The sequence below is a fragment of the Amphiura filiformis genome, chromosome 20 (genome assembly GCF_039555335.1).
Source record: "Amphiura filiformis chromosome 20, Afil_fr2py, whole genome shotgun sequence".
Taxonomy (NCBI): Eukaryota; Metazoa; Echinodermata; class Ophiuroidea; order Amphilepidida; family Amphiuridae; genus Amphiura; species Amphiura filiformis.
The window spans coordinates 21,986,910-22,131,088 of record NC_092647.1 but is presented as its reverse complement, the minus strand read 5'-3'; the positions used below and the strand labels follow the sequence as shown (position 1 = coordinate 22,131,088).

The 144,179-nt window shown below is 37.1% G+C and overlaps 1 protein-coding gene and 1 non-coding gene across 3 annotated transcripts; one reads left to right on the top strand and one right to left on the bottom strand.

Moving 5' to 3' along the window:
• Positions 1-7,106: 7,106 nt before the first annotated feature.
• Trnam-cau (transfer RNA methionine (anticodon CAU)) lies at positions 7,107-7,180 on the bottom strand. The gene has a single exon. It is a non-coding gene; the product is annotated as a tRNA-Met (tRNA).
• Positions 7,181-51,586: 44,406 nt separating this feature from the next.
• LOC140142488 (guanine nucleotide-binding protein G(q) subunit alpha-like) lies at positions 51,587-125,970 on the top strand. 2 transcript variants are annotated; one of them, XM_072164472.1, is made up of 7 exons: positions 51,587-51,982; positions 84,930-85,114; positions 90,763-90,917; positions 114,119-114,247; positions 115,532-115,661; positions 118,882-119,035; positions 121,987-125,970. In XM_072164472.1, the coding sequence occupies exons 1-7, from the start codon at positions 51,865-51,867 to the stop codon at positions 122,175-122,177; spliced, it is 1,062 nt and encodes a 353-aa protein (XP_072020573.1). In that variant the 5' UTR covers positions 51,587-51,864; the 3' UTR covers positions 122,178-125,970. The 2 variants fall into 2 exon arrangements, with proteins under 2 accessions (XP_072020573.1, XP_072020572.1); XM_072164471.1 differs by lacking the exon at positions 90,763-90,917 and adding an exon at positions 90,523-90,677 and having other exon boundaries at positions 51,588-51,982.
• Positions 125,971-144,179: the final 18,209 nt, after the last annotated feature.

Below are 144,179 nucleotides of genomic sequence, written 5' to 3'. Positions count from 1 at the left end.
TTGCTTGAATGCAGATGGCATCTGCTCCTTTGGGATTTCCTCCCATTGCTCTTCATTCTCTATAGGAATCTTGCCTTCAAAGGGGACCTCATGGACTGGTTCCAGGTTGGAGGTAGCACGAGTTGTCCTCTTTGGTGTGCCTACCTTATCCATATCATCTAATGGAGGGCAGATTGGAAACGCACAAATGTGACATTAAGCAAAATTAATTGTTTGTCGCATTAAAAACAAATTAAAATAATATTGAAAATAAAGAAGAAAAAAATAAATTAAAAAAACAAACATTAAAATACAAAGAAAAAAAAGAAGAAAAAAAAAGAAATAAAGAGGGGCCCATTCCCCAAATGCTTTTACAAATTGAGACAGCCAGTTCAAGCCCCTGGTTTAAGAACCATTCTTGTTTCATGGAAACTCTACTGTATATAATAAGAAATAACCGTGATTATATGCAGGTATTAGTTAATAGATCTTGGCAGAGTTCATTGTTGCATTTTTAAATATTTTTATATACTTTCAAATGGGCCAGTAAGCATTTCTAGTTTCTGTAATAGCGGTATTTCTACAGGAATGGGGTATTATATGAAGCCCACTGTCTAAAAGCAAAAGGTTGAAAAGCGTAATATATCACGGAGACTGGCAGTGCGGTCCTAATATATGGTAACGGTGTATCGTCTAATTACATCACTGACAATTTACTTCCTATTGACATGGTCAAGGTTAACTATTCTGTTTGACTCACATGGAAAAAGGTTGTAACATAATGACAAGATTTTAACAAGTTCACTGTCTTTTGCCATAGGTTGCTTAAACTATATGATATATAGTCTACTTTGGCAAAAGAAAGCATCTTCTTCCTATTGTCTTTTTAAGTTTCATCTTTTCACCATGGGAGGGTCAATGAAAACAGTTGACCTAAGATATGACAAAAGGAAGCAACATTTTAATGATGTAAATACAAGAAACACCATTTTACCATAGTAGGACCAAGTGGATTAAGAAAGGAAGCAGAGTGGACAGCAGACAAAGCAATAGAACTGTGCATAAGACAGGCAAAAATGGAATTAGTGCAACAAAGCAGATTACCGCTCTTGGTTAGTCATCATTATGGTTGACAACTGGGAAAATTATTTTTTTAGAATCTGGGGACCTGATTCTGTGCAGTTATATCAAAAGTGACCTTTCAACCTGTGTCTGAAATTTGAAATGGGCTATTCCAGTTCAAATCCATACACCCCCTGTGGAAACATGACCTTAATCACCCACATAGGGAGTATGAATTTCAACTGGAATAGCATGATGTACATTAGAACATCAATCAAGCATGTGATCCTGACACAACAGTGGGTAAACAGGTGTATTTGAAGTTACGCTAAAAAAAATAGTTGACTTGCCATTTACGTGCCAACATCTGCGTCGGTCGGTCTATTTTTTTATTTTGCAATTTCTGAATGCTGACATGTTTCAACTTCATCATCCATTGTGTTTTTACTTCATTTTAACCATGATTTTATAATGTACATTAGGACTTGCCGATACTTGAACTTTCTGAAGGTCAACATCTTCAAGTGCATATTTATCAAAAATACTACAGGTGCGATTCAAATCAATGCAGGAAACGCGACTGAACGCATTTTTCATCCTGCATTTCCCTGTTAAAGTTACAGCGTAATTTTTGTGGCTGTCACAGGATGCCATGTTTAAATCACTGCGCTGTGAATAACCCTTGGACACCGACTGTCGCCAACACTCGCTGGTTTCCAATGGCGCCAGGGTCTATATGTTTACGCTAGCAAACATTAACACAGAAATCGAGTCAGAATTTGTGAGTAATTGACGATTTTATATGTTTATACCACAGTTAAACATAGATAAAACATATCAGTTCCAACAGGGTTGTTTGAATATTATAATCCAAAATATGACATTAAAAAATAGCGACCATGTTTTTTCAGATTTTTGAGTCGGTCGCAAAGGACAAGTCAACTTATTTTTTTTTCCAGCCCTATGTGTATAATTTTCTTGTGTCCAGCACTTTTGGAATGCTTTGTTTTTCAACAGTCACCATCAAGCAAAATGCAACAACATGCGCAGTTGGCAGACAATAAAGGGTTCAGTCTAGTGCTGCTCAATATGTTAAAAGAGTGTATCTTATATATACTTCACTGACATGTTACTTCCTTGTGCCTAATACTTGTTAATGACCCTTTGGTATAAAATGATGTAACTTGTAAAGACGATAAGAGGAAGATACTTTCTTTTATCAAAGTAGTCTGCCTCCCGGAGTCTGCGTGTGGATCGGATTCCAAATGAAACCATCTACAATCTGACCAACACCACTCCACTGGTTGCCAGAATCAAGATTCATCAACTGATTCAACTCAAATTTCTCGGCCATATACTGACTGCGTCTTGGAAGACAACGAACCTGTGAAAGAATATGCCCTTTATATTCCACCACATGGGAAGAGGAAACCAGGCCGGCCGCGCATACTGTACTTACAGTATGTCCAGCACCTCCCGGGAGATACTGAAGGGATGCTGCAGCCAAACAAAATAGTTTCGCTTGCCCAACATCGCAATAGTTGGAGAAAGGTTGCAGTCGCCTGCTCCACAGCCGACTGATGATGATGATGAGTCTGCTTTAATCTCTTTGTATGTTACACCCATTTCACATGTGAGTCAAATCAACTTAACTATGCCAAAAGGAAGTAACTGTTAGTGATGCAAATAGAAGATACACCTTATTACCATATTAGGGATGAGCGGTGCAGGTAAGAGGATATACTACATGTATGATCAGCTCGTAACAGGCAAGATTTGTTTTTGTTACTGCAATAGTGAATAAAGTCCCAACTTACGCCCTCGTAAATTCACAAATGCACGCATCAATCACGCAATACACAAAGTGCATTTCGCGTTGGTACGTGCACGCGTCAATCACGCAATACACAAAGTGCAGTTCGCGTAGGTGCTGCGCTCAGCTGTGTTTACGCCACTCTATATCAATCCATGATGTTATTAGTCCCACAAATTACGAGCTGATCAGAGTATATGCAAGAGAGGTGAGGTGAAAGCAGGAAAGGGCTATTCTAGTTGAAATCCATATACCCCTGTGGAAGACATGACATTAATCTCCCACACAGGGGTGAATATTTCAAATTGAGTCACCCAATTCAGGTAACGCCATTTGAAATTCACACTCATATGGAAGATTAAGGTCATGTCTTCCATAGGGGTGTAAGGATTTCAACTGAATAGCCCCATCTATATTACCCTTTGGTCTAACTACAACTTTAGCTGGGTCTGGTATGGGTTTAGACAATGTGTCACCTGTAGTAGATTGCGGCTGGGTTTTAGCAGTTAGTGCACTGGTCTGTCTGCTACTGGCAGCCTGTGGTAGAGAAATTACACAAATTGTTAGGGTTAGCAATATTTTTGTTTGTTTACACAAACTCTATTTTAGAGTTTAACACAAGTTGTTTGAAACACCCTACAATTTCAGAAGCCCACCTGGCCAAGTTTTGAAGGTCAGCATTTCCTTTTCCATAGAAAGAAATGATTAAAATTGTGCTCCTTTTCATCCTTGGCTACCATTGTTTTGGTCATTTACTGTCCACTATATTTCGTTTCACCTTAGGTTTGGTACTGACATCTGTGGTTTTATGCAGCATATGTACATATATGTACATATTTGTTTGCACTCTGGGTGATCCAATACTGTGGCTAGTGAAATACACATATCAAAGCGAAAAAAAAGTATAAAAACAACAGCTTAAGAGAAAATTTGGGTGATTTGGGGAAATTGACCTGCAATTATTCTGGCTAAAAAGTTCACAATGTGTTTATGTGTCTCAGTCCCAAATATTATTGTCAGGAATTCCACAAGACTCAATTCTTGGACCACTTTTTATTTTTACTTTTAATGAAAGTGTGACATATATGTAGATGACATTTTGGTTTATGTATGCCATAAAGATGGTCAATTGGGCTATTCCATTTTAGATCCATACACCCCCATGACCTTATCTTCCACACAGGGAGTGTGAATTTCAAATTGTGTTACCTGAATGGTTGACTATATTTGAAATCTACACCCCCTGTGTAGGAGATTAAGGTCATGTCTTCCAAACAGGGAGTGTGGATTTCAAATAGAAAAGCCCATTGGTTTTGCACAAAATAGTGAAAAATAATTCCCAATTTTTGAGCAGATCCTTGGTGATTGAAAAACAATGGTTCTCTGTAAGTGGCTTGATGGTGAAGAATATGAGAACAACAAAAGAGTAATACTGCTTAGGCGGCATAACCAAACCAATACAATTGATATTAAAGATACAATATACAATGATATTAATAATATCGAGATGGATAATGTTAAATCTTGCAATTTAAACACCTTGCAATGGAATAAGCAGATACCTAACATAACAATTATGTTTTCTAATAATGACAAACCATAAACCATCTCATTATATAACTTTTTACAGCGCAAACTAAATTTGCTTAGGTCGTTACCCATGTTCAGCAAATCATGTAAGACACTTCAAAGATGGTTCATGGTGATTACTATTTGTAAGTATGTGGAAATCAGCTAGGCCAATATGCTGTAAACTATCACATTAGTATAAATGCAGCTTATGTTAGTTTTTGACCATCACTTATTGTCCTGGAGCATAATTTGACGACATACCTCATAGAGCAGCTATTCATTATTATAATGGAAATGTAATTTTTCTGAATTGATACTTCAAGTTGGTTTCACCTCTCTAACATAACCAAAAAATGATAATCAGAAAATTCCACCAAGACTCGAACCACTGATCTTCGGATCACGAGACCAAGTCCTATACCACTACACCATACAGTCTGAGCCACCATAAGCTCATTCTTTTATAATACTTATAATAATGTATACAGTACCAGCATATTAGACAATCAACTAGGGTCAGGGTTAATTGTTTTAATTTTTCTAGCCCTGCGGGGCTCTTCTAAATTGGATATCTACAGCTAAGTTAAATGACCAAGATCTTGTGTGTGGTGTGGTGATAGTAAATGATCAATAGTGCCGCTATATGGTGATTCAATTTCTTATGATCCTGGACAATAAGTGGTGATCAAGAACCAATAAAAGAAGTATGCTAGTCTTGCTGTCATGAGAATGGTAAAAGCCTACATAACACAACACAATGGTCCTTATCCATTTTGAATATGAATAATCATTTGGAAAACTGTGGTGATAAACAATTTCAACAGATCAAAATGCAGTGATGATCATACATGCACCGACCAATGCAAATGATCGTACATGCACTGAGCAGAACATAAAACGTGACACAATCTGGTCCATGGGGGCCAAAGGCGGCAAATTTGAAACTGAGAAAAGGTACAAATATGGAGTAAAAAAACAATAAAATACAAAAGAAAATACACATCAAAAAACTTCATAACTTTAGAACCAAGTGTGCTAGACCTTTTGTGTTTGTAAATGATAGCCTATTGTATGTATAATGTAATAATAAGTAAATAACTCAATTTTCAAAATGGCTCCTTTGGACCAGATAGTGTCACAAGTAATGAAATGTTATGCATGTTACTCTCTATGGATAATTGTATAATTTTACTCATGCTCTGGCTTCTATATGAATGTATGAAGTTATTATAAATATCACCCCTTCCTACCTTAGCAGGCAATTTCACTTCGTTCCTACTACCCACTCTCTATGTACAAGAGAAGGTAAACATCAAAATTTGTATAGTCCAAAGAACGGCAAAAATTATGGTAAAAACAATGCACTTCACAAGGGACATTGGATGTTATCTCTAAAGCCATAACTATTTTTATCTTTTAAAATGAAATTACAAATTTATCCAAACTGTAAAGAATGTACTACAGGGCCTAGATTTTGATGAGAATCACATAATCAATTTTTGTAATGATTCTCCAAAGATTTGGTTGCGAGAATCAACTTCTCTCATTGTATCATATAGTAAGTGCAGTGACTATGATGGATTTGGATTCTCACGAACCAAGACAAATTTTAGGCCTTGGTATAATATTAATATCTAGTGTCATGGTGATCAATATTATAGTTCCACTTACATGTATTTTTATCCATAGTTGTAACATTTATGTTATAATAAACTTTCATCTTATTTTTTTCAAAGGTTTCATCAAATGTTTGTTTTCTTAGCTTATTGTACTAAGCACAGTTGACCCCTTGGAAAATGTTCATAAATCAAGTGAAGAGACTAAGAAAGACAATACGGTGCATTAAGGGCACGGTGGCTCAGTAGTTATGGCCTTGGGCTCATAATCTGAGAGCTTGCTTGACGTGCGTGGGTTCGAGTCCCCGTCCCACCACCGTGTTGCGCCCTTGGGCAAGGCGCTTTACCTTGCTTGCCTCACCCCGCCCAGGTGCAATTGGGAAGCTGTTAGGGATAGTCACAGTCGTTGTACTGATGAACCCTGCGCCATTTATAGGGTGCAAATGTGGTTCCGGCATAATCTAATGACGGCGGAATAAATGTAAAGTGCTTTGAGGCTGTTTACGGCATAAAGCGCTATATAAATGTCTACATTTATTTAATACATGAGGGAGAGAGATGGGAGAGAAAGTGGGAGAAAGGGAGACAGAGATGGAGAGAAAAGGAGATCAAGAAGGAACAGCATAAGAGTGGGAATAATAGTGAAAACGAGAAAAGAGGGAAAGAGAAGTGAGCGGGAGAGAGAGAAAAAGAAAAAGAGGAGGTAATAATGACTTACCGACTTCTTGTGTACCGATGATGATTGGCGGCTAAGCTTGCCATCTTTTCTAGACTGTGTTATGGAAAAAGAGAACACAAATTAGGAAAATAGTTACCAAAATCAGTACTGTTTTATCAGTACGTCAGATCAGTACTGTTTATTTTATCAATACCGTGTTTGACCTAATTAATACCATACCCTATTAAATTAGTGACCCTGTAAAATTTTTGAACTGGCACCTACTTAAGTGACCTCTCAGTACCTTTCTAGCATTAAACAGGGACTAAACAGAGAACAATGACAGGAAAATCATCTCAGCAATGAGCTGCAATTGCTGTGGCATTTAGGAGACAAGTAGAAAAAGTGATCCCGCCTGGGAATCGAACCCAGGACCTCAGGTTTATGAGACCTGTGCCTTAACCACTCGGCCACAGGAGCTTCATGATTAGGCTGTTTGAAATTCGAACCCATAAGCGGTCACTTAAACTTAAACTCCGGAGAGGAAATAAGTCTACATGTGCAAACCTTACAAATTACACAAGGTGTAGGCCTACAATGTTAGTTGTGATAAAGCTATTAATAAACTGATATCAGTGAAATTTGAGAGGAAGGAATTTGGGTTGTGTAGTGCATTGTCTGAGCTGTGTAGTGCATTGTCTGACTTAAATGATTCGTAACCATCACACAACTTCAATAATGTACAATGGCAAAGTCCAACCTGGCAGATGCTTTTTTTATTTAGTTCTATGGACTAAGGGGAAAAAGTTCAGCCTGTTAGTTGGACTTGTCTGATACTTTATTGTAAAAGTGGGCATTTTTGCGCTACATTTATTTTCCCGCTCTTCACGTTCCAAACAAACTACCACAAAACCAACAATGCGTGAATATATTATTCCTTTTGTATAAGTCAATGTAAGGAATATTAGAATTGCAAATTAAAAAACTATTTGTGAAGCAGTTAAAACTTGTCAAAGTGCACAAAATTAATCACACAAACTATTTCACTTTTCAGTATCATTTCAATATCACATTACAGTATTTGATAAAATCTTTTTCTATAGGATTGATTGCATAAGGGATTTTTAAGCACAAGTAACTACCGTATTTGTCAAATAAACGCCTCGGGCGCTTACAATTTCCAAACAGGGCGTTTATTCAAGGTCAATTTTAGAACGATAATTCCCGTTAAAATCATTAGGTAAACTTAAAACTCACGCTAAAATGATGAACTATGAACTAGTTCACTTCTGGGTTTCCAATCCAGATTTTCGCCGAAAAGTGATGCTATTATCGACCATGTGTGCAACTTGGTAAGCTTACTACACAAGATAGCATGGAAATTTTGGCATTTTTGAAACATCTTGGTTGAAAAAAGTGGTGGGGGGCGTTTATTTGAGGGGGGGGGGGCGACTATTTGACGAAATATGGTATATACTATATGTAATAAAGGAAACACTGGGGTAACACTATTAATTATTAGGCGAGGTTTCGGGGGTGATACTGCATGATTGTAACTACTGTCTGTTCAATTAGCTTAGATTCTTGAATTTTTAAGATATTTGAAAAATATAAAATTGTGGTCAAAGTCATCAAAGAAAAGTGTTAGCACAGCCTTAGACCTAACGTGATTTATACCTTTCAAATTCTAAAGTTCAATTTAAAACCCCATTTCTTTTCAATTTTGGTCTTTTCCCGCGATATTTTTATAAAAAGCCGTAGAACGTCAGGTACCATAAACTTTATTGAATCAATCCATTTAGAGCATGGGGACGAATGTCACAATGCGCAGAGATGGTATTTATTCGACCATCCGCATCAGGAAGTATTGTCCAGCAAAATATTTGCCAGTATGCCTAATTTGTGTTGAAACCCGTCTGTTGAAACATTACGTTATTATTTATGAACTGAGGATTTTTATAGGCCCAGCTTATATAAATATATTCCATGCATATTTATTTATTTATTTATTTATTTATTTATTTATTTATTTATTTATTTATTTATTTATTTATTTATTTATTTATTTATTTATTTATTTATTTATTTATTTATTTATTTATTTATTTATTTATTTATTTATTTATTTATTTATTTATTTATTTATTTATTTATTTATTTATTTATTTATTGTGCGAATGGGTCTGAGAATGGGTCTGAGAAGGTGTAGGCTATTATAAAACTACACATTTATTTTCAATTTGTTATTTCGCTTTGCTTGTTGAATACAAACTGAAAAACTGTGAAATTAATGAACTTTTGTACAAGAAAATATTATTTAAAGGAGTGTTTCGTGATCCGAGCATCCTCTTTTTATGACATTTTTCAGTACATTTCCACGAAAAAAGCCTATTCCCAAAATTTCAGTTGATTCCGATTTTGCGTTTGCGAGTTATGCATGATTATGTGTATTACACTGCTCCATAGACAATGCGTTGTAATTTCGTTCTGGTGCACCATAACGAAATTCAAATGTCACGATATCTTTGCAAAACGAATTAATCTGCAAGAAATATTTTGTACATAAACATTATGTAGCCAGAGGTTTCCAGTGATATAAAAAGTGGGGGGATGAGGCTGTGGATCACGAAATGCCCCTTTAAAATAATCTTACATTTGTAAACCAGTTGAAATAAAAATGAAATCCATAATTTTAATGTAATTGTTTAGGAAAAAAAAATGCTCAGAATAATGTTATGCATAAAAAGCGTAATCGCGCCATTCAATTTCGTGTAACAAAACCGATGGACCATCATCACCTATAGAACCTATCCAATAACCGGAACGGTATAACAATTGAAATGGCAGGACAGATTGGTGGACAGATTGTTTTGCTAAATTGGATAGGGTCTATGCCCTAAGTTGATAATGGACCGTCCCACTCGATTTGTAAAAGGTCGCGAACCCTTTCGGTGGACCCAAGTAACTGCCTAAAATGAGGCAAAATTCAAAAGAAATGGGGTTTTAAATTGAACTTTGGCATTTGAAAAGTATAAATCATGTTAGGTCTAAGGCTGTGTTAACATTTTTCTTTGATGACTATGGCCACAATTTGTTATTTTTTCAAATATCTTAAAAATTCAAGAATCTAAGCTAATTGAACAGACAGTAGAGAAGTCCGTATCAGGCGAGGGCTATAGCAAGAGCCTGATACGGACTCCACGACTAGATGTAATCCAAGTCGCTGTGCGATATGTTATGCACACAGAACCATGAATGCACATATCCTTATTAACATGATATGCGTGTCGATATGCGCTCAGCAGGTATGATACAGTATAGGCCTACCGTATAAGTCATGTCAGTAAACTGGGGGGGGGGCTAATCTAATGAAAACACATGAAACTATTTTCATCTATTTAATCTAATGTACATTCAAGGCCACAAGGGTACAACATCAGCTGTCATCTACAAACTAAGAAGTCGGGAAGTACAAGTCTATTATTTGGTTCACGACAAATTCGCAGTGACGTATGTGCATATTTCGCTGGCTGCAGTAGTGAATCCTACTCATTAAGTTAATTGGGCGGTTTGTTGGTACACTTGCAGTGCAACCACAAAATAACATTGACGTAACTACTCAATGTATAATAATAAACAAGACATAACCAAGTTCAACCTACACTGTAGGCTTTATACAATGCCCTATTAGACTACTATGGGCACACAATCATTTCCAGTGAGCCTTAGTTCAGCTTACATTCAGTAATCAGGGTGGTTTCAAACATAAATCAGGGAGGTTTTCAGAAATACACCCAACCTAATGGGTACAAAACCCTATTCCTGAATCAGGGAGGTTGCCAAATTTGTTGGCAGGAATGTACACAAATTCATTAATTTCACGGAGCCTCCATGAGAATCAGGGAGGGTTGGCATGTCTGCTTAGTTACTGGGTGTACTTTAAAAATTAAAACTACTTAAAACGGTTTCTTTTTTAAAAACTAGAAACAACCAGTTCCTTCGTGAAATTTGAATTGAATCAAAATACTTGACTTACTATTTTTAGCAATGCTACGTTGCGTGCGATACCATCATACTTCATCAGGCAACTGACCTGCTGGACTGGTCAACGTAGCATTGCTAAAAATAGTAAGTCCAGTATTTTGATTCAATTCCAAATTTCATGTTTCTACAACTGGATGACTGAGAACATTCATAAACAGTTCCTTCTTTCAAAAAGTTCCTTTTCTGCCAGAGCAAAATTACTTCATCTCAAGGCAGCTTTTATGTTACCAGTTATTGGGGGATATCACACAATTATCTGGTGCATATCTATTAGCAATACCACAGCATACAGCTTACATAGCTGCCACATGATACTTACTTCAGAATCCACTGGTGAATTGTCTGAGTGTGCAGACTAACCAATCCAAATAGGAATGCAGGCAAATTAGTACCAATATGATATTAAAATATGAAGGCAAACAAGTATATAAGATAAAGGGGAACATCCCATTAGTCCAATGGATCATTAGTCTAAAAGGGTATAATAAAAGACACAGATAAAAAGAATTTACCGCGTCTGACGTCATCTGTCAATCAAATTCGAGCACGGTTTGTTTACAAGTGTCGTGATGATGACTTGCTGAACGCGGATTTATAACCGGGCGCCTTATTGTTAATTTTGCACCTTTCGACATGCAAACCATCTCAAAAGTTAGGTCTTTATAGTAGGAAACTTTCTTAACCGAAGTCACCATGTCCACAATGCCTAGAAAAGCTGCTTTTTGCCTTGTAAAAGTACGGAATTTTTTCGCCATTTGCTGCTATTCCTTTTCTCCGATCAGCACCAGATAGATCGGTCTTCCTTTTACGCTCTATGTGTTAACCAATCAAGGATCGTAATTGACTGTGACATCAGACGCGATAAATTCTTTTTATCTCTGTCTTTAATTATAGGGCTTCCCAAATTTATTTCATGTGACCCAAATTTCATTAGAAAAATATGGCACGAACCACAAGATATTTTAATACACCAATTTACCCTGGCCTACTGTAAGCTGTTGAAATTACTTCAATAAAAATCAAAACTTTAGCAAAAAGATTGAACTCTTTAATTTTTCTTACAATGACGAATGTTAGGCAAAGTGTGTTTTTTCCCTTAGGTCACACACATTTAGTTTTTTGGTGCAATATTGTACAGCATTGAATTTTTAATTTTTTTTGTTTACAATTGCTATTTTCATGCAAAAAAGTACAAATTAAAAAACATTTTGGAAAAAATATCTAAAAATACAACATCAATAAAAATCATCCCTCCGAGTTGTACAAACTTTTTGTATTACAATTTTATAATTGACTTTATCATCAATATGTGCAGTTTGATGCATATTCGGGGATAATTTCTGACCTAAAAAAAGAAGAAAAAGCGTTTTAAACTTTTTAGGCCACCTATATGAAACTTATATTTGAAGGGACAATATTTTGACATAGTATAGGTTTGAATACATTAGCAATTCAGAGCTCTACTTATTTAGTAAATGACCAAACACCATACATTTTGTACATCCGATTTTGAGACAGCTTTATTGTTAATCAACAAAACCATCATGGAAAAAGTTCTTGTTTTCACAAATGACTGATATAAATGTTTCTTCTGGTAAAAATACAATTACATTTCTTCGCTGTTCTGTTCATTTCTCTTACCCTGTTGGATCTTCGGCTCTCAAGATTAGATTTTCTGCCTAATGATGAGTGTATATCAGACTCGTCCTCTGAATCAGAAGCCCACTGCTTAATTTGATTCTCTTGCTGCAAGAAAAACATGTTTATATTGTTAAATTACATTTTGCCACTCCATTTGAAATCCATTCAGAAATCATGATCTTAATTCCATTTGAAATCCATTTGGAAGACATGATCTTAATCTTCCACACAGAGGGTGTATATTTCAAATGGAGCCACCCATTCAGGCGATTCCATTTGAAATCTATACCCCCTGTGTATGGAACTAAGGTCATGTATTCCATAGGGGGTATATGGATATCAACTGGAATAGCCAATTATCATTTGAAGAGTTCAGGTGATAAACATAATTGCTGCCTTGTGGTATTTTTTTTTTAATTATGCAATTACCGTCACTCATGCAACTGTTTTTCCTTGTAATTGCCGGGGGCAATACTTGTTTAGGGTAGACCCAGAGAAGATTTATAGGCAAGCATATGATACTAGTGAAACATCCGGGTACTTGAGAACCAGTCAACTAGAAATTTCAATTGAATGAACACAGCTGTCAACAGTGTAATGATTCTCTGCGTACACCGTGTGATGAACGCCCGCGTGTGCGTAACACGCAAGTGAATCAAACCTTGCTCATGATTGGTTAGTATTTTCATTATTGTATCCATGGTCGTGCGTTCGTGTTGTACTTTGAAATACGCGACATACAAAATCGGTCGCATATCGCGTACAGCTGTTGGCAGCTGTGGCCATTAAATTGGAATTTTTACTTTTAGTAGGGATGACCAATGAACCATCAACTTGATTAGAACACTCCCATAGACATGCAGGGAGCTCAACTTTGCACTGCTTGCACAGACATTTCTAAATTGAGCTCATTCTTTTATTTTTCATAATTTTTCTGTAAACATTGGAGATGTTAATGCCAATTATGTTTTGTAACTATCCTGCAAATTACAGCAACATAACTTATTTGGTTTTTCTGTTAGTGTGAGTCAAAATTGGTCCATCGCCACAGTGCCCTTAATTGCCAGTGGCCAAGTGCAGCACTGCTCAGAATGGCACAAAATATTCAGATGAATAAGATCAGGTGAACACCTTGACCTACTGAGCTGTAATTTGGCAGAGTTGTCGTTATTACCACTATCATACCCTCTGTAAAAAGGTTAAAAAAATGGACAAGTAGATCTCGAGTTAAAAATTAAATCACCAGATTCCCTTTGGAATTTCCATACACCTAAATAGACATAAATGTGAAGTTTCGTGCTCATTTGTTGTATTTTTCACCTGATCTCTACCCTAAACATTTTCTTATATTTATACCATCTGCACTGACTTGCTGCTATACACGCACAGGAGCTGTACTTTTAAAATTCGCGCCTAATCAATTAGGGGTTCCTTCATAGGATTGAGGGCATGATCGCTGTTTATGCCCGAGGCGAGAGCGAGGGCATAAACAGCGATCATGCCCGAAATCCTATGAATGAACCCCTGTTCATACATACCCAACATTCTTAGCAATTCAATACAGATGAAAATAATAAGGGTTTACAAGTTAAAATAACATTTCCATACCGTTTTCCATCATAAATTGGAAGAAAATGAGTAGGCCTACTTGCAGGAAGCAGCTCGGCTCATGAGGTCAACGGCCGGGAGTCAACGCGTGATACGCGTCATCTTTTGCGCTCCGCGTGAGATGGGCGCGGTGACATGCGCGTGTACGCAACACTAGCAAATCGTGGATCGTGTTAATTGGGTTCCAAAGCTGCATGACGCAGCTTGTTTATGCCCTGCGTACTGGTCATAAACGGTATTTATGACCAGCAAAAAAGGGCGCAAATCCAATCAGAAACGTCGTTATATCGTGAGTATGTATGAATAATGAGTCTTTCACTCCATTGTTAAAGTACTGTGCTCCCTGTAGCATATGGAGTGACCAGGTCCTAGAGTCAAAGAGTGTGATGGTTTTGTAGCAGATGACAGTATTCATTCAAGCCTATCAAGGTCAGTTATTAGCCACTTGCTGAATGGCTGGGCATTATCAGCTATCAAAGAGATACCTTATGCTGCTGCCAATCACAATAGAGGTTAAACATTTTGTTAAAACCCCAGAAGTGATATCAGGACAAAGCTGTGCATGTTGGTACTTGATTGTTTGGATTCCTATGTTGAAAATCCCTTGTAGTACATTAGTATTTTTCTTATGTGTAGTGTATATTGTTGTGGAAAAAAGTTCACCTGGACTTTTGATTTTGTGCCACTTCGCCATTATGGATGATTTTTGGCAAATGTTTTCTAAAAGCATGATTTCAGTGCCTCGGTTTGAAGAAATACTTAATGCTATTGACTAATAAAGTGCCATTTCATAAGAAACCCCTTTGATACTTTCACTTCAGTGCCTCGGTTTGAAGAAATACTTAATGCTATTGACTAGTAAAGTGCCATTTCATAAGAAGTCCCTATAATACTTTAAAAATATGCTTGTTTCATGTTTGCATATATATTAAAATAAAGAAATATAAAAAGGTAAATATATGCTTATACCAATTTTGCTCACATTGCTATTTTTAGACTTTGTCAATTTATTTCGTTCCAATGACCGGTCAGAATGGGAAACTTTAAAAATTCATAATTCGAAAAGTTTTTGACCGATTTTGACCATTTAACCAGTAGCGTAGCCAGCGGGGGGCAGAGTGCCCCCCCTGACAAAAAATGAAAGAAAAAGTGCCCCTCTGGCAAAAAAAATGAAAGAGAAAATCAGGAGGGCAAAGGAAAAAAAAAAAGGCAAGGAGCCCTTTTCTAGCAAAATTCAGGGCCAAAATAGTGTAAAATACAAAAAATTTCCAGCTTTCGCTGCGCACATTGTAAACAATAAAGCCCTTTTTAGCGGATAATGGCCGAAAATATTGTAAAATACCATTTTTTTCACGCTTCGCTGCGCACATCATCCCAATAAGGCCTTTTTCGGGTTGCTTGAAGACATACAGTCTCTATGTATTGTATGATGCAACTGCAATTTTTTTTTTTTTTTTTTCCAAAAATTTTATTTTGCCCCCCCCTGACCATGAAAGCTGGGTACGCCCCTGCATTTAACCACCAAAATACTTCTGTTGATGAGTTCTTTTCAGAAAACAATCTTTTGTAGCAATAGGGGCAACATGAAATTATGATGGTCATCCCTACTTTTAGTATACCGATTTCTTGTACTTTCAGACTTTTATTCCTCATTCAAATGTGGGTCGATAGTAACAAAAAAGAGCTCATTTGAACAGGGTACTAATGTTCTTTTCAGGGATCACCTCAAAATGCTTATCGACCGAAGTTTTTGACATATTTTGAGTGTTTGAAAGTTGCGTCTTTGGAACTTTGGAATCAAAAGTGAAGAATTGTGTGAAACTGTGTGATTACTAGACTGGTTCTGAAGTACCCGGATGTTTCAGTAGCATCATGGGACTGCTTATAAATCTTCTCTGGGGTAGACCAAAACATTTTGTTTTTGCTGTGATATTATCACTATTACCTCTATTGTATCTATCTTCTCTTGGTATTCAACTTTGAGCAGTTCTATCTCCTGTAAATGGTCCTGTCTAATAGCCTCTTGCTCCTTCTTGTGCTGCTTGTAAAGGTCTGGTATAGGGGATAAAGGACACATTGATTATTAGTTTATTTGGTAGATGATATTCCTCATCACCATCCTCTTTCACCTCCTCATCACCCTCCAGTCGGGCATGTGCCTCCACAATCGATTTGAAAATTTAGAAAATCCCATAGGAAAATTGCTGAAAATAGCTTGTGCCCGCCCCACCACCATCAGGCCCAGTTCCCCTGAATCATGGTCAGTGACCCCCCCCCTAGGATGAATCATGCTACACCACTGTCATCCTCATGGTCATTGTCATCATCATCCTCTTCCTCATCATAGTCCAGTATCTACCAGAGTTTAATGTGCATCCCCTCAGGACTCTACAAAACCAACCTAAAAGGAAGCTATCCTTTTATGGTCCTATAACACATTCAAGATGTTATAATTAAAGACAGAGATAAAAAGAATTTATCGTGTCTGATGTCACTGTCAATTACGATCCTTGATTGGTTTACACAGGTTAATCAGCATGTAAAAGGAAGACCGATCTATCTGGTGCTGATCGGAGAAAAGGAATAGCAGCAAATGGCGAAAAATTACGTACTTTTACAAGCCAAAAAGCAGCTTTTCTAGGCATTATGGACATGGTGCCTTCGGTTAGAAAGTTTCCTGCTATAAAGACCTAACTTTTGAGATGGTTTGCATGTCGAAAGGTGCAAAATTAACAATAAGGTGCCCGCTTATAAATCCGCGTTCAGCAAGTCATCATCACGACACTTGTAAACAAACCGTGCTCGAGTTTGATTGACAGATGATGTCAGACGCGATAAATTCTCTTTATCTTTGTCTTTCATTATAACAAAAAATATTTCCTGGCACTCCGGCCATATTCAAGGTTAAAGGTCAACACAGTGGTCAAATTTCAAAGTTTCTCAAATCTGGTTGACAAGCACGCCAAATTCTTCCTCTCATTGCACGGATTCAGAAAAAGTATAGTTTGACTTACCTGTGCCATACCGTTCTTGAGTTGTAAGCAAAAGGTCAAATTTTGGAGGGCTTCACTTTTTTTGGACACACAGGGGCCAAAATTTTAAAAAATTTCTGGAAAATAGTCCAATTTTGCCTAACTTTAGCCAAAAATTTTAAAGTTACCTACATTTTTGGGAAAAGTTGCAAAAACTTTTGCATTAAATTTGGCCATAAATTTTAACTTTTGGTATAGCGATTGGTCTAAATTTCATGTAATATTGGTATATGGATAGGTTCACTTATAAATTCTCCTCACACATTCCGCCAGCTATCATCAGATTGATCATCATTATCATTAGGCCAAAAAAGGTTTGTCTCAAAGCTTGTGTGTGCATTTGTAAAATCGCGAGATTTGAAAAAAAAAGAAATGCAGAAAAAAATTTCTGGAAAAATTCGGCGAAAATCAGACTTTTTTTCTCAAAATAGCATAAAAATACCAAGTCGGGAATTAAAAAAATTGCATTTCGCATTTGTTTTCAAACCACTCGTGAGCTTTGAGACGAAAAGTTTTTTTGGGGGACCTTATCATCACAGATCATTACACAACTCAATAAATCCCTTCTCCATACTGACACACATTATTTCCCCACTCCTCAAATCAATAACAATATTTAACAAAGGGAAACTCTTGAAAGGAAACATAGGAAATTAAGTGTTACTATGCTTCACTTCATACACATGGCCATGTCAGTGGAGTTTAATACTTTAAATAATATTTTCTTCAGATTTATCAATAATATTTGAAGTTTTGTAATAAAAGCAAAATACAGTATAAACATAATCATTGGAAAGATACAATGTATATTGTATTCATGGTGCCACATGGACAGGAGGGGCATTTCCCCCATCCTCATGACCCCTCCCCAATTATATTTTCTTTGCCCCTCCCCCAGTCTGGACATAAAATCACAACAAATCCACAATTTTAGGATTTTTTATATATTTTGCCACCCCCACAAATGCACTTTACCCACATGTCCCCCTTCCCAGATATTCCTGGTGCTGCCACTAGGAAGATATTACAATGTACATCAAAATGATTGGTACCCATCAGGTTATTTATTAAAAAGAAAATTGCAATGTTGGAGTCACTTGAAAAGATTTTGTTTCACTATAATCAGGGCAGGAAATATTGGGAACCCATGAAGTTCTTTTCTAAGGAATGTTGGCATTTTGAAGGCAATTTTACATCCCAAATAAAGAATTCTTACAAAGAAACAGTTGGAATGTTGTTACTTTTTGAAATTTGACTTATTTTCTCAAGAAATAAATAATAGTTCCAAGCTTAGCTATGATAAGGCAGAAATAATAATTCTATTTCTTTTCTTTCATTCCATTCTTTTCAACCTAAATAAAACTTTGAATCGATCAATACAAAATTGATCAAAGGTATATTTATACCAATGCACATTGTGAATTATAAGCTTTCATAAAATGATGTTTCATATAAGGCACAAGTAATAATTATGTTTCTTTTGTTTTTTATTCCATTCTTTCAACCCAAAAATAACTTTTAACAATTGTTTGCACCCTTCACATTTCTAATGGAGAATATTTCATAAAAGGACATTTCATATGTGACCCGCTCCCACAAAAAGCTACAAAACCAGACATAAGGCACTAATTTTGACAATTGAGTTTTTGATGTCATCATTTAGTATAGGTCTTCAGCTTTCATTTGATACCAAAATTATGTTTCTGGGGCAAGTGGTCATCATTCTACTGTCTTTCAACAGGAAGGGGGGAAGCAACACATAAAGAAAAGGCAAATGCTAGAAAAATGGATCTAAAGTTGTAAAATGACATGTTAAAGGACTTGTTTTAGCTCAGGAAATGCTAGATTTGGGTGCTTTAGACGTAAAAGAATATTTTGTTTTCAATGGTAGGTTAAAGTAAACATATTAAGGAATCAAACAATATTAAAAACTGAAAAACAAAATCTGCAAGGTCTTTCACCCCTCCCTCAACTTTGACTCGCTGTATCTCCAAATAGCCGAGTGGGACTTATGACGGGTTTCGTCAGAGCGGGTCACATATAAGGCACAAATAAAAAGTATGTTTCTTTTGTTTTAACTTTTACTCCATTCTTTTTAACCCAAAAATAACTTGGAATCAATACAAAATTTATCAAATGTATATTTATACCAAATGCACATTGTCAATTATTTTCACCCTTCACATTTCTGATGGAGATTTCATAATAGGACATTTCATATATATTATAAGTCACAAATACTAATTTTGTTTATTTTCTTATATTCCATTCTTTTCAACCCAAAAATAACTTGGAATCAATACAAAATTTATCAAATGTATATTTATACCAAATGCACATTTTCAATTATTTTTACCCTTCACATATCTGATGGAGATTTCATAAAAGGACATTTGGTTGTTTGGCTCCTTGCATTTATTTTTCACCCCTACCTATTTACTCTGGTGCTACACCTGCACCCAGACATAGACACATATTATCATAGTACCAGGCTGTGAAATAAGAATATGACTGAGTTATTTCCAAATGGTGTGCCAATCCCCCTCCTCACACCCTTTTCGGCCTGCCAAAAATTGCTTCCCCTATCTCGCCCTGAAAAAATTGCCGCACCTTCACACATGCCAAATGTTTGAGTTCCAATTTGCGAAACTTATACATGGTCTAGATATGTAATGCAAGCATAGTAGTGAGCAGGAATTTTGCATACATGTATTTGAACATTCCTGTACTGTTTTCCCAAGCCTTTTTAGAGTTTATTAAAAAGAGCCCTGTATATGTGTATGCCAAAAATCGCTCCCCCCACCACTTCAACCTACCAAAAATTGCTTAGCCCCCACTTCAGGCTTGCCAAACATTTCTTACCCCTCCCCAATTACCCTTCCCATGGCTCATAAATATTGCACAGCCCCTAAGACTCACACACACACAAACATCTTGCACACATTATGCAACAAATAACATCATCAATGCTTTGAGAAAGCCAGAAGGTTTTTGGCGAAACTGTCAGCAGAAAAACATAAGTTTTTCACTTGGTCTTGACAAATAAACTATAAAATAGCTGATGCACCAAATAAGTTCAAGGGAAAACACAGACAAGACAACATATCACATACACACTTAAATTATTCTACACTAAACTTACTTGATTTGGTATCCTCGTTAAGCACCTCAAGGTTTTTGATTTTTAGTTGCAACTTCTCGATGGTACTCTACATAATACAAAACAACATATTCCATTAAAATCCAGTATATCAAAATGTATTATTCCATTAAAATTTAATATATTCCATTAAAATCCAGTACTATTCCACACAAAGTTATTAACATATTCCATTAAAATCCAGTGCTATTCCACACAAAGTTAAGAGTGCACACTTAATTTTATGTTGTCAAGCTGCAGTGCCTTAACGCAACCAGGGTTGCCAAAAACTTTCAGCTCAAAACGCCAGTCAAAGAATCCAAAAGTCACCCAATTTTTCTCTTAACCATTGGTTTCTATAGGGCAGGAAACTAATGGAAGTTACAGGAGCCAATGTTGAAAAGCCGCCCAATTTTGTTCGTAACCATTGGTTTCTATAGGACAGCAAATTATCAAAAGCCATGGGGAAAATCTTCAAAAGCCACCCAATTGGGCTACTAAATTGCAGGTTTGGCAACCCTGTGTGATGTTATTTTTCAATTTCTTAGTGCATGTGATACTGATTATTGATATTAGTGAACAAGTGACTGGACAAAACATAAGTGACAGTGGTCAATATTTTTCTTTAGTCCCTGGCAAGACAGGGTCAGTTAGACTGAGGGGAAGTCTGCTACAGGCCTAATGATCAATAATTATTACCATGGAGCTTGATTGAACACCAATATGATCAATATATTGATAGTGAATTACATATGATGCAATGGGTTGTTATATATATATCGATGATATTGTTTTAAATATTAATCTGAAGTTTGTACTATAATTAAGTTTATAGGCAAAAACACATGTTTGATTACCCTCTGTGACCGACCAAAAAAGTTAGAAATCTTGGGTGTTTTTTTTTTCAATCAAAAAATTTTGACAGTATTATTATATAAGGACATTTTATATTTGTTATTCACTCACTTTATTCATTAAATGCATATTTAATTAAAAACAAGAAGTATTTCCAAATGCACAAAGTTTTACCGTAAAATGTTCAAGCATTTGTCAATACTAGCCTTTTCAAAATGGAGGAAGAGCCTGTGAAAAAAACGATTGACCTACAAACCCTCAAAATTTTTAGCTTGAAAGGGCAAACAAACAATTTTTTGGATTAAGTCCATGTTATTTCTTTACGTACATGTATATGTGGACATGGATGAGCTAAATACAGTGAAAATCTTGACAATTATGTTTTGACATATGATTGAACCCAAATTATCAGGCATCTTAAAAAAGTGGAAGATTTTTGGGACTATCATTATTTTTCTTTCATTATTTTCCCCTTCTTTTTATTTTGCTTTCCTTCAATCTTTCCTTTCTTGATTTGGTTTATTTAACATCTTTTTTATATTTCCTAAGACCTTTGTAACTAGGACATACTCAGCACAAATTCCATACAGGGGACATGTTGCAAACATGGGTAGCATTTTCAGCCTTGTGGTATATCAATGACCCCTTTTTCTATACTAGGTCAATTTTGGTATATGGATGGGTCCTTTTATCAAAAATAGAAAAAGGCCCATATTTTAATCACTGTAACCAAAATTTGAGGGGAAAAATTAAGACAATTTGTGTTAAATTTAGCTGACAATTTTGAATTGTGGTATATCGCTGGGTCCAAATTTCTTGAAAAATTGGTACATTTATAGGTCCACTTTCAAATTCTCAGTGGCACACACATAGTACCCCCCTCTGGGCTTTTGGAACTTTAAAAAGCTGTGGAAATGTTCTGGAATTCCTAATGACTATGCTTGTCTCAAAACAAGTCTAATAGTGGATGAATAAACTGTTTCTACATGCATGTGTTTATCTGATATAACAAATGTTAAATCTCAGTTCAAGATGCCCACAGGTACTGGATACCTACCATGAATGTTTGGTATAGGAGCCCAATTCAAACAATTTAAACAAAAGATTTTTGTATAAACACATTTCACTCACAAATAACAAAGTTTGTACAACATAAGAATACCTTGAGCAACTTTTTCAAGTGCCTGTAATTGTCACAATATATAGCATTAGATGTCCTTGCAGCAGGGGTACTTACGAACACATGAGTACAACAATCCAGACAATTTTAATGTTCTATTTAAACTTCACAGATTTCTTTTTTGCTTCCCCCTCCCAAATTTTGCATCATTTTGTAAATTTTATAAGTGAAAGTGATACAAATGTATACAATATATATGTTGTAGTAGTAGTATTCACCTTCATTGTATAATCATTGTTTTTTTCATTGCTTTTTGTGCCTTAGTGCAAATTCTTTTTTGGTTTTTGGCGCTCTATAAATGTCAGTGATTGATTGATTGAAGACAAAAAGATTCAGGGTCTTTTGAGTAGTCTAATCAAAGGTATCAACTTAATCGATCATGTCCATGGAGGCCAAAGACGGCAAATTTTAAATTGAGATACAGGCAAAAAAACAATAAAATAGTGATCATAAAGCTTCATAACTTTAGAACCAAAAATACTAGTCCTTTGGTGTTTTCAGTATATGATAGCCTGATGTTTGTATAAGGTAATAATAATAGTAACTCAATTTTCAAATATACCTCCTTTGGCCCCCATGAAGCAGATCGTGTCACATATGAGGATATTTCTTGAACTTTTAGGAAATGCTCCTGAGTATGTTTTAAACAGATTAATTAATAGGGCAAAGTACACTGATCAATATGCCTTTTGTTTGAAGCAAATCGGAAACATACATATTTCATAATACACCAATTTATATTTTCTTTGTATCCTATTGTTTTTATCAATAATCAATATATTTAATGAGCTAAAATGACTGGAAATAACTGGAAAGACTTTCACTCAGTTAAATCTTTCACCTTGTATGTTAAATTCCCATTCAGTGATCCCAGCAAAAGTGTAAAAATTTAAAATTGTTTATTAATTGCTTAAAAGTGAACGATAAGTCATTCAAATTGTCATTTGGTTTTTTTTTTAAATTGAAAACAGAAATGTATGACAATGACAAAGGTACCAAAATCTGAATTTTGATGATTTTTACGATCGTCCGGATGAGCAAATCAATGAATGGGCATAGTACACAGTTGATGTTTGTGTACTAGTATAATAATGCATTATTACGGTGCAGTGATGGGTCAGTGAAATAGAGCGTCCACAAGTCCACAGTTCCCCATAAAGTGTTTTACGAAATTAAAAAGTTATTGGTAGCTTTGGTCCAATCAACTCTCACAAAGCATGCAGAATGTATTCTAAACTTAATATTACATTGGGTTATTCCATTTAAAATCCACACTACCCCTTTGGAAGACTTTGGAAATATCTTCCACAGGGGGATATTGAATTTCAAATGGAATGAACACATATGGCAGCTCCACTTGAATTTCATACACCCTCTAAGAATGATTCAACCCGAATCGTCCACAGAGGGAGGGTGAGTTTCAAATGAAGCTGCTAATATGTTCATTCCATTTGATATTCACACTCCCCCTGTTGAAGATATTCCCAAAATCTTCCACAGGGGTAGTGTGGATTGTAAATGGAATAGTCCAATATCTGCATGCTTTGTGAGAGTTGATTAGACCAAAGTGCAACTTTTAAAACTGCATCTTGTCTTACAAAATGAGCCATTGTGACTGAGCACAAAATATGCTACCAATATCTTTTTAAACATGTTTTAATTTCATCAAAAACTTTTTGGATTTATTTTAAAAAGCCTTGAATTACGAATTTGTGGACCCTTCATAAGGTGCATAACTTTGAAACACAATGTGCAACATTTATTCAATTTCAATGTCCAGATTGAATTGTTACAATGTGATGTTGCGAAGGGTTCAAGGGTCCAATAATGGTGGTGACTAATGAGTATTTTAAACTTGTTCAAAAGGGCCCGTTCACAAACACTTGTTAGGGGGCCTGATGTAAAATAGGGGCGCTTAAAATTTTGACCCTCCTAGGGGGGGCTGAAAAAAATGACCACTGATTTTCCTGGGAAAATTGAGTTTACATGCTTTTCTATGGGGTTGACCCGTAATTTTCATGTAAAAAAGGGGGACCCTGAAATTTTGGAGACCTGCAAAGGGGGGCCCAAAAAATTTTGCAATGAAATTTTTTTGCATCAGGCCCCCCTAACAAGTATTTGTGAACGGTCCCTAATGTTATATGATCATTATTTACGATGTCCTGGGGTGGACTGCCCTCTGTTAATAAAACAAAAGTGAGTCCTGGCTTGTAAAAGTAAGTCCAGGTCCGACTAAATGTTTAGAATAATGGATGGACCTTCGGAATATAGTGCTGTGACTGGTCATGATTAGTGCAGTGATGGGGAAGGTGAAAAAAACATACCGTATTATTCAAAATAAATGTGCATGACATTATTTGAAACTTAAATGTACTTTTGTTATAATCACCTGTTTTTCCTGTGTTGTATTAATTCCCATGATGCACAGCAACAAATAATAAGAAAATATATCATGCAGTGTTCTTTTGTGATATTAACAAAGATTAAAACTAGACTAGGAGGGTTTAGAGTTTGCCATGTTTGCATGTCTATCTCTATGGACTGCTATACCTAAGGTTCGTCATCTAAGGTTTGCTATCACTGATTACAAAAGAGGTCCTTTATTCCTAAGGTTTGATATTATTTATTACAAATAAGGTTCTTGAATTATAGAGTTCAATATCACTAATTTCAAATAAAGTTCGCTATCTCTTATTTCAAATAAGGTTCCCTATCTCAAATTTCATACAAGATTTATACTTTCTCTAATTTCAAATAAGGTTCTAAAATTAGAGATAGCGAGCCTTATTTAAAACTAGAGATAGCGAACCTTGATTAAAATTAAGGATAGCGAACTTGATTTAAAATTATTGATATCAAACTTTAGAACTAGTGAACTTTAATCCTAATTAGTGATATCAAACCTTAGAAGTAGCAGACCGTTTTTTAGGGATAGCGAAACCTTTTCTCTATTAGAAATAGCAAACATTTTATCCCCATTGGATTTACATGTTAGTGATAGCAAACCTTAGAGATAGCGAAACTTATGCAGCCTATACACGACCAATTTGATTGATCAATATCACAGCCCCTAGATACAAGAGAGGATACAAAATCTGCCATTGTACACAAACTTCAATAGAGAATTTATTGTCAAACCGTCAATAAAATCGAACTAGAATAGATCTCTTCAATAATATTGAAGAGAAATATTATTTTGTATCCAATCCTGCATCTAGGATCCCCAATATTGATCAATCAAATTGATCGTGTATGGGCCGCATCAGAGATAGCGGATTGTTGTCTACCAAATACACAGGTTAAGTCTTACACATGCAGACCTTTGTTAAAGATGAACACATATTTGAGTCAAATTTTGGTCAATTTTGGGCAAAAAAATATGCTGAAGCCTGAGGTACGCTATTTTGGTTGGGCCATTCCAGTTGAAATCCATACACACCCTATGGAATACATGACCTTAATATCCCACACAGGGAGTGTGAATTTCAAATGGAGTCACCCACTCAGGTAACTCTATTTGAAATTTACACCCCCTGTCTGGAAGATTAAGGCCATGTCTTCTATAGGGGGTGTATGGATTTCAACGTACTGGAATAGCACAATCTCATATGCTTGATAATTTCCATAATCATTATTGAACATAAACTGAGGCTAAATCCAGTTATCATAGCAGAAGCAGTGATTCATATCACTTTTGAGTAAACAATATCACTTTTACATCTGAGTAAAATCTAAATATAATTATTTACTTTTTTTTTTCCATGTCAGTTACGCAGATAAAATATATATAGTTAAGGTAGCGCATTTATAAAGGGCATCCATAAAATCATTTGAAAAAAAAATCACAAAACAATTTTAAAGGTCAAGTTTATAACTATACTAAGATTAATAGGTGAAATCATGTTTACAGGGTGAGCCAAAATGATCTGTACACTGTACTTTTTTCTCACAACTTGGAACACCCTGAATAAAAATTAACCTCCTTTTACTTTTCGGTATCATTTTTAAATGATCTTGTTTTGCAAAATGAAAGAGGTTCATTCATAAAACTTTCATAGATAATGAACAACATATTATATCTGTATACCTCTAAATGTAATGATCATGAGAAGTATATAAAAGTATACATTTTCAGAAAGGAAATGGTGCAAGGAATTCAACAAGCATAACAAGATTCCTGCAAAAAGTTTGAGAAAATCTCAAAATCTGATTTTAATTTACTGACTCAAGGAAGGTATACGGACTATAGTATATCATTTCCTGCAATTGCTAATGACTTGCTTACTGCTATATAAAATTTTACAGATTTTTGTTAAGATGGGTACAGACCATTTCACCCTGTATAATTATTTATCCATTTTTTAACCCCATGAGAACTACCTGCCGATTGGACAAAAAGGAGTTTTCATTATCAATTGGCCCAATCAGCAACATTGTTAGAATAAATTCACCACACAAAAAAAATTGGGGTGAATTATTTACAAAGCTCCATTCTGATTGGTGATTAAAGTGAAAATATCATGTAATTAACCAATCAGATGCAATATAAGATCGGCAGGTAATGCTCATAATCTTCTTACCTGATTTTCCTCCACAGCATTTTGTAGTTTAACGGTGCTATTGTCTCGCATGGTTTCCATCTGTTTAATGGTCAGATCCTGGTCAGATACCACCTTGTTCAGGTCATTGATGACCTCATCCTTCTCCTCTAGCTGGGACGACAGGTCATCAGCATACTGACCGGTGTTTTGCTGGAATTGATGATACAAAGGAGTTAAAAGGTGCAACAAATCCATGCAGATGATCTCACGAGAGTGGCTTGAAAAACTTTTTTTTCCTCTTTGATTTTGTTCTGGATGTTTTTGAAGGTTGTTCATAGTTTGAAAGTTATTTTAACTTGGATTTAAAAGTATTTGATTTGGTTGGAATCTTCCTTGAATGTATGACACATGACATAAAAAACTTTACCAAAGATTAAATTTCATTTCTTTTGACTTAATACTCTTTTTTCTCTTTGATTTATCTATCTTAAACCCTGTTTCTTTCTTTTCTTCACAGGTTGAAATAGTTCTTCTATTAAACCCAGTGGCGGTGCCAGGAATCTTTTTGTTGGGGGGCATGGGGGGAAATGAATTTCAGGTGGGCAAAATCAACAAGTTTTGCGCAAAATTGTAGCAAGAAGTGGAAATTTTTGTAATTTTAGGTTTTTACTGGGGGAAACAGCAGGGACAAGAGTTCTAACTGGGGGGAATTTGCCTGCCCTCCCCCTGGCAACGCCACTGATTAAACCTGTCTTAAGCTTTTGACATTCTTCTAACAGAAACCCTTGCATAAACTATATATATCCCTACAACTACTGTTGGTTTAAACTTAAATATACACAAATACATAATGACTACAAAGTGTTCACAAATATTTTAAAGTTTAGCAAAGCAACAGTGTACGATCAAAAATCAGGGACTTTCGAATTGAGGAATATCAGGGAACTATGGATCAACACATAAAAAAATTATTTACACATCCAAAAGCAAATATTAACAGATACAAACATGGACATCAATCATTGTTGGTAACAAAACTATTGACAATGACAATTGAGAGTCATAAATGAATCAATAGGCTATTCCAGTTGACAGTCATACAACCCTATGGAAGACATGACCTTAATTTCCTACTACAGGGGGTGTAGATTTCAAATGGAGTCAAACTTTCATGTAACCCCATTTGAAATTCACACTCCCTGTATGGAAGATTTAATATGGTCATGTCTTCCATAGGGGGTATATGGATTTCAACTGGAATAGCCCAATTGTAAAATTGAGCCTTTTAGGTGTAATCCCGCTTGAATTATCATACACTTATGCAGGTATCAATGGAAGTCTTGAACCTACCCCCGGCATATGAGAACAGGAAACAATTTTTGGCGGTGCTGCAGTAGCAACATTGGCTTTCATAGTCATGCCGCTCCACTTGCAGAAAAGTTCAAGCAGCATGATGATGTTGCACGCCGCTCAGCGGCAAGTGGGAGAAAGTATCAAACCAGCATACACATATTTCTCGCCAAGATTCTCCTAAACTGATCGATGACCACTACGACCCCACATCAATCCACAAACCATTTAACAACACAAGGACTTTGCAGCTTCAAGAGCGCATATCTTATAGACATTCCACAAATGGCCATCACAACCAAGATCAGCTCCCCGAGTTTCGTACGGGTTACAATGAAACAATAAGCAGTAAATTCCTTGTCCAGGGGAATTTCAAGCTAACTCAATTTTCCATGAGAGCGTACTAAACCACCACCAGGGTTCGAACCCGCAACCTCTCGCACCATAGTCGAATGCCTTATCAATTGAGTTACTTGACTGCTATTACCAGAATTCAAATGGATTCTCGCAAGGTGAGATAAAATTCTATGCCTGGGTGTAACAGGTATCTAGTTATACAGAGGTACAGAGGGGAGGGGGAGGGGTAATAAAGCAGAGATACCGAGTACCGTACACATGTAAAGTTGGCCAATACATGTAGCATGCAATTTTATTCATACTTACTTGATTCCATGATACAAGTTGTTTATTAAAAAGTAGAAAAAATATACCTCATTAACCACTCATTGTATCCAATTAGCATAAATACTGCACACAAAAGGTATCTGAACACTTAAAACAAAAGCGATTTCTTAAAGACACTAAAACCAAATAACAAGAGAATTTTGTTCTGCGTAATTTTTATACCTCATTCTGCATAATGAGATTTATTTCACTAACTTATAGCAATTTGAATAAAAAAGAGAGTTCTTCAAAAGTGCCATATGCAATACGATCAAGCAAAATGAGTGAATTGTTGAACAAATCCATAATCCAGTTTTCAAGTTCATATGTGCCATAATCAGAGCTACATTTTGATGAAAAACCATCACCAATGGATTTACAATTTTAGAGATATGGTAATTTTAGTATGACATGACCCCTTTTTTCTGAATTGAACTCACCTTAGCTTTCTCAGCTAGGTTTTTATACTTCATCACCTCTATGTTCTTTAAATCCAACTGCTTATATAGTTTTGTCATTGCGTCTTCTTTATCTTCAATATCTGTAACAACAAAAAACAACATTTATTCTATTGTAGACCCTACGCAGTACGATGTCACTCATCATCATTTAAATAAAATACTGTCTACCAGGAGGCCTCCACTGGGTAATTCTCATGATATTATAATAAAACAAGTGATATGTATGAATGGTTGTGGAATCAAACTAGAGACCTGTCCCTCTGACACTTAAGGACCATACAGACTCTGAGTATTCAACATAGAATATTCGGTGTAACATATCTTCGTTATTTAATCTATTCCTATTTTATTTCCAGTAATACTTAACTTCCAATGAATGTTTGATGACGTAAAATTGATAATATGTTACATAGAATGGCTGGTGGATATATATTATCGATTTTACATCATCAAACATTTGTTATAACTTTAAACATTACTGGAAAATAGGATGGGAATAGATTATATAACAAATACATGTTTCATCGAATATTCTAAATCTAGTAAAAAGTCTGTAGTGGCCTTCAGGACTGACCACCACCAAGGCTGCCATTTCAATTGTTACACCATTCCCATTGGTTTATTCGATATGTTCTATATTTATAGACTGGTATGGTAATCTTTTGTAGCTCTAAGGGTGATAATTACAAGTGGTTAGATTTAAGCAAAAATATAATGAAGAATTCAGATGCATAAAAACCCTCATATATCCAGTTTTCTCAATTTGAGATATTAGCAAATATAACTGATCAAAATATAAAAAGAAAATATGTGCTCCCTTGGAGCATGTTTTTACAAATTTACCTTATTTTTTAAAGTAAAGTGACAATTTACAGTGAACATTATAGGCAACATGTTGAAGGCCAATCTCAAACAAATTGAAAATGTCATTTACCACATTTTGTATCTGACCTCTTCATATGTTATTTCCCCCATTTGTCCCATAAAGTTGTCTGGTGGATGCCTCCCTAAACCTTGGTTACAGAAAATAACCCCCCACAGCCACCCCTACTGGTGTTTGCCTACAACCGCGGACAAAGTTTAGTACTATGCAAATGCAAACCAGAACTGCCAACATTGGAATATATGTAAATGCAGAAGAGAAGTACAAAAAAAGCTTAGAATGTGGCGCCTGGATGTTAGTTTTTGAGACCATTAAAAATGCCTTTCCAAGGCTACTCAACCTTTTTGTTTTCAAAAGGACAGGACAGTGGGCGTATAAACAGCTAGTTAACATCCAACGTACCTCAGTACGTATTGTAACTAGGAAGCGAAAATATGACTCAATTTCCAAAGACCTCGTTGAGTTGCACTGGTAGCCGATTAAGCAGTGCATTGACTTTAAGATACTTGTCATAGTCTACAAATGTCTTCACCAGACAGCACCAGAGTACCTTTCAGATTTGCTTCATGTTTCAACATCTCATCTTCGTCTTCGTTCAACTTCGACTGCCTCTTTCATACTCACTGAGCACAAGACCAAGAATTCAACCTTTGCAGACAGATCATTTTCATGTTATGGACCAAAACTATGGAATGCATTACCAGAACATATCAAAACCGCCTCTTCAATTGACATTTTCATGAAACTGCTTAAACAACATCTCTTCAATATTGCTTTCAATCAGTAACTGTATTCATTTTGCTTGATTTTGGACTTTATCTGATGTTATGTTTTATGTATTATATTATTCTTGTTTTCATCCATTGTTTATGTTTTCATGCGCCTTAGTGCAAATTGTTTTGGTTTTTGGCGCGGTATTAAATTTCAATTAGTAGTAGTAGTAGTAGTAGTAATTGATTTTGTTTTGATTTTTTAGCCAGATGGCTGTAAATGCAAAAGATTTAGCCAGATGGCTGCAAATGTAGAAGATTTAATATGTTTTTCAGAAGACAGAAGATTGTCAGCAAATGAAGAAGTCTTCTGCAGGATCAAGAAGGGTTGGCAGCTCTGGTGCCAGACATCTGAATCTGCATTATATCTACATACCGAGGTAATTTTTCCACCATTTTTGTATGTGTATAAAATGAAATTTTGCCTTGCAACTGCGGACGGTATATTGTACGACAGAGGACATAAATAGCAAATGTATCATACATCCAATTGTGATCATTTGCAGATCTCCTTGAATCGAGGACGGCCTCCGTTGCAGAGGTCCCTGGTTTAAATGTGGAATGTCATGCAAGTGTCCACATTTGATGGTAAACACATGTGCATCCCCTACACACACCCAGACAAAACACCTTTACACCAGGGTTTTCTGTAAGTTTTTTCCTTAGGGGTAAAAAATCAATGTATCTAAAATTTTTTACCCTTTCATGATGTTTAACATGTAAAGAGCATTTGAGTGGGTAAAGTGTGTAGCTGAAGCGGTAAAAAAAACCCACTTTAAGCGTAAAGAAAACCCTGCTTTACACTCTCTTTTGTTTTAAGCTATCTAGACAACCTACCAGTGTGAGCTGCCATGAGTTTCTCCGTCAGGTTCATGATGTCTTCTTTGGCCTGTACTAATGCTTTCTCTAGTTTCTTCTTGCTCCTGTGAGGGCAATGCAAACATAACAATTTAACTGCTTTCTATAGTTCAATATTTTTGAAACCTACTTGTCTGGTCTATTGATCACGGATGAGTGGTTCTTGATGCACTCCTGGTGTTTCCAGATGTGTTCAGGAAAATATGGTCATAGGCATGACTAAGGCTAAAGGCAACAACCCCCTTATTGTTCATTATAACTTCATGGTCTTCTTGGTCTTTTGGTCTTCATCACGCAGACCTGAAGTCCCCCAGATGGATCAGAAAAGCCATCTGGATAAGACACAGAGGTCCGTATGCACAAAAGAGTTAGACCGGGTCTCAAGTTAGACCTGGTCTAACTGGAATTTAGATCCATCAGGAATTGTCCTCTAATCTAGCTTATTTCCTTCCTAGAGTAGCTAGCAAATTCTAAAGATTGTAATGCAATGTTCAAAAATAATACAAAATAACTTTTGAAAGTTATCTTGTAAAAGCAAATGTAAAGGAAAACGTCCTTTCTCCTGGGACTAAATTCCACTTAGACCAGGTCCAACATTAGACCCGCACTAACTCTTTTGTGCATATGAACCAGAGGGGACAACTAACTGCAAGGAACAGCTCACGGAATCTACTGCACGGAAAAAGAAACGTCCAGAATGTGAGTAAATTTTTGGCCATAATTTGACATTTGATCCCATACTTACTTTGAAGCCAATTTTCCTCCCTGTAATTTGTCTACAAAAGATGACATTTCATCCTTGATTTCTGTCAATCTCTCTGTTGCCTTGGTAGCTGTTTCCATGGCTTCTTGTACTTTATTTGATGCCTCATCTAGATCAACTTCAATCCTAGGTACTAAGTCCTTCTCGTCTATGTTGTTGACATAATGCGTAAAAACTGAAATGACAAACAAACAAAAAGAAAAAGGTAAATGAGCAGAACCTGTATATAAACAGTGAACAAAGTGCCCATCTCTCTTTCATTGGTGATTGGGTCCAACTCCTCCATGTAATGTTGCTGTACAAGGAGGAGTTGGATAATATACCAAACAAATGTATATCTTCTGCAGTTAGCCACAATGTCTATCTTGCTATCTACTGAAGATATCATTTTATCCATCATTGTACATCTTGCTATCTACTGAAGATAGCATTTTATCCATCACATACATTTTGCTATCTACTGAAGATATCATTTTATCCATCACATATATCTTGCTATCTATTGAAGATAGCATTTTATCCATCACATACATTTTGCTATCTACTGAAGATATCATTTTATCCATCACATACATCTTGCTATCTACTCAAGATAGCATTCAATCCATCATGTACATCTTGCTATCTACTGACAATATTATTTTATTCATCATGTACATCTTGCTATCTACTGAAGATAGCATTTTATCCATCAATGTACATCTTGCTATCTACTTAAGATATCATTTTATCCATCATTGTATATCTTGCTATCTACTGAAGATAGCATTTTATCCATCGCATACATCTTGTTATATCCTAAAGACAGCATTTTATCCATCACATATATCTTGCTATCTATTGAAGATAGCATTTTATCCATCACATACATCTTGCTATCTACTGAAGATAGCATTTTATCCATCATGTACATTTTGCTATCTACTGAAGATGGCATTTTATCCATCATTGTACATCTTGCTATCTACTGAAGATGGCATTTTATCCATCACATACATGTTGCTATCTACTGAAGATATCATTTTATCCATCATTGTACATCTTGTTATCTACTGAAGATAGCATTTTATCCATCACATACATCTTGCTATCTACTGAAGATATCATTTTACTCATCACATACATCTTGCTATCTACTGAAGATATCATTTTATCCATCATTGTACATCTTGCTATCTACTGAAGATAGCATTTTATCCATCACATACATTTTGCTATCTACTGAAGATAGCATTTTATCCATCATTGTACATCTTGCTATCTACTGAAGATAGCATTTTATCCATCGCATACATCTTGTTATATCCTGAAGACAGCATTTTATCCATCACATATATCTTGCTATCTATTGAAGATAGCATTTTATCCATCACATACATCTTGCTATCTACTGAAGATAGCATTTTATCCATCATGTCATTTTGCTATCTACTGAAGATGGCATTTTATCCATCATTGTACATCTTGCTTTCTACTGAAGATGGCATTTTATCCATCACATACATGTTGCTATCTACTGAAGATATCATTTTATCCATCATTGTACATCTTGTTATCTACTGAAGATAGCATTTTATCCATCATGTACATCTTGCTATCTACTGAAGATATCATTTTATCCATCACATACATCTTGCTATCTACTGAAGATATCATTTTACTCATCACATACATCTTGCTATCTACTGAAGATATCATTTTATCCATCATTGTACATCTTGCTATCTACTGAAGATAGCATTTTATCCATCACATACATTTTGCTATCTACTGAAGATAGCATTTTATCCATCATTGTACATCTTGCTATCTACTGAAGATAGCATTTTATCCATCACATACATCTTGCTATCTACTGAAGATATCATTTTATCCATCACATACATCTTGCTATCTACTGAAGATATCATTTTATCCATCACATACATCTTGTTATCTACTGAAGATATCATTTTATCCATCACATACATCTTGGTTTTGTCAGAACGGGTCACATCATATTTATCACATTTACTCTATAAACTGTAATGGGAAACTCAAGTGAAATTTGACGCAACCCCCTGTGATTGATATAAGCCGAAGATGACCAAGTAATTAATTAGTGAGATTGTAAGTGTAGCTGAAAACTGATCTGGATACAATAACAAGCCAGTGCCATTTGATCCTATTGTTGTAATATCATTTTGACCACAATGCAATGGGGACTTTAGGCCATATTGAAACAAAACTGTCCTGACAGATTTTGCAGGTTTTTGCCACAGCTGGAAAAGGCCATCGTTTTAATCACAGTTTTTTCCACTTGGCAAAAACTAAAAAGTGAGATATGTTTCCTTTATTCATTTCAAAACAAATTAAACAGTAACAAAATAATTTCTTGGGTGGTAATACGGCAAGATTTGGTAATTATAAGTAACATATTATGAAATTAAAGGTATGGATTTTCATTGCTAGCTAGTACACTATTAAATATTGAAATGTGTCAAATCAAATTAAAAAATTCCAAGACTTGATGAGACAAAACAAATATGTTGAATGATTCATTAAATGTTGTGTGTTTCTATTTTAATTTATGTGCTGCTTTCTGTGATAATTTTTAATATTGACTGACTATATGAGTTTTTGCCATTTATTGCCATTTTTGTCAGTTTAAACCAGGCCCAAATTGTTTCGATCAATGTAACAAAAAATTCTTGGGCCAAAAAACATTTTTTATTAATTTTTAAATACTAGATAAAAATAGCTAGGAATCGGTTTTTTATATTTATTTTTTTGCAAAAATAAAAAAAAAAATGGTTCTATAAAAATTAATTTTAAAAAATTTGGCCCAAGACTTTTTTGGATTATCATTTTTGGGATTTTCTCCAAAAATGAGTATTTTGGTCCAAATCTGTCCTCACTGATGAAGTTATTAAGTCTTTGCCATTCTAAATACATATACTTTTATATACTTTAGACCAACAATTTAGCAGCTATGAGCCCGAAAGTTTCCATAATTCCAGGCCAGGGTTAAGACCACCCTAATGTAAGATTCAAGTTTCAATAGATTTCAAAATTTAAAACTCAAAAAGACAATTTTTGCTTGAATTTCCAATTTTCCCACAAAAGATCACAATTTAAAAACTCGCAATTCTCAAAAAGTAAATATTTGGATATATGTGACACGATCAAGGGAAATGAGTTGGATGTTGCTAATGTTGATATTGAACTACTGGAAAAGAAAGTGTTCAAATTCTTTAGTTTTATACTGTTTTCAGCGATTGACAAATTGATGTAACTTCACAAAGAAAAGTTGTATCAAAATGGGATTTTCAGTTTCTGAAAGATCTAAATGGCCTCCTTAGAAACATGTGTAAAACGCATTTTTGTCCAGGGTCGAAATGTAGCTCATTCCCCTTGATCATGTCACATATTGCAAGCTCTGGGGTCCATTTCACTAAACTTTTAATCCTTCTTAACTCAATTAACTGTTCGTAAAGTTACGAATACCCATTACTTACGACGGGTTGTAAGTAAGTTTAGTGAAATGGAAGTTACGACTCCTCGTAAGTTACGAACAATTTTGAGACTTGCGTAGCTTCGTAAAGTTTAGTCATGGACCCCAGGTCCTCCAAATATAGTATCTACTTACATCATTGATTTGCGTAAGTGTCTTTAAGCGCTGATCAGAGACATCTTCGTAACCGACAATAAAGATCATGACTTGCTGCTGATAACGCCTCTTCTGTATTGCATCGCTGATGATCTTCTCTAGCTCAATCTATGAAGAAAAAACAAATAACAATTGGTACCATTACCTATCAATAGAATGAGTAAGATAACTAGACATTGTCCTTATAAGACCGACCCTATAATTTGGTTCACCTCAAGTTCGGTAGTGATGTATGTGCGTATTTTGCTCGCCGCAGTATCAAATCGCCTGCGTAAAGTTAAACGCGCTGAGTGTACACGCACGCTTACAGAGGCGGTTTGTTGGCGAAAAAGCATTGACATCACTACCAAACTTGAGATGAACCAAATTATAATCTGGAAAATCTGTAAAAAAAGGTGTGTTTTTTTGTTGGCTGTATAAAAGAATACAGACGCTAATTTTGGAAATTCCAGAAAAAGAAGCAAATTGACTATTCCATTTGAAATTCATACACCACATATGGAAGACATTACTTTAATATCCCACACAGGGAGTGTAAATTTCAAATGGAATCATTCTTTCAGGTAACCCCATTTGAAATTCACACTCCCTGTGTGGAATCTTCCATAGGGGGATGTTCAACTGGAATTGGTTATTCAACTCAAAAGCAGCCATTCAGCATAACCTAATTTTACTTAGAAAGCTGCCTTATTATTTTCCATCATCAGCTATTCATTTAACTTAAAGGCAGCCATTCACCACAACCTTATTTATTATAGCAAGCAAACTTACCAAATCAGGAACAAAGAAAGCTGCCTTGTTATCTTCCATCAGCTGTTCATTCAACTCAAAGGTAGCCATAGTCTGCAAAAAATATTCAAGGATAAAATTATGTCATTAAAAGTTGGATTGTTGCCCATATGAGAAGTCATGGAGCTGATCCTGGCTGCAATATTTTTTTTGTAATACAGATATGTATAGGGTATGAGCTTTTTAGCTACAAGTCCCTAATTGTTGCTATGGTTTATATATGGTTTGTCTTGGTCACAGTGGTCAGAAAATTCCTGTAAAGTGTGCTTTATTTATGTGCAATGCATGGAGCACTATAATAATTCATTGCACTTTTAGTTGTTTTAAATCTATAGGTAACGCTATTGGCAAATCAGTTGGTAAGATGCCCAAGTTCAAGCCAGTTCCTGTTATAAATCCCTATTACGAGACTTGGAACAACACGACTCCACATTTTAGGACATGTGAATTGACTCAAATGACTCAGACTCAAACTTAAGGACTCAAGTCTCAATTCCCAAATGAGTCAACTTGACTTGACACATCCATGACTTGACTCAAGCCCTATATTACTTTCCTTGGCTATAAACTTAATTTGGGATCACCTACCGGTACTAACCTAGAGTCCTAAGTTTACCGCTTTTCTAAAATCTACTTTCTGTGTTGTAATCCGTTTTGTAAAATTTGTAAATCCATGTTTCTTGAATAAAGCTAATGTATAAACAATGACATTAATGTCACAATAAAGTGTTCAATGTTGTGATCAATATGCTCTGATTGGAATATTCTCACTGTCTCACACTGACAATAGGCCGACTATTACAATGTTTGGAGGGATATATGGGATTCATGCCTTTTTCTGTTTTCCGTAAAACAGAAAACTTCAGACTCTACACTAACCTTATCTATCCTCTTTGTTATCTTCGCCAACTCTTCTTTGGTCACGTCCGCCCTCCTCTGTGCCTGCGCACGAGCATTCTTCTCAATGACAATCTGTGCTGGTCCATCTCCACGATCATTAATAGGGATTCCACCCACCATGAGTGTCTCATCTATATCGTCCTCCTCCATTCTGATATTCTGCGTAGGGGCTACTGAGATGTGGTATTTGCGGTGTTACATTGATCAGTAGGTGCGCACTAGGAATCAACAAAGATGTATTTTGAAAAAGTATAAATTATACAAAGTATTAGATGAAATGCTGCACCTGGGAGAATTTTTTTTAATTTAATTGTTTTTTAATCAGTTAAAAAATCTGAGGGTTTTTATCAGAGCAGGATAAAGTTGTACATTTTAATTACTGTTGCTTGTATTGAACAGCTAGCAATACATGCTAATTCTATGTGTCCCTGGCTGTTCAATAGAAGCTATGTCCAGTAATTAAAATGTACAACTTTATCCAGCTTTGAAAAAAAATCTCAACATTTTAAACTAATTTTTTCAGCAGCAGCAGTGTTTCTATGGTTCCAGCCTTGAATAACAAGTAACTTAGGGTCTATAACTTCTTCTTTTTTTTAAAATTTTGTAAAAAAATAAAAATTTTGTTGTTGAAAAAACGCAATTGCACCCAAAAAATGCAATTGCAGCTGCAAATATCCCGATCGCATTTTCCTCCGGTGCCTAATTCAACCCTTGAGCCCAAGAAAGAGCCCACATATCTTTTTTTTTATGCGATCGGCGATTGCCTGTCATGATTGGCTGCATTTACTTCTGAACTGACTAGCAAAAAAAAACTAAGGTTTGCCTGGCATACCTACGTTTTGATGCTACTATCTACAACGACATGATAGTTGCTGTGTGGATAGAAGATAGAGTGTGGAACTATATAAACTACTTCGGTCACTGAACTGTCACCAATTTTCAAACATATTAAAACAATTCTTTGTGAAGTTGCCAACATTTATTTCGATGACTTATTGTCTTTATCTTTACTTTAGAGCTGAGTGAGCAAAGTGTACCAATTTTAAATGCTGTAAACAATTCGCCAACATGTCATTTGAGCAACTTTTACAGGCGCTATACCCATTGTGATCACATGTTCAGTGTTGTTTACTTCCGAATTTCCATTGCTCCTTTATGGCATCAATCATGCAAAGGCCGTCCCACCGATTCTGACGCTTTTTAGATAGCTCCACGTTCTATCCTCATATCCATCATCGGTTATAAGTGGCCTGGATTGATGATAGACTTTTCGATCAATTGAGCTTCTTCCAAGCCAAGCATGCAAGTGTACCTTTACTCTAGCCCAAAACATCATGGCCCTGTTCCTTCCTCACTAGGGCCATGAGTGCCATACGTACGTAAAAACGGGGCACCGTGAACTCACATTGCGGTGATGACGTCACACTGACGGCATCTATTTATAGGAAGAATTCAAAACACGGCGACGATAACAGTCACAAGTCTAGTCTTTTACATCCTCAAATGTGCTCAAAATTTACGAACATCTATGTTGGTTCTCGTCAGAGCCTGTTCAGCATCTGGACGAGGGTGCTGCCGACGAACGACGGTGTGGTGCAAGTGTAAACTATGTACATGTGCTTGTGCTGGTGACTATGTACATGGAGATGCTGGACTGCTTAGAGCGTTGCGATGGTCTCCTTGAACTGCTCCACTGAGGGCAGCTCAATGATATTTTGAGGAAGACCATCCCATTCCTTCAACGTTCTGGGGAAGAAGAGCTATGTTTGTAGGAGTCACTGCTTGTGCTTAGTCTGGTGAAACGGTACTGTTGTTGGCTTCTGTAAGTTCTGGTAGTGCGAGTCCTGGGTTGAATGTAATCTGGCAGGGGGATGGCCACATGTCCATGAATGATCGTATGCATCATGACCCATCTACTGTGTTGTCTTCTTTTTTGAAGAGGTGGTAGACCAAGCTCCTCTCTCATGGCTGTGACACTATCTTCACGATTGTAGTTGCCAGAGATGAATCTCACTGCTCTTCGTTGTACTCTTTTAAGCTGATCTACCTGATTCTGTCTGTAGGGGTCCCATATGGCTCCAGCATATATTCAAGTTGGGATCTCATGAGGGTGGTGTAAGCTAGCTGTTGCACCAAATATGTTTTGTTTAAGTCTCATCTTCACATGAGGAATGGTAGGAAGTGGTATTTATGAGAAAAAGTGGTATTTTATGTGTAGGCCTACCCTGGACCAGATATGCTCAGGAATCTTAGACCTTCGTACGGAGAAGGCCAGTGGAAATCGTAGTGACGGAGGTGTGAGTACCTCGGGCTACCTATACTCTGGCATGTCGACTCAATCACTCATGCTTGTGATCGAATGTGAACTGCAGTGACAGTCACAGTGTAGGTATGCTAGGTGAATTCAAATTTGCCATCAAACTGCATCATTTTACATATCAAATTAAAGCCCTTGAGTAAAGAAAGCCAAAACTGAAAACATTTTTGTCATAGCACTTTCCGTAACAAAGTTACATCTTGTCAAAGATTGACTTTCATCAAAAAGATTCTGCTAGCAAAATTGCCCAAAACAGCATTTAGGGGTGTTTCTAGATCTTAGGTTTATGGCGATAGCAGATTTTTTAATGGAACTGCTATCAAAATCCTCTAAAATTCCATGTGCGAAAGTGGCTCATCACCATAAAAAATCATATATTTGGGTCAAGTGAAGTATAGAAAACATATTTATGTAGGTTTCCTTCACTGACCTGTTCTCGAAAAAAATTCAAATTTCTATGTAAATATGCATTGTGTTTGGGCCCCGGTCTAGGCGAATTTTGCTGACTAGCAAAGGTTTGCCTGCATCTGCATGCCTAGGTCCCAGGCACAGTGTATTTTACCCATACGAAAAATCATTCCGTACGGACCGTACCGTGCATGCACAGATCACTGATAGTGACGCAATCAACCAATCAGCAGTTGGAAAAACGTTAACCCAATGATGTCATCGCTGCATTTTCATTGATAAAATTCAAAATCGTTCAAAAACACGATTTTTAATTGCAAATATTTAATTTTTTTGTGTATGAATGTCAATGACATGTCTATCTCAAATTATAACCTTGTGTATTTTCGTAGCGTTGAATGCGCTGAAGCTTGTGAGGCGAATCCGTTGCAAATTTGGCGGATCTTTTGTTTTTTGTGACATTCAAAATCCATCTTCCGCATGGCCGCTGTGTGTGTGGGAACGGGGTCAGCTATGCACGCATGGATTCTGTTAATAATAATAACGACCTGCATGCATAAACACTAGTACTGCTGACTGAGTGTACCAATCGTAGCAGGGTGTAAAATATAAAACAAAGTCAATGTTTAATCTAAAATACGTTATGGGGTAAGCATTTGAATAATTTAAGTTTTTTTTAAACAATAATTTGAACCTGAAAATAAATGAACATGAAAATTCATGAGTGATTTTTCAACATATATGACTGTTGGATAAATATGGGTGCTGCAGCTTTGGAGCTAAGGCAATATGGCGCATTACTTTGAAGTTGGTAATGGGTAAATTTACACTGTGCCAGGCTGGGATACCTACACACACAGTGTGAAGCTGACGAAGTTGAACACTTTCTCTTTTTGACATTAACTGCACACTTACAGTTTCAGAAATTTGATTAATAAACTTACTATAAAGTTATATACGCCTACATTGTCATTTTATTCATGTCATCAAAGTAGATATTGCTCTTCTTTATAGATTTTACAGGGAAAACTAGGAGATATCTCCGTAAGAAATCACATCCAGGCAGTCGCCATATTGTTTATACACAAATTATGTATTTCTAGAGACCAGTTTCCCAGAATGAGGGAAAAATTTGAAAATAATGCATCTAAATCCACCAATATTCCAGTATCTAGCTATTTGAAACATTTGCGAGTCAATACTTTTAATCTTATGTGAAAATATTTCCTATAGATACAAATAAACTGTTAAAATTTGTCCGCAATTTAAGGAGTGGCAAAAATTATGTGATTAAAAACACCTTTAATTGATTGATCATGTGACTTCTGTTGCTATGAAGTAGCATACACCACATTTCGCCAAAATACATTCTAGAAACGCTTGCTGTTAGAATAAGAAAAATTTTAATGCTAATTTATTGCACATTCTAGGGAAGCGTGGTTACCTTTTAAAATAACCGAGTGAGAGGGTTTTCAAGATAATATTTTTCCTGTCAAAACTGAAGCATCCTCTGTATAAAAGAAAATATGAATATTAACTGCACATCATATATAACGATTCGTGATACCCAATTGTGGCACATTTGATGTCGTTTAAGAAGCAGAGAATTTTATTTCAATTTTATATACGCCAAAAATATTTTTTTAATTGAGCAAGAATAAGGATAGAAAAAACGTTGAAAATCCTATGTGAATATTACATTAGACCCGGCAAAAGATTACTGTTTCGTTTTTATGGTAATCTAATCTTTTATTTCCTGAAAAAAAACATTTGGGGTCTAAAATGGAATTTTTATGTAATTGATAAAAACATCGAACGTGTATACAAGAAAATGGTAGGTTTTCCTCTATAGTATTTTACTGACCATGGAAATGTACTGAGACACAAGCACGTGTCAAAATCGATATAATGTATTGTCCATACAGACGCCCAGTTATCATGTTCATTATTGGATTTTTTGTATAAAACACGCAGTTAACAATAATTGAGCGCTAATAATACACATAAATGTTTTTAGGCAAATAAAATTCCAAAATATGGTACGTTTTCTGCCTTTGCTTGTCACGTGGTAGGCCTATGTTGAAGTTGCGATTATATCTTCCAATAAGTTTCAAATGAATTCCAAGAAGACAGGTAGCCGAGTGGTCTAAGGCGCTGGGTTCATAGTGTATCCACAGCTGTCCGCCGCCGTGAGTTCGAACCCCGCCTCCGCCAAACTTTAATGAAGTAAAATTAAAATTAAAATTTTACTTTTAAAAAATTTCATATTGGGGAAATGTGACTGGCAGAATTTATGTATGGCGTGGAGTGGTGTGGAAGTAGCAGGTGCATACAGGTACTTGCATAAACGCAAAGAGTGAGGTCGCTTTGATTTACCGTGAAGAGGACTGGTCGATGGTCTGCCGACTCGGTCTGTCAAAAAAGTTTTGAAAGATGTCACTCAGATATCTTTCGGATAGTTTTCATTTTCAAAATTCCGGATTTGTAACAGCTTGGCTAGTTTTCACCCCGGTTTTCACTAGTTGAATGACGATTTGCCCGGGGATTTGCCTTTTTTGCCCTGTCAACATTTCAACGTTTGGCACAGAGAAAAATTGTCAAAATTCCGAAATTCCAAATGAATGGACATTTTTCTCTTTTTCCTTTTCTTTTGTTTTTTGTTTTGTTTTGTTTTTTGTTTTATCCAACTTTTCAATGCAAACAAGAATATGGGACCAAACACAGAACAAACAAAAACATTCAAAGAAAATATACTGGATGGTCCATGTGAGTTAGGAAGGGCAGCAGAAGAAGAAGGGGAGGCAAAAACAGTTAGGGCGGAATTGTCAAAAAATGTTTAAATACCGTACTTTCTTTAGGTTGCTAGCGCTTTATATTATCCTCTTCACTTTTTCAAACCACCGGAAAAAATAATGGGTAAACTTTTTCGGGATGTTGAAGGGGCAGCAAAATTGCACCTTTACTCCAGCCCTCCGAGGTAGGAGCGGCCATGGAACGTCATTGTTTTACTTATTAGTGGGCGGTTTTTGAATCATCAGTGGGGCGACCTGTTTTTTTGTCTCACTAGTAGGCGAAGATATTCTTTTAAAAAATTCAAAAATACCCCCCTCAAGGCCTCGGAAATCAACTGAATTTCAACGGAAAAGTTATTTGGTCTATAGGCCCTATCAAATTTACAAATTTTTCCTTTTAATTGAATATAATGATTTTGCTTGATTCGCCGGTTTCGGATTTGGTTTAGTAAACTATTTGTCGACGGATGAAGGATAAGAGAACAACCTTATAACCGGTCCCAACATCATGTATTTATATATGTGTCGATATTTATGATATTAAATTGCATTAGTTGAACCTAATTTATGATAAGTTGAACTTTTCGGGCAGCTTAAGGGAAGGGGTATGAACGTTTGGACAGTATCAGCACATCAGACATATCGAATTGCATTCTGAATACGAAGAATGGCCTTCTGATATCAAATAATTTTGATTTTTTGAAATTCGCAATGTAATACACATTTTATGGCAAATCATTACAAATTGATATTTTTGATATTTAACAGTACTCGAAGTAAACTTTATAAATCTGATGATTTCTACCTAAAGTGTATGTAGGTGGGATCCCAAAACACCAAAACAAATTAGGTCTTTTTGAGAAAAAAATCCATATCTTCAATATGAAAGGTCAAAATTTTCAATTGATCGTCGGTTTTTCCTCCCAGCTACAAACACTTTAAGACTATATCATTAAATTGATAAAAGTTACTTCGAGGACTGTATGATCTCCAAAATGTGAAAAATATCACATTTTGATAATTTGTCAGTATTATATATCGTGAATTTCATAAAATGAAAATTATTTGATATCAGAAAGACATTCTTCGTATTCAGAATGCAATTCGATAGGTCTGATGTGCTCTCATGTCCCACAAAAATGCTGTCGAAACGCTCAAAACGCTCATTCCAGTTCCCTTAAAAGTTCCATAACTTCATACCTCATATCAAAGTATGCTCATATCTTTGAGTTAACAATTTTATGTAAAGGGCCTAAATTTGTATCAAATAATTAAGACCCCATTATTTGGGACCACCTTCCAACGAAAATGACAGCCCGCGACCCTAACGAGTGAATTTGAAACCTGCCCCCCCCCCCACACTTTTAACCCATAATGTGCTGTGTATATAACATGTCTGGGTGAACATAAATATTAAATAATCAAATCTCTATTCTAGACCCTTAACATGCTTAGGAAAGTGTAAAAATGATGCAAAATGCAAAGTATTCTATTTTCCAACTCCCCTGTGTTAATACACAGTGTGTAGGCCTATGGATAAACAAATTCCCCTTTTCGCGTCTGCTTTGGACACCCAACATTAAAAGCAATAATTTATACAATAATAGTGAAAACTTATGGCTTCAATTAGGGCCTTCATTTAACTCATTTTCAGATTTCTCCAATTATTGGGCCTTCAGTTTGCAAAAGTTTCTCACTTTTGAGGGGGGCCATCTCCCTCACAGACCCCCTGCGTCGCGCAAGCGTGACGCGAGCACCCCAGTTTCAAAATCGTTCCGCTGGTATCAAAATACAAATTACGTAAATCTCATAAAAGCTTTATATACAGGGTATCCCAAAAAAGCGGGTTCCAACGAATGCGGGGATACTTTGAAATGTATTATGTGTTTTCAACAATTATTCAGTATTTACATTAATGTGAAAAGCACATTTGTTGCAAAAAAAACCAGAACTCATTTGACAAAATTAGCTGAGACTGTTGAAATTGTTTGGCCTATATGCTAAAAAAACAGAAATTCTGCAAGATGGTACTAAATGAGCAAAAATACTGCGAAATAGGTGCGATTTCCAATTTCCCTATATGACATGGGGCCTCGGTGAATCATAATTTTTGCCATTAAAACATGAATTAGAATGGATTGAGGAAAGTCGCAGTGTGTGGGTTGTAATACTCCACTCTACTAAAATGTGTATAGCGCCCTCGTTTTCATAACATTATGTCAATTTCGTCTTGAGCATTAATATTAGCATAAAGAATGCAAAGCAGCTTTCATTCACGCCAGTCGGTTTAATGCTATTCTTGAAAGTCAGTAATAATGGAATTTGTCCTGAAACCCTTACTTCTGAGGTATTGTGCCTCTACTAATAATTCAAGATCATGGCAGGCTAGCTGAAAATAATAATTACTAAACCAAACGAAAGTGTCATTATTAGCTATTTTTTGCTATCTACCGAAGACAGTAAGAGAGGGAGATACACACTTAAAAATAGGCAGTCAAAATTTTGACTAATTTAGGGGGTCAATTTGAAATAACCCTGATGAAGTCAAATTTGACCACCATAGGGGTCATTTTCAGTTGTTGACATCATATTAAATTGACCCCTAAAAGGGTCATATTTCAAATGACCCCAAATATAGTCATTTTTGACCCACGTTTCGGGGTCATTTTCAAACCGGGACCCCTGAATGTAGTCATTTCAATACGTTAGGGGTAATTTGTTAATCATGACCCCCGGATATAGTCATTTTTTGACACTAGGGTTATTTTTCAACTGACTCTGTTAGGGGTCATATTTAAATGACCCCAAATATAGTCATTTTTTGACCCACGTTTCGGGGTCATTTTCAAACCGGGACCCCTGAATGTAGGGTTAGTTTTCAACTGACTCTGTTAGGGGTCAAATCGTTTTTTAACCCTAAATGTAGTCATTTTTGACTACCTATTTTAAAGTGTGTAGGTGAGTCGGGCCCCAATTCACTCGACTTTGGAAGTTGATGTGCGGCCACCAGTTCGAAAAGGTGTCTTTTGGCGAGAGATTTTACACCAAAAATAAATTGGGGTCATTAGGTGGGATCCCCCCGAAGGTCAAAAGTCCGTGACACTACACGAAGACTACAGTAAATTAACTAAAATTGATATAATTATTTAAAGCAATTTAATATTTGCGATTTTAAATAGGCCTATTAATAGTATAAAATAGTCCAGAAAAAATAATGGTTCAATTCAACGGGGTCTTCATTATGTCAATTTCGTTTTGAGCGTTTATATTTATTAGCATAAAGAATGTAAAGCAGTTTTTATTCACGCCAGTCGGATAATGCTATTCTTGAAAGTAATGTAATTTGTCCTGAAACCCTTACTTTTGAGGTATTAGTGGCCGCTACTAATAATTCAAGATCATGGCAGGCTAGCTGAAAGTAATAATTACTAAACCAAACGAAAGTGTAATTATTAGCTATTTTTGCTATCTATAACGAAGACAGTAAGAGAGGGGGATAGGCAGTAGCGTAGCCAGCGGGGGGGGGGCAGAGTGCCCCCTGACAAAAAAAAAAAATGAAAGAAAAGTGCCCTCTGACAAAAAATGAAAGAGAAAATCAGGAGGGCAAATGAAAAGAAAAAGGGCAAGGAGCCAATTTTAATTTTTCTAGCAAAATTCAGGGCCAAAATAGTGTAAAATACAAAAAACTTTCGCGGTACGCGAGCACATCATCTCAATAAGGCCCTTTTCGGGACGCTCGAAGACATACAGTCTCTATGTATTGTATGATGCAACTGCAATTTTTTTCGTCTGTGGCCCCAAAATTTCATTTTGCCCCCCCTGACCAAGAAAGCTGGCTACGCCCCTGGGGATAGGTGCGTCGGGGCCCCACTTCACTCGACTTTGGAAGTTGGTGTGCGGCCACCAGTTCGAAACAAGGTGTCTTTTGGCGAGAGATTTTACACCAAAAATAAGCTGGGGTCATTAGGTGCGATCACCCCGAAGGTCAATAAATCCGCGAGACTACACGAAGACTACAGTAAATTGACTAAAATTGGATTATTTAAATCAATTTAATATTTGCGATTTTAAATATTAATAGTATAAAATAGTCCAGAAAAATTACTGGTTTAATTCAATTGGGTTTTCATTTTCAAATATTTTCTAACTTCTTTCCAACAAAAATGGTCCACCAAATGGTTTCAATTTATTCATCAAGTTCGACTTTTTTCCCTTTTCTGAGTGTGGGGGGGCATATCCTTTCTCAGACCCCCCCTTGTGTTTAATTGAAATTTGTTGATTCCCAGGTTTTGGGAAATCATACATTAATTTGGCGAAGCCCTATGTTCATACATTTCCTTTTGTGAAGCCTTATCATACATTTTGTGAAGCCTTATGTTCTGAAGTCATACATTTGTGAAGCTACGTCACTGGTTTTCATGTATACGACTTCTAATTGGCTGCTCCTTTTGTTTGATGCTCTTGCATAATTAAATAATTTATTGTTTTTCAGAAAATGGTGATAGGTCGGATGTTAATAACTATATTTTGTATTTTGTTGGTCTTATCTGGTGTATCTTAAATACTTTTTTTTGTATCATTTGTTTTTTGTCTAAGTTTGACTGGTTCTTAATTCTTCTTAATCGGAATTCTAAAATTGGCTGCTCCTTTTGCGTGCAATGCTCTTGCATTATTAAATAATTTATTGTTTTTCAGAAAATGGTGATAAGTCTGATGTTAATAACTATATTTTGTGTTTTGTTGGTTTTATCTGGTGTATCATAAATACTTGACCATGCGGTCCATAATTTTTTGTATCATTTTTTGTGTCTAAGTTTGACTGATTCTTAATTCTTCTTAATCGGACTTCAGAAGTAAACATTCTAATAATGCTGTTGGATGTAGGCCTATGTATCAAATTATATTCGTCATTAAACATGAATGATCTGATGATGGTAAATTGGTAAAGTATATAGCTGCTCTTTTGTTCTAGATTTTCGTGGATGTCTATATCTCTCTCCACCCGGGTGTCGACTGCAGACGACAGGTTTTTAAAATTCAAAAATTCCAAAATTTCAGAATTGTAAATTTTCATGACCATATTTGGAAACAGCATGAGAAATACATTAAAATGAGTACAAACAAGTCTAGTATTGGTTCAGCGGCTCTGAAGACAGCATGTGATATTTTCAGAAAATATCTTAAAATTTGGACTTTTTATGTCATGGCAAGCATGCAGATTAATATTCAAACATGCCATAAAAGAGCACGCCTTTAAATGCCTACTCAGCAATTTGCTCATTCGGGAAATCGTAAAAATCATCATCAAAATTCAAATGTTAGTGGCATACATAAAATGTGATAATATAGCCTAAATAGGATATTATATATACATTCATAAGGTGGGCATATAGTATTTAAACATGGCTTCAACTTCTGCGTCAATACTGTAATTTTCTTTGTTTTTTTTTTTTTTTGTTGGTCAAATATTTCATTTCCAAAATACCTAATGATAATATTATGGATTTAACCTTCACTTTTAGGCAATTTATACACAGTACATTTTTCTGTACACTTTCGCTGACTGGGATCACTGAATGGGCGTTTTTAGGATCCCAAAAGGGAGGATGATGTTCCATTCATGGGAAAAGAATTTGATCTTGAAAGGACATTAATTCCTAAATTTGGTATTGCAGAAAAAAGTCGTCAATTACTCAATTATTATTTAAAGTTTGTTGGGTACCCGATAAAATTTTGCATATTGAATAAAATATAGTAATTTCAAAGCTGGTTAAATGCTTAACTATTCGAGTGTTTTTTGTTTGTTTGTTGAGCACAGCACCCATGCACCGTACCATAACTACCAAATTACAGTGCTATCTACTGTAGACAGCAGTATAAGCAGATGTGATTAAAATAACAGAGGGCGCTATGTAACATTACCTGAAAATTCAATGCATGTGAAAAATTTCAATTTGGGGATGATTATAATAGTGTAAATTTGTCCTTATTGAGAAAGTGACTTCAAACGGTTCACTAATTCAAAGAAAGGAAGAAAGAAAGAAAGAAAGAGGAAAGAAACTCAAAGAAAGAAAGAAAGAATGAAAGAAAGAAGAAAAGAAAGAAAGGAAGAAAGAAAAAAAAAAGAAAGAAAGAAAGAAAGAAAGAAAGAAAGAAAGAAAGAATGAAATAAATAAATAAATAAATAAATAAAGAATGAATGAATGAATGAATGAATGAATGAATGAATGAATGAATGAATGAATGAATGAAAGAAAGAAAGAAAGAAAGAAATTAAGAAAGAAAGAAAGAAAGAAAGAAAGAAAGAAAGAAAGGAAGATAAACGGGAAAAGAAACAACTAAAAAATTAAAGGAAGCACAGAGAAGAAAAACTAAGTGAAGAAATAAGGGAAAAGAAAGAGAAAAGAAAAAGGAAAAGGAGGCCAAGGAAGTAAGCGTCAGTTACTGGTGCATGAGGTCCTTCAATTCCACTGGAAACTTGCTGATAATTGGCCTGGAAAAAATAAAGTCTAAACTTAATTCACAGGTAACTGTGACATCGTCAGATTTTAAAGGGGCATTTCGTGATCCACAGCCGCATCTCCCCACTTTTCTCAAAAAAAGTTGAGATTTTATATCACTGGAAACCTCTGGCTACATAATGTTTATGTACAAAATATTTCTTGCAGATTAATTCGTTTAGCAAAGATATCGTGAAATTTGAATTTCGTTCTGGTGCACCAGAACGAAATTACAACGCATTATCTATGGAGCAGTGTAATACACATAATCATACATAACTCGCAAACGCAAAATCGGAATCAACTGAAATTTTGGGAATAGGTGTTTTTCGTGGATATCTAATGAAAAATGACATAAATAGAGGATGCTAGGATCACGAAATACTCCTTTAATACAGACTTCCCGTATAGGCCATCAAGAGAGCCATACATGTAATGTGTCTCGCAGACAGTTTCGAGAACAGTTTGGGAGCCTCACTGTTATGAGGCTATCCGGGTGTCCAATGGACCCCAACGGAAATGATCTTCATAAGTTACTTGCAGGGTTGTAAAACCTATTAATCAAAAAACAAAAAACAAAACAAAAAAAAACAAACAAAAAACAAACAAAAAAAACAAAAACAAAACAAAACAACAACACTGAAAAACCAACAAAAAAAAACAAAAAACAAAACAAAACAAACAAACAAACAAACAAAACAAAAGAAAAAACAAAACACTAACAAAAACAAAACAAAAACAAAACAAAACAAACAAACAAACAAACAAAAACAAAACAAAACAAAACAAAACAAAACAAAACAAAACAAACAAAAACAAAAAACAAAACACTAACAAAAACAAAACAAAACAAACAAACAAACAAACAAACAAACAAACAAAAACAAAAATCAAATGCTCGGGAATTAATGTGGTGGGACTCAATATTGATGATGATGGTGATGGTAGCTGATGGTGGTGATGATGACCGGAAATGATGATGATGAGCTAAAATATTATAAGCTGACATGATTATTCAGCCAGCTTTATGAAAACCCGGCCGTATGAAAACTTATTTTACATATTCAAAGAATTTTGAAGCTCAAAGTGAACTCTTTAGAAAAGTGACACAAGCGTGTCTGCAACGCAGTGCATTCCAATAAAATGATACAAACAACATTTACAGGGTTTCTTCTAACATGTATTATTATTTAATTTTAATATTTTCAACTTCATGTATACATAGCATTTACAAAAATTCAAGATTGGATAGTTATCAGAAAAAGGTTGTTCAAAACTGGTTTTCTGAAGATTTCAACAACTCAAAGTCATGTTTCTGTACTTTTAAAATTCAAATTTTTAAAACTAGGCCTATATAATGAAGCAACGCAAAAATGTCGGCCTATTTTTATGTGAACTGTCTTACAAATTGCTCTCTGGTAGATTTTCCAATGGCTTTTTACATACATTGACTAGCCGAGCTCTGGTACGAAATCTCCGCGAGATGCATTATCATACTGGCCATCCCATAATACTTATTTTTGGCTCTTCCATCATAGTGGAATTAGGCTCTTCCGCACGTATAATTCACTAAAAAAGCCTAATATTTTGGATTTTATCCAGATTTATCAAAATATTTGAACATATTTATATAAAACAATATTTGTTAGCTTACTTATGCAATTTTCTCCGTATTATTTGGTAAAATATCGCCATAAGAATAAAACATTTCTACTTTCCGGTGGGGTGAGCGAGTACAGTCGTTCCATCACCACACCCTGCATTTCTGACTCCCTTCACGGTTCCTGACAGTAGATTGTTGAGGAATTATAGGGTCACACTGGGTGCCGCCTCGCGTAAAGGGGGCCCAAATCGGAAACCCCAGCTTTCTGTGGACTTTAGGGGATCGATTTGGTTTACTTGTAGCCTTCTGGACCGGCTTCAAAGGGTAGAAAAGCCGGTGTTATCAGCAGTACTCACCCGCACGAAGCTAGGTTTATAGCTTTTGGACGCTGGGTACTGCTTTACACAGCCCCAACATCATGGCGTGTTGTCTCAGCGAAGAAGCGAAAGAACAGAAACGTATCAATCAAGAAATTGAGAAACAGCTCCGAAAAGACAAACGAGATGCACGTAGGGAGCTCAAACTGCTATTGCTTGGTAAGTAAAGGACACAGATTGTGAAAATTGTGGCATCACATCGCTGTATTACATGAAAATATTTGTGTATTTTGATCGGGAATGGCTGTGTAAAATGTGTGTGCCGTACATGTATGTGCGGGCGTGCAATTTTAACGGTTTCATCTTATGCTAATGTTGACACGGAACACGACAGCCATGATGATCTGCTGCATGTAAACCCTATGTCCACGTCCATCTGAAGTTTTTCCATCATTAACACCACAAATGAGTGATATAAGGACCAGAAAACCGTCGCCAGATTACCAGTTTTAGGATTATTTTGTGATGGAAGTGAGCCTTGTGCTGTTCAACCCTAAATTGAGTGCATCTTAAATGATGATGTTAGGACCGCCTTGTATTTGTAAATATGATTTTAAGAATCTGGCTCGTCGGAACCCATTGTAAAACTCAAATTAGGTGGTAAACCATAAAACTATTGATAAATTACCATATTATGGCTAAATATTACGAAGAAATACACTAGAAAAGGTACAAAACATGGGTGTATGTTTTTCCTCCATCACTCTGTTTATCACCTGGCTGCCATCTTGGATTTTCCACCCAAGATCATAAACACAGTGTGGCCTTGATAGGTTGACTTCCCTTCTTTAAGTCGCAATTTCCAACACCAAATTTAGTACTTTGTTGCAAAATTTGTGGTTTTAAGTTTTTCCGCTTATTTTTATGATGGAAAAAATGCAGATTGGTGTCCGCTAATGTGTCAGTCAGTGTATTTTAACATGTACATGTGACCTTTGACACATGTAATGTTTCCTAATATCATTGAAACTGATGCGAACATTTTCAACTATTGACCATTTGATGCACAGGCATGTCATTAGTGAGCATGTTAACTCAAGGACGGTCACAAGAACACTGTCAAATTAAACGTTGACGTCCGCTCTGTCACGTCGTGTTGTAGAGATGTGTGTAGCCTACATGATTGTGGTACACGTCATGGACCCTGCATGCGCACATGACCATGGATGTTGGCTAATAGGCTATCAAATGTTCAACAGTTGAAAACTGCACAAATCAATTAAGCTGAATTTGTACTCCATCGCTGAGCAACAAGCGATTGGTATTCGACCAATGAGGTAGTCCGCTCTAAAGCAAGCTATCTCATTGGCTAGAAACCAATCGCTATCGCTCAGCGATGTAATAAAGATCAGCTTTATGCCTTTATTGTAATGTTTATTTAAAATTGATCATTGTTTACACTACAGTTTCACTCACACAGATGCAGCGCACTGTTTATGCCGTCTTTTAAGTTGATTTTTCTAGGTACGTCCGTAGTCCGTACTGGTCAAAAACTCTCGTCTGTTGGACTTGGAGAGTAGCCACTTGCTGCAACATGTCACCCATTGGACTCATACATGGAACAAGATAGCTGTTTGCATGATAGGCCTTGCCTATAATATAGGGGTATCTGCCATACTGATGAATTATTGTTTGGATACCAGCTTTGTTTTTCTTACATAGGGTAGACAATACCAGGGACTGTCTTTTGGAATTTGCAGGAGAGCATTTAACAACTCTTCTGGAGCCTTCAAGGAGAACTGTATAGAGCATTACAACATGATGTAACTTGTAAGGATAACATGGTCAACTAAGGAGAGCTAAAAATCACTCTTCTATCAGATTTAAGGAGCGCATTAGACAGCGATTGTTCTCGCTCTCCTCAAAAGGCAGTCCCTGCAAAACACTGCAATATAAAATGCATGCATGTTATATTGCAATACGATATCGGAAAGCAGGTAGGTGAACGCTTACAGAACTATGCTATGTTCATAACCAAATTTCATGAAAAAAGGTGCCGGTAATTAAGGCTGTGGAAAAATAATGTTTGGTTAGGGGTTCCTTGACCAACCATAGCTACAACAGACTCCCCTCAGACCCTTGGAGAGAGCAAAAGTGATTAGAGATTCTAAATGCAAAAAAGTTTTAATGTCCATGTTTGTATTATAAAACTCCGGTTTCGCAGCGAAATAAATTGACGCCTTATGCATGGATCTTTGGTCGTCATTTTCCAACTTCTTCATACTGCAATTTTCGTCAATTGATGGTGCCCTAAGAGTGTCCCAGACAGTGTATGAGCGATTTATTGTTCAAAAAGCAAAGTAAATAAAGTTTACAAATTATTTTGCAACCACTTTTCGAGTTGTGGGGAACCGTAACTAAACAATTAATTTGCAATGACCGTAAGTTCTTCTTGCAAGTTGCAGTACACTCCAAAGTTGTTTTATTTTAGAGAGACGCAACCTCGCCAGGTAGTGTGTCGCTCATGGCAGATAAAACAGCGTACCTCTCACTGTTTCACCACGCACTTGGCGAACATAGATTGAAGGTGAGCGCCTGTGTGAAGTGCATTGTGGTGAGAGTGCTCGATATAATATGCACAAACCTTTGTAACATTCACGCTGAGAGGCACCAATTAAATTGTGATTTTTGCCAATATTGTTGGAGGTACATTATTTTGGTCCCCCGATGTGACAATTCAGTATTGGTGATTTACTGTGTTATTGTTATTTGGAGTCTGAAGTGTTCTCTTAGATGTAAACGTGAGATACGGTACCCTGACTAAGCCGTGGAAAGCTTTCTGGTTGAGGTTGACACTTGACAGATCTTTTCGCCATCGTAGTGGGACATCAAAACCGTTTGTTGCAAGGTCAGCTGCTGGTTCACGCTATCTGTGTTCGGAACCACAATCAAAACTATCGCCAAGCAAAGTCAGTGGGTTGCTAAGCGTGAACCAGTATAGGTATGATGTATTCGCTGTGATGGCAAATAGCGGATCCAAAACATGTGTACCGGTACATCATCTGCCCTGCTTATTTGAAAATAAAATTTAACATCGAAACAGTGTGTGCACATCTTTCGCATACATGCAAAGATATGGAACAGGGAGTAGCAGTATTGAAATTGGCAGCCCTGTCAAGAAGAATGTTTTGAAGGTTATGAACAAAGCATAGCTCAATGATAGTATATTCACACCATGGAATGTCACCATGCATGCATAAGAATTGAAATCCATACAGCCCCCTTTGGTAAACATGTAAACTCTCCCATACAGGGGGTGTAGACAGGGGGTGTAGATTTCAAATGTAGTCACCCATTCAGGTAATCTCATTTGAAATTTATACCTTCTGTCCCCCTAAACAATGTATGTGGGAGGTTAAAGTCATGTCTTCCATAGGGGTATGGATCTCAACTTGAATAGCCCAATGCACTATGAAGCTTGCTATCACTTAGGAGTCACTACCGATATGTGTACTTCATAATATTTTGTGTTTGTGAATGTGTACTTGACATAAATTTGACTCATCTGATAAATGTTGGTGTCAATTTGCCAGTGATGATAGTAGTGGACCCGGTACGTAACCAGGATGTGCTTGGGTTAATAAGATATTGGTGTGATTAGCCTGCCCTACGGTTACTACCAGCTTTTAAATTAAATGGCATTTGTATCTGTTGAATGAAAAGAAAAATATGGGGTCCGACCGTCCGTCACCATTTTATTGTTTCAAAAGGCCTCCGATAGGCCTCCAAACTGTAGCAGGGACCCTGCTTGTGACCAGGAAAGATATTTTCCTTGGAGAGAAATGAAAGCGAGGTCCCAGGTTCAATCCCAGGCAAAATTGAGAATGGGTTGGCCATAGCACAGGAGTGATTAAATTGTGTCTGTTGGGTCAAGGCTCTTGCTAAGGCTTGTCTGTGTGTCCAGGATGACTCCTCTTCCGAAACATTGTTCACATAAATCTTTAAAATCTCATCAGGAAAATGGAAGGAAATTTAGTCAAATATTAGATATCCATCAAACTGTGATGCGATGCAATACCAGCGATACAAAAATAATTTGTATTGCTTGTTGCGCAACACATAGTCATTAACATTTCCCGACCAGATTTTGTGTCGGATCGCTGCCATTGGTGAATGCTCAGAATCAGATTGTATCAACCTAGGCCGGTTGCAGCCAAATCCGGTGCAAACCTATCCGCACTTAGATTGTAACATACACCAACAAACAAATTACTATTCAAAAGTATTCACCAATTTTGAAAGTAGGAGGAAACTGGAGATCCCGGAGAAAAGCTGCGATTGCGAGCATGGATCAGAATAAACCAAGTGCACATGCTGGACGGGGCTTGAACCCGGGACTCAGTGGTGCAAAATGATGGAACAACCGCTCTACCAACTCGCTCTCCATGTTACTGGTCATGTTCATGGAGCCTCTTTGTGAGGATTCACCATGTGAAGGGTATTAGGGGATTATTTTGTGAATTCATATAATCATCGAGCTTGAGATGCAATCGAGCTTTAGATGCAAATTTTGTGAAACAAATTTTACAACATAAGTTCATGAATGGACTTGTTGTTCTTTGAGTGGCTACAGTGCAGAGTCCCATCCTGGATATATGCACCTGCAAGGAGAATGATGATCTGGCAGCAAACGATTCCTGTAATGCTGATGAGTCTGAAAATGGTCAAGCAGAGGATGTGATGCTCTGTTCAGTTGAGAATAGATTGACTGTTTAAAAAAATTACACTACCTGATAGAGATGCCACTTTTTGGGAAATTCCCAGATTTCGGATTATTTTGTGGAAAAGTACATTTTCATGATTTTGATGTCAAGATTTTTTCTTGGCACCAAGTGGCTATCTCTGCTGCAAACTCAAGAAAAGTTTTTTGATTGGGAAAATAATACCCAAGTTGAATGGGGACTTGGCCATGTAGGACCAATTGGATGACCAATCAATACTATCACAATGGAATGAGGGTTATGAAGCATTATGAGTGCACTCAAGTCAAGTGTGTGGTCTCAAATTGGGTTAAAAGTTTCAATTGCTTCAGCATTTGACATTGCACTGACTTCCAGCTTGGTCAAATCTCAAGATTGTAATGGAAAGAATCTGAACCACTTGCGAATGAAAATAATAGCAAACTGATGGAGTTTTTTCATCTCCAATATTTTTAATGACAAGTTTTTTGTTGGCAATTGGGGAAATTGCTTTGTCGACAACAGCCTTGTTGACAACAGCCCTAAAGCTGGGTCCTACATGTACCAGGGACTGTGTATGAAGGAATTGGAAATGGCTTCCCCTAATTGTACCAATGCGAGTTGCTGGTTTACAAATTATCCTCAGTTGATCAAGCAAGCATTGATAGGTTGATCGATAGACCTTGATATGAATCCCATCACAGTTACAACACGGGAGTGCGGCTTGTGGGCCTAAAACTTATAATAAAATACTCTAGAAATCATCAAAGAACATTAAGAATGATTTCAGTATCAAATCAGTAGGAACAGCAAGTGTATGGTGTGCACTTGTTTATTCTAGCATTTCCACAAAATCGGCATATTTGTCTCCAAAATCGATGTAGATGATTCTCAATGCTACACAGAAATTTTTGTTCAAAAAATCACACATATTTTACAGATAACTTGATTTGTCAGTATTTTGAAATGCAAAATAATAAGGAATCAAACATCACTGTCCTTGGTGCGAAGGTCGTAAAAGATAATCCGATCTTACAAATTTAGCCATCAATAAGCTGTTTCCAGTCCCTTTATACATACAATCCCTGGTCTTACTTCGGAGTGTCTTTTATTGTCATTCAAGGCAATTCCTAATTGAAATAATACATTTATAGAGATGGGCATGTTTTTTTCAATTTGCAAGCAGGAAGTCTTGCACATTGCAGGAAAGGGTAGAATTTAGCAGACGACGGTGACATTCCACGCCCGGGAGTCCCATAATATGGTCTGTTGACGATTTAAAAAATCCTGGAACCAAGCGACAAGTTTTGTCCCAAAGTGTCGCCCACCATTGCTGTATGAAAGTTGAGCAGAAAATAATACTACATGATATCTGCGAAAAAAAGCAAGCTCATTGTCACTTAAAATATCAGCCGCATCCAATGTATTTTCAGCAAATGCAGTGGCAAATCTTACCTGTTACCAATATTTTGCCAACTTTTCTTGTTATTTGCCTTCAGGGGTCATAATTTGGCAGTGATGTACTTTTCAAGATAGTATTTTTTTCTCAAATTTCGTAAAATCATGAAAAAAAGAGTTAGTCTTGGCAAGGCCAAATTGAGTCCTGGTTACAGCAAAATTCAGGTGAACCAGGATTCCCTCTTTTTTTGCGAAACTGAGTCCTGGTTGCAAAGCTGTAAATTTCATTTAAAGAGGGCTTGAGGAAGCCCAGTAGCCCACCAGAGCAGTTCTTCTGGAGTGAACCAAACCTGCCTGGTTATCAAATCGGTGACAATAGACAAGTGACTTACCTAATGCCTGCAATGTTTATACCACCCCAGGGTCATTTGTTAGGCAACCGTTTCTTAAAAGAGGAAGCCCCTCAAGTGATGGTTCACCCAGAAGAACTGCTCTGGTGGGGCTACCTCTTTAATTGCAGGTCTTTACATTGGCTTCAAGAGGCAAGATGAAATGTCTGGCTCTCAGCAGCATGAGAGTACATGAGAGCTGGTTTGAAACATCATAATGATGTAATCATTAAAAAAATCTCAAATTTAACCTGGGCAGATACGTGTTGAAACACTGCGCTCCCATGCTACCATCACCACGGTGGGGTGCACAAACAGCCAACCTTTACCCTGATCGGAAGCGGCTGCGATGTAAATGTAGGCATAGCCATCACCATCACCATATCGCCCATTTGTACGAGACCTGCTGCTTTGATGCAGTCATAGCCTGTCTTGCCCATGCAAACACATACAAATGGACCCAAATCAAGAACTGCTCAGCTCAGGACATACATGTACTTAGGATAGGCATGGGCATCGCTGATGTTATCCATAACATGCACGCCACACTAGTACATAAGAGCTGGCTCTCAAGGCAAATATGATAGTGCCCTGTGTTCTTACCCCCCTTTTCAGGCAGTGAGCACTCAACCACATGATCAGAAAATAACGGGAACCGCCACAAAAACCGATATCGCTGCTGGAACTTTTGCAATATGTGCGTCAAAGTTCACTTTTCAAAGGGCGAACTGTAGTTAGGATATATAAAACGACTGGTAAAAAAGTCTACTAGATGACCTCAAAAGGTCAAGTTAAAAATAGAAATAGCAAAATAGCAACAAGAATAGTCACCCTTTCAAATTATTTAGGCAATGTCAACATGGTGTCATTGGGTAAAATATTTTCCTAACATATTATACTAACACCACAGCTATACATTTTTCCACAATAACAGTAATGGAAGGAAAAGTGCAAATGTGCAAATTTTTCAGCACAAATAATTTTGACAAATAATTTTTGAATAACTAGTACATCGAGTTTGTCAGTCCGGTTAAGATCTTTATTTCAATCGAATTGGCTTGCGACCACCATTGGGACATTATTTGAACATAATTTTATTATTTGCTTTCTAATTTTTTCTACATTTTAAAAAAAAAGTGCTCTGTTTTGGTTCATTTATGTTGTGGTTGACTGGGCATACATGTACATGATGCACAATATCAGTCTTTTTGTGTGGTCAGGCCTGCAGAAACAGCTGCTTCTCTCATGTCTGGCTGGCTGGGGCATACCCACATTACCCAGTTAACATGTGTATGTACACAATGGCATGTTCTGCTTAATTGTTGTTGTTGACTGTCATGTGTGATGGTTGTCTTTGTTATTAAAAAAATGTGTTTTTTCCACAATTTGTGTGGAAATTTTGAATGTTTGTTGTATTTATACCATGGTTTCCTTTTACTGGCATGTCCCTGTTGTATTGTTGCATTGTGGTACATTACAGTGTTTACTTGAGGTTTGCATTTATAATAGCAGTTCTTGTTTCAAAAGGTTGTTCTTCGTAAAATAACATGACTGTCTATTTAGTATCCTGCTTCAGGGCATGGAGAAAACGTTTGGTACCGTATAGGGTGGGTGTGCCCCCATTCTGGGACAATATCATGTATTATGTTTAGTAATGTGGTTATGCTTCAGGGTTTTGGGTGTGAGAGAGGGTGTGGTCTACCTATTTTTAACAATAGCCTGTCCTCTTTGATACTGTAGATGTGTGTTACATTGTGCGTAGATGTTAATTTTCATTTGTATTATGACAGCGCAAGGCTCAGAATATAAGGTTGGGTTGTGATATCCCCATTTATTTTCTAAGATAGCCCTTGTAACATGAGCAATTTGCTCATTGGACAGCCTGGGCCATTTTTCTGAAGAAAATATTAGTAGTTCAATAGCCCCATAAAATATCAATTCCTTTAGGCCTGTAACAGTGTACCCTGTTGAACAGCATTTGGAATGGGCACTCCCAATATGTGAAGTCAGGGTTGTTCCGGAAGTCAGGTTGTACCAAAATTCCTTCCCACAAGGTAATAGCCGTGTGATTCTTCAGGATTTTTGTGACATTTTGTGACCAAAATTTGCGACAAAATATTGGATTTTCAGCCTGTTTCGTGGTATTTTAGCTCAATTTCACACTGTTTTTCAGGATTTTCTGCTACTTTCCGGATATTCCACATGCTTTGAATCACACCCCTGTAATACTAGGGTATCTGTGTATTGCATTTAATGATACAGCTTGGGGGTTAATGCAATGCAGTCCTAATGTAGTCCTCCAGCTTCTGTGTGAGAATCCATGTTTCACAGCCATATTTAGAGATTCAAGCTGTTCGGAAGAAACTGATCTTGAGTTCAGTGAGGATGTGAATCCCAGAACTCCTAAACTAATTTGCATGAATCTAATTTAGAGATGATCACAGATTTTGTGAATCTATACACGTAAATGAATGAGAATTTAACGATTCAGTTTGTAAAAATGCTGTTGTCAGGAGTAGCCGCAGTCTGTGACCCTCACAGACTTAGCGATCAGCGTGGCGCGAGACGCTCAATCAAGCGTGTCAACCTCTCTGGATAGTATACTAATAGCAACAGAGCCCGAAAGTAGTGCTAGTCAGGAGTAGATTCTCACAATGTGAAACAAAATTATCTACATCTGCCCCCCCCCATAGAGCAGATGAATATCTCATTGGTGCTTGACTTGGCGCCACTGCTGTTCCAGGGCGTCGCAATCAGAGAAACCGATACCGTTCAAGGTAGGCCTGGCATTTTCGGGTAATTTTGTACCCGGGTACCCGCCGCAATTTTTCGGGAGGGTAAACGGGTAAAATTGAAAAAAAAAATTGAAAAAAAAAAAAAAATTTCGGGTACCCGGGGAGGGTATTTCCTACCCGGGTAATGTAATCTCGGCGGGTACCCGTTTACCCGACCGAAAATGCCAGCCTTAGTTCAAGGTTGAGGTGCGAAGAAGGACGATACAACTTCCTGATGACTGCATTTTAAGAACAAGATGGATCAATCATTCCCCTGCAAGAAAAGACAAAATGTTTTGACATTTTAATAGGGATGCGCACTCATTGGTTCATATTGAGGTGTGATTAATGGCCCGATGCCACGACTGGGGAAACCCCTACTACTCCCAGGCTCTAGTGTATACACATCCTAAGGAAAGCTTATATAATAGTAATGAACAGAGATGTTGACTGACTGATTGGACTGACTTACTGACAAGTGCTGTGGGATTAGAGAAATTGAATTCTCTCAAGATGAATATAAAATATAAAAATTTTTTGATTGTGCAAAAGTATGTTTTGTTTTTCATGGTCCATTTAGTGACTCTAATCCGTTAATATTGATAACGATGATCAATAATTTATTCGACTTTATACTCGATCAGCTCGTAATAGGCGGGACTTGTAGTAACATTGTGGATTGACGTTCACACAGTTGGGCGCAGCACCTACGCGAGCTGCGCTTTGCGTGAATTATGCGTGCTTTTGTGATTTTATGCGTGCTTAAGTTGGAACTTTATTGACTCGCGCATTAACAAAAACCGAATAATTCTCGCCTATTAAGTGCTGATCATACACCTTGGTCTGGGACGGACATTTTAAAAATGAATTTAGAAGAGCAGCAACGACATCACTTGCATTACATTCCAGATGTTAAATCTACATCATATGCAAAATTTGAGGAAATTCGCATGAGTCCGTTTTATTTTAGGGCCATTTGTCTATAACTGGTCTTTACATGTAGCCCTATGGAGAGAGTGCCTGTTGAGGGCGCTATAACCCCCATTTTAGGAACAAAAATGTGATTTAAAAAAAACGGACTCGTGCGAATTTTCTAAAATTTTCAGAGTATGTAGTATGAACATGTAGAAATATAATCAAGTAGTTGCCCTACCTGCTCTTCTCCGAAAAAAATAAAAAGTCCTATACCTCAATGATAATGAAACCTAGGTGCATAGTATAGTGTGTATCCTGCATAGAGTGGAAAGAAAATAATGCACATGACACTTTTTTGGAAGTTTTTCTGGTTTGTTTGTTTCATAAGAAATAAAAGGAGGCAATGCAAGCAAGTACAGAGGAGAAGATTATGTTAGGCATGTATTTTGTGTTAATGATGATGGATTCATGATCCATGTCGGAAATTCACATACGGTACCATATTGTCTGTAAAACAAATGCCCCGGGGGCGTTGCATTTTTCCAAAAGGGGGGCGTTTATTGGAAGTGAATGGTCAGTGAAAAAAGCTTAAAAATCGGGTTCAATTTCCGGATGGTGCTCCTGTTGAAAGGAGGGATCTACTACTATACTAATACTACATGATGGCGGTGCCCACGAAAAATGACATTTTTGTGGGACATACATCAAAATTAAACCTGTATATAAAGTGCATGGGATTAGTGAAATTCTACCATAATTAGGCAAAGAAATGGATGGGAGTTTTGAGTCATTTTGTCCATGCAATTTAGTGATTGTGACTGACATGTCAGTGGTACTGGTGGTGGATATCGTGAGGCTTCACATGTGCTGAGATTTGAACAAGAGTGGTCTCAAATTGGTCGTCATGTAGGAATAATCCAACTTGGAGTGATATAGAGTGATCTAGAGAGGGTATGTGTACACCCGTGATAGGTGAAAATTTGACAATTGTACATTGTAGGCCTATAATTATGATCAGGGCACATTTAGCATACATGTGCATGAGTACATGTGTACGAGTATCTATACGTGTTGTGCATTTTTGAGTGTTTCAGTTCGACTTTCGATTTAAACATTTGCCTTTGTATACATATTCTTCAAAATGTGACCTTGGACATTGGAATCTGACCTTTTTGTCAACATCGGATGACTAATAATTATCCAATTTCGATCTGATTATGATATCAACAAAAGGATTTTGCACTGGGTTCATATGCATTTAAAAATCATTATTGTTAAAGGTTGGACAAAAATGTCTGGAGTGTTTTCGTTCATTCAACCAACCCTTCTCAAACTCAACCCTGTGGGCCCAAAAAGTGCTGCAGCAAAAATATTTTTATGCTTCCTGGTCCAACAAACTAGAATAAATTTGATTCCAAAAATTTCTAGCTTCAATATTAAACTTGCTGTAGGAGAATACTGATATGACATGTTTGGGTTACTCCTTCATGTAATTATACACGAAATTAGGGTTAGGGTTAGGATTAGGGTTAGGATTAGCTTACACGAAATAATTACATGAAGGATCGACCCATGTTTGATAATTACATGCTAGCATTGTTAAAAGTGTATTAAACTTGATATAAAAACTTTTAATAAAATAATTTTCCTTTTAATAAGTAAATTTTTTCCAAGTAGACTGGGTAATATTTTCATTAGCATGTGCCCAGAATTCAAAATACATTTTGTTTTAAATAAATTATATTTAGGTGTCCTAAAATGATTGGTATATATTCATCCCCCGGGATTCATCCATGATAGTTTTGAAATTTTAGTTTTTGCATTGTGAAAATTACATTTGACCATCAACCAGACTGTGGCACCACCATGTGGAGGGAGGCCATAATTTGAATTCTTAGGCTGGCCTATCGCAAGGCCTATTGCAAGATTATCCAATGCTGTTGTTGTCTTTCGCAATTTGATGAAAACAATGGGGGTCAGGCTGTTGATCGGGTGACGCCCCTTTAATTAAAGCAACTGCAAGAAAATGTCTGTTCTGAGAACATGAGATGGTTCTCTTACCTACTGATACTGATTCTGGACAGTAAACGTCCTGCGTCCAGTCAGTCCCCATTAAAAAAACAAAATCACGCTCTGCTTACACTGTTATTGTTCATTGTTTGGTAGACTGATACACAAACAAAACGCAGCCAGCCATGCATAGATTTTATGCGCTTAATTGCGAACTAACTCGATGATGAAATCTTCCATCACTAGTAGATGATTACATGATCATGTTTAAGCCAATTACTATCCGCCAAAATGGTCCGATTTCACATGGCAAAGTTCAATATCCTGCAATTAATGAACGTGATATGGAAGTTGATTTCAATGTTTGGGGGTATGAGTTTTTTGTACGCAATGTATCCAGAGGTCAATCTGTTGGTGTGCAAAGAGTATAAGGGTTATTGAACTGTGTACTGATGGATTGGGATGTTTGAGGGCCCTGGGAATGAGTCACATGCAATTGCTGTCATCACACCGCCAGCGCAGATTCACCAAAAACTTCTCAATAGCAGTACAAACATAAATAATACAACACGCGTGCATGGATTGCATGGCTCATTTATATTAATTGATAGGGGAGTCGGTTCTCGCACGATGTAAACATCAGAACATGCTGCAGATTCGGCATGCTGTGTGGATATCGGGGCTACTTTATTTCCGAAATTGCTTGGGCGTCCCCTCTGTGATTTTGCCGATAAAATGGAATTGAAAGGCCACTCACCACATGCATAAATTTATGTAAAGGGGGCCCTACTAGATTTTCTGTAATACATTCCTGAAGAAATATCCCCACAGAAAACTGTTGAGAATCAAAATTTCTAGGTTGGTGATAGTAGGCACATTGGCACATGTTTGATACTGTGGATGCACATGTAATCACAAGAGTGCATTCAGATGAGGAATTTGCACTGGTGGTGTGTACTGTCATGATGTGATTGCAACATGATCATAGTATAATTAGTAAACAGGAAATACATCTTACTACATGAAAATGAACTATGTAGACACCGGAACCCAAAATTTAAAGGTAGGAAACCCGATTGACACCCCCACTTTACCCCATCAAAATACTGATTTTGGTAGCAAGTGAAAGCTCATATTTCTCTCATATTAAGGTTTAAAGAATTTGATTTTCCAAGTATATCGGGTCACCGTCCTTTACTGTGATGTTGTAAAAGAAAGCAATGGCACCTTATTCCAATTGGGGCCACTGACAAACAGCATGGGGACAGATTGGGACCATCGGGTTGGCACCCTACCCTTTACATAACCGACTGGGAGATGCACTGTAACCACCTGGGTATAAGCCCACCCCCTATTTTTCAAAACATTCTGTGAACAAGGGTGCACTCAGGGTATAAGCCCAGTACTAAATTTTGGCCAAGTTCTTAAATCAAATCAATGCTTTGCTCTCATATTTAAGAACAAATATAAAAGATATATCAGTTAATAATTAACATTCCACACTTAAAATTTTAAGAAATTGACATAGATGATAGAAATTACTGGTACATTGGGCATATGCAAATGGGGGATGATTGTTCTTATTTTTAATTTTTAATTCAAGCACTAGCCCTTCCCCGGTTATAAGCCCACCCCAATTTTTGAAGTGAAATCTGCCATCTAGGGGGGTGGGCTTATACCCGAGTGGTTACGGTACCTTCTGCTTTAATTTGACAATGAAGTGGATGGAAGTTGATGTCGATAATATTTTTAGGTTTTGTCCATGGTATTTTGTGGTTCGGCTAATTGTCAGTTTTAAGCTTTCTTACACGATACGGCATAGAAATGTCTATTTTGGCCACTTTTTTATTTGGGGCGTTTGTTGGAGGGGCGACTGTTACAGGCAATACACCGAATACAGTATACAGTAGGAGCTTGTACAAGCATATTGCAATAGCAACATTGCTATCTAAGAAACAATAGGAGAGGAGGATTTGATTTTGATTGGGAAGAAGACACTCTATGAGCCAGAAAGGCATCATGTACAATGTCACAGTTCACTGACCTGCATCTGCCAATGGAGTAAAATTTGACCTGGAGTTGTGGAGTATGAGTTTTTATACCTGGCTCATTGAAAGGTCATTCTAGGACTGCGCAAACATGACGGGGTTAAGGAACTGTGACCTGATGGATGAGCTTGTTTGTGGTGCTAGTGAGAGTGGGGGCAAAGTCCATGTTGACCAAGGCGGTTCATCCGTGGGCTAGAGCGGCTTGATTGGGCGAGATGGCAAGCTGCGCTAGGAGATAGCGATTAAGGGGAGGAAATAGATGGAAAAGGACAGGTTTTTATTGATGACCATGAAGAGCTGTGTTTGGAAATACTGTCATCTCTGATGGATATTAATGATAAGGTTGCTACATAGGATCCGTGTGATTATGCCAAGAGATTTCCTTTGATGTATTTGAAGACTTTATAGTTCAAGGATGAAGATGCTGGTGAAATGAGGAAGAGTTTAAGTTCAAGATTTGGTGTGTACGGCAAGGGCTTAGCTAGCGACCCGTCCTCCTGTGTTTGAGATGGGTAATTGCGAATTTGGACGGCTCGAAAAATGCCCACGTGTCCATAACCTGTCTGATAAAAATTCCTGATGAGAAATTTTTTTTTTTGTATTCTTTCCTTTAAAAAGTCTTCAAATTTTATACAAAACAATCAAAAACTTAGATTTAGGAGGTCAATTTCTGATGCTTAATGGCTAAATTTTGACAAATTACTTACAGTAGTACATTAAAAAGTATGTTTTATTTTATTTTGGATTCTAACAAATTCAGTTCAAAACTTGCAATCACACATAGAAGTATGTATGTACGTTGCCATGTTGAATTCATCACATCCGAGGTCCTGTATTGCATCATAGCCTTCATAGGAGATAAATTTAGGAATACGGAAATTGCTACACAATCATTAAATGCATAATAAACAATATTCACATCCATTGTGATGGTGACATTGTAAGGCACGGTATTGCACATCCTTACATGTATGTGTAAAGCACAATTGTACCAACTTTGATATGTGTAGGACTTGCTTCCTGAGCCCTCCTCATCATGCATAGTTACATATTCGTTCCATTAACTGCCCATGCCCTTATAAGCACCCATCCAGCGACTTTACAACATGTAAACTGTGATATTATTAACTGCAAATCTGGATCATTGTCTGAAACATAGGCACATTGATGATGATGATAAATGAATATTTTGGGCCATTTTTTACGTAGTATGCAATTATGTAAACAATGTAAAAAAAAAGCGCCCACCTAAAATGACTTTGTTAACCACCCTGGGCGGTTAATGAAATGAATACGGTACATCTGCATGCATTCAGTGATTTTTTACCTCCTTCTTCCTAGATGGGTGGGGTCCAGATTTTAACCTTGGAGTTGGGAGTGACATCAACTCACTTGTATAATTTGTTCAATAGATCTGTCATTTTCATGCAATACTCTGTAGCTTTTATCCTGTCTTATTGTACGACATTGTGATGTGATTTTATGCAGCAAATTTTATGGAAAGGTCAGTATTGGAATTTCCTGTAAATTTTAGGAAATTGTGATTACAATGTTATTGTTCATGTTCAGCCAAAATTATTGTTTCATAGTTTTTTTTCTTACAGTCACTTATTTCAGACACGCCTATTTTAAATGTCATAACCTTTTGTAATGTTTGTTTTTGTCTGGTTTATGCAAAATTTATCTTAGTGTACATTGTCATTTTGTAAAATGTATCTAACTACTTGCAAATGCTTCAGTTGTTTCAAAACTTTAGGGGTAAACTTCACCTCATTTGAAATCATTTTTGACAATCAGACATGCAGCACTTATGTAATGTACCACCCTTTTATGTGTGTTTATTTGTATGGATTTTTCAGAAGTGTTTTCTGGGGGAAAGTGAATGCTGACATTGCAAATTTGTTATTTTAAAAAAAAGAAAAATTATATTATAACAAAATAAAAAAAAAAAAAAAAAAGAAATTTGTGAAAACTGTCAATTAAGAAATCAATGATTTAAGAACTTGTCAATTTCTGTTTTGTTGTTGTTGCGAACTAACATATTATTGACCAAGGACATAGACTATTATATAATTTGTAGTGTGGTATATTTTTCGGGTGTCATTTTTTCAAAATTTGGTAGGCCTATATATATATAAATTTTGAGGTCAGTTTTCATACATAAGTCCAATACATGTATTCCCATCCAATATCCAAAACCAAATCCTTCCCCAGTCACCCGGTCAAAAGATCTTGCAGGAAAAAAAAATCATAACATTGGCTCAACCTCTAATGACACTTAGCGATGTGTATGCACACATCACCACAATTCATGGCAATGGGTGGGGTTTTTTCACTTGTGTGTGTGTGTTGGAGTAATTGTCACATGCTTACTGCTACAGAAAATCATTGTATTGCCCAGCCTTGTCAGTTTTTTCCTCTTCCTTTTTTTTTATTGGCAATAATAACACTACAATGAATTGTATTGTACCCCAGACAATAGACAAAAATATGATGGCTGCTGTCAATTGCGTGTTTTTTTTTAATATTGTCAGACATTGGTGAATTTTTTAAATATGAAGACAAATTTTCCATGCATTTTATTTATTTCATCGGAATAATATTACAGGTTTAACATTGAGATATGAAAAATACCAATATTATGATATTGAGGTCTGAGAAATAAGATACAGTCCACATGGTTATTTCTCTATACTGTATTCCATTTATTTATCATAGAAGTACCATGCAATATGTGATGCGATCGAGCAAAACCAAAATTCAGCTTTCAATTCCTCTGCCATTTTTGGAGCTTTCTTTTAATGTAAAATTCCATCAAAAATCGGACCGTAGACTTACAGGGTGTATGATTGGACTGGCTGTACCAGAGAAATATGGTAATTTAAAACAAATATTGTTATTGGCTGTATCTTAAAATCAATATTGGCAACGAACGACTCATGTAGCTTGATCACATCACATATTTTATGCAAGTGGTAGGATGGCATGCCATTTAGCTAATTGGTGTTGTGGAATTTTGAAGCATAAAATACTGCTTTTGCATAAAAATAATTAATCAGTTTACTAGATCGCTAGGTCTGTTTGTTAAGATTCATGTCTTATAAATACATTTTATCATCTTGATTTGTAAATATTACCTACATGTACATGAATGTAAACATTATTCAATTTTGCTTTTCTTTTGTATTATGTAATTTATCTCTTGATAAATGTATGTAAAAATCTTATATTATTATCAGGGTCTCATGGGAGACCAGTTTTTGTAAACTGAATGAATTTATACCCTGAATAAAGATTGTTATCTATCTATCTTATCTATCTAGATTGGCAAAATGAGAGGATTTTTACCGATTCCGATTCGGAACCATCAAGCTTAAAATAGGACTGATTCGGAAAGGGGTTCGGAAACTACCGATATGATCTGTTCTTTGCTATTGCATACTTTCTATTTCTGTATGGGACAGTGTGGTTTGCACTTTGATGTCAACATAATCGTGATGAGATGATCACTTTCAATCTTTCATAATTATTGGCAATCACCAGGGAGGTTCAGATTAGAACTAGTTCTAGTTCCTCGAGGGGGGGGGGGGACACGAGAAGCGTGCATGGCCGAGGCGCTTCCGCCAAGCTTGATAGGACTGGTGGATTTTGTAATGTCAGAGAGGGGTTGTCATGATCCCATACAGGCACTGAACAAGTGCTAGTTCCAATAGACCATCATCATGATCATGGTGTAGAGCTATACCATCATGGTCTACATGTAGCTTTGTACCATACCTGGTGATTTTACTGCCTAGTACCACTCTGTCTAGAGTGGAGTCAAAACCCATGTACCACTCCCATGTCCCACTCCAGACATAACTAGTCACATGGGAGATTACTTGTCCCACCCTCTAGTATATACTTCAAAAAGTAAACAGACCCACCCAAAGAGATGACCTGCTCCAGACATAACACATGACATGGTGGACTACTTGTACCATCCTCATAAACAGGTGTGCCCAGAGAGTGGTCTTTTTTTTCAATTAAAATTTTCCAGACAACATTATGTAACCTCACAACAAGGGTGTATACTTTTAGGACACAACCATGACCTCAGCATGTTTATAAACATAGATTGTCAACATACAGCATTAGTGTAATAAATAACATGTGTTGGCCAGACAGTGGTCTCTTTTGCCATGTATCACTCTGGGCTGGTACAAGTAACTTATTCCACTCGTGGCCTAAAGGCCACTCGTGGAATAACTATTACGTAACCTCACAACAAGGGTTCCATGTGAGTGTATACTTTGAGGACACAACCATGACCTCAGCATGTTTGTAAACATAGATTGTCAACATACAGCATAGTGTAATAAATAACATGTGTTGGCCAGACAGTGGTCTCTTTTGCCATGTATCACTCTGGGCTGGTACAAGTAACTTATTCCACTCGTGGCCTCAGGCCACTCGTGGAATAACTATTACGTGTGTGTGTGTAGTTTGGTAAATCTGCCATAGGCCTATATGAAAATTTAGGTTTTACTGTACAATCATGCAAGTTGTTTATCATGGTACACCTACATGCCTACATGGCATGTACCCTCCATGATACTGACAGTTTTCACAAGTTCATTGACCTCGGCCAGATCTGCCATAAGATTTTACCACTAGGTATGCATATTATGACAAGAGTTCTGTAATCATGGTAATACTGGTAATTTTTGCATCCAGTTATTTTTGCGATTTGGACTTTGATCAAGCGAGTCAGTTAGGAATTTGTTATTTTTCTGATTGCCCAATCCGACCCTTTATACTTCATAGACGTTATTTCAAATTTTTGCAAGGGGTTAATTTCGCAGTGGGAACTCCATTCGCGAAAATAAAACACTCTTGAAAATTACCACTTTCACAATATTTTGGGGTTATTTATATCCCTAGACCTACTACATATCATTGCATAAATACAAGGCATGTGGGATTTGCCACAGGTTGCTCATTGAGTGGTCCTGACATATCTGGTTTGTGTAGGCAGGTAGCTAGCTGACCTTGAACCAGGACACCTCTGTGGTTGGCCAACTCAGCAGGGACTTGTCTGTGTGTACCAATGTGTGAGTGATGAATGCTAGTAAACAGGGCTTGAACTTGGATGGCATGTTTGCAGAGTGGTGTAGGTTTTTGATCACAAAATCACTCCTTGTACATGTAGGATCGCAAACAATTTTCCTAACCAATCGGTGTGTTTCTAGTACTGAGCAAATGGTTGACAGGTAATGCGAGGAATACGTGGTAACGGCCCCAGTAGAAACAAGTCGGTATGGAAACAGTACGGATGATGATTTTGTGGGTTCCACCATGGTCTGGACTTCAGCCCTCCCCACTAGATGCGGGTAGTGAATCGTTACCCTGCTTTTGCAGCGCAGCAGAAATGAGATGATTAAAATGCAGGGATATAAAAGCAGCTAGCAGTGAGGTAATGCGAGGTGCTCAGTATAAGGCCCTTCACAATTAATTCTTAGTTTCCTGTTTCAAGTTTGAAAATGAGAGACGAGGTGACTTTTAATTATTAATTATTAATTATCTATTAATTATTAATTATCTATTACTTTCTTTATTTTGAAAATGTGGTCGTGACTATTATCAACAGTCCATTTGGTCATTTTGACTAAGACTACAGATTTAATTATTTTACCTTTATAATTGATTTTTTACATTAATATTAGTAGGGGACCCTACAATGTTCTTGTTTTATATTCATAATCAAAGTTGAGATGATCAAAAACAGATATTAGCAAATAAAAGTAATTAAAAGTCAATTAAAAGATGAAAATACCTAAATAAAAATAAAATAATTAAATATTTTTCCATTCTTGATTTTGGACGCGCGAGGGAAACAGGAAACTAAGGATCAATTGTAATTGGCCTAAACACAGTCTCATAATAGCAATCCTTGTATCAAGATTCCCCAAAGCTTCCCATGCTGTAAAGGAAATTTTCATAATTTTTCTAAAATCATGACAAAAAGTCCTGGTAAGGCCAAATGGAGTCCTGGTTCAGGTGAACCAGGACTCACTTTTTTTCCCCAAACCGAGTCCTGGTATAATTTCACCCTTGGCCTAAAGTTCCCAAGTAGCAAACCTATCTCGGTAAGGCTACTTTCTGAGAGAATTTCCGCAGGACGTGGAATAGTGTGCTGATGCCCATGCTTAGAGCTAGGCCTACATGTATGAATACCAATTTGATCTTTACCTTTATTTTTTACATATTTTGATATTCTTGTTGTACCATTGTATTAATACCGGTACTAAACTATTATTATTGCTTATTGGGAATTACACCAACAAAAACCCGCAACCTCTAGTGAGAATTTGGCAGGAAATAGAAACGTCTTTCCTTTTTAGGATCTGTGATTTTCAAGACCATTATCACAGTGACTCTGCTCTGCTTTCATTTTGGAAATAATAAAGCATGGGTGGGTGCCACCATCTTTGAACCCAGAAGTGAGTCGTACATCGGAATTTTCGCCTCCATTTTCATTCAGAACATCCAAGAACAGAATTTGGTTTCAGATATAACCCCTGCTTCTAATAAACATCCTCCTTTAAAAAAATTCTGCTCCGTTGGCATTTATTAGGAACAATACGGTATTCCATATTTGGTCATGTGATAAAGATTTAGGTGGACACTGAAAGATTCGCAGAAAGCGTTACCACGATTGGAATTGCTTTATTCTGTGTGGAGGTAACTGGATTTTTGACCAAGATTCTTCTCCCTGCGAAGGATTCCGGTTGCTCCACCTGGTGTACCACTGACTATGTACATGTATTCCACCATGTCAGTAGCAGTATGTGTGCATACATGCTTATGCATGTAGCATTGACCTTGAATGATGCAGTGTCTGTATATGTGCTTGTGCAGGGCAGTCCGTGGCTCATTGTCACTGACAACTCGCTCATTAAGAAAGATTGCAAACTGAACAGCAGTGTATTGTTTAGTTCTGTATACAGCGGGATATTTTTGCGGTATTGATTTTTTCGTGATTTTGAGCGTTCTGCGCTGATTTTCGAATTCTTTTATTCGAGATTTCAAATGTCTACACAAGAAAGTGTATGTGTCAAATATATATATTTGACTTTCAAATGTGCGGTTCTGAAATTAACCGCGAACAGGGCGCAATTAAAATCCTCACGAAAATTTCCCGCTGCATATCAGCGAGGCAGGCACTTAGCCAAAATCCTATGGCCACTCAATTTTCTTCCTCTATTGTTATATTTCCATATACTGTATCAGGAATGAAATGAAAATAATGATTACATTTAGCAATTTTTCTTTCTTTCTTTACGGCGCTTCAGTTGTGCTAGGTCCTGGGAACCGATCGATGCAATTTTGGTCAAGGCTTTTTGTTCATATATGTGTGCCTTTGTTTGATTCTGCCGATGATGTTGCAATTTTTCCCCTATATGCTACATGTATGTACTGAACACTAGAGTAAAGATGTTTACAACTTCTAAATGGGGTATTCCAGTTGAAATCCATACATGTGGAAGACATGCAGTAGCGTAAAAAAGTACCCCTCTGACAAAAAATGAAAGAGAAAATCTGGTGGGTAAAGGAAAAGAAAAGGGCAAGGAGCCCTTTTCCACCAAAATTCACCCGATCATGGGCCAAAAAGATAAACTTTGCGTAACGATAGGCATCCGGTACGAAACTGTCAGCTCGCAGTACGCATTAAGTTTGTCACGCCATAAAAAGTAAACAAAGTTGTAAAACAAATCAAAAATTAATTTTCAAATAGCATTGCGGTTTTTCTGTATTTTTTGTATTTTGTAGAATCAAAACAAACTGAAACAAAGGTAAACAGTATACAGTTCCTGTTTAAACAATTATGTTGTGGAAGCTGAAGTGAAAGATGATAAAACCGGGGAGAAAATAAGCAGTATTTGGTGTTTTCACATCGGAGGCATGTGGGGAACGCACATGTTGTTTGTTTACATCAAAGACCCCAATATCGATTAAGTGACGTCACTGGTGGAAAAAGGTCTATACAATATTGCAAAGGTCCAGGGCCCTGTATATCCACAATAATGAGCATTTTTTATAAAACAATTGGCAGTTGAATTTGGTGTTTTCACATCGCAGGCATGTGGGGAACACACATGTTATTTGTTTACATCTATTAAAGACCCCAATATCGATCAAGTGAGGTCACTGGAAAAAGGTCTATACAATGTTGCAAAGGTCCAGGGCCCTTTATATCCACAATAATACTCAATTAAAACAATTGGCGTCTCCTTTTATGCAAATTTCTGCTTCTTTGCTCTTGGATCGTTTGTCATGGCAATGGAACATTGCTGGTATGGTTGAGTTGTGGCCTTGCAAGGAAAGGAAATTATTACTGTATAAAGGTGGAATTTTTTGCGCACAATTTTTTTGCGCTTCCCTAATTTTGAACTATAGCTTAACTTGTTTTTGAATTTGTGATTTTAAGCTTCGATCATGACATCGACGTGTACACAAAAGGAACATATTTGATTATTTGTGTGTTGTTATTTTCGCTGCTGATGCTGCAGCTGGTTAAAACGTGAAATGTGCGAACATTAATGTAGCGCAAAAATGTCCACTTCAACAGTATAATGTTGTGTTCATTTACAAAGGTACAGAGAGAAAGAAACAAGACTTGGATCGTTTGGTATTTATTTTAGTTATTCACTTTATCACATTCTTGTTATTAATTTACATGAGAAATAAATTTCTGTTACATAGCAACCTCGTCATTTTTGGCTCAGTTATGATTATGAATGACCAGCCGCACAAATGAACAAAGCGAAAGATGGGGGTATTGTTGTGAAATGAAATTTAGAAGAAAGAGCTGTGATTGGACAAATATAGCTGCCGTAAAGCGGGTGTAGTGGTATGAATGAGGAAATTAAGCGTTGAAATGGTTTTAGTATTTTAAAGAAACTTTGACGATTTGTACTGACTGTCAATCTAGATATGTGTATTCATTGATAGTTGTTGTTTTTCCTTTAATTTTATTGGTAACCATGTTCTATGAGGCAATAGAGTATAGCTGAGCTCATATTGAACTGTGTGCATCGTTTGCATTGTGCCAGGCAGGGCTTGATTTAGAGGGATTTCAAATGCATGTAACTTTGGCTACATGTGCATGTAAAATTTTGTGTTATTCAGCCCATTTTGAGGCAAAAAAAATTACGAGTTGTACATGTAAATTTTATTTTCTAAATCGACCCCTGGCGCCAGGATCTTAAGTCCGGTTCTTACTCCACATCACAGCGCGATGCGATGCTATAAAAATTGTAATCTGAGCCAGGTTTTTACGAGCACGGGGGTAAAAATTCTCACCGCGCGGTGGAAATTTTGGTCCGCGATGGAGTTGGATTTTGTTCAACTTTATAGCATCGCGCTGCAATATCGCAGCCGTGCATGCTTGTGATTGGTTGCTGGAAAATCAAAGTCGGCAGAATGACCGTAAAAGGAGATACAGACACCACATGCTTTTAAAACATCGCAGCATTGCTTGATGAAATTAAAATGTACATTTTAAAAGCATCGCAGCATCGCATCGCGCTGCGATGTGGAGTAAGGGGGGCTGGCATTTTCTTCGGAAGGGGGGTCACAAATATGTCGGTGACCGGAGTCAATTTTTTTATTACCCCCCCTATCGCGGGCAAAAATTTTTTACCCCCCCCCCTATCGCGGGTCGAAAATTTTATGACCCCCCCCCCTTCCAACTACACAGACTCAAGAAAAATTATTCATTGCGGAACTAAAGTGCGGAATGCCAAAACTTAAAAGTAAAGAAAGTGTGTGGAGCGCGGTAAAATTTTTATTGTAAGTGTACAGAAGGCGCGTGGAGCGTGTAAAAATTTTGCATAGATTGTACGCATATTTCGACTGCGAAGTAAAGAATGCGCGTGCAGCGCGCGAAATTTTTAAGTCACCAGCCCTTAATAATTCTATAACCCCCTATTTTGGGTGTTAAAAAATTATAACCCCCCTATTTTTTTGGTCTGAAAATTCTATGACCCCCCAGTATTTTTGTGACCCCCCCTTCCGAAGAAAATGCCAGCCCCCTAAGAATCGGACTTTAGCTAGGATTTGACAAGTGCCTGTCATTTTCACCCAAACTCGGCCCAAATTTGACCCAGAAGACAATAAAAAAAACGTAACAATATTCTCATTATAAGTCCAACACGATATGAAACCAAGTTGGTATACGAAGGATTCAATCCACATTACGCTTTACACGATAACTTCATACCTGCCTAACAAACATATCCATGCAATAAAACAAATAAACAAACCAGGAGTGATCAGTTAAAAGTTTTCTTACGTAGTAACCTCGTATTTTCTGAGAATTCTTCTTGATTTCTAGTATAAATACTTAACAGACCTGGCAACTTCAACATTTTTGTGCAAATGACATTGATGGCAGGGAAGATTGTGTGTGTATGCACAAAATGCAGATATGCATGTCAAGTTTAAGAGCTTTAGTGTTTATTGGGCGCTTGGATGTCCGAGCCTTTTGCAGTGTGTGTTGATTATTTGAACCTTTTTATGAAGATAAAATTGCAAATTCGTGGAAATGCAAAAGATTTGTTTTTCGTATTGATCAAAGGAGGAGGGTTTCACAGGAATGTACTTGGAATAAATGGAAAGAGTAGACCAACTTGGAGACGCTCATTTAATTAGTGCTCAGTGGTGTTTGACAGGGTTAAAGCTAGCCTGATTTTAGTGGTGGGCTCTAAATTGCTAAAGTCCATGAATGGCTTGGGACACAATCTGATCAGGGAATTAGCTACGGGTGTTACCCCCTAAAAAAATTGTTTTTATGCTCTTGTTATGATGAAAAAAATCTTTTTTTTTTATAGAACTGGAGTTAAACACAGATACAGGATCTGTGAGTTAAATAAGAAAAATATTCACAGATTTCACCTGATACTAAAATCTGCATTTTGATGGTGTAGAGGGGGATGAGGCTGTCAACCTCCAAAGTATCTTATAAGGAGTATTTTGAGATTATAACAAATTAATAATCTCTTTTTATGGTATTTTTCAGTAAATATCCACAAAAAAATTTCATTCCCAAAATTTCAGTTGAGTCTGATTTTGAGTTATGCATGATATGTGTATTACATGGCTCCATAGGCCACTAAATTTAGCGCCACTAAATGAACTACAAAAAGCATGAAAAAAAGCAACAAAAAATAAAACCATATTATAATGATATTCTGCCAAATGTTCATGCATGTCGACAATATAATATGACTGTACCACTTTGATTTCTTGTGCAACTTGCATTGCTGAAGACATTCTTGTTAGTTATACCTCAAATTCCAGTTGAATTCCATGCAACCCTATGGAAGACATGACCTTAATCTCCCACACAGGGAGTGTGAATGGGGAGTTGCCCATTCATGTAACCCAATTTGAAATTCTCACTCCCTGTGTGGAAGATTAAGGTCATGTCTTCCATAGGGGGTGCATGGATTTCAACTGAAATTCTGTTTAGCGGGAAATGTTTGCGAGGTCTTTATTTTTGTGCTCTTTGTGCAGTTAATTACAGGACTGTGAATTTAAAAGCCAGCGAAAATGTATTTCTTTACCCAAGGCTTTAATTATGTATCTGTTCAAGATGTAATTGCGAATTTAAAAACTGCAGAACTGCTACGAACAGTTTATATCGTGAAGAATTAATACTGCAAAAAATTTCGCACTTTACATGAGCCCAATTTTTAATATTCTGAAAACCAAGCCTCATAACTGAAAAATAAAACCCTGTAAATTTGTCTTTTTGTTGCAAGCTCAAAATAATGTTTATTTTGCAGAAAAAAATTATGAGAACAAAGTGAAAATCTTGAATGGCTTTGCATTAAGAATGTGGTAAAAAATTTTGTTCAGCATTTTTCTTCAGATTAAATTATGGGAGTGAAATCAAATCACTGCTGTTTTTTTTTCCAACTTTTGAAAATAGTATCTCATTTTATTACAGCAATTTGTTGTTAAACTACATTGTTTTGTACACATAAACACTAATTTCCACACACACACCCCCACACATGCAAGCTGTGCACACTATACTAGTATTAATGTCTATCCCTTCTCTGCGCTTTAAGACTGCGGCACCGGACTCGCTGAGTGTACATGTAATACAGTGAGCAGTGTGTGTGTGTATGCGGCTGCTATGCCATGAAGATGACATGTACTCGACGTATGTATGGATGGTACGTAGGAGTAATTGTGCAGTGTACAGTACATGGCGCTGGGTAGTTTCCTTGGATGTACATGTGTGCAATATTGCTTGATGATGACTTGCTTTGCTCAACGCACTGCTTGCTTGCTTGCTCTGCCTTTGAGATGCGGATAGAACTAAGATGCAGTATACGTGTAAATGGTATATTATATATACTTGTGCATGTGTACCGGTGTGTGTATGAGTGTGGTGTGGTATGAGGAAGTAATACATGAATGCATGCATTGCTAGTCTGACACTGTGTATAATAGGGATAGCCTGCCGTGTCAGGTGAAATTCTTGGGCGGGAAGGAGGGAGGGATGGATGGATGGAGGAGCGGTTGACATATATTGTAATTATATTGATTATGAATCAATTTGGTGGTTTATGATGATTTGTGGGGATGTTGGAAAATCTGTTGAAGAGAAGTTATGATATTTTTGATGAGGAATGGAAATTGAAATATATTGAAAGATTTTGTTGAGTGTAATGTTACTGATGAGATGATTGTGAGATTTATAACATTGTATTATTATTATTATTTTAGTTTCAAATGATGATTTTAGAAAATGAAAGAGCTTAGAAGCAGACCAGTAGGGTGCGTTTTTAGAATGGATTGAAATATGGCTGTTCTAATGTGGGGCAAATGATAATGATGGGAGACTAAATATTTTATATGCTTCCTGTGATGGAGAGCTTTCTTTTTGATTGGTAATTATTTGAATATCAGATTGGGACAGTAAATTTGCACTAGAAAAATGCTGAATGATGATGTTCAGGATGAAAGTATGCTTAGCAAAAAAAAAAAAGTAGGTAATGGTTAGTCCAATACACGAAAACACAAAGAGGATGAATAAATGATACAAGAGGATACCTTGAATATGCAAATAACTGAAAAGAATGCGCGATGTCCACAAACAAAATGCCGACGGGTGACGAGAAAAAAAGATATTGTAGGCATGTAAGTAGGCTAAGTTCTATTGCAAAAAGATCAAAAGAATAAAACGAATTCCAGAACCCACAGAAGTGGAAACTGACAAACACGACAAGGGTAGTATTTGATTTGTTCGGGTTTTTGACAACCCTGGATAACCCAAGAAAGCTTCTATTGAAGCTTATTTCCATTGGGGTCCATTTGAACACCGGGACGGGTTGGGAACAGTCAGGGGTTAACACCCTACTCTTTTCGAAACTGGCTGCGAAATACATGTACAGGTATGGCTCTCTGCACACGGGACCGACGGCTTAACGTCCCCTCCGAAGGGCGGAGTACTTTCATGGTTCATTTACCCAATTCTAAATGAACCATGGGGAGAGCGGAAGTCTGAATTTAATCTACAGAGGTTGCCAATTAATTTCAGACTTTTTTTCCAAGTCAATATCCCAGCAAATCGCCACCGCCGGGAATTGAACCCGGGACCTCATGCACTAAAGGCAAGTACCCTAACCAGTGCGCCACGCTCCCCCTAAACCATACAGATACTCTGCATCTTAGCCAGGTTGGGAGATGTTCCTCTTTGCAAGCCATCATGTTGGGGAAGGGTTTTTGTTTGTTCCAAAAACATCAGAAACACAATTCATGTTCGATTCCATGTGCTTATCGGGCTTTGTTTGTATGATAGGTATAAACCTACCAATACAATGGACATGTCTATTATCATGCATCCATTGCCTTATACGACATTGAGCATAAATTACAGCCACTGAATGTGTGGCCAACAACTGCAAAATGAAACCCTGGCTAGACCAAAAGATCCCCCTGCATAAAAACAAAAATACCTCCCCCTGTTATCATCATTTCTTGAAAATCCAGTGGACGAGAACAAAAAAAGTTGAAATTAAACGTGGCCATCTGTAATTACGTCTACGAGAACATTTCTTTTCATTTTCAGTGACCTTGATGATAAAAAGCGCCCACATTAGTGAGCGGAAATGATAACTTAAACGTTGACTGTCAGATTAATTAAGGGCGTTTGTTCTGAAAAGGTCAGAAAAAGCATAGACAGGATGTAGAAGACATGATTATGTATCAATTACTTAATTACTGCCTTTGTCCTAATTTGACTAATTGAAAATATAACGAGTCTATTTAAAGTTTTTATTATACAAAATTGCCTACCGTATTATTTGTATTAAACGCTCTCTGGGCCTAACACGCCCCCTCTGATACACGCCTCCCTAATTTTTTGAATGAAAAATGGACAAAAATGCAAACATTTCCATGCCATATCGTGTGAGTATGCTTTAAACATGCATCAGTCAATGTCAGTGACGATCGCTAATAAATTGCATGGACAAAACCTATTATGACTCGAAATTCCATCCAGTTCATTGTCTAATTATGGTGAATTTAACTAATTTCATAGATTCCTGTTTGATGATGCACTTACGGATGTAATTTTGTTTTATTTACTCTTGAAAATACAATGTTCCATGCTGTTGCGTAATGCCGCCATCTTGAATTTGAACCGAAGTGAGTGATTCTTTCAAGTTCGCCGTCGATTTTGAAGCTTTATTCAATGAAAATTTACTTACACCCCATTTTCGAAAAAATGTAACGCCCCGGGAAATTTTTTTACAAATAATACGGTATCTCAGCTCTTTTCAGCTAACATGTTGCTAGCTGGGATTGACTTGAATTTGCCAGGCAGGATATACTTTAAACTCGCATTCAGGATAGACATGAATTTTACTACCTCTCCAAGAAGTCATTACATAGCATGATAATATTGGTCAAACAGTTCAAGTTGATTTAGTGCAACTGGAGCGATAGTTTTTGTGTTGATATGTGACCCACAGGGCTCGAAATTCCATTTTGTAAGGGCACTCGTTTCCCAGACCAGTGGGTAAAGCAGGGATGTAAGTAACCCTGAAGAAAAAATACGGAAAATACAGAAAAAAGCGCGTAAATTCGGGCTAAAAAGCCCAAAATGGGCTGAAAATAAAAGAAATTGCGTAAATCTGGACTACAAAATTACAGAATTCTGTAAAAATACAGAAAACTTACATCCCTGGTAAAGGGTATGAAGGCCACTATCCCTAACTACACTGCGTACTACTACTACAAAATACTACAGCTGAAAGCCACTGCGCATGCATGCATCTGACATGATGTGATGATGCAATCATCTTTTAAAAATCATATACAGTACTGATTCGCTGGCTAAAAACCACTAGCTAACTGGTGGTTGTTAGTGTGCGGCAGGCGAGGGGTCTTGGGTTCAAATCCCACCCCAAACAAACAACAACTTCTTTGTTCATCTTTCTTTATTCATTCCTTCTTTCCCTTCCATTCACCAAAGAGCACTTGGAGAATCGGGATATGTACCAAAGAATGCTTTGAAATTGCAGGACACCAAAGCAAAGACTACATAACAGTGCTGTAAATCCATTAGGATTTTCCACAGGAAAAAGTGATGCCGCTTGTGCAGAATACAATAAGTAAACTTTGTGGTGGCAGTACTAAGTTGTGTTATCACAATTTGTTAAGTTAGAAATATGCACAAAATAAACTTCAGCATGCTATTGCTAAGGCTGTGCCTGGGTGCTGTGCCTGGGTGCTGTGCAAGTATATGGAGAGAGTGGCCATTGAGGGCGCTATTGTCTCAGTTTTCAATCCGTTTAGGCTTGCAGTAAAAAATTTGCATTTTGTTTTTTGTAAAATTTGTACGATGTTTTTGAAACATAGGGAGTGGTCACTAATAATATCTTGTGAAGACCATCAAAAATAAATGTTCTATATATATCTGAATGTTTTTCATCAAAACTGTTTCAAATGATGGGGATTATTTGTCGTCTGGTGTTTGAGGAGGCACAAGTATGTATCCGTGGTGGTCAGTACCTGTCTCAGCCAGGATGCAGTTTCGAGCATGCACGGCATTGCCTGCAGTTTCAAGGGGATTCTATGAAAATTCTATTAAATAGACCAGTATTGAACTGTTGCTATAAACTTGAACATTGGTTGTGAGGCTTTCATGGCATATACATGTAACCTAAATTTGAGTGAATGGAGGGGTTTCCCCTAAAATTCTGTCATGCTGTATTTGTGTGCCAGACACTGATTAAATTTCAGCTTTTACATACAGATAGATTTATTTTGTGTGTCTTGGAATAAAGCCCAGCACTTTTATACAGCACCTGGATGTGTGTGTTCATTGAAAAACAGGGTGCTTGTTGAAATAATATTAATAATTATTTTCTGCTTTTGTGCTGGAAATACAAAAATATACATGCAAAGTGTTTAGCCAGATTTTCAGGATTGCAGCAACTTCTTCATCAAATACATTGTACATGTACAGGAATTATTACATTTGTTACAATTTCACGTTTAACCCCCTGAGCACTATACCTGCTGATCTAACATTGCCTCTGATTGGTCAGTTACATGATATTTTCTTTTAAATCACCAATCAGAATGGAGCTTTGCAAATAATTCATCCCAATTTTTGTGTGTGGTGAAATTATTCTAACAATGTTGCTGATTGGGCCAGTTGATAATGAAAACTTCTTTTTGGCCAATCGGCAGGTAGTTCTCATGGGGTTAACAAACTACCGGAGAATTCCATCTACAAGCATATATGCCTCTCAACAAAACGAAAGAGTAGAGAGATGAAAGGCAGACGCATTGTACATTTCCCCTGAAATGGATGCGCTAAGAAAAACAAACCCGCGCAGTCGATTTGAGACATGGCATTTTTTCCGTTGATCTGTTTAAATTACATAATTTTTAGTACGATACTTGCAAATCATGATCTAGGCCTACTAATTTTCTGTAAAAGCATTGAGTATTAATCAGGTTCCAAGGTCATTTGCTCATCTAGGGCCCAGCTGTTGTGTACCCAATGAGAGAGCAGTTACACACCAGCAAACAGCCTTATACTTAACAACCAGTGTATATTGTTATCAAGTTGTCATGGTTACAGTGAATTGAGATTGCTTCACTGTGTTCTTGGTGAGAAAGCTTGTGGTAGTAGTACTGGAATTGAGCTTCCATTGCATGTATCCTTTATTATACATGTATAACAAGGCCGTAATAAGCATGCACATAATGTTGAGGCAAAGTTTTCTATTCAGGTGACTCTCGATGAGATGGCATGCTAGATGATAAAGCGGGGACCAGTTCTCCTTGACATAACATCATTGTCTAGTACACATCTCGAACCTCGGTACTGTCTGTGTGCATGCACATTTGTAGCACAAGGCCAGGTGTGCACATGCGATATGCATGCACATAACAACCATGGACTGAAGTGCCAGGTTTGCTATTGCTTTACACATGGGCATACACCCCACAGGTATGCAAGCACACAGTCATGCGCTGCGCACACACGCTAACCCTGAAAATGGGGACAAACGTGTGAAACCATGAAAATGGGACATCAGTTTAAACATGCTTATCTTCCCAACTTGACACACCTGCAGCCTGCACCCATCTATAACGTGCAGAATGGGGATATTATGATTTGCATTAAATGAACTGCCAAGTTACAAAATTCAAATTTACCATCTCGGACGATGTCCGTGTTTCGCCGATCAAAATCACATTTAGAGTGTATGTGTTTTCACTCTTCAGACGATAATACAGAAAATATGTATTAGTGCCCTCTACCCCTCTGTACTATAGTCATCAGGGATTGCAAAACGGAGAGATCCCTGTTTGTAGGAGTGAAGGATTGAAGGATCAAACACTTGCACATATATGCATGTACACAGTCACTGCACATACAAACTCGTCATAATCCTGATTCCTTTTGAACATGTCAAACTCTGTTACAGGTTGTTCAACAATTCATGGGTTGAGTGCAAGAAGGTCATAAGTGCGTAGTAATTACAAAGTACCTACAATCATAATCAATGCATTGAATCCAAATAATGTAAGTTGGATTCATAGAGTGCTCCATGAACAGTTGCCTACAGTTGTAAGTTCTTTCTCTTGACCTTTTTCTACAGGTTAGTGTGCTACTTCTAGGTTCATTCTTACAGTTTCCACTTTCATGATTCTATAACTAACATTGATTTTGACCCATTTTGATCTTACAGTGTACCGGTGATTAATTGCTGAGTTTAACTTTAAGTTACAATTTTATCCAGATTAACTAACATATTGTATAATTTTTTACTAGTTTTAGAAAACGATATTTCATTCATACAAGTGGTTAGTCCTTGCTAAAGTTTATTTTTTATTTTGTGGTCCAGGTGCACGCTGGTGATCGGCGATCGCGTAAAGTGACGATATCTCCTCCCCTTCTAAGCGGACGAACCAATGGGTCAACCATCTTGTCATGTTCGTTAATCAGCCAATCAGCGTGATTGTTTACCACTTCTGTGTTTACGCTCGTGTACGCTCGGCGCACAGCACAGATCACGGAAGTAATAAAAAATGAACTTTAGATGCCAATGCACACCACATGGCAGAAATCAACTTCAAAGTAAGGAGCAGAGCATTTAGTGCCGACGAACCAATGGGTCAACTGTCTTGTTGTCATGAACATTGATCAGCCATTCAGTTTGATTGTTTACCACTTCTGTGTTTACACTCGTGTATGCGTTCGGCGCACAGCGCAGATCAACTTCAAAGTAAGGAGCAGAGCATTTAGTAAATATTGTTAACCGCTTTCCGTTTTTTATTTCCATCTCTTTTGTGTGTGTACACCACAGGAACGGGAGAAAGTGGGAAGAGTACTTTTATCAAACAGATGAGGATTATCCACGGAGCGGGCTACTCAGAAGACGACCGGAAAACCTTCACCAAGTTGGTGTACCAAAACATCTTCATGGCCATCAATTCCATGATTCGGGCTATGGAAACACTTAGAATCCCCTATTCAGACCCTAGCAATGAAGTAAGTGGGCGAGAATGTGTGGACCGAGTTGTGAACTTGAAAGAGGGGGCACTTGTCAGTTCAGAAGATTTTCTCATGAAGAACTAAGTTACTAAAAGTTACTACATGTAAAAAAAATCATGCCCAAAAAGAAGGGGAAAATGAAGTTTAACTTGAGATTGTTTTAACATGATCAGATTTTTAAATGGATGGATGGATAAGGCAAATCAGTATGCCGTCCAAACCCGGGACCTTGGGTTTTCTTGTCTGACACTCTGACACCATCAGAACTTATTTCAGATGGGGAAAGAGAAGGTAATGTAATATGCCTTAAAGTCATTTACTTGCATTTGTCACTACTGCATTTTATCAAACACATGGTGGTTACTCTTACAGGGAAAATTCAATTAATCCCAAAACAATCTCAAATTTGTTGTTTTCTGACAAGTGCCAGCTTTTCAATTCAAGTAGGTCACATATTAGGATAGCCGTAAAGAGAGACCTGGCTAGAGCAAGCGCGTATGACAGATAGACCTGGCTAGAGCGTGTATGACAATAACTAATGGTGGCGGTGCATCTGTTTTAAGCTTGAACTGGCTCAGTAACCAATGGTAATGGGTATTGACCTTATATTAACTTTTTTCCCTGTAAACACCGCAAGGCACTTAACTTTGCGCAATCACTACGACTGATGCTATATATTTAATTCTCGGTAAAACACAGGTGTGCGTATATGACATTTTTGCCAATGCGTGTGTGTACTGCACAGCAGAAGCTCGGACCATAGCGACAGGCTGCTTTAGTACAGTTTAGAATATATGAGCTTGTGGGACGCACTTGTTGCTTTCAAACGTTGTGTCCGAGAATTGGATATATCTAGGAACAGGAGGCGAAAGTTTTTCAACTTTTCTTAATACAGGCACAAAGTCCTAACTTATGCTCGCACAATATGCAAACCTTCCTTGGTGCAGGTGCTGTGTCCATTTTGTACTATTTGCGTACTCCCATTTTAATATCAATTCACAAAGTCATGAGTTAAGCATGGAAGGAGCTAAACAAACTTTAGTGGGTACTCCTGGGTAAGTCTGCGCCAAACCACCAGTCATGGGAGGTTTAGAGCTGACGGGTGGATGCGAGTTCAGATGATGTGCTTGTCTTGTTCACTGTGATAGGGCTGTGGATTCGTTTGTTATTGGCAGAATTCACCATCGTAGTGTGACGTCAAACCCGATCATTGCGTTCACGCTCTTTGTGTTCGGAACCAGGATCAAAATGATCACAACACAAAGTCAGTGGGTTGCTAACAGGTGTGAAAACCAAGTGTGAACCAGTAACTAAGGTGTGTCGTATCCACTATGACGGCAAATATAGTGACCATGCACAGGTGCATGCCAGCAACAACTGCATCTACATCCACCAGTTAGATAAGCCTTTACTTTGCTTGTATGTGAGGTGTGTGGGGGTATCGCAATCCCATCACTGGCTATCACGTTCATTTAGAAACTGCATCACAATTGGCCTGTGTAAGTTCAGTTTTTGCCTTGCACTTTTTGCCAAATCTGAACAGATTGGTCACAAACATGGAATTTGGGTTGTTTGTTTTTTTGTTACCACAGCCAAAGTACCATGAAGGGTGAAAAAAGTGCCGAAAGATTTTGGAAAGGGTTTTTGTTCACTGAGATCATTTCAACTGTTGGAGGGTGTTTGGTTAAAAGGTAGCGAAAATTATTGATTAAATAATTTTGGCATTTTCAGAGAGGTGTCATTTTAATTTGATCAATGATCAATGATCATACTCTTTTTCTTGGGAGTATGACAGCTTCATGAAAATGATTAGAAACCAGAGTTGGAAAAATGTGACTTTCCAGGGATATAAACTTCCCTCCAAGAAGACAGGATTTCTCTTAAATTGCTATGTGATGTATTTCTTTATTTTCAAACCTTGTATTTCCTTCCAACACCAAATTTGCTAGGAATGAGGCTTCCAAATTTGCCACCTTTCCCAGGCCTGTTGGAACCACTAACAAGTTTTTGAGTTAAGTATTTAGATGCTGAATATGCAATGTATTCCCAATTGCTCATGGATTTAAACTTGTGGACAGGATGTTCAGCAAAATAAAAATTGTATCAAGGGTAGCAGGAATCTATTCCGAGCACCAAATTGTAAACAGCTTGTTTTCTAAAACAAGGACCGGATCTAAAAATAAAAGTGGTAGATGTTTGAGCAGAGAACGTCGAAAATAGCCGGATTAATTGAATAATTATTTAATTAAAATTCCCATAAATACACACATTGCACTCTGACTTAGTTTCCGTTCTAGCTGTTGGCGTTGCCACACACATTTCAGATAGTTACGAAGAGTTTTGCAGTCCCTGGCTTGAATTCCCTGCGAGTAATTTGCGGAAATCCAAATTGTGCGCTGATTAAGTTGTGTCGCTCCCCAGTCGAAAAAAGGAGTGAAATTGCTGGCTGGCCTGGCTAATACTTTGTGGTAACACTACCACAGTATAATTAGTGGATGTACAGAGGAACATATTTAAGCTTCATTAAGATTAAATGTTGATAATAGGGTTAGCTTTTTATATATGAGCAATTTAAGTACCAAGAAATAAAAAACCAAAAATCCACCAAGTTTTTTCCCTTCCGGTTTTGTTGTCCCAATGTAATTATCAGTAGTAAGAAAAACTATAAAAAAAGCAGTCCTGTACATATTATAACGTGAGAGGAATAACAATATTACATCATTAAGTGTGGGAACATAATTTTAATTAGTTAGGACTGATTTTAAGATAAAAATTAAACCTTAGAACCAAATAATTATAAGAACTAGTCGGTTTAATTTAACCAAACGAAATAAAACTGACCATTCAATATTGGTTTTGCTGCTGAATAAAATTTGCATGATGCATAAATTTCTTTTTTTTTTTGTATGAAAACTTCCAGACATGACAGTAGCTAAGTCCATTAGTTTTGTAGGATTTTGTAGTTGAGTCCTGAAAATCTAGGACTACGTGTAGTCGAGTCATTGCAGCCATTTTTTCAGCAGGTTTACTTGAGTCAGGTCGGTTTGAGTCGCAACAATTCAGTGGAGGAAATTGAGAAGTTGAGTTGAGTCACGACAATGAAACCTGAATAATATTTCCCACTGAAGATACAGTTTGTCCTTTTCTGATGATATAGCAAGATTACAGCATGTTCTGTCAGGTATCGTACATGCATTTGATATTCATGAAGAACTGAATTACGATCTGACCAAAAATGTGTCATCTCCAAAGGCATAGTCCAGTAAAACCTTCATTCCGTACTCACAGCTCAAAACGTTGACCTCTGTGTGCAGCAGATGAGTTTTTGTACCCCAACACATGTGAAGGTTCATTCTGTGAGCATTTAAATATATTAGGGTTGATGAACTGTGTACTGACGGATGAGCTTGTTAGAGTCGTGCATAGTTAACGCTTATCATTTGTGGTAATCTAAAGAAATGCACAGTATCAGGTCTATTTAAAGCTGTTCTAAATTTATCTAGCATTTGCATAAAGACCCCCCTTGGAAATTTATCTGGCAGATATGCGGTAGGCATCATATTCTGTTTTCACGGTTAGGTTTCTGGGAATTTAGTTGCTAACCTCGATGTGGAATTGGGTAGGGTGTGCGCTGGGGGATTGTCCCCCCTCCCAAATTATATGATTTACACCCAAAAAAGGATACTAATTGTTTAGATTTTGCTAGTTTTTATCCCCCCAATTTTTTTTTTCAAATACACTCTTTTCTGTAAATCAATTCCTGCTCAGTAAAGTTTATTTTTCCCGCTCTTTTATACCCATAAATACCAGAGGGCCTGCAAATGAAATCCAACTGCAGCTTCCTGTGGGTTTCTCAGGTTTGATTTGGGTATGCACCTACCACTCAAGTTCTAGAACTGGACCCACATTTATTCACCCAATCTTTGCCAAACATGGTACCCAGTTCTATCTGTAAGCTGTTTCGAAATGATTGGTATCCATTAGTTTTCATTGATAATGGACGAGTCTTGATGCATCAAAATTCAACAACAGATCGATCCAAATAATGTGTCTTCAGAGTAATTTTGTAAAGAGTATTAGTATCCAATGTTGCATTTGGAAGAATGTGGCTTTTCAAATAAACTTTGATACAGCTTGTATACCTGTCAGACTTTGGGCCAACATTTTTGCATGTTTTCTGTTTTGGAAATTTCAGTTCAAGATTCACCTTCACAAATTAGGCCAATTTGCGGACAAACTTGAGAATATTTTTGAAAAATGCAACGATACAAACATACCAATATTATATCCTTATACCCAGAAGGCTGAAAGTGAGGCCCATTTCAGAGACACATCCCAGTAGAGCCATTTGTACCTACTCTTCCCACTCTGCTTTCAGACCTGGAACTTTTCCTCTTTTCAGCTGATTTCCTCTTTTTTTTATTCCTGAAATTAACGTGTTTTCTTTTATTTTCAGCCCGATTTGAGCCATTTCCCCCCCAATTTTACGCTGTTTTTCAGCGCTTTTTGAGCATTTTCAGCTTCTTCCCTCTTTTTTTTATAAAGACCCTGTTTAAGGTCTGTGCTTTAAATGAAGACGAACATTATCACCCTGCTGTAGACACAGTTGTTATAGCTATTTGGTTCGCTACATCTACATACAACATGGACATGTTTTTTGCACTAAATTATGTTGAAATAATTAGTTACGCACATGTATGTGTCTGATACTAGCTTTGAAAACCAAAGCCGTTCAAATGGCAATTGGAACTTCAGGTTTTTGTGCAGTCCTATGCACCTACTCGCATGCAACTAAATAACCCAGTCGTAGTGGGTATATATTAAATTTTAATCATGCCTAGGTTCTCAAGCTAAAGTAAAAACTCAGTTGATTGTTTATATCGTTATGATTTATTTTTATTATTATTTTTTTATCTATTCTCGGGAACTCAAATGCATATAGTGTCAGATTTTTTTCGCTTAAAAAATTATGTTTCACAGTTTGAAATGATCTCACTGAAACCTATCCTCCTGTTTTAATCGCTACATTGGTTGGTTCACAAACAGGTGGCTGTTGGCCTTGGTCCATCAGCACATTAAAGGAATCCTTCCTTACACTTCCATAATACTCTCTTCCATCACTTCCATCTATCAGCGAACTTGCAGAATTCTGCATCGGCCACGCTTCAATGTTTCAATGCAGAAAAGTTGCATTGGACTGCTGCACCAAAGATCGCCAGCATTAAGGCCTACTTTGCATTATCATGAAGCTTGCCTGTTTGGACTGATACAAAGTTTGTTCAAGTTTTTATTTAACACAAGGTTGCACTTTTCTTGTGTTTTTTTTTTTTTTTTGCAAAATGTGTCACCCGGGAGCTATTAATGCTGCTTGCTTTAACCATTACATTGCTTTATAACTCTTTCAGACAAAATCACATACAGTCAGGTTAATAGATCACGAGACAGTAACAACATTTGAAGAACCATATCAATCATATATTAAATCTATATGGAATGATCCTGGTATCCAGGAGTGTTACGATAGAAGAAGGGAATACCAATTGACAGACTCAGCTAAATAGTAAGTACATGGACTCGGTGTGTTCCCCGTCCGTCAACGCACACATTGTTTAAGTGTCTGTGCTGTGTTCTTGTTTCTCTTGCAGAAAAAATCACAAGAAGTGAGATTAATAGATCACGAGACGGTTACAACGTTTGAGGCACCGTATATAACGGATATTAAAAATATATGGGATGATCCTGGTATCCAGGAGTGTTATGATAGGAGGAGAGAATACCAGTTGACAGACTCGGCTAAATAGTAAGTAGCCCTTTTATGCCGGTGAAGGGATTCATGCTTGGCTTGCTATCTATCACCAAAAGGGTCGCTGACGGTGTTCTAATGTATTTGTATACATACGTGCAAAGGTGAATTATTTTTCATCCGCATGCAATTGTATATTCATGTATTACTATACACACACCTTAAAATTGTACTCATGAATATTCAGCATGTACTCGTAAATATGTATTTATATTCTATTTGCTGTAGAAGTAGCGATGTAACGGGATTAATTTACCATAGCTATAGGTGAAAACAAGTATTGAATGTATTGTCCTGCACTATAAGTAGGCTGCACTCATCACCTGTCTTGGTTGTGTATGTGTGCAATCATGGATTGAATACAATAACGCTCTTTTTCGAAAGCGCTAATATTACAAGTGCGAGTGAAACGTACATTGACTCGGCATAATGTGAAATTTCCATAGAATTACAATCCAGGTTATTATGTCTATTCTTTGATAATCAGTGGTGCGATGCAGAGTTACAGCGTACGTCTAGTGCAGGGCAATACATTCAAAATTGTTTGCACATATTGCTATGGTAATTAATCCTGTTACATCACTACTTCTACAGCGAATCTATTATAACCCTGCATCTCATTATATAGAGTAAGTGGTGTATCATGCATACTACATGTGTTTGATTGTCATGCTTTTAAGTTTTCCTGGCCGATCAAGATCTTGTACACTGCCATTTATTCCAAATTTGTACACATATTTGTCATATGGTTTAACAAGAAAGCCAGTTGTTTTTCTCAGAACTGCTCCGCCAGTTAAAGTTAGCAACAAAAAAATTCCCAGATTGTATGCTTGATTGACAGGCAGAGTCTTAGCCAGAAATCAGAAACTACCCGTCCAAGCAGACACTAAAATTTGACCCTCAAATATAAAACAACTTGTCTATACCCATGGAAGGGTCACTAGGGTCAACTATGTCCTGATTTGGCCTTTACATGTCACTCTGAATTAGTCTCAAGTTCATATAACCTTAAAATCATCTGTTTTAGAGCTATCACATCTGTAAAATCCATTAAATCCACCCGTCTAAAATTAGATTAGGCCGTCTTAAAGACGGGTGGACGCATGGCTGGCTAAGACCTTGTTGACAGGTGAACTGTAACTGCTGCTGCTTAATGCAGGATGTAAACATTGCTGCAAATTGTCCGTTGTAAACTACACGGATACCCCAGATGAAAATATTGCGTATATAAAATCAGATGAAAATATCGGGTATGTAAAATCATTGAATATTTGAACGTGTACGTTTCCAAGATTTTGTACGCGTTGGACTTGAAGGGGCATGCAATGTGCATGAATGCGCATAATTTATATGCGGCAGTATGCGCTGTTTGTGCGTTACAGAATAGCCTGGCTCTGTGCCCCCACAGAGGAATTGAACAGACACTGACCACATGTTTTGTACAATCTGCCCAAAGAGATAATTGAACCGTCACTGAGCACATGTTTCGTGCAATTTGTCCAAAGAGATTTTGATCACGGTTCTCCATAGATAAGCATTGCGCATCAAAGCTACGGTGTTTCTGAATCTGATGCCAGGCATGGCTTTTAGATGGAAACTAAAGCAAATATAATATGATTGCAATAGTAGTACGAAGAAATTGCGAATTCATATTGGCGGTGTGTTCTCTTGCAAGTTACCAGGCACCAGGCATTGTGATATGCATCTGATGTGGAGTAGATAAGCGCTGAAAAGAGCTGATAAAAAATTGTGTAGCTGTTTCTGGTAGAAGATGTATGTTACAATACCAGTGGCTCTCTACTGAGTTGATTTAAGTCCGGTTCTTACTCCACATCGCAGCGCGATGCGATGCTGCGATGCTATAAAAACTGTAATCTGAGCCAGGATTTTACGAGCTCAGCGGTGAAAATTTTCATGGCGCGATGGAAATTTCGGTCCGTGATGGAGTTGGATTTTGTTCAACTTTATAGCATCGCGCTGCGACATCGCAGCCGTGCACGCTTGTGATTGGCTGCTGGAAAATCAAGGTCGGCAGAATGACCATAAAAGGAGATGCATACCCCACATGCTTTTAAAACATCGCAGCATCGTGCGATGAAATTAAAATGTACATTTTGATTTCATCGCACGATGCTGCGATATTCTAAAGCATTGCATCGCGCTGCGATGTGGAGTAAGAATCGGACTTCAGGAGTAGATTCAGTTGATGTATTCATTGTGTACCTTGTACATGCAACACTTTGAACAATGCATCTAAAATTTGTTTTGAAAACAAAAATGGTAACATGTGTACAAATATGTAACGCAACAAAGCATGATGAATCAAACACAAGTAATATATACATGAAAGTAGCCTAATAGTAGTACAGTGGGCAAATCCATTTAAAGTAATAATAGTAGTACAGTGGGCAAATCCATTTAGAGTCCACACTCCCCTGTGGAGGATGTGAGAAATATCTTCCGGAATTAGCACTTTAATCAACTCTATTTGAAACACTCCCTCCCCTTCTCAGAGAGTGTATGAAATTCAAATGGAGCTGCCAATTATGTGCATCCCATATAGATTTGTAATTGAATCTCTGTGGAAGATATTTTTAACATCTTCCACAGGGGTAGTGTGGATTTTGAAAGGAATAGCCTGGTCGTAAAAGGATGAAAAGGGTGGTGTACTAATTGAATTGCTCTTTGTTTGACTAATTATGGCCTCTGTGAAAGATATCTTCCACAGGGTTTATGTAACAGCACATTTTAGGTTGTAAAAGGATGAAAAAAGTGGTGTACTAATTGAATTGCTCTTTGTTTTACTAATTTTGTAATTTCTTTGTAAAATGTATAACAGGTTACTTTCACAGGGTTAAAATTTTCACTATTTTAAAGGAAGTCTCCGGCAATCACAACATTATTCCTTATATGTTGGAAAAATAATTATCAAGCACGAATCACATGGTTTTATTTAAAACAAACTCATAGTGACCATAAAAACGAATAAAAACATCCGTTTCTCAACACGCGATATTCAAAATTCCCGGGCGCCGAGTGCAATGACGTCCCAGTAATACAATGAAGGCTGACGACAATTGAACACAAATAACCATTAGGTCATTGCACTTAGACAATTTCGGCGCGGGAATTTGAATATCGCGTGTTGAGAGCCGCCTGTTTTATTCGCTTTTATATGGTCAATATGAGTTTGTTTTAAATAAAACAATGTGATTCGTGCTTGATAATTATTTTTCTAACATATAAGGCATAATGTTATGATTGCCGGAGACTCCCTTTAACTGTTCTGATCAGTTCTATGGTTTCTTTATTCATAGTTGAAACGGCAACTTATATTGAAACATATGTGTTGCAAATATTTTGAGGGTTTTAAATTTGCAGTAGCCTATTTAACAGCAAATAGCGCGAAAATTAACCCCGGTGAAAATTTCTTGTTATGCAATCTTGAAATTGAATGGAAATTGGCATGTGTTTACATGTCTCAAATGTGGACTTTATTTACCAGATCTGAAGTACATGTACATGTATAGACCGATCATGCATTGGGCAATTCCATGTAAAATCTGTGGAAGAAAAAGTCTTATCCACGGAGGGAGTATATTTGTAAGATGGAGCTAAGATATTGATTTTGACACCCATACTCCCTCTGTACGGTATATGATCTTTCGCATCAGGAATGAGCATTTTAAATAGAAATGTCCCAGTTGTCTAGATTCTATTTGATACCCATACTCCCTCTGTTGAAGACTGGCTAAATCTTCCAAGGGGTTGTGGATTTCAAATGGAACAGCCTATTGAAATGCATGTATTTGAGACTTCATAGCCACTGTGAACATTACGTTGTCCATTTAATTTCTGGATTGAGTTTGACTGTGCTCCTTGATTATTGTTGAGTGAGAAAAGTCATTACACTGTGGCGATTCCTCAGTTTTTCACCCCGATGTGGCAGTGACGTCAGTGTGCATCTCAATGTATGCAGCTTAAAGTGCTGGCGTAAAAATTACTCTGCATAAATTTGCCCGCAAAGTAGCTGCCTCAACACGTTGATGTCACTGCCACATCAAGGTGAAAAATAGTATGATGTAACGTTCATGTGGAATTGAAATGCAGTTGTGCTAAAGGTTGCCACTCAGTAATGCACAAGGAGCTCAGGTTAAAGCATGATGCAACTTTGAGGTGGTAATTATTAACATCTTTGTAACAAAACCCCACAAATCTGAATATTTTATAAGGTTTGAAATCTGTAAAATGTATAATCAGTATTTGCTAAGTAGTGTAGTCCTTTTTAGCCTGGGTTAAGGTAATGTGCCTTAATCTACTTTGGAATTCCATGTACTAGATTTTAAAGCATGAACTTTGTATGCCTTTTTTTTTTTTAAATGGCAAAATAGCACAATTTGGAGCACAAATCACAATTTAAAGCAAAGCAATTAGGTTTTCATATGATAAGCACTTGTACATTGTAGCACAGCTGATCTTTGACATTGCAAGGGCTTTCTTAGAATAATGCATCCAGCAGTTTTGACCAAGGTATATATCAGGGGTAGGCAACTCTAGACACATATGCCAAAGGGGGTACATGGCAACCCTTTCCGGTTGGCATGCAGGTGGTGGGAGAAAATAGAAATGGCTGAAGAATTTTAAACTGCCACATTTTAACCTGCACTGAGATGTTGCCCTGGAACACACCAGTTGCCCTAAGGTACTGCTATTTGCATGCACACTTCTACTCACAACCCGTTAATAAATGGCAATATTTGTTTCCTTGCGCATCCAAGATGGCCGCCATGGCATACACAGCCATCTTTGATATGCAGTAAAGGTGACTTAAAAAAACTGTTTATGAGGAATGGGGATTAATAATTTGAAATGGTTAAGATGTGTATGTTTTCCCTCACTCGCCATATCCAAGATGACATGGGCTTGTGCCGTCGAGGAAAGAATGGGATTTTTTTTCTGTCAGCTCATTTATGCACTATGAGTGAAGAAAGTGTTCAGCACATCGTTGAAAGTGGCAGTGGTACTCTGCTTGAAAAGGATGCCAATTCTTGATGTACAGCATCCATACATACTAGTATATTAGCAGTGTGCCAAATTTGTATGATGAGCAATTGTTATGGCATTGTTTAAAGTGCCGATACTCAAATTTGCTGGGTAATTCACCGATGAAAGAATGACATTTACTTTGTAGAATAATATCAGATTCACAAAAGATAAGAACCAGAAGCAGTGTAGTATAAAATTACTTTTGGTTTCAAACTTTTCCTCTTAAAAAAAAAATTGCGCCGAGTTTGAGGACAAAGTGCAGGTGACCTGGCGAAACATGTGTCTGTATCTGTGGTGTGTGCTCATCGACCTGTGGAGACTTTATGATGATTGCAAATATCCATAGCTTAATTTTGTAACAAAGCTGTTCATTATTATATTATGGTAACAATAAAAATGTGTATTTTTTTTTATGAAAGGGAGAAATAGACCCAGCTGTTTTGTACAAAATTGAAAGATTAGTATTGGGGTTGATAGGGACACTGACTACTAATTGTAGAATTATATGTTGCATCGTTTATATGAAATTGGTTCTTTCAGAATAGTTGATTCAAAGCTAAATGTGTAAAGTTGATGAAGTAATGACAGGTTGCAGAACATTGTAAGGTTGTTTCTACAGACTTTGCTGGTTGCAGAGTCATATTTGGCATATGTGACTCCTCGCCACAACTGAGCCCGGATGTCGCCAATCATCATTTTTGAGATATTCAACCAAAATATTCTGCTTGAAATTAGCTTTAAAATGATGTATATCATGTCTATAGTACTTGACATTTAAGTAGTGAAAAATCAATAAAACAGTCAATAAATCCTTTCTTTCCTATTGTTTATTGTTAAGTTCGATGGAGCATATCTCAATAGTGGCACTGGCGACATCCGGGCTCAGTTGTGGCGAGGAGTTTGAAGCTGCTGCTTTAAAAAATGGCTTGTGAATGGAACCGTCCCACGCTTGACTTTTTGAACGGCAGGCTCTCCCTTAAATTATTAATGGCTGGGGATCATTCCGTTTTGGCATGAGAAGTATGACCCTTTTCGCGTATGAATATTTTGCAAGTGTTGATTCGTGGAAATTTTCATGTACGCAACTATTTTTCTTCCTATAGGCCTTCAGGAACTGTATGAATTTGTGAAAGTTTCATGCCGCAGGGTAGGCTACACTCCAAATCCGTGAAGATATTGTACATGTGCTTCACAGTATCAATATTGATCCCATTAACTCTAATGAAAGCTTAGAAAAAATCCTGGCAGGGAATCCAAATTCTGAAATACATGATAAAGGTTCATACAGGTCTAACAACTAATTTTGTGTTCATCATGGAACATTCGGTATGTGGGTACATGTAGGTTCGTAGCCAGCAACTGTGTATGGTGCAACTGGAACCCTACAATAACATTATGGAGCAGAATGCATCTTATGTTGTGCAGGGTACATGTACGCGATGGGTATGCGCCATGATGGCCACAAATTATATATTGTAACTGCTGGGTGACTATATGGTATCTAATAGCAAATGATTTAGTGAGTACAATGTAAGCAAAACAGAATGACATGTAAAGCGGGTTTCAAGTGTCATGTCGCTTTGACGCCCAATGGTGATATTAGTGTCACTACGCAGTTGTACCAGAAACGTTAGCATTGACCAAGCGACAAGCAGCGTCTTGCCGATAAATCGATGACCCTGCCGCTTTGGGAAATGCGGTCAAGTCCCAACACGGGAGCGGTGCCGCGAGGGGTAGCGTTAACCCCCTAAATTTAAAAAATATTAATTTTTCACCCTCTATATTGGGAATATGTGCAAGCTCGGGGGTGAACTCTGACCCTCTACTTTTGGACCTTACTCCTACCCCTGACTACACTGCAAAATATTTTTCATCCCAGAGATTTAATTTTCACCCCATGTAATTGGATTTTCTGCAAGCTCGGGAGTGAAAAACACGGGAAAACAACCCCGACTTTCGGGCCTTAATGCTACCCCTGGGTGCTGCTCGTGACGTATGGCACCGTACGCTATGATAGCCAATAAGCTTTGGTTTCAGAATTAAGATGCTGCTGCCGAGCGTCACTGCTTGGTGACTGCCGCTTGCATTTATTTGCAAGCGGCATCACAAAATGTTGGCCCCAAAAGCGGAAAAAGGTCATGACACTATGAATTGGCCCCAAAAGCGGAAAAAGGTCATGACACTATGAAATCAGTATAATATTCTGATTACTATTTACAATAAATGAAATGAAATTTGATCAGCCTGAATGTAGACAAATTAACTGAATAATTAAGGGGAAAACAGATGTGTTACGAATTATAGTCAAAGTTTACCTAATTAGTTGATCATTGATGACGGAATTTGGTACAAGGTTTTCTCAGTATCTCGTCACAGATTTTTAACATTAAAAAGGTTATTGGGCTATTCCAGTTGAAATCCTTACACCCCCTGTGGAAGACATGACCTTAATCTCCCACACAGGGGGGTAGATTTCAAATGCAATCGTCCCATTCAGGTAACCCCCATTTGAAATGCACACTCCCTGTGTGGAAGATTAAGGTCATGTTTTCAATAGGGGGATGTATGGGTTTTAACTGGAATAGCCTATTGATGCTCCATCAGCTGTTATGTTAATGTCCATGATAAACCTATTGTGTTAATAATGTAATGTATAAATTGATGTAACCATGACGACAAAACAAAGAATTTTTTCTTGGAACATAGGAAATAATTCTTGTATCGTGAATACTGTTTTGCAGGGTCATTCAGCGGTAGTAATTTTTTGTGATTTTGAACTGTTCTGAAAAGCTTATGGTCTCTATTATTCTCTGAATGCGTACATATTAAAGCCTTTGTGCATTTTGTGCACTTATGAATCGGCCATTTTGAAATTACCCCCAAAATGCTAAAAAATTGAAACCGCAAAAAATATCCTGCTATATATGGTAGTGGTTTATGTGTATCGAGTGAAGGAAGAAAACAACAACAGTAACTTGCGATTTGTTATTTTGTGTACTGTAAAATTTGGAGAATATTTTGTAGAGTACATGTACATGTAAATGATTGGGTAATATATTTAGTATTAAGCCTTATGATTTGTGTAACAAATTGAAAATGATTTGAGATGTGGCCAAAATGCTCTTTTCATTCCGTCATTGCACAAATCGCCTATTTTCTGCTATTCTGTCGGTCGGCATGACGTCACTTGCGATATGTAAATTGGTTGTTTTTACCAGTATTTGGCTGTTCCATCTCATCCCGGATGTTTACTGTTGCACGCAATGGGGGAAAGTAACAAAAGGTGTCATAAAATGAATATCTCTCGATGAAACAGTGCCAAAAGTTATATCAGGGAAATCAACTTCCATTAATTACAAATTGAAAGGCAGATTGGTATTTTTCTGTGCTGAGAAAATTGACTGGAACTAAATTTCGCGAAAGTGTCCTCTGTGACATGTGAGAAATGGGTAAGTACAAAAGATGGAACAACCCGACCGAGAGAATAGGGGTTTATTGTTGAAAACGGTGAAAAACAGTCAAATTGCCCAATAGTTTGAATCTTATCTTAAATCTCAAAATCAGTTTTCTGCCTTGTGTTTCCCCCGTATAAACAAAATATGAACATGCAGGATAGTGAGTTTTACAAAGAAGTTTGTACAGTAATTATTGCTTTTGTCTGCTTTACTACTGAATAGGATATTTGTGTGGTATTGTTTTTTTGTGATTTTGAACTGTTTTGAACGCTTGATGGTTGCTGTTTCTTATATTCGAACGTCTCAAAAAGCTGCAGACACATTAAGTCTATGGGTCTGAAATATTTTTTGCAGCCTTTTAAATTCTTGATTCTGAAATTGATCTTGAAAAAAAAAAGAATTAAAACCTAGGGAAAAATGTTCGCGCTGTACATTAATAGCCCTTCCAGGCTGCCCACAGACTTGTGTGTTGTAATAGGCCAAGGGTGAGTGATTTGCACTCAAGTGTTGCCAATTTTTTAGGAAGAATAGCCTTTAGGGTTGCCAAACCCATGATTTGGTAGCCTAATTGGGCAGCTTTTGAAGTTTTTCCTCCTGCGACTTTTGAACATTTGCTGTCTCAAAAAATCAATGGTTAAGAAATTTGGTGATTTTTCAGCATTCCTGTGACTTCTTGTAGTTTCCTGAAGACAAAATTGGGTGACTTTTCGATGATTTGATCTGTGATTCGAGCTGAACATTTTCGGCAACCCTGGTAACTTCAAATCCCAAAATTTGGGTAAATTCAGACAATTAATCACCCAATCAGGATGATCATTTTGATCAAGTACACTGTCTGTACTTCAACAATGATCGATAAATTTGCCTAAAGACACTAGGAAAGGGCAAAATACTGTAGAAGCAGAAATTTCGTGGAATATTAATTTTCATGCTCAACACAGCTGCTGCGAAAATAAAAACGCACAAATATTATCTATAGTAGGTCTAAGTAAGAAACCTCAAAATCGTGACTTTAAAAACCAGCAAAGTAGTCCAAAATTACACTCAGGAATGTGCTTTTACAGCAGAGAAAATTGATGCATGCAAAAGTTGCCCACTTTTTAGACAACTAAAAATTAACATTCCGAAGTACGTGTAGGCCATTTGTGCATTTTGGCTAGACGTACAACATGATCCACCAAAGCTGCAGCTGTGCATGGCAGAACAAAGATTGTTGTGTGACATGATACTATGAAATTATGTCATTACAATATGTAATATTGATTTATGCGTGTCGATGGAAGTGAAACAATCATGAGTATTGTACTATAGTCTGTCTCGTCTCAAAGTTAACGCCATGTCGGAAAGTAACGCCATGTTGGGATTTTGCAGTGGCAGATTCGAATCATGTGCGGTAACCTAATCCTGTGGGAGGTATACATGCGCAGGAAGGCGATTTGTCCGAACACTGGAGATGTAACTACGTAAGCGCACCGATTCTAATCTGCCACAGTATTCACTCGGTCAGACATCCAGGAACATTGTCCCCTTTGTCCCCTTTGCACAAGCGCGCGCATAGCAACCAGCTCGAGGAAGGGGAACAGCACATGCGCATACTGGTTTTACAAAGCCTTTTCCCCTTTGTGACGTCAGCCCGACCAAGAGAATAATCCAACGTGGCGTTACTCTCAACTTGAGATGAGACGCACTATAGTAGCACATCACACTTACATAATGGCAAGGCTGCAGTGGGGTAACTGGATTAATGCATTAATGGCAAGGCCTTTTTTATTTGAATACTATTTAATGACTTTTGCTGTGGGGTTTACTGCTTAAAACGGTGAAAAATTCAATCAAATTGCCCAATAATTTGGGTCTTATCTCAAATATCAAAATCGACTTTTCTGCCTTGAGTTTCCCTGTATAAAAAATTGTATTACATAATAGGATATTGAGATTTATAAGTGTGTCAAGTTATTATTGCTTTTGTCTGCTTTACGACTGTATATATTTTAGTGGTATTATTTTTTTGTGTTTTGAACTGTTCTGAACGGTTGTATTTTCTTATATTCGCTAGTTTCAGACAGGTGCAGGCACATTAAGCCTATTCAGTATCGAAGTTACGTAATGTTACTATGTCAACGGGATCACGCGCTAGAGTAATGAACCACGATCGAAATGATCACCACATAAAGTATATGGCACTCGAAGGCATACCAAAGTAGCGTGATCCGGTAACCAAGAGAATTACGTAACCACTTCGATGCTGAATAATGGGTCAGATATGCTTTGCAGGGTTTTAAAAAGGGCATTTCATGATCCACAGCATCCCCCTCACTTTTCTCAAAAAAAGTTGAGATTTTTATACCACTGAAAACCTCTGGCTACATAATGTTTATGTACAAAAAACCTCTTGCAGATTAATTCGTTTAGCAAAAATATCATGAAATTTTAATTATGTTCTGGTACACCAGAACAAAATTACAACACATTGTCTATGGAGCAGTGTAATACACATAAACATGCATAACTCTCAAGCGCAAAATCAAGAATCAACTGAAATTTTAGGAATAAGCTGTTTTTAGTTGATATCGACTGAAAAATGTCATTAAAAGAGGATGCTAGGATCATGAAATAACTCCTTTAAAATCTGATTCTGAAATTACGCGGCTGAACCCACGACTCAGACAAATTACAAGAATTAAAACCCCACAAAAATAACAGCCAAACAAAGGCTGCATTTTCTTTTGTTTCCTATGTTTTGGAAACTCTTTAACTGCCCATATCTTTTGAACTGGTTGTCCAAATTCAATGGGATTTTCTGCAGAATGTAGCTTTGCAAATGCTGTTTCCAATCCTATATATAAGAAACTGAAAATTGAATAGGTCTGACTTCAGACAGGGTTGCCAAAAGATTTCAGCCCGAATCGCGGGTCAAATAATCGAAAAGTCGCCCAATTTTTCTCTTTACCATTGGTTTCTATGGGACATGAAACTATTGGAAGTCATGAGAGCCAATGTTGAAAAAGTCGCCCAATTTTTTTCTTAACCATTGGTTTCTATGGGACAGGAAATTGTCAAAAGTCGCGGAAAAAATCTTCAAAAGTCGCCCAATTGGGCTACCAAATCGCGGGTTTGGCAACCCTGACTTCAGACTGATTATGCTTGATATCACATGTTTTCTTTTCAATCTTCTGTAAGAACCTCAAAATTGTGACTTGAAAAAGAAGAAAATTACTCCAAAATCTGCAAAGCGTAAGAAATTACACTTACGGACATTGCCACACGACATTGGAAGTTGCCCTGCTGCCTTTCTGCATGCAACAGTTGCCTACTCTTTAGTCAACTAAAAATGAACACTGGGAAGTACAATCATGTAGGCCACTTGTGCATTTTGGCTAGACTTGCAAAGATGATCCGCCAAAGCTGCAGCTGTGCATTGCGTCAGCAAAACAAAGATTGTTGCTTGATTTGATACTATGTGAATGTCATAAAGAGAAATAATCCTGTGAATAATAAGCGAGTATTGTACTATAGTCTGTCTCGTCTCAAGTTGAGAGAAACGCCATGTTGGATTTGGAAGTGGCAGGTTTGAATCATGCGAGCTAACCTAATCCGGTAGGGCATATGCACACGCGTAGGAGGTCAATTTGTCCGTACGCTGGCGATTTAACTGCGTAAGCGCACCAATTCGAATCTGCCACAGCATAATCCAGTGGACGTTACGCTCAAGTTCTCCTTCTTTAAATTACGGCTCAACACTCCAGGTGGAAAAAGGCAAGTCGGTTATTGTGTGCGCGCTAGTGCTTTGATTCTTGTGGTTGTGTAGCTGATGCTTAAATGCTGCGGGATCTTCTATTCTGATAATATGTTGTGGCAGGTTGTTCCAATCTGTAAGAGTTCTGGGTATAAAAGAGTACTTGAAACTGTCTTTTGATGAGTGTAATTCTATGAAGGATTTGATGTGAGATCTCCTGGTGGAGCGCTTGACCGGGTGCAGCAGCGTTCAAACTGCTATGGAGAAGTAACCCTCGTAGGCCTTTTGGAAGATAGTCGGGCGAGCGATCTTTCTTGTCTCTTCAAGTGTTCACCGCTTTAGGTCGGTATTCCTGGCAGATACTTGAGATGAGATACACTATAGTAGCTCATTACACTTACATAAATGGAATGAAAAATGGCAAGGCCGCATTGTGGTGACTGTATTAAGGGGGTACTACACCCCTCGATAAATTTGTGTCTATTTTTGCATTTTTCTCAAAAACTAATAACACAGTGTTAACAAAGTTATGTATATTATAGGGCAAGGAGTCAATTACTACACTGGAATTTTAGTGACCCAAGACAAGCGGTTTGTTATTTATGATAAGAAATAAGGTACCGCTAGGATGTACCTCGTTTCCTATACTGAACCGGTTGTCTTTAGTCACTAAAATTTCAGTGTAGTAATTGGATTCCTTGCCCCAATAATATACATAACTTTTATTACCAGTGTGTTATTACTTTTTGAGAAAAATGCAAAAATAGTCACAAATTTACCACAGGGGTGTAGTACCCCCTTAACGCATCGGTAATGGCAAGGCTGTTTATGTTTTGATAATATCAAATGATGAGCATAAAAATAACCCCAAAAAACTTTGGCAGCAGTTGAAAGCCCTTGGCTACAGTACTAAAACTAAAGAGCAGTGCAAAGTTGTTTTGGAAATTGACGGAGAAACTTGTTTTGATTCTACTAAAGTTGCTGATCACATCAACACTTTTTATACCACTGTTGCTAGTAACCTTGTCAAAAGCTTCCTCTCACTAAAATGAATTCAGCACTGACTCGCAAAAATTCCAGAAGTTTTATTCTGATAAAGGTATCACTGAATGTAGTTTTAAACTCTCTCCTGTTACCACTGATTTTGTCTTTTCTGAATTGTGCAAATTACATCCTAATAAAAGTACTGGATTGGACAACATTCCTGCTAAATTTCTAAGGGATGGGGCTTCTGTCCTGAAAGATCCTATTACTTCTATTATTAATTTGTCTATTTTAACCAATTCAGTTCCTGTTGAATTGAAGTGTGCACGTGTCACCCCACTATTTAAAAAAGGTAGTAGATCAATGGTTGGTAACTATAGGCCCATCAGCATACTAAGTGTAATCTCAAAGATTCTTGAGAAGTCTGTGCACAATCAACTTTACCAGTATTTAACTGACCATCATCTTCTTTATTCCCATCAATCTGGTTTTAGAGGCACTTACTCTACCGACACTTGCCTTATTCACCTCACTGAGCTCGTACATACACAGATTTCTCAAGGCAATTACACTGGTATGGTGATGTTGGACCTACAGAAAGCCTTTGATACGGTCAACCACGATATTTTGTGCAATAAGCTCCGTGCAATGGGGATTGAATCAGTAGATTGGTTTAGGTCTTACCTAAGTGAGAGACAGCAGATAGTGTGTGTTAATAAATCCAACTCCAAACCTATGGCAATTACATGCGGTGTGCCCCAAGGCAGTGTCCTGGGGCCACTCTTATTTCTCTGCTACGTCAACGACATGCCAATTAGTGTTGACTGTAAGCTTTTACTTTATGCAGACGATAGTGCATTGCTTATTGACGGCAAAGATCCAAAGGAAATTTCTTCCAAGCTCAGCAAGGAATTGGAGTCTTGTCAACAGTGGCTTATTGACAATAAGCTGTCTCTTCACTTGGGTAAGACCGAGGCCATTCTGTTTGGTTCACACAGGAAATTGAAGAAACAATGTGATTTTAATGTCATGTGCAATAATGAACCTATCCAATCTACCCAATCTGTTAAATATTTGGGTATCACATTAGATCAGTACTTATCAGGTGAATCAATTGCTAATATGGTTCTAAAAAAGGCTGGTGCAAGACTCAATTTTTATTCAGACAAGCTCAGTTTCTTGATCAAAAACTCGCAAAACTTTAGTGTCTGCTTTGATTCAGTGCTATTTTGATTATTCTTGTTCTTCTTGGTTCTCTGGTCTTTCTAAAAAACTCCAAAATAAACTTCAAGTCATGCAAAATAGAATTGTTAGGTTCATTCTTGGTCTGGACTCACGGACACATGTTGGCCAAGCTGAACTTGATAGGCTTGATTTTTAAATACTGTTGATAGAGTTAAACAATTGAAGCTTAACCATGCTTTTAAAATTTTTAATAACATGTCTCCAGATTATCTGAGTGACCATTTTATAAAAGTAACTGAAAGACACCGGTATAATACCAGGGATAGCCACCTCAATTTTGTTGTTCCAAAGTTTCATGGGCAAATTGGTAGCACCTTCCAATACACTACAGTCAAGGCCTGGAACTGTCTCCCAAGCAATATTAAATCCATCAATGGCTATGCCAACTTCAAAAAAGAAGTAAAAGCTCATCTTGCTACAAAAGCAAGATCACGAGAAGGGGGTAGTTCTAGTACTTGACTGTTTCGTTTGTTTCCTTCTTTTGTCATTGATGTTGTCCCCTTTTAAAGGACCCCAATGGAAATAAGCCTCCATGGCTTTTTGGGCTATCCTTGGTCTTATCAACGTGATCTCTATAAATATGTGCTGTTTATATTTCTTATTCTGTTTTTATAAAATGTATTTAAGTATTTTCTATATGTGCCTTTTAAAATGTCAATTGTTGTTGTTGATAAGACTTAATAAATATGAAATGAAATGAAAGACAATGTGGTATGGTATCTGGAAACGGCATGTCTGCTTTATTTGCACATGCAAAAGTTGAAGTGGCAGGAAGTAGTGAGATTAACCAGATTTTATGGTGACATGTTGGAATAACTAAATCCTGATTTTTGGATGTAGTGGGGCCGGGAGTCTTTAAAATTGGATCACAAAATGAAAGAAATCCATCTTAATTTGGTTGAGTATCTGGTAATTGGGTGATTTACATAACATTAAGCTTATACAATATAATAATGCTTATATACAATGCTTTGAAGAAAACACAACGAACACAAAGAAATTAGACCAACTGGTAGTAGATTATTATTAGTCCCCCGCCAAGACATGTCGGGATACAGCACTATACCATTTTTTACCCTGATGCGGCAGTGACGTCAGCTCCTTGAAGCAGCTGTTCTATGCGGCGTCTTGAAGCGTGTGTGTGTGTACGCCAGCGCTAGTGATTTGAGGCTGCGCCTAATGAAAATGCGCACTAGCGTCACTGCCACATTGGGTGAAAAATGGTATAACAGGAAGTCTTGGTGACAACGCAAAATTGGTCCAGTAGCAGAGAGATGGAAAATTAGTAGTCTCTTTGTTTATTTCTTAAGTTTGTAAATTAATCTTCGAGGGACTGGTCTATCGATATGCTTGAATGAATCGTGACACTGTTCAATGGCTTTCTTGCACTATATGAAATGTGGTGGGCAATTTAAAATGCACATGCCCTGAGCAAACTACGATGTGTAAACACACACTGCAGGGCAAAGAACAATGGAAATTGCCATAATTTGTGCGCATACTGCCGGCCAATGACGTCTTATGTCTAGTGGTGTATACTAAACAATTATCCAGGACAGGGTTCAGACAGTAACCCTGTATGCTACCATCTGTAACTCGCTTATCACACTGATTAGGTCAACTTCCCTGTTAGATAAGGCCAAGAAAAAAAAATTGTTTGCTTGCCCTCAATTGAATTTTAACAATTGGGTCGGTCGGTCGGTCGGGATTTCTTTTTTTTTTTTTTTTTTAATTACTAGGAAACTCTAATGTTTGTATTAATTAAGGCTCAAAATATGAAAAATCAGACAATTTTGGTGTCAAAATGAATCAACTAATATTAGAAAACAACTAAAATGTTGAACACAAGCTCTAAAATACATTTTTTTTACATCTTCAGAATGCAAAAATTTGAAAAGAAAAAAAAAACTTTTTCAGGAATTTCCAAAAATAGGGTCGGTATTCTTTTGTACAGTAAATAGAAAAAAAACCACTTTTTTCTGATTTCCAAAATTAGGGTCGGTCGGTTGAGGGCAAGCAAACAACTTTTTTTTTTTTGCCTAATGGACATGCTGCCCTCTGGGTCTCTACTCTCTGATCCCCAGTCCTCCAATTCAAGAGAATTCATGCATTCATGTGAATTGATTGATTAAGAGAGAAATCGATATTCGGCATTTATGCTGAACTCATAACTATTAACGGTATTTTATGTCAATTATGTATGGTACCTGCTGCGATGTCACTCTTCACCTTGCCATGGTATATTTCATATATGTTCAACTTTGCCAAGGTTTAACATAAGAAGATGATGACAGCAAGACGAGGAACTGGCCAGTGTTTGTATGAAGACCGTCTTTTCATCAGTTGGGAGAGAAGAGTCATCTGGACATGTGGAATATGTGAAATTACTATAAACTATTATGTGATTTGAGTACAATTACCGAATAGGGTGCAACTTGCTAGACTTGCGAGTCCAGTCCTCTATGGAGTTTAGGGTTAGGGTTGGGGTAGGCCAGTCTTGTAATAAGACTAGTAGAGTTGTACCGTATTCGGTAATCGCTCTGTGATTTGATTGTTATGCAGTGTGCTATATTCATTCAGAATTCATGTATCCTTATATGGAATTTATGTATCCTAAAATGGAATTAATGTATCCTAAAATGGGAATTCAGGTATCCTAATATGGAATTCACATCTCCTTAAATGAATGTCATTGGACAATCATTACAGGGGTAATACATGTATGAAATATCCCAGTTGTCATCTTTTGGTTAAAACATGATAGGATGTGTTTTATTAAAGACTATAGTTTGATCAGCTTGTAATCGGCTGAAATTGTTAGGTTTTGACCACTTCGCCGAAAGTAGACCCAGGTTAAGAGTAATATTGTTGAGCTGTCTGGTCTATATTGTGCATGCATAAAAAAAGTATACAACTTAAATAATAATTTGTGATACTTCTGGTGAGTTGTCACAAGACAGACAAATTATATTATATAAATTATATACACGCGATGTTATTTGGGCCTGTCGATTAAGAGCTGATCAAAATATATGCATCTTGAAAATATCACAGCAATGACATTGTGCAATTCCAATTGAAATCCATACCCCAGCATAGAAGACATGACCTTAATCTTCCATAGGGTGTAGATTTCATTTGAAATTCACACTACCTGTGTGGAAGATTAAGGTCATGTATTCCATAGTTGGAAGATATATCTATGGATAGATGGATTTCAACTGGAATAGACCATTAAGACGGCAAGATTGTGATTTCTAACGCATCTATGCTTACCTTTACGCATATTCTGTTTCGAAATAAAGGAGGAGAAATCAGCGGAGTAGAATGATTTTCAGTTGATATAACTGGCGTATGAGCAGGGACAGGCGATTTGCGCGGAACTTTCTTTCCGCGCAATTCCGCGCAATTTAGGGATACATGATTTGCACTGAAAAAAAAAAGTTCTGCGCAATTTGCTATTTTTTTCCGCGCAAATCGCCTGTCCCTGCGTATGAGTAAGCGTTGGCGTAAAAAAATCTCAAGCTCTCAAATATGTAATTTATTACAGTACACTATAAATATTTATCTAGTCAAATTTTGTGCAACCAATTTCACGAAGAAAAAAACACGTTTGAAATGAAAACTCACTATGAGAAAGTATCGTCTTAGCCAGAAATCAGAAACCACCCGTCCAAGCAGACACCAAAATTTGACCCTCAAATATAAAACAACATGGAAGGGTCACTAGGGTCAAATATGTCCTGATTTGGCCTTTACATGTCACTCTGAATTAGTCTCAAGCTCATATAACCTTAAAATCATCTGTTTTAGAGCTATCACATCTGTAAAATCCATTAAATCCACCCGTCTAAAATTAGATTAAGCCGTCTTAAAGACGGGTGGACGCATGGCTAGCTAAGACCTTGCATGTATTACTAGTACACACTCTATGATAATAAACATGCACTTTATGCTGTGTCATTCACACATAAGTTGTTGCTCATTCACTATATTGTGCTCATGAAAGCGCCATGAAATTCAAATTTTCGTCAGTTGAATGTAAGAAGGTCAGTAAGTGCAAAGTAATAAAGCACTTATGGCCTTTTTGTATTCAAGCGTTAAATTGTGTGTACTAGTCTACATGAGACGCCTAAAAGACCATGGCTGACTTGGAAGTCATAGTAAAAGGGGGGAGGGGGTATGTGTGGGTTGTTCCAGTTGAAATCCATGAACTTACTCAAGGGATGTTGATTTCAAATTTTGAAATTTATACTCCCTTGTGTGGTAGATTTAGGTCATGTCCTCCATAGGGGTGGATGGATTTCAATTGAAAAAAACACATTCTGGCATCGCTTTTTGCATGTCATTGAAATGTAAATCACCTGCAATTCAACATCATCATGTATTGAGTGAACAACACACTCGTCACCAGAATTCTTTGTTTCGTCTCGAGTTTGGAAGCGACATAGTTGGGTATTTCACTGGTCGCAATATTGAAACATGCCTGCTAACGCAATCCAGCAGAGATATACATTGGGCAAAGTGCATAAAATTAATCTTGCAAACATTTCCACTCTGAAGGGGAATTTATCAGGCGACCTGTGACTCGCCTAAAAACGGACCAGGCGTCACTTTTTATCCTGAAGCAACGCATGTCATGCCGTACGAAAGATGAAAAAGATTAAAATGAGTACAAACAAGCCTTGTATTGGTTCAGTGGTTCTTGAGATAGCTCTTGATATTTTGATGAAAATATCTTAAAACTTGACGTTTTATGTTGAAGCTAAACATCTTAAAAGGCTTTGTTGGTAAGTTAAATATGAAGTTTTTAGCCATGATTTTCTTTGAAAGTCTTCCCACGTAAATCCGGCCCACCTACACCAGAAAAGTTAGGATGACCAACCATTTGTTTTTCTCTCAGCCTCTGGGTGTCATTTTGTTGGACTCGCTAAACGACTGGAAAGTTGTGATTTTCTTTTACTAGTTTGACTACTTTGCCTCTTCTTTACATGCCTGAAAATATTTACTTAGCAATTACAGGAAGTCAGACATTGCGGTGTGCTATTGATTGTCTTTGTTATGAAGTGGCATTTGAGTATTTGAAAGTTGAACAAGAATGATCAGTTTTATGGACAATTTTGTTTCAGAAATAGGCAATGTTTGTAAAACAATAGTTTAGATGAGTTGTTTGAAGTTTGCAGGTCAGTTTTGATGGTCTTAAGTGATGCATTGTCCATACTTGAGTCTATTACATGTATGACTTGGACAAACAGCAAAGCAACCGACTTTTATGTTACAATTGTACCTTGACAACATGTTAAAAACCTTGTCCACTTGATTGAATGTTGAAGAAGAATTTAAATATTGACAACAGTACAAATAGCTTGTGGGCGATAAACTTCTTTTTTTTGGTTGTTGGATTTTAGAGAGACCTTGCCACTTTTTAAACCAAGTGGTAAAAATGGCGGTTAAAACGGGCAAACCCTGTTACGGACCATTGTAGAAAGTGAAAAAATTAGGTCTGGAATTGTCCACTTGGCTGTTGGTTAGGGTTGCAAGATTAAAGCATATGTAGTAGTTGACTACTCTGCACCAAATAGTTGTGACTAGTCGACTATTAACGACTAAGGATGTCGAAATTTGAGTATCATCTTACAAAATATTAGAAAAAAATGTGTTTGTAAGTTGTAATGGGCTATTCCAGTTGAAATCCATACACCCCCTGTATAGATGGAAGACATGATCTTAATCTGGTGGTGGGTCAGTTGTGAACCACACTAAATGGTCCAATCTGAGATAAGTTGGGGGAAAGTTGGTGAAACAGTTTGAAAGTGTGAAATCTACAAAACAATGGCAGATTTGATTCATCTGTACATGTATATACATTGTAGTATTGGTTGATCTTCACATGGTAAACAAAATGTTTGTGACACTTTGAGTTTATAGTGTATGTGATAAGAATTTGTAATTATATGTGTTTATTTAGTTTAATATCGGGTGTATTAATTTTGTTATGCATGTAAATATTTACATTATGCGTGCGTATACACTGTGTCATCCGTTTTTAAACATGCGCGCTGTCATACTTTTCTAGTGAAGACGCGTACGCTTTCAACGCTGTGAATTTATTTGTTTTGTTTTGGAGTTACAGTTCAGTGTTCAGCTATTTATCTGATGATCGCCGCTTTAGGCGTGAAACTCCGAGTAATAAATCATGCTGTTATAACATAATTACGCTGTTTTATGTTTTTTTACATTATTATACATGTATGTTGTAACAATTGAATTGAATTCTTATGGAATTGTATATTACTAACAATTGGATTGTAGACACTTTAAGTAGACATGAATTAAGGAGATTTTAGGGGGCTGGTACATGTATATATGGTCGGATGAACCATCTATGGGGTTACTGTTCTCTTCATACTAAAAAGAAGCTTTTGAGGAGCAAATGGTTTTTGCCAAAGGACTGGATCGTGCTTTTTGATGCAGGAATAACAATGTAATTTGTCACTGGGCAACTGAATATCCACTGAACTTAGTAGGACTTGATTGTAAATATTTAAGAAGTTGTCGAGCAATTCTGAGAGCCTAAAGTGTGTTACGTGTCCTCCCTTGAACATGTACAGGGCAGGATGTTGCTATCTAGCCATGCACACTTTTGTGTTTATTGAATTGTATTCTTTATTTCAAAAGATATTCATTCATATGAGACGATCTGCACAAACTTCAGAGTATGGTTTAATAAGTAATAGTTATTCCACGAGTGGCCTGAAGGCCACGAGTGGAATAAGTTACTTGTACCAAGGCAGAGTGATACATGGAAAAAGAGACCACTGTCTGGCCAACACCTGTTATTTATTACACTAAATGCTGTATGTTGACAATCTATGTTTACAAACATGCTGAGGGCATGGTTGTGTCCTAAAAGTACTAGTGAGTATACACCCACATGGAAGGAACCCTTGTAAAAAGACCATTCTCTGGGCACACCTGGAATATGAGGATGGTACATTAGTAGTCTACCATGTCACATGTTATGTCTGGAGTAGGACCACTCTTTGGGTGGGTCTGTTTATTTTTGAAGTTTATACTAGAGGGTGGGACAAGTAATCTCCCATGTGACTCGTTATGTCTGGAGTGGTACATGGGAGTGGTACATGGGTTTTGACTCCACTCTCCACAGAGTGGTTACTAGGCAGTAAAATCACCAGGTATGGTACAATATAGTTTGTGGATAGAGCCAATGTTAGACACCAAAGTGTACATAAATTTATAGTATGGCTCACTTGAACAGTTTATATCTAAGATCTATTCATTTGATATGCCTACCAGTTCCATTTCTGCAAGAGGGATGATGAGGTATTAAATCATATATGACATCTGCAAGATTGTACATGAACATACCTCTCACTCAAATGGAATTGGCGGGCATGTCAAATGAATTGATTATAGCAACTTGCAAGAGATCATACTTGGATTGGTATGGGTAGAAATCTTGTATGCCTTATTGTGACAAGTAGAGCCACCTACTGGAGGAGAAGCACCTCGCCTACTGTACCATTTTCCACTTCGATGTGGCAGTGACATCAACGCGCAGCTGTTTCATGCGCGTATCTATGCGTACGTGAGTGCGTCAGAGCTTTGAGCGAACACTAGCGATTTGAAGCTGTGTCCAATGAAATGCACACTGACGTCACTGCCACATCAGGGTGAAAAATGGTATAAATATAGTTTTCCAAAACTGAAAATGCAGCTTCAATGCTTCAAATTGCTGCTGCACTCTGTATACTAATCAATGAAGATGTGTGATCCACATGATGTCTTCTCGTATGGGATGGTTGCTTAAAAATGTGCATTTCTAACATTGCTTTTTTTTTCTCTCATGTTAATTGTTGTTTTAACAGTTCACAGTTCGTGTGTGTCTGTGGTGTGTGCTTGTGTGTTATAATTACCTACTGTTTTGTAATTTTTGTTTTGAAATATATAAATAAGTTTATTATGACCTGTAATCAACAAATTCAGTATATTTGATCCAATCAGGCAAAATGAAGATAACAGGTTATTCCAGTTGAAATCCAGACACTCCCTATAGGAGTTGTCTTTTCAGGTAACCCCAATTGAAATTCGCACTCCCTGTGTGGAAGATAAGTAACTGGAATAGCCTTGTGGCACCAAAGTATTTGTGAATTATCAACTGGTTTGCCAATTGGATCTTTATGGACATTTTCATTGCTCATTTTCCTTGGATTTTAAATATATATATTTGAACTATGCACCAAATGCAGTGATCTGATGAGGGCATTGGCCATGCATTTCGACTCAATGCCTGAAAGTCAAGGTAGCCTGATTCAATTCCTGTCAAAACTGTTGTGATGCGCACACATGGTGAGCAAGGTGTGCTGCCTTGGGTTTCCTAATCTTCACCCAGGAATCAGGTGATGAAAGGCATTTTAAGTCATCAACGAGTTGAACCAAGTTTGGACAAATTAAGATGTAAGGGTCTTATGAAATACTGAAACATTCGGATCTGGATACCCTTTTCACCACATCATTTGTAATTTACAACTGTGTTTTCCTTGGGCGTGCGCTAAGTGGTTTGAATTCCTGCCGTTGCCCTGCCTATGGTGTAGGGGATTTCAGTACAAGTCTTACCGTTGTTTTACATAATTAATCAAATTTGGATGAACCGTACTAACCTTTGCCATTCATTTTTGTCTCCCCCTCTCGCTTTCTCCGTCACTCTACAGTTACCTTAGTGATTTAAATAGAATCTGCGATTACAACTACTTACCGACAGAACAAGATGTGCTGAGAGTACGAGTACCCACAACAGGCATCATTGAGTACCCCTTTGACTTAGATTCTATAATTTTTAGGTAAGTGAAGTATTTAGTATATTGCGTATTTTCAAAGATGTTGCAAGAAAGACTTTTTTTATGCCTAGCATATCTTGGCATTAAAAGTTGAAATCTAGGAGATAACGCTGACGAATCTTCGGCCAGGCAGAAGTGACCTGATGAACGAAGGGGGTCGTCGTAGATAGGTGGTCGGAGCAATTTTTACAGGAGAGTTAAGTGTAGCCAACAATCGGGCTTGTTACCCTGATCAGAACTAACTGTAACAAGGTCTTTTATCATGGGTCATCTGTCCCGCCTTTATCAGATGAGCCACAGGGAGAGCGGAATGGTCCTGCTGGGAATTGAACCCGGGACCTCTTGTACCAAAGGCAAAGACCTTAACCTTGTATAGTAAGGTACCAACTAAGCAACAACAAAAAAAGTCTCATACATTTCCAGTTGTAAATGTTCAATTTAGGTGAGGCTTTTGCACCACTGGCGATCTTGTTTTGTTTTCTGTTGCTACGCCTGGAAAAAAGGCCCACCCCATAGGACTACAAGGTAGAATGGCTTCCACATATTTATGCACACTGATACAAACCTGTTTGTTTTGGGCTTTATTTTAATTTTGCTCATTTCAATGGTTGTGTATAGTTACGGGTTTAGGAAGCAGCACAGAAAATGCATTCATAACATTTTAGTTTTCCTACAAGTTTCGTAAACTAGTTATGAAACTGGGTTGGGGGGCTAGAGTGCCTACCTTGAATCATAACATTGCCTGTAGGCACTCTTTGGTATACATCTTTCTCACTGGAAAGAAAAAAGAGCAAGCTACACCAACTTGACGCGGGGAGAAGTAAAATACAGACAGTACGCAAAAGGGGACAAAATTTTAACAACAAATGTAGGCATAGAAGTAGGTTAAGTTTGATAGCCAAAAATGACCAATTCCAAGGCCAACAGAACTGTTAAACCTGGAAATATAACAGGGACCAATGGGAATACAAAAGTGCACAGACAACAAAATAAATAATCAAACAGCGAAAACTACATCCTGTAGTTCAAAACTAATTCAAGGCAAAAACTGAAGGCAAGTTTAAATAGAATTCAGTAGCAAACAAGAAGGAAAATCACTGTTTGCGATTGTAGCTATCGGCCTTGTGCCCCCTTTAGAAACACTTTTGGAATGTATGCAGAGCATGGAGTGCGCACGTATCATCCATCGTGGCAAGCAGGGAAACAAAGCTTAAACTGATTACATGACTTTTGTTCGCTAAACTAAATGATCTAACTGTTGTACCGTTTCTTTGACTCTCATCGCAGAATGGTTGATGTAGGAGGGCAGAGATCAGAGCGGCGTAAGTGGATTCACTGTTTTGAGAATGTCACATCCATCATGTTCCTAGTCGCCTTAAGTGAATATGACCAAGTACTGGTGGAATCAGACAGCGAGGTAAGGACTGCCTTTCTTACAATGCCCCTGATTGGTTAATCACATGATATAATCATATGAGTAACCAATCAAAATTGAGCTTTTATCACTCTTAGCAATTTTTAAGCTTAACCCCCTTTCAGCCCTACTGACTATTCTTACCATATCTCTGATTGGCTCAATACATGATGTATCAATCAAAATAGTTTGCCTCAAGTTCGGAAGTGGCGTAAGTGCATATTTCGCTGGTTGTGCAGAGTGGACACGCACACCTACAATGATGGTTTTTCTGCACGGTTGCAGCGAAACCGCAAAAAAGCATTGACTTTGTTACCGAACTTAAGGTCCAGAGAATAGAGGGCAATAATGAAAAAACAAAACTTTGAATGAGGCTAAATATGTGACTGACCACCCAAATGGCCGACATTTTCATTTTTTGAGGTATTGGACAGACATTGATGTATTAACCTTGTTGTTTGTTTTGGATTTTGGAAATATCTGTCACAGGGGGAGTATGAATTTCAAATGGAATTAACACATTAGGTATAGCCAAAATAACAATTTCTCGATCATGAGAGGATGTACCTTCTGCATCAGCGTACTTTTCATAGAATAACACAATCTCGCGACCTGCATGACCGAACCTTGACCTTGTCTAGCAACGACCGTGTGATTGGTCAATTCTCAAAAGCTGTGCTTGTGCCGTAAGCGCCGGTATTTGCGTAGTACGCTCAGCGCAAATAATTGTGCGTACCCAATGGCTCTCATGATCGAGAATTTAATATTTTGGCTATAGTTCCATTTGAAATTCGCCCTCCACCTGTGAAGATGTCGGTGTTTTTTGCGCATTTGCATGCCCCCCCAAACCCTCCAGTTTATATGTGTGTGTGTATACACTCTGCGGGATCAGGTTGGCACGCAGGATTAGGTTGGTGAGCGCAATTTGATACTGCGACCAGCGAAATACGCAACTACGTCTTTATCAAAGTTGAGGTAAACAGCAGTTAGCTGTAGCTTGTGATAATTTGACAGTGCAGATTGCTGCTGAGTGTTTTAATTCATTCAGCCATTTTTCAATGAGATCACATAAACAGACATGAGAATTTCCCATCAAAACAGTGGAACCAGCCTTGTGATGTCAAAATCTGTTATTTTATTTATTTCCAGCCTATTTTCACATGTTTTTGTACAATTTTACCCACTTTTCCAGCTTTTTTTGGACAATTTCCAGACTTTTAAAATTTTTATTAATGAATGAGAAAAGAAAGAATGTAAATCAGGATTGTCAGTGTTATTTACTTTTTGAGTAGTATATAAAACTTAAGTTGCCAAATGGATTATACTTTTTCTCAGGGTTAGAATTTCGTCACGCAGTGCGAGAATGGTTCTAGCAAAGGTATTTTGCTGGGCAGTCATTTGATTCTTGCGCATTTGCCACTATGCGGATGAGAATTAGCTTTGATTCACGCCAAAATTCTGGTTCTACCTTCATGTAAACATCAAAAATTCCAAGGTTTGGTTTTAGGGTTTAGGGTTTGAAGTTCGGGTTTAGAGTTAAGGGATATAAAAATGTTGTTGCGCTTACACGAAGGTAAGACCAAAGTTCTAACCTTGTTAGTTGTTGCCATTGTTTCTGTGACGATATCCCTCATGCCATCCTTTCCTTACTCCATGTAGACCAATGTGATTGGCTAGATGGTAGAGAAACTGATAAACAAGGGGTGTTGTCTCCAGTTAATGCTGTATATAGCCTCTTGGATACCCTACAAGGTTGTGCTCCTATTTATAAACTTGTTGTTGAAAATCATCTTGCTCCTATTTATAAACTGGGAAAATTTTGTTGAAAATCACCTTGGAAAGACACCTTGTTGATTTTGAACTTAAAATGACTCGCAAACATTCATTAGGCATGAAAAATGTTGTTTGCCTTAGAACTAACATATTAAGAATTGCTGGTCTTAATTAGTTGTTTTCTTCCCTGAACCATTTCAGTCTTGGTTTTGTTGTATTCTGCTAATTGAGTTTCAAGTACAATAAATGCAATAACAACAAATGAAGAAGAAAATCACACATACAATGAATAAAATCATAGTTATTTGGAAGATGATATTTTAAACTAGATATTGGATGAAAAGTTGGGTTGGCATGTTTTTTACCATCAGTCAGGGTATGGCAAACAAAAAGTTCAAAATATGTGTTTCAGAGTAATGTTTATTGTGTACTCAGGACTGAATGCTAGCAAATTCTGCAAATATGTTGACTAATATTCCTAAATCCAGGGGTCAGCTACAGTTTCTTGTACATGAAGAAAGGGGATAGCTGCATTTTAAGGTTGGTCTGAACCCTGGAATTATGAAAACTTTTCGAGCCTCATAACTGCTAAATTATTAGTCTAAAGAATATAAAAGTATACATTTTAGAATGGAAATGACTAGATGAATTCATCTGTGAGGTCAATTTGGGCCAAAATGCTCATTTTGGAGAAAATCCCAAAAACTGGTTTTTGGCCCAAATTTTTTCAGTGCAACGTAAGAAAAAAATTGTTTGGCCAAAAAAAATTTTTTACTAATTTTTAAAAACTAGATAAAAATATCTAGGGACTGTTTTTTCATTTTTTTGAATTTTGACCAACTTCACCAAAAATATTTGAAATTTGGGCGAAAATCAGGCTTTTTAATGATTTTTTTGAAAATTTTGCATTTTTTGACCATTTTGGTGCAAATTTCTCAAAGTTGGTCAAAATTCAAAAAAAAAAAAACGGTCCCTAGATATTTTTATCTAGTTTTTAAAATTAATAAAAAATTGTTTTGGCCAAACAATTTTTTTTTGTTACGTTGCATAAAAATTTGGGGCCAAAAAAACCTGCTTTTGGGGATTTTCTCCAAAATGAGCATTTTGGCCCAAATTGACCTCACAGATGAATTCAGCAAGTCATTTCCAGTCTAAAATGTATACTTTTATATTCTTTAGACTAATAATTTAGCAGTTATGAGGCCCAAAGTTTTCAAATTCCAGGGTTCAGACCAACCTTAAGAGAGTAAGAATGAACATTATGATTGTTTTTACGATCCCACTGTGTGATAGGACGACAGGCAGGTCCAATATTTTATCCTAATTTTACCTGCCTGTCATCTATCACACGGCTGAGGATAGCAAAAACGAAAAAATTCCTATCTTTTATTCTGTAACTATGTTACACCAAAGTAATGTGTATTGTTGTTTGTCAATTCTCTCTTGACAGAACCGAATGGAGGAGAGCAAAGCACTATTTAGGACAATCATCACATATCCGTGGTTTCAGAATTCCTCAGTGATTCTCTTCCTCAACAAGAAGGACCTTCTGGAAGAGAAGATCATGCATTCACATCTGGTAGATTACTTTCCAGAGTTTGATGGTAAGTAGCGTTACGAGTGTTGAGGGGACTCCTGGAGAGCGGTAGCCTTATATGCTATTCCCATACACCCCATGGATGGCGAGACTTTCTTCTTCCACACAGGGAGTGTGGATTTCAAATAAGGTTACCCGAATAGGTAACTCCCATTTGAAATCTTCTCGTTCTGTGTGGAAGATTGTTTGTTCAAGGCTCCCAAAATTTCTCCCAATTTCTAGACAAATTTGAGTAAATTTTGGAAAACAAATACCCATTCTCTAGATCTACCAATTTTCACACAAAAAAGGGCCATCCTTACACCAGAATTCTTACACGAAAATGAGACCCATTCCAGCTGCATGTCCCCGTATATCAGTTTTATTTAGAAAAATTATTTTGATATTGTCACGTCAGATTTGAAAATCACTAAATTCCAGGTTATGCATATGGTTGGCCATCCCATTTTAGCGTGAACCCCGGTATCTGTATTTACAATCTTGGGTTAAATATAGCACCGTACGCATAATGATGAATCGATTCTATTGCATATGAAATAAAATTATTGTGGAATTTGCACATATGTTATCGGGACTTAGTGAGAATATTGTCCCACAGAGAAGATGTATTACACTTCCCATATTGCATTGCTTGCCATTTCAATTTTGACTGATTCGCTGTCCAGTGCAACATGGGTCGATAGTGACGAAAGGTACCGCGATGAACAGAGCATATCCAGTCTCGCAAATTATGTTTCATTTCTTGACTATCGACCGATGTTTAGATGGTATATATATTGTCAACATGAATACAACCTGTACACAGAAATAGGAGTGTAAAAAAAATAAATTTAATGAAATGTGAAATGTGCAAAGGATTCTGGGAAGGGTAAGGTATCTTCTCTGATTGTCCCATATTGTTTTGGGATATAGTAAAGGCAAGGAGGGTAAATCATGGCTTACATTCATACGACTTTTTTGGGGGGGAGGGGGGTGGTGAACTCATTTATAGAAAGTTAATATTTTGATCTCATGATGTGGTATAATCATATATTTAACATGATCAAGAGGAATGAGTCGCATGTCGGCAATTTTCGACTAGAAGTTTTTAAATTTATTTTCTGGCAGTTAACAAAAGCTACATTTTGATGCAAACCCCATCATAATCAGACATCTGGTTACCTAGTTATGAGCAGTTTTTCAATGGCTGAAAACAATGTAAAAAAATATTTGAATACTGTTTTTGCCAATATCTCGAAAACAATATTAGTGACATCGTACTCATTCCCCTCGATCATGTCATATACATGTATTAACATGAAATGATAAATGAAAATAGCAACAACATGTTTATTTCGACTAAACTGCACGATATGTGGAAACTAGAGTCTTATTATAATCTGCTCTCGTCACTGCTCATGAACTTCAGTGCAGCTGAAAAGTGAATCGTAAGCAATGGAATTTGTGCCACATGAATATCTTTTCATATCTTTTCTGATTAGAAATGATCAAGAGATAAGTTGCAACATATGATCGAAAATCGTGAACAATTCCTGGGAAGTTGTCAATTATTAGAAGCAGATTTGCTAACTGTAAAGAGATGCACTACGTTGTTGTTAGGCTGAATATTAGATCAGATGCGTAGATAGATGAAGTACAAGCTTATCGGACGCTGACACCGAATGTCAATCTAAACAATTTTGAATATGTCAATAATATTCCTGGTTATGAATGATCAAGAGATAGGCTTTCTGTAAGATAGCAAAATTCTTGGGAAGTTGACAATTATTAGGCCATAAAAAATATATTGTTTGGTTGCCCTTCCAAGACAAAAATCAACAAAAAGGGTCGGTAGGTAAATTATAAAGGCTTTGGGTCTCTGAAGCTCCAAATTGCATTAATAATGGATTTTGTTTTATTGACTTCCCAATTGAGTACGGGAAGTTTTATCAGTCAAGAGCTTTTCTACCCCAATTTGGTGATTTTCTGGTTTTTTTTTTATCCTTAAAAATTGGGTTACTCAAGAGTCATTCACAGCGACCTGGGGGGTCAATTTGTAGCGTTTTGGCACTGAAAAGTTTTGGCAACACTGCATGATGCCAGGCATTAACTGACTGGATTTGAGATATGTTGTGGAGATAAATGAAGAACATGATTTCGGGCAGTGACACCAAGTGTCAACCTAGCAATTTTTGAATATGGTCATATAAGAATATCACTCTCAGGCCATAGTTCACTGACAATGTGTATGGTTAGGCCCACAGTTCTCTGTACAAACTGCCTAAACTGATTCAGAGGACAAACAGTCTGTGACAAACAGTACAGGTCAGTGATCTGCATATAATCCAAAAGCCCTTTAGGTGATTAGGCCTAGAAGTCACCTTTTTTGTACCAACGATATCTGTCAATCATGCAAAAACGAGTCAAGATGAAAATTACTGGCAGGCATCTGCGCCTGTTCAGGGTCCAGCTCATTAAATAAAATTACGCATTCATAGTCACCTTTTTGTCTGGGCATGACGGACTCTTAAACACAAGGTCCCAAGCTCGCACTGTCCTCAGTTTTGCTCAAAACTTTTCACTGTCCTCAGTTTTTGGCTAATTGAATCGCATCTTGAAATATGCTCTCTTGTTAAACAAGCCGACTACAGTCAGTCGACTCTGAAGTACAAAGTACCGATGCGGACGCACACATTGTGCCGACTTTGAAGGCACGCATACCTGCAGCAGAAACGCAGCACTACGCACTGTTCATGTGCTGTATACGCGCGCGTTGTCACTTTGTACTTCAGAGTGGACAAACTGTAGTATTGTGGGACCCTGATGCGACTGAGTTCATATCCATGTTGTAAACATGACAAGGCTAAATGATACAATTTGCAAGAATGTTAACAAGACCTGTAATTTACACTGGCTTATACTATTCCATTCTAACTTGTGTAATTTTTTATTTTTTATATTTTTTTTTCGTCACCACAGGACCTCAGCAAGATGCCCAAGCAGCAAGAGAGTTCATCTTGAAGATGTTTGTCGAGCTGAACCCCGATAGCGACAAGATCATCTACTCGCACTTCACTTGTGACACTGACACAGAGAACATCCGATTCGTCTTTGCTGCCGTCAAGGACACAATCCTCCAACTGAACTTGAAGGAGTACAATCTGGTGTAGTGGTCTCTCCCTACGCCTTGGACGAGGGCGTTGGTTGACTTAAAAGAAAACCTAGCCATGTAGCCTTTGTTGTTTATTTCTGTCATGCAGGCCACCTCGGCTCAAAAAAAAAAGAATTGGTTTTTTGAGTAGAGGAAGCCCCCAAATGGAATCATCACTGTGCAGTGTTTTGCTTTTAATAAAAATGAGAAAAAAACTATTTAAAAAAAATGTTGACAAAACGAATAACAGTCATTCAGACTATGACGGACTGGTACCTGTTTTTAGTGATTTTTCGCTCACTTTTTATGTTTTCCCCCTTACTTGAATAAAGTGAGCGATTCAGGCCAGGTTGTATACGCACTGATGAGAAAAGAAGCACAACTATTGGTTTGTTGTTGGGCGTGGCTGGCAGCACTTGTATGAAAGTAGAAATAGCGAAAAAACTTAAGCCAATCGAGAAAAAAAAGCGGGCTTTTGTGAAACAAACGTGCTAGGTTTTGATTTGGCGGCTTTTTTAAATGCGTCGTGATAAACCTTCCACCTGTTTTGATGGAAAGAGGGTCACTTGGCAACCGCTATGCTATGTTAACGAAAAAAAAAAATCATACGAGAATCGATAACTGTTGTTTCAGATTCAAAACTTTTATCAATGTGGTTTATTGGAGCTGTTGCGTTAGTTTCTTGAAAATGTGTCATGCTGCGTTTGTTCTTAAACAAAATCTGATAAAAAAAATTTATAGAGCTTTAAAATTGGAGAGGACTAAGCGTTTGTTCACCTTGTTATTCAATCAGTTGTGTTTTCATACATGAGTGAACTGGTTGCACAGACCTGCCTACATCCAAGTGTATTTTTATCCATTTTTCAAAAAGCAAAGCAAGCATTGATGAAAAAAAAAAGAAGTGGTTTATAGGTACTTAACACGAAATGGGCTATTACCAGTTGAAAAATCATGCACCCTTCGGCCTCTATGGAAGACGTGACCTTAATCTTCCACACAGGGAGTGTGGATTTCTTTTTTCTTCAAATAGGGTTACCAGAATGAGTGACTCCATTTGAAATCTACACCGTGTGGGAGGTTAAAGGTCATGTCGGGTGAGGAGGGTGTATGGATTACAAACGGAATAGCCCAAATAACCCTTGTTATAATCTGCGCCTGGTATACTACGTACGACTTTTGATTTGACGCTGCGACAGGACAAAGTGTCGTTTTTACACATAGCAGTAATAAGACGGAAGAAGATGATGATTATGCGTGAAAAAGATTATTATAAAAAACATCTTTTTTGACAACTTTTCTTGTGATATGGTAGCTGCAAACTATGCCACCCGTAAAAAAAAAAAAAAAAAAATAAACGGCACGGCCACGACTGTACACATTTTTTGATGTACCGTATATTAATATCTGAGATGTTTTCTAATACTATGTGTAGTATACAGTAGACTGAAAGTAAAAAAAAAATGTGAAAAAAATACAAAAAAACAAAACTAAAAGTTTAACGCTTGTGGCTGTGACAGTATTACCTTTATTCAGACAGGGTTGCGGGATTGCTTTTTTCAGGGCAGTATTTTATTACCTTGTTAGATCATTTAGTGTACCCCCCCCTCTTTGCGCATTTCTCCATTTTTCACTGCCCAGCATAATATCGCTCCGCTTTAAAGAAAACAACAGTTTGTTTCCAGTTTTCGTTCACTATTTTTATGACGTTAACTGGAAGTGGTATTAATGCTTCGGTTTTCAGTTTCATCAAAAAAATCTGCCTTGAACATTTCTGTTTCTCGTTTTCCTGCCCCCCCAACTTTCTCTTTTTAAATACGGACATTTAATTACTGCTGTGCAGGTACTTGCATTTTTGTAAGAATTTGTTGTATGTACAAAAAAAAAATACAAGTTTGTTTTAATATTTGACAAATTGACGAGTGGCAAACACCAGTATCTAATCCATCGTACTACTGCCCAACGTTGCTATGGAAACGACCATCCTAGCAACCAGACAGCCATGTGACCACAGACGGAGAGCACCCCCTGAATTCCAAGTTTTGATGATGTGATCGTTTTTTTGACTTAACTCACAACTTTGAAAAAAAAAAGTCATCAAAAAAGACAAAACAAAATTTATTACAAGGGGATTACGGAGACGCTATGAACGTCCGATATTCTCGGCCTAGATGGAGAAAAGCAAAGCGCCGTGAGTTAGCTCCGGGCACGTGAGAGGGTTTCGTGACTTTGACGGCACGATTTGATTCCGATAGTCTCGCACTGCAAAGTGAGACTAGAGGTGATATTGCCCGCCTGAGAAGCGAGAATAGACGACGTTGATAGTTTACGTCCCCTTAACGCTAGTGTCTTACTCAAGTATTGTACATGTATGTGTATCCTGAAAAGGCTTAAAGGTGGTCTCCATGGCCAAATTGGTACTGGCTTAATAGCGATCCTGTTCAAAGCCAATTTGTAATAGCTAGTAACAATTAGCTAAGGGTGCTGCCTTAAAACCTTTTTTTTTTTAAGTTTTTTCATTTTTTTGTTATTTTATAACCAAAAAAAAAAAAAATTCACATGGCCAGAACTGTCATTATGTACAATTTTGATCATTCTGGGTATCAGTGTTTCTATTTGTCAAAGAAAAAAAAAAAGTTGGTAGGCTTATTTTTAGCGGCATTCGTGTAGTTTCCACTTATCTGTATTTATCATATTGATGCAGTACTGTCGAGTGTAGATTGGGCATTGACCCCATGAGAACTGCCTGCTGATTGGATACAAGAAGACTATTATGATTTATTGAGCCAATCAGCAACATTGTAAGAATAGTTGGTAGGGCTGAAAAAGGATTGAGCTTAAATATTTAGAAGCTGTATTTTGATTGGTCACTCTGATGATTGTATCATTTAATTAACCAATCAGGAATGCTATAAGAAAAGGTAGTAGTTATCATGGGGTTAATGGTAAAGAAAGGCATATGAGGTGTTGCCAAACGAAAAAGAGCATAACCGAGCCTTTTGTATTGTTCTGGAAGAGACTGCCGAATTTTGAACCTTTAACCGTTCACTCAAAACTGCCAAAGCAGAACCAATTTTATGCTTTTGCAAGGCATTTTTTAAAAAAAGAATAAGTGTTTAAATATTATATATAATATATATATTATAAATATGAAGTTATATTATTGCACTTGTAATTAGTTTTTTTTTTTTTTATTTTGTTTTGCACAGAAAAAAAAAAAAGTACTCAATTTTGAAACCAAGTGCAAAAATGTCACTTTTTTTTGTTGTTGTTCAATAGGTACACATAAGCCATGTAATGGTGATAAGTGCTAACTACAGGAATGTCAGTTGTTAGAGGTGCTTGGGCGGTACAGCGAGTCAATGCATTGCCATTCTCTTCTAGGCTGACATCCGTACGCAAATTAAAGCGAGAGTATTCAAGGGTGGTTGTGCCCTTTTACTCAACTGAACAGAGTTAATCTATAGTGGCAGACACTCAACCTTGAGGGCACAGTTCCATATTTTCTGTCGTGTAAGGTTACCTGGGTGCATAAGTTATTGGCCCCTGGGATGGGAGTACTATTTTCATGCCAAGTTTTGGGTGTTCTTTTGAGACTGTTCAGGTATGCTTAACTTGTTGAACTGTGTATTTGAGGTTGAGGATAAAGCGTACAGCCTGGAATTGTTTTTCGTACGAGGTCAAAGTTGAGTCTAGAGGAGTGATGGCGATGTAATGGGTCTTCGTGCAGTTCCACACCACATTGGTGAACTTTGTCATACCAGTTTGTAAACCAGTCTTGTGAAGAAACTAATAAAAGATAATAATGGTAATAATGATAATAATTATTAATGAATTATGAATTTAAAGAAATACCAGTTCTCATCTGTCATAATGTATGAAATTTTTTTTCAAGAGCAAGAGGAAGTGGATGAAAGAGGGATGCCACCATAGGAGTATATCACGCCTTCCCAAGATGCATCACTAGATCACACAGATCCTGATATTCTGTGCTTTATAAGGAGGTTGTTCAATGAACAATGTTCATGGAATGTCAACAGGGTCAGGTTTACATCTTGGGAGTACTATTGCAAACCTAGTCCCAAATAATTTGTCTCGATTTGGAATAATAGCCAATTATGTGCGCTGCTTATTGAGACTCTTTACTTGAAATGATGCGTTATGGGAAGGGGTGATTGTCTTGATGGATGGTAACAGTTTAAACAATGCCTATTGTCATAAATGGTTTTGTACGATACTGCAATCGTAGTGGCCAGTTTTATTCTGTGCCGTGATGTTTTTTTTTTTTTTTTTTTCGCAAGAAACTATAATGGCTCATCCGGTAAAGCTACTATTTGAAAATGTGCAGAACGGACTATTGGATTTTTGCAGCGATTGCAAAATGAAATCGGTGAGCGATGGCAGTTTCGGCAAATGGAACAAATGAGCAAAGATGCGGATTAAAACGGATTTTTAAAATTGTATTGAATGTGTAAACCACTTGGCAATTGTATTACGTTAATGTGAAACACCATGAACAAACAGATAGGATGCGGATTAAAATGAATTATATGTACTGAATGTGTAAACCTCTTGGCAACGGATTGTATTATGTTATCCCCTGAGAACTACCTGCCGATCTAACATTGCCTCTGATTGGTCAATTGCATGATATCTTCACTTTAATCACCAATCAGAATGGAGCTTTGCAAATAATTCACCCCAATTTTTTTGCGTGGTAAAATTATTTCAAACAATGTTGCCGATTGGTCCATTTGATAATGAAAGCTTCTTTTTTGACAAATAAGCAGGTAGTTCTCATAGGGTAAATGTCAAACACCATGAATATAGATTGGCAAAAGGTTGTATGAAAATGTACTCGTTTTGCAAGGTTGGGTTGCCAAAATCTAATTCAAATGCGATGAATTTTTGGTTTCAAAAATATGTTTGGGGTAAAAAAAAAACCATTTGAAACTTTTTACTACTAGTATTATTATTGTGCTACATACTAGCCAGAAATTGATCTTTAGCCAGTACTGATCATTCAGATCAGTGGACAGTAAAAAATAACAGAAATGTGATCATTATTTTATTTCATTCTATTTTTAATTTAATAAATGTGATTCACAATTTATTTTTTTCCATCCACTGGGATTTGTTAGAGAAAAAAAACTGCCAAAGCACTCGCTTGTACTGAGATTGAAATGTAGGTTTTGAGGTCCGCTTTTGTTCAATAAGGGGGTAACAAAACGAGCCCCTGGTTTGCACGAAGTTAAGTGATTGAAACGACCGGTATTTGTGATATTTATTTTATGATGATGGTGGTGATGATGGCGTGCTTGCATGGTTGAATAAACACGATACCATAATAACTGGCATCTCGGTCATTCAAACAGTTGTATTGTGGGCTTATGCAGTATACTTTTTTTGTTTTTCGGTTTTAATTGAATTGATGACATCGGCCTCAGATTGTGTATGTATTTGTAGACATGTATAAAAATTACACAGATGAAATTATCAACATGACAGCACACATTGCATATTTAGAGTGATCATTTTTTAATCACCAAAATATACCCTGCCCTTCCCCCACAAAAAAAAAGAGAGTTTAGATGCACACAGTGTATTATCATTTCATCGTTACTATAGCAACAACACCAGCAATTTGTGAAAAAATACAAAAAACATTTTTAACAAAAAAAATATTAGAAAAAAAAAGTTACAAAAAATGTTGCAGTGTTGTACTGTGTCAACAAGACTAGAGACCAAAATGTGGATTCATAACTTGGATGCATATGATTACTTGGTGGGGGAAATATGCTAATTATAAACTATCATATTTTTTTTCCTTTCCATTTATTTTTTTTTTTTTTTCCTTTCCTTTTTTTCTAAGTCTTTTTACAACTTGGGCCTGTAGCGAATGTTTGTAGAGAAAACATATATTCTGTACCACCCAGGTCCTGATTGATATCATAAATATCCATTTTCCAACTTTATTTTTTAATTTTTTTTTCGTTGACAACTTTTGCTGTTACACGGGCATGGAGGGGACATGGTTGGGAGGGAGGGGGAAATGGGTGTTAAAATATTAGAAAAATTGTATGCCAATTTGTTATTTGCTGATTTGTTATTGTACTTGAGATATACCCGTCAAGTGCGTATCAAGCCACTTGGGATTTATACAAGTATTTCAGAAAACTACAAGTCTGATAAAATATATATAGTTGTGTATCTTACTGGGTTTGGCCATACTTTTTGGATTGTAAGTTGTTTTTTGAAGTACAACTAGGAGTTAAACACCGTGATAATTCTTGTACATCTATATAAATACTTGTGGCGACTGCCCTATGCAGCTTTTTTTTTCTTTATTTGTTAACTGTGATGATGATAAAAAAGAATAAATAATATTTAAAAAATAGCCTTATGTTTTTTGTCCTTTTACAGCACTTAGAGTTTTAGCCAATTTTGCCCGGCACCACTGCTAGTCTCATCTCCAGTGGTGCACGCGTTTGCTCCGCTAGTACTTTTTAATTTATATTGGGAGGAATTGCGTGCCACTGGAGATGCGGCGTTGAGTGAGGGCGCACTTTTTTTGCAATGTAGCTTTTGTGATGAGTCTCGATGCTCGTAAACATTGGAAATTGACTTTCATATTTTCAACTCATGAAATACAAAGTGGAAAGATATATAAATAAATAAAAATCGTGAAAATAATTTGTGCATTTGTTCACGATTGTTCTGTGAAAATTCAATGGCTCATCGTTTTAAGGTTTTGTGTGTATTGTATGTAAGCTTAATCGAGGAGCTATTGATTGAGAGACGAAAAGTTTTCAAAATGCAACATTTCAGCCACCAAAAAAAAAATGATAAAAAATAGGAAACTCATTTGCTTGCCACTTGGTATAATAAGTACCAAATGGCTGTTACAGTTGAAATCCAGACACCCCCTGTGGGAGACACAACTTTTATTCTTGAGGAGTGTGAATTGGGGTCACCTGAATGGTCGACTCTATATGGAATCTACACTGTGGGAGTTAAAGGTCATGTCTTCCGTAGGGGGTGTATGGATTTCATCTGGAATAGCCCAAACCAGACATGTCTACTCATGCTTTTTAACTTCTTCCTGACTATCAAAAAATAAAAGTAGGTTTTTACGTGTTTGAAGATGGGACCAAAACAGCATGTAAAGGAAGAAAACATTTGAAAAAAAAAATGAACTAAGCAATTCTGTCAAGAGCTTAAAATGTGCATTACAGCTCTTTTGTATGTATTTAAAGAAAGTGTGCTATAATTTCTTAAGGATTTTGAATTTTTTTTTTTGTTCACAACGAAGAGAAGCTCGGAAAGGCGGGCAATTGTTGGAAGTTGTTGTATTACCCATTGACCTGTACACCACAGTAGGAAATTGACTGTTCCCATTGTGCATTGCAACACCTACTACTAGATCCAGGGGGGGGGGGTCAAGTCCAGATTTTCAGCCAAATTTGATTTTTTTTTTTCTCTAAATTTTTGGAAATTTTTCAAACATTTGGGCTACAGTGAGGCAAATTGAGCTAATTTTCCAAAATTATTGGCTAATTTTTGAAAAACTTTTGGTAAAATGACCCATCCATTGGCCTGGTAAAAGGGGTCATTGATTTACTAATAGAATGAAAATGTGACCCTCCTGGGGCTAGATCACGCATTGACCTCGCTATTCTTTTGATTTATTTAGAGAGATGCCATTGTTCACAGTACGTCAAGAGGGGTCAGTTATATGGAAAGTTGTTATCTAAACCACATAGTCAAAATAATTGTCTCAATTTTCGACAAAATAACAGATTATGTGCCGATTACAATGCATGATGGGAAGCTGTACCTGAACACCCAACACATTGGGCTATTCCAGTTAAAATGCATACGGCCCTTATGGAAGTGATTGATGACCTTAATCTCCCGCACAGAGGATGTAGATTTCAAATGGAGTCTCCCATTCAGGTAACCACCGTTTGAAAGTCACACATCCTGTGTGGAAGATTAATGTTAATGTCTTCCATAGGGGGTGTATGGATTTCAACTGGAATAGCCCATTGAACCAGATTTTTTTTTTGTCTTTTTTTAAAGACAATTCTTGTTTTAATTTTGTCATAGACTGCAACCCAGGAAAAATTGTCAAGATGTACCGTTTTCACTAAAGAAAACTGCTACAAAATCTTCAGTATGGTTATCACTGTTAGTAAAACTTTGCAATTGTTAAACTTACAAGTGAATTTCTTTGTAATACAACTTATGTCATGATACCATCAAAAGTGAAATTTTCTTGCTATAACTTTTTGTTTCAGTCAGCATTTTATCATGCAACCGTCCCGTGAATTTTTGTTTGTCCAATCGCAATCCACCGCCAATAGGGCAAGTGAGTTTAGCTGGTAGAGAAGTGTTGATTCAAGAAAGTGTAGGACTTGACTTTTTTAAGCATGATCTGTCTTTGCCCATTATGTGGACATTAATACAAACTGAGCATCTTCCCTTATGCAGCTTAAAGTGTTATTATTATTTTTACCAATAAGGAAAATAATTGCAGAAGAACTTTCATGACCAGATACAAAGTCTTCTAGTCCCGAAGTTGAGGTTTTAGCATGTTTCTTGTTGACACCCATGTAAGGGCGCGGTGACACCCATGTAAGGGCACGGTAACACTTGGGTAAGGGTGTGCACTACTGTAACAGTACTCGCATAAAATGCTTCACTCTGTAGTGTGTACCTTTAGCGTGCAGTGTAGGACCTGTTGCATACAGATTTGATATGTGCAAGGTGCCTGAAGCAACGTGCAAGAGGCTAGACACCAGAAATGGACAAAATTTGTTTCTTTGTTAAAGGGGGGAAGCTATGAAAGATCCAAAAGTGTCATAGATGTGCAACAACGGAAACCTGGAAAGTTACAAAGATTATATGATAATATTGTAATAGTAGCAACTTTATTCATGGGAGGTCATCCATGCATGATGTGCCCTGGTGATTTTATCATGGCGTTGTATTTGAATTCCACGCAGAGAACTTACCTACGCACAAGTTTTACAGCTCAGTATTAACGTTATGTGTCTGATAGGGACATTATACAGTTGAAAGGTTGAATCGGGTAATGCAGAGTGTTGCAAAATGTGGTTTATTAAATAGTCTAAGATGATCAAATGTAAAGAGTGATTCCAAAGTAGACTTGTGGCAGTGTGTTTAAGGGAAGGTCTTTAGGAAATTGTGTGGAAATTATGCAATTTTTACAAGTCTGGTTATCTTGGCGAGTTTGTGCAATGAAAGCTATATACCCAGGACATAATGCTTGGTGCTAGATACGAAATGCGATGCACGATTGTCTTGATTCGCTCTGTACATTCTAGCGGTTGAATATCTAGGCACGCGTGTTGTCCTTCGCACCACAACTTGGCTTAATGAATTTTTCCGCAAGGCCCCATGGAGTTGTAGGCAGAAGAGTTTGAGTTCTGGGTGGCAATTTACAGGAACTTAGTAATTTTGCGCAAGATTTTACTAATACTGGACTATTTGATGATAATTCAGTCAATACACATGTTCTGTGAGTTTGAATGGTGGATTCAAGCACTGAAATGAAGCTCTCACTGTCTACTGTAGCTACAGTCCTGAGCCATCTCAACTGGCATCTTCGCACTGCCTTTTATCGATTCCCCTCACCTCTTTTGATAACCCACTAAGATAATGCACATCGGTAAAGGACAATTTATCATCTGTTCACACTTATTTTGTTATTATAATTTTTTTAATTATTTAATCATGGATGTCTTTTTGTGTGTGTCAGGAGCAAAGAGCAATGGACTATTCCTGTTGAAACTCATACACCCCCTGTGGAAGACATGACCTTAATCTTCCACACAGGGGGTGTGAATTTCAAATGGAGTTACCTGAATGGGCGACTCTACACTGTGTGGAAGATTAAGGTCATATTTTCCGTAGGGGGTGTGTGGAGTTCAACTTGAATAGAACAGTGTTCAACTGTTTGAATAGTGCAACATGGGGAGTTCTGTGCAGTCTATTATTAAGGATTATGTAGGAAAATGGTGTCAGGAGATTAATTTATGAACTATTTTGTTTCGTTTTGTTGGTTTATTTGTTCTCTTTCTCTCTCATCAAACTTGATCTGGTATCCAGGAATTCACTCAAGTGATAGCATGGCATAATTGGATCATTGAGTCAAATGTGTCTAGAATCCAGGAATTCACTCAAGTGATAGCATGGCATAATTGGATCATTGAGTCAAATGTGTCTAGAATCCAGGAATTCACTCAAGTGATAGCATGGCATAATTGGATCATTGAGTCAAATGTGTCTAGAATCCAGGAATTCACTCAAGTGATAGCATGGCATAATTGGATCATTGAGTCAAATGTGTCTAGAATCCAGGAATTCACTCAAGTGATAGCATGGCATAATTGGATCATTGAGTCAAATGTGTCTAGAATCCAGGAATTCACTCAAGTGATAGCATGGCATAATTGGATCATTGAGTCAAATGTGTCTAGAATCCAGGAATTCACTCAAGTGATAGCATGGCATAATTGGATCATTGAGTCAAATGTGTCTAGAATCCAGGAATTCACTCAAGTGATAGCATGGCATAATTGGATCATTGAGTCAAATGTGTCTAGAATCCAGGAATTCACTCAAGTGATAGCATGGCATAATTGGATCATTGAGTCAAATGTGTCTAGAATCCAGGAATTCACTCAAGTGATAGCATGGCATAATTGGATCATTGAGTCAAATGTGTCTAGAATCCAGGAATTCACTCAAGTGATAGCATGGCATAATTGGATCATTGAGTCAAATGTGTCTAGAATCCAGTAATTCACTCAAGTGATAGCATGGCATAATTGGATCATTGAGTCAAATGTGTCTGGAATCCAGTAATTCACTCAAGTGATAGCATGGCATAATTGAATCATTGACTCAAATGTGTCTGGAATCCAGTAAATTCACTCAAGTGATGGCATGGCATAATTGAATCATTGACTCAAATGTGTCTGGAATCCAGTAAATTCACTCAAGTGATGGCATGGCATAATTGACTCAAATGTGTCTGGAATCCAGTAAATTCACTCAAGTGATGGCATGGCATAATTGACTCAAATGTGTCTGGAATCCAGTAATGTCACTCAAGTGATAGCATGTCATAATTGAATCATTGACTCAAATGTGCCTGGGATCCAGTAATTTCACTCAAGTGATAGCATAACATAATTGAATCATTGACTCAAATGTGCCTGGGATCCAGTAATTTCACTCGAGTGATAGCATGACATAATTGAATCATTGACTCAAATGTGTCTGGGATCCAGTAATTCACTCAAGTGATAGCATGGCATAATTGAATCATTGACTCAAATGTGTCTGGAATCCAGTAATTTCACTCAAGTGATAGCATGGAACAAACAATAATAGTCGTCACTCCAAAACCAGTTAATGCCAAATGATGACACATGTAATATATATAGTCAAGTCATTTTTTTTAGTACAAAAACTTGAAATCAAAAAGTATGTTAATTTATTCCAGTGTTTTAATGGCTTGTGGTGGACCTTGTTTCATGAAGTATCAAGATGCACCAGAAATTAAAAAAAAATAATATGAAGAGACAAACACTTTTATGTTTGTTTGTTTATTTGTTTGATTGAAATTGAGAAAAAAAATTGGTATGTGTAAAAAGTAATTGATGAATATGTAAAGTAACTTATAAAAAAAAAAAATTGGAAAAGTTGTATAGATGGTTGACTTGGGTGTATTAAAACGGGGGTAACATGCAAGGGTGGGCTAGGGCAGGGCAGGGCAGGGTGGGGAGTATGGAGGGAACTAACTGTATTGCCAAAACTGTGACAGGGTTGCCAGGTATCCCTCTTTTTACGCCCAAATTTGTACACGTTATACAGACAAAAAAAAAAAAAAAAGAACTGCATTTTGTACATTCACTCCCTCAGTTTGTGTATAGGTAGTTAGATTAATGTATAAAAAAAATGGCATCAAAGTGCCCAGTTTAATTTATTGTGAAACACACTTATTTTATTTTCCTCATGTATAGACTGTTCAAAATTATGTGTGCATTGTTTGGGTGTAAGAGACTTAATACTTGAAGAGTGACCCTGGCCAGGCAAAACGACGATTTTCTCTTCGTGTTTTTTTTTTTCTCATCCCGCTTATTTGTTGATCAGCCTTTTAATATATTTTTTTTTGGTGGTGTGTGTGTGGGACAATTCTTGATGTTTGTAATGCTAGTCAGTTGCTTGTGACTGTGTGTGCATAACTGAGCTTTATTAAAGAGAAGATTTTCACATAAAAAAACTTATATGAACACCTTATGAACCCATGTTGTTAACATTAGGAAAATTTGACATTAATTGCATAAAAAACGGCCTTACTTTATTGATGATGATTTTTTTTAAAGGGTTGCATGTTTGACCAGTACTCCGAAAAAAAAACCAAGTTTTATGTTTTAAAAATGAGAACAATGTGAACGCAAAAAGCGACTGCACATTGTGTATCGGGCTGTTCCGTTTCAAACTCACACGACCCAATGTGGAAGATGTTAAAAATATCTTCTGCTTGGGGAGTATGAATTTCAAATGGAATGAACACATTAGGCAGCTCCATTTGAATTTCATGCACCCTTTGGGAAAGATTCGCCTCTGAATCTTCCAGAGGGAGGGTGAGTTTTAAAAAGAAGAGTTGGTTAATGTGTTGATTCCATTTGAAATTCATACTCCCCGCTGTGGAAGATATTTCCTAAATCTTCCACAGGGGGAGTGTGGACTTTAAACGGATTAGTCCATTTATTGTGGGGTTTATGAGTTGCATGTACAAAATGTACATGTATCGCTTTACAAAAATGTACATGTATCAGAGCGAATATTAAATTGTGTAATAATGACTGTAAGGGAAACATTCAAAAAGGTGGATTTGAAAAATGAATTGTATAAAAAAAGGCAGTTTTGTTTCCTTCATGAAACTAGTGACAAGTAGATAGCCTGAATTTGAATGCCCATTTTGTGTGTCATACAAGCATACAAAACTTAGTGTAATATTTTTCGCTTTTGGAAACCTGTGGTTTCCGCTCACCCCAAAAGTACAACAAATTTTGGGTAAATATTATTTTTTGACGGCCTCCTGAATTACCAAATGAAATTAATTTGTTACGTTTTTTGTTTGGTGATAACAGGCCACTTTCAATCTGTGAACATTGTGCATAAAAAGCTGTATAGAAGTTTTAGATATTACAAATATTGTGGTTGAACATACAAAAAAAATATTGATAGTTAAAAAAAAACATACTGTATTCCTATGATCTGCTTTATCATGCCAACAATTCTATTTTGTTCTTAACCCCATGGGCCTCGATTTTGATTGGTTACAAGATCTGTAAGCTCCGTTTTGATTGGTTCATTAGATGATTGTATCATGTAATTAGCCAATTGAAGGTGCTGTAAGAAAGGCAGTGACCATGGGGTTAATTTTATGTGTTAATAAGTACCAAAAAAAATGAAATCCAACTAACAGAAGCAGCACTTGATTTTACTGCTGATTGGCGCAATCTCATCCTCATAGGCAATGTCCACCCATAGTGTGTTGACCCGAAGTGAGAACTTTGCATTATGATGGGATATTATGTTATTTGTAAAATGATACCCAATGTCAAAGTTCTGTGGTCAATATGCAATTTTGTTTTTAAAATTATTGTTACAGTATGTTTTGTTGGGTGGACTGTTTCCTTGGGGATGAGCATGTTACAGTTATCAGTGACCAAAAGTAGTTATGTTACGATAACGAAAAAGACGGAACTATAGGACGTTATCAGTCGGTAATGGTTTTGCACTTGTGTTGTTGGAATTTGTTGTACAGCAGAACAGTGACAAGTATGGGTAACGATGATCAATTTAAATCAAAAAGGAAATTGTCAACTTGTATCGACTGTGTCTATAGACAAATCATAACCCATTTAGTGTATGGTTTATACATATTTATGTCCATAACTCGGTCCTTGTAGAACGGCACTTTTCTGTATTCTTCTCTTGCAGTCTTGCTTTTTCTTTGGTTTTTAAATCATGTGACACATTTTTTTCTCCAAATTTGGGAAAAACAGCTGATTTTATCAGATGAACCTTTATGATCCAATTCTTGAGTCATGTATATTTGGAATGTCCACTGATAACTGATGTGCAGGTGGAATTTTCGAGACACTAATAATGAAAGGAACTTTGCCACAGAAAGTGGCAGGTGTTGTCGTACGAAACAAGTCCGAATCTCATTTGGTTTATATATGGAAAATCGGTTATGTTAGTGAAATGGGGAGTGCATTTTGGTATTGGTTTGATCCAGCCTATAGTGTTTTTCCAAATATGCCATCAGTTTCAGTGGTAAAAAAAAGTTTCAAGCAGAAGAAGAATGTGTGAATACAACACACATGCAATGACGGTAATTGTCTTCAATCGTATAAGTCGCTTCTCTTTAAAACCAACAAGCTGAGCATTCAAATTACATGAGGTTGTTGGAAAGTGGACTTGCGTTGGTAAAATTGAACACTGCCAGGGGAAACTTGATCCCAACTGTTACTCGAGCAGGGAAAAAACTAATGATTACGGGCAATATAGATATCATTATTATTATGAAGGGCATTGGGCTTTGCCAGTTGAATCCATATATACATAATGCCATTTGAAATTCACACCCCCTGTTTGGAAAGTTAAAGTCATATCTTCCATAGGGGGTGTATGGATTTCAACTGGAATAGCCCATTAAATGCTAGCCAGATTTGTATCAAGGCGTGGCACCCAGCAACGACAAGGCCTTACATGGGTTCAATACGTCACATTTTTAATGTCCGCCCTTTTCTCTGCCTCCATAATGGCATTACTGTTATTATTATGTTTTTAAAGTGCCATAGTATGCGAGTCGTGTGTGATTAGCATATTGTGGTCAATCATTTATTTTGCACTTGCACAATTCAACTGCACATATGAACCTACTGAGACTAATTCAGGCATGTTTTTGTCTGCGAACCGTCAAGCCGGAAAGTATGCTGTTGTAACCGGCAGTGCAACAATATGCTTTCTTAGCCGACGTGGTTTGCAGGCACAAAAATGACTGTACATAGTAATAACTTGTAGTTATTTTGTTTAGAACTTGAAGAAAAGTCGGTGTTACGCTTTTAAAGCAGAACCATGTTCTGAGCACATGAGTTGGGCATTATGTATTGATGCGTTGAACTATGCCTACTGTGCATTATCCAACACTTCCGTGTGCAGCAATTGATATGAAAAATGACTTATGTACAGTAGGCTTAGTTCTATAAGATGTCTTAGTTATGGGAGCTTCCTACTAATTTAAAAAAAAATGTCATGTACATCTCCAACAGCACACCCCTAAACGCAAGTGTTATAGCGCCCTCACTTTGACCATTTTCTACCCTTGAGATGCATGCTAGACTACATTGTAAATGACAGAAAACTTCACTTACGTGTTTCCAAGATACACAATGGGCCAAGAATTGAACCTGGTGGTACACCACTTAAGATCACAAACCAAATTGGTATATGTGGAGTTCCTTAAGTTGTGTCGTCATGTACACTATCTTTCTTGCTCCACTATCCTTTCACAGTTTCTTTCCTATCTTAATTTCTTTTGCATGCTTTTGTTGAGAAGCCATGTGTAGGCCAACCTTTTCCTCAAATTTAGGCAGAATCTGAGAAAGAATTTGCTTAAAATGGAAGCATCAAAGATGAGTGATTTGTCGCTTATTAATGTAGAGTTGGGCATGAAAATCTTATCTTTGTAGAAGTGTTGACACTGGTCAATTTTGTAAAAGGATATTTATTTATAAAAAAAAAAAATGGTTATAAGCTTTTGTAGTATTGTATGTGTAACTTTGTCAGTGCTCTCTACTATTTAGAAAATGGTCACAAAAGTTAAGTGCAGGGGTTTAATTAAAACAAACAAAAGAAGAACCACTATTCATTGAATCTATAGATGTCAGTATAACAGTCGGTCAAGTTAACGAACCAAGGCAAAGTAAATTCTGATGAATGATTATTTTATTTTATTTTTTAACCTAAGTGAGTCAAGTCAATGAAGAGTCTAAACTGTGTGTAGCTGAAAAAAAAAATTTAGTCTCTATAGTTTGACCGGGGCTAAGTTTGAAGAAATACTGATACTTTTTTGTTTCCTGAAAAAAAAAAAAATTCTGGTTTATGTGTGCTTTGTGTATAAATGCACACATGTATGTTTAAGTGTACTATGTGCATGTGTGCACATAAGTCAGGTGTATATTAGTATGTGCATGTGCACCCTAGGTGCACGTCTTGTGTTGCACAGTATTAATTATTAATCGTCTGAAACGATATAAGCTTTAAAAAAACAAAAACAATTTAGTCCCGGGCCAAAGTATAGCGGACAAAACTGCGTTGTCTATACTAGTCAATCAGAAAATATTGTATAACTTATTACTTGGTGGAACAAGTGTAATTTCACTGCAAAAAAAAAAAATTTGGAGTAAAAAAAAACTGAATATCTATATCCCTGATGGGGACTCTTTGAGATGTTTGTGTCTTCAGCACATTTTTAGACTTGTCAACCAATTTGGGTATGATTTACGTACGAAGAAGAACGAAACAAAAAAAAAAAGCGAAACCATTTCTGGAAAGACTTACTACATTTACATGGACTGCCTTTTTTGGGATAGCCAGTAAACTAGGAAATGTGTATTTTGTTAAAACTGTAAAAGTGAAAATATTCGTATGCGACACATTTTTTCTCGCTTTTGTCAATTTTGACCTGTTCCACTTGTTGTTGTTTTTTTTTTTTTTTTTTTAAATTCGCGATTTCTAAGCTTCCTGACATTGTCCTATACACAAAAAGGAATATATTCGCTCATGCGTCGTTATTTTTCATGTAGCAGCTTGGAACGCTAAAAGCGTGAAAATTCAATGTAAACGCGAAAATTTGCACTTTTACAGCAAGGTTCTCCTTAATGAATTCCGGCTCTTTGTCAACACCTGTACTATTGACCTTTGACCTGTTTACATGTTTTTGTGGTTTGTACTTGTAGTCTTTCCTAAGTCGACTGATGGATTAACCTGGACTGGTATTAAATTATGAATGATACACTACGAATATGTTTACTTTGATATACGACTCTTTTATTTTCTTTGTAAGTTGTGAAAATGAAATACATGGATTTAGGGTTTCTCTACCGGAAGTCAATTTGTGCCGAAACTCCTTCCCACAATGCAATAAGCATTTTGCATGACGATAGATATAGTTCAGAGGTTAATCAATATTCTTTGTTATGCAATACGCATATTGCATTGTGGGAAGGAATTTTGGCACAAATTGACAAAACCCTAAATCCGCGTATTAGCCCATTGTCAAGAGTTTTTTTGAGGGATAAAGGACCCGACAGACTTTTGGGTGTGTGTAGAATATTTGATGTAACATATATGTTATTTAAACTATTCCCATTCTAATTCCAGTAATGTTTATGTTCTAACGAATGCTTGATGATATAAATCAATAATATATTTCTACCAGATATTCTGTAACATCCGAGTTTACATCATCAAACATTCGTTAGAACTTAAACATTACTGGAAATAGAAATAGGAATATTGTAAATAACATAAATGATACCAAATATTCTACGTCGAATTCTTGAGTCTGTAGCGTCCTTTAGACAGCTTTATTCTGTAACCTTTTAAAAAATCCATGTCTTGATACTTGGCAAATCTGAGTATGCATGCGTACATGAAAGGGCAATTCGAGTTGAAATCCATACACTACCTATGGAAGACATAACATTAATCTCCCACATAGTGGGTGTAGATTTCAAATGGAGTCATCCATTCAGGTAATCTCATTTTAAGTAGGGGGTGTATGGATTTCAACTGGAATAGCCCAATTATGCGTTATGAATATGTTTACATTGCTACGTGTGATCTGCTCTCACAAAATGAGCGTGAAGTAACAAGTTTAGAGTTTTGAGACGTTCCAACTGTTGAGATGATGTTCTTTGCTGCAAGACGAAAATGCAGTGTATTAGGCCTCGTATCCATAGGCTGTTCCCTTGTGGCGTGTGCCCTTGTTCCGTGTTTACTTTTTCCCATGTGACCTGCCACACAGACAACAAACCGTAGCGCCACTAAGCAAAACAAAGGTTCGTTGTCTGTGTGGCAGGTCACATGGGAAAAAAGTAAACACGAACAAGGGCACACGCCACAAGGGAACAGCCTATGAATACGAGGCCTTAGACACCTGTATTGGCTGTAGTATTTCCTTTGTGAATGGGGAATGGGGACCGATTTGAAGATAGAGTACAACATATTGTGTCCCCATTAACAAAGGATATACCACTGACTATACAGGTGTCTTCAAACACTGAACAGCAACTCAACAATTGGAAGGTCTCAAAACCACCAAATTCAGGTTTTACTCTCATTTCGTGGGAACAAGTCACAGAAGATTTTATTTTAAAAACTTGCCCTATCAGGCATGAGAATTTTTTTTTTTTTTTTTTGTTGCCCAATTTTAGGTGTTTAATTATTTTAAAGCCTGTTTTGGACAGATAGCGAAAAAGCAAAACAAACATGAGGCCTTAAATGCTATCTTTAGTAGTTAGCGAAGAAACAATACATCAACTATGGCTATATACACCAGACTTCCTAACACATGTTCTAGCTGGGAGCGTGTTGAGAAATATAGTCAACAAAGATATTATGTAATAGCCTATACTCCCTCAACTAGTATTTTATCAGAACATTGTATTTTATAGAGGCCGTCAGCCTTTTTCCGCAGGATCCGCCATCTTGTGGGTACTGCCGTTCTGCATGTCATGCGTTAGACATTACGCCCCCGATTACGCGGAACTCGCAGGGCGTGATGCACCTCTTCAGTCAAGCATCAACGCGGTGATCTTAGTTAGCAACAAGGCACTCCGTACCCACAAGATGGCGGCGTTGACGTCACAAGACTACCTCTATTAGAGTTGGTAATAATTTTCATTCAGAGCAACAAATTGTTGCAAACGATTCAAAACAAAGTGAGTAAGCATTCCGAGATAGTCAATGCTAAGCTATAAGCCAAAATCACAATCTAGCTTAGGGATGAAATCAAAACTCGACCGCCGGTTGACCGGTGGTTCCATCCGGTTACCATTGTTTAGAACAATAGCAACTGAACAGAACTGGGGGTTAACCGGTCAAGTTTTGATTTTGTCCCCCAGATGTCCACACAGGTTTTTTCCAAATTCTCACGTTTCACAATACGATGCGCCTCCAGCGGTCGCTGGGTCGAGGCTAAACTATGCAGTGCATCATGGGAAAATGAGTTGATATCCAAAGCCCACGTTATACGAATACAATACAGGAACATGCATCATTGTGGGTTTAAATGTCATTGTAATGATGTTACATGCGAATGCACAGTAAAACAATTTATAGCTATAGTAGATCCATTTTCAATCTATTGATCACAGGGAATCCTTCGTGGAGCTGTTTTCAACATATTTATTATCACACTCGTGTGAAAATTCAATAGCAGCTAAAACGGCGATGTCGACTCTGGAGTCGAAAATTTGACTGCCAAAAGCAACCGCTGGCGGCGCATCGTATTGTGAAACGTGTGAATTACTGAAGTGGAGCTTTGGACCAGGGATGGGACTTGGATGGGAGACCGCCTGAGAATACTGGGTGCTATATCCTTCTTTTGATTTTTTACTTTGTTTTCTCTATCTCCTGTGATGTAATTTTTCTCTATAAAGCAGCTTTGTTCAAAATGTTGAAAATGTGATTTCCACATTAGATGTGGGCAGTCTTTGTAAACCAAAATTAGCCTTTCTTTTCTGGCTGTTTCTGATGTACCAAATCTGTATTCAATTTAACCAACACATTTTAACAAACAAAAATCATATTTTAATCAAATAACTTTATTTTAAAGCCAAGATTTAAGAATATAATCATGGGTAATTTCATTATCCTGACACGTAAGATAAGAGAGATGTGACGATGGAGGTAGAACTTTTTGAATGACCCTCGTATACGCATTTGGGAGTTCAATATCAGTTCGGCGGCACTCGTAATTCACGGACGTCTCTGATTTCAAAGACGGGTCAGTGATTTTACATACGGGGGTCGAACTTTGTTGACAGCTGGGCGTTCGATACAGCACATCGGAACGAAGGTGAGTAGTGTATTAGAATAAGCTTTCCTATGTTTAGCAAATATCTACCTGTGCAAAAATTATATCTATCTGACATTCTGACAAATGGTCCCAGAACACACTTCGATTGCAATGGCCAAAATCAAATGTTTTGAAGTAAAAAAATCCCTAGAGTACCCGAGCCTGCGCTCTAATTCATGAATTGGTTTGTAAAATTAGCAGGCACTCAACTTGGGCTAGCTACAACCCTGATAAGGCCTACTCAGACAGACAACAAACCGTAGCGGCCACTAAGCAAAACAAAGGTTCGTTGTCTGTGTGGCAGGTCACATGGGAAAAAAGTAAACACGGAACAAGGGCACACGCCACAAGGGAACAGCCTATGAATACGAGGCCTTAGACACCTGTATTGGCTGTAGTATTTCCTTTGTGAATGGGGAATGGGGACCGATTTGAAGATAGAGTACAACATATTGTGTCCCCATTAACAAAGGATATACCACTGACTATACAGGTGTCTTCAAACACTGAACAGCAACTCAACAATTGAAGGTCTCAAAACCACCAAATTCAGGTTTTACTCTCATTTCGTGGGAACAAGTCACAGAAGATTTTATTTTAAAAACTTGCCCTATCAGGCATGAGAATTTTTTTTTTTTTTGCCCAATTTTAGGTGTTTAATTATTTTAAAGCCTGTTTTGGACAGATAGCGAAAAAGCAAAACAAACATGAGGCCTTAAATGCTATCTTTAGTAGTTAGCGAAGAAACAATACATCAACTATGGCTATATACACCAGACTTCCTAACACATGTTCTAGCTGGGAGCGTGTTGAGAAATATAGTCAACAAAGATATTATGTAATAGCCTATACTCCCTCAACTAGTATTTTATCAGAACATTGTATTTTATAGAGGCCGTCAGCCTTTTCCGCAGGATCCGCCATCTTGTGGGTACTGCCGTTCTGCATGTCATGCGTTAGACATTACGCCCCCGATTACGCGGAACTCGCAGGGCGTGATGCACCTCTTCAGTCAAGCATCAACGCGGTGATCTTAGTTAGCAACAAGGCACTCCGTACCCACAAGATGGCGGCGTTGACGTCACAAGACTACCTCTATTAGAGTTGGTAATAATTTTCATTCAGAGCAACAAATTGTTGCAAACGATTCAAAACAAAGTGAGTAAGCATTCCGAGATAGTCAATGCTAAGCTATAAGCCAAAATCACAATCTAGCTTAGGGATGAAATCAAAACTCGACCGCCGGTTGACCGGTGGTTCCATCCGGTTACCATTGTTTAGAACAATAGCAACTGAACAGAACTGGGGGTTAACCGGTCAAGTTTTGATTTTGTCCCCAGATGTCCACACAGGTTTTTTCCAAATTCTCACGTTTCACAATACGATGCGCCTCCAGCGGTCGCTGCGTCGAGGCTAAACTATGCAGTGCATCATGGGAAAATGAGTTGATATCCAAAGCCCACGCTTATACTGAATACAATACAGGAACATGCATCATTGTGGGTTTAAATGTCATTGTAATGATGTTACATGCGAATGCACAGTAAAACAATTTATAGCTATAGTAGATCCATTTTCAATCTATTGATCACAGGGAATCCTTCGTGGAGCTGTTTTCAACATATTTATTATCACACTCGTGTGAAAATTCAATAGCAGCTAAAACGGCGATGTCGACTCTGGAGTCGAAAATTTGACTGCCAAAAGCAACCGCTGGCGGCGCATCGTATTGTGAAACGTGTGAATTACTGAAGTGGAGCTTTGGACCAGGGATGGACTTGGATGGGAGACCGCCTGAGAATACTGGGTGCTATATCCTTCTTTTGA

What these genes read in the sequence shown, in the direction of transcription:
- LOC140142488 (XM_072164472.1), top strand. Translation starts at nt 51,865, where the DNA reads ATGGCGTGTTGTCTCAGCGAAGAAGCGAAAGAACAGAAACGTATCAAT. An exon ending in TTGACAGACTCGGCTAAATA is followed by an intron (nt 90,918 to 114,118) that starts GTAAGTAGCCCT and finishes GTCACTCTACAG; the next exon opens with TTACCTTAGTGATTTAAATA. An exon ending in TTAGATTCTATAATTTTTAG is followed by an intron (nt 114,248 to 115,531) that starts GTAAGTGAAGTA and finishes CTCTCATCGCAG; the next exon opens with AATGGTTGATGTAGGAGGGC.